Raw genomic sequence first — 144,179 nt, 5'->3', positions numbered from 1 at the left:
AGGCCAAACCTCTGCGCCACCCAGGGATCCCGTGTTTAAGGTTTCTTAAACACATGTCTCTTTGAAGCTTGATAACTCATCTTATTCGTGCTGAATAACATTCCGCTGTTTGGATGTACCACAGCTTGTTTATCCATTCACCTATTTTGGTTACTTCCAAGTTTTGGCAGTTATAAATAAAGCTGCTGTAAACATTTATGTGTAGATTTTTGTGTGGATGTAACTTTTCATCTTATTGGGGTAAATACTGAAGAGTGCAATTGCTGGGCAGGATGGTAAAAGTATGTTTAGTTTGTGAGAAGTTGCAGACTATCTTCCAAAGTGGCTTGCAGCATTTTGCATTCCCAGAAGCAATGAATGAGAGTTCCTGTTGCTCCACATCCTCATCCGCATTTGGTGCTATTATTGTTTTGAATTTTTTTTCTTTTTTTTTATTATTGTTTTGAATTTTAGCCATTCCAATAGGTGGGTTGTGGCGTCTCATCGTTGTTCAGGAAATAAACTTTCCAGGAATACATATTTTGAGTTTAAAGCTAGAAAATGGACACCTCTAAGATTCTAAAGGAGACTTCTGGTCATTCTTGCATAAATATGGAAAGCCTTCAAAATTCCGTGGGAAGATGAAGCTTTATTTCAAAAACAAACCTTCAGGTGGTATAGTCTCTTAAGCACCTGACTCTTGTTTTTTTGTTTTTTTGTTTTTTTTTTTTTTGACTCTTGGTTTCAACTCTTGTCATGATCTCAGGGTCATGAGGTCGAGCCCCAAGTTGGGCTCCATACTCGGCACAGAGTCTGCCTAAGTTTCTCACTACTTCTGCCCTATTCTCTGCACTCTCTCTCTCTGTGTCTCTAAAATCAATCGATCTATCTATCTTAAAAAAAAAACTTTAGTTTGAAAATAAATTCAGAAGTCTGTTCCCAGTGGGAAAAGGATGGTTCCTGAAACATTGTAGAGCCTGTGGGCATTCCAAAGGTCCTGTGATAACTCTGATACATCTTTACAATCTTGGACTGGCATTTATCTTTAGCCACCATCTCCAAAGACCTACACCCTCCCACGCCTCCAAGATGGGATTCTCCTGTCTCCTCTTTGCCTCTCTCTGTTTTGTAAAATCTGTCTCTGTTTCTCTCCTTTCATCTCCCTTAGGGTCTTGAATTGTCCTTTCTCTCACTGTGTGACCCCTTTCTCCCTACCACATTTCACTCTCTTCCCCTCATCTGAACCTTGAAAACATGATGCTAAATGAAATAACCCAGACACAAAAGGCCATATATTATGTGATGCCATTTATATGAAATATCTAGTATGGGCAAATTGACAGAGATGGAAAGTAGATTAGAGATCACCAGGGCTGAGATGAGGGAAGTTGTTGTTTCATGGGTACAGAGCTTCTGTTGGGGTCACCTAAGGTATGGTTTTAATTGTTTTTTAATTTATTGGATAGAGGTTTTATGTTTACTCCTCTAAAATATTTTTAAAAATCAGATTAGTAGAAAACTTCTGAATTAAAAAAATTACGTTACTCTTTCCTTGTGTGTGGCCTTTCTTTCACCCTGTAAGCATGTATGGGTCTACTGGGACCTTGAGGTCCGATTTTTTTCTTTTGTGATATCTCACAAAGAAATATACATAAAGTACAAAGCTCTTGTCTGTTTTCTATGTCCTACCTCCATTCATGATCTAGATGGAAGTGTTTTCTAGAAACCCACAGAGGTTTCCATGCTCAACTACCTCTCTGATATCCAAGGACTGATCAGAGTGGGTCTTGTGGTAACTTGTGGTAAGTGAGCTGCGCCCTCTTTCTAGTTTTCAAGGCCACTAAGTTTCCAAAATTTTGTCTGCCTCAGCATACTGTTTTCTGCTCCCAAATTAGTAATTGGAACATTTCTCTCTATAGGTGTCCCCACAGGGGATATCATATCTCTATAGAGAAGACTGACAATTCATCCCCTGGTGTGTGCCTCTGAATGTTTGGAAACATTCCCTATCTTACTAAATAGGATTGGGGAATGTTTTTGAACTCCTGTTCACATGGGTTCCCATGGGGTCAAGGAAAGGCTAGCCTCTTGGTAAGTAAAAGCCCAGGGCAGAGGCAGTTAGGTTTTCCTCTATAGATAGATTTTGTTCTTAATACCATTCATTTGGGGATTAGATGAAGTTTCTTTTTTTTATTTATTTATTTACGATAGTCATATATATATATAGAGAGAGAGAGGCAGAGACACAGGCAGAGGGAGAAGCAGGCTCCATGCACCGGGAGCCCGACGTGGGACCCGATCCCGGGTCTCCAGGATTGTGCCCTGGGCCAAAGGCAGGCGCCAAACCGCTGCGCCACCCAGGGATCCCCTAGATGAAGTTTCTAAGGGTGCTTCCAGTTCTGACATCCCATGGTTTTCTTAATAGTGAGTAAATCTGCCGCCCATACTCACTCACGTATCAAAGATTTAATATGTGGTCTACAGCCTGCACCCCAATTTCCTGACCATTCACCCACATTTGGTACCTTGCATTCTGGGTCATTCCCCTTCTTCCTCACTGTGTGTGGCCTCCCCACCCACATTTCCCCATCCCTTTTCATAGCTTCTCACCAACAAGAGTAACCAGTGCAATGTCAGCTGGTTGCCCCTGGTGTTCCTTTCTTGGTCTTCATCCTCTGAGCTCTCTACAGCAACTGACATTATTGATCTTCCTTCTACTTCTCGAAACTCTCTCTTATTTTGGAAATCTCATAATATTGGCCTGTCTTCTTCTCTCTTTACACATTCAAATTCTGAAATCTTATCCTTCCAGAGGCTTCTGTTACTGCTTTTATGACGAAGACTTTGAAATATGTATCCGTAGGCCAGCCTCTATTTTGGGCTGTAGATGCTTACAGCTTACTTCCTGATACACATCTTCATCCAAGTATCCCAAAGGTGCTTCAAACTCAACATGCCTCAAACTGACCTCACCGTTTCCCCTCGATGCCCCATCCCAACCTCTTCTTCTATATGCTCTAATTGATGAGTGGTTCTATTTTTTTCCAGCCATTTAGATTTAAAATCTTGGGATGGTCTTTCACTCATCTTCCATTCCACAATCAATGGTAAATTTCAGTATAGTCCTTCTCTCCATTGTGCCTCATATTTGTCTCCTTCTCTGCACCCCCACAATGCCTGCTTGATTCAGGCTCATGTTACCATTTCATTTGACTATTACAATAGCTTCACTGTGTTTCTGATTTTTCTATTTCAAATTACATATTTTTGCTGCTATAATCTTCAGATCCCATCCCTCCTCTGCTCAAAAGTTGCAACACTGTTGCTGTGGTGGCATTCAGAATACATTGCTGCTCTGCACAAAAGCCTTTGGTTACTCCTCTTTGACCAGCAAATTAAATACAGACTCTTTGTTCCAACATGCTAAGCCTTCCCCAAATGATTCCATCTTTTCATGACAGCTTCACCTTCCACTGCTCCCCAACATGGACCTTAATCTGCAAACAAAACAACTCATTCTGCTCATTCCATCCTCTGTGCCTTTGCTCTTACTCTCTACTCAAAAAATGCACTTCTTACAACACATCTGCCTCAACAAAATTCTTCCCATGCTTCAAGCCCATTTCAATCATCGACTTGTCCATTGAGTTTTTCCTTGATCCCTTAACCACATATGTCTTTTGCTCCTTTAGACTCCTTGGGTCTTTGTATAGAATTTATTGTATTTACAGTTGAGACCTTTACTTGTTGCACAATATCAGGTCTCCTCTTATTCCTTATCAGTGAAACTGCAACTTTAAGCTAGGCACATGGTCATCTGAAGTAAAGACTGCATTTCTTAGCTTCCCTTGCAGATAGATTTGGCTCATTTGACCAATGGGATACAAGCAAAAGTGACACACGCAACTTCTGGGAGGTGTCCTTAGAGGGAAAAAGGTTACAGGGCATGCCGTTCTTCTTTCCTTCTCTTCCCACTGGTCAAAACAGGAAAGAGTGGCTGGACTCTGTCCTCTTGAACTATAAGATAACTGAGAATGGAATCTACACGTCAGAGTGATGGGAAGAAATTTGGGTTCCAGCTCCTAAGGATTTTGGTTAATCTCTATGATGATGACTTTCCAGTTGGTATAACTAGCCCAGATCTCTGACCTAAACGTCAGTCTTTTATTTCTTGCTCTCTGATTGACATCTCTATCCACAGCCCCTGTCACCACAAAACACCATGCCCCAGTCATGGGCTGATGACCTTGGGATTTATTGACCATGAAGGAAAAATGAACTGTTATTTGGGGATTTTCTACTGCTCATCATAAACCTAATCCCAATAATATGGTATTATTCAGCCTTTCTCTTCCTTGTCTCAAAGACCGAGTCTTCCTAAGTCTCTGTTGTACTTTTAGAAATGTACTTTTCAATATGTGATACAAAGCAAGTTGAGCCCAAAAGATTCTCTTGCTAGCCTGGCAGAGAACAATTCTACTTGGATGGACCTCTTTAAGCAGAGATTGCCAGCAAATGTGTGCTTACTTCCATATGGCTTCCAGTGTCAAATCACAAAAGGCTATTTCTGAGGCCCATGAAGGGCAGTGCTTTTGATCATAACTGGGGAATATGTAGAGATGGATCTTTTCATTTCATTCATTTCCATTCATGTATAAGTCTCAGGGACTGACACCAGGGCATAACAGTTAACAAGGTGGACTCTGAAGCCCTATCACTTGAGTTCAAATCCCAGCTCTATAACTTCCCAGCCACCCAACCTTAAGCAAGCTACTTAACCTCCCCAAGCTTCAATTTCCTCACTTCTCAAACAATGGTAATAATAACGACCACCTTATAGGATTGTTGTGAGGATTAATTGAATTAATATACACACAGCACACACATGAGCTCATAGACCAATGTCCTGTGTATATGAGGGCTGGTTATTTGTGAATATAATGATTATTAACTTTATTACCTACTAGGCATATAGTAGTGAACAAAACAGATACTTCCCCTCTCCTTGTGGATTGCACAGCCCAGTACAGAGGATTGACATTATGCCATATTTTTAAAAGTTTTAATTGAGAGTTACGATTAGCACTATGAAGGGGCTTATGAGCATGTTTAGGAGGGGAATATGTTCTAGTCCAGATAATCAGGCAAGACATCAAAACAGTGGCATGGAGAATATGTACACTGGTCTGGGAAGAGGACTGAGAGAAAGTGGAAGAGGGTGAGCTAACCCATGGTGCTGTGGTAGTCTCTGGGAGGTCTAGAGGGCTCAGCCTGTTAGACAACATGCCTAGCAGGAGCCAAGGCCACCTACAGGAAAGGACTGCATGTGGTCCTCAATGGAGAGAGAAGGGCCTGGAGGACCAGGGAAAAAAGAATACCAGTGGCTTGACCTCTGGAAACAAATCCCTCTACTCCCTGGGGGAAATGGCAAGGGGGAAGGTGACTGCTGGGAGCTCTGTTTTGCCAAGGTAGACTAAAGCATCCAAGAAGGTGTTCTGCAAGGAAAAGTCAAGGCAGGGAAGTGCACAGAAGTGGCCAAATGGCCTTTGCAGCTGAATTTTAAAAGAAGGCCCTTGAACACTTAAGAAATCATATTTATTGTACATATGTGAAGGGTTGAGTCAAGAGACCTCAAATGTTCAAATGTATTCCTGGCATGCACAGCCTTCAATTAGAGGGGCTAAATAAAGCTGTGGCCTGCCCTTCCTGAAAGTTCGCCAACCACTGATATAGATCATGGGGGACATGGGGCCTCATCTGGGCTGATCTTAGGACAGACATTAGAACTTGCTTTCTCACTGAAATGTCTGACATCAGACCTAATTTTTAGTCATGTATCTATCTCGTCCTCCAAAACATAAAGTACCAGGAAGGGCCCTCTGGGGGTAGAGCCGTAGACTAAGTCAGTCCCTGGTAGGCTAAAAGTTTCCTTGTCTAGAGGAGGAATGATTGATTTCTGGTCCCAAGCAAGCTGCCCCAAGTTGGTTTTTTTTCCCTTGCATGGACCTAACACCTTCATGGTTATTAGAGATGCCCTTTGACTTTTCAGCAACATGTGAAGCCTTCTTGTAGTTTGGCATTGGTAAACACTTCAGACCTCCCAGGCTGCTCCAAGTCACGCTCCACATCACCTTGTTTGGAAACATCACCATCTGCTGGATTTCACTGTATCTGCTCTCAAAGACCCGGCTGTTTTCTGCCAATGGAGGGCATCCATCACTTGCTGAATATTTCAGCTGTGCACTGACTCTGGGATTGGTATTTGAGGAAGCCAGAGCTGAGGGGCAAATAAGGAAGAACGTACTATGCTTCGTGCTTCTAGGCTGAAACCTTGGCACACAGTCAGCAGGATACATACTGTTTTCTTGGCTTTTCTCAGCAATGCAATATACCCCCACGTCCCTTCTTTTCAAGGGTTTTATTGCACCTCCATGAACCTGGATTGCCTTTGCAGGGACCACAGGAAATTTTCAAGGAGTGGAAAGGAACTAATTAATGGCTGTCTTTTCCTTTATAGCTGATTAAAATTCAATCCCTGGAATCTGACAGGAGGCAAGACTGCCTTCCTTCACATCCAGGCCCTCTCTGGCATGGTCAATCCTAGTGGCCCTGAGTCAAAGGACCCCCCAGGGAAGCCCACCGGAGACACATACTGCTCTTCTTTTCTTTGCCAAAGCTTTAAGGGAAGTCTCTCAAACACTGTCTTTCATTAGTATCAGTGTAAGGAGCCTAAACACGGGCACATTTGCGTTTAAAGGAGAGGATCTACTCAAGTGAAAAACATCTGGGCTTGGCAGGTAAACACAATTAGATTCAAATTCCAGCTCTTCCACATACAGGCTGTGTGGATGAAACACAGACACATCTCCACGCAAGCCCTGTTACTTCTGCTTCCTAGCAGCGAGTAACTCAATCTCACCGAGCTTTAGTTTTCTTATCTGCTAAATGTGGTAATCATAGCAGCTACTTTATTCTGTTGCGATGAAAATTAAATGACAGAGCAGTGTTGCTGTAATTAACCCTAACTCGGTAATTTTAAAATACAATATTGTAATTTATTTGGGGTTGTGTTGCAGTTTTGACAATAAAAGAGCTCAAATCTTTTTCTTGCTGTCTAAGACAAAAGACTTTACTCAGAACTGATTCATACTTGGAATGCTGTTCTCTAAAAAGAACATCCATTTTCTTTCCAACAAAAGGAGTTTCTAAAGATCTAAAGGGTTGTGTTTAAATTGTGGATCTACTTTAGCTTTAACTATCTGATTTGTTTAGAGTGGTCTTTCTCAAACTTCATTTTGATCTAGGCAGCAAGGTCCCTGTTCCAAATGAATTCTTACCAGCAACCCAAATATATTAAATCAATAAAAGCAAAGATGCAAGGACTGGAGCTGAGGCTGGAGTAGGGGAAAGAAAAGCAAGATTCTGTCTGTTTTCCACTAGAATGTGAGCTCTAGAACAGCAGATATTTTGCTGGACTTATTCACAGATGCATTTCCAGTGTCTACAATACTTTACATTAACAGGGCTTAACAGATATTTTTGAATGAATGATAGATGAATAGCATATGAAGAGGGATTACACATAATAGCCAGCTGAGAAAATCTTAGTGCCTCTACTTAACTAATACCCTGAAAGAAACTGAGTGACATGTTGGTGTGACAATAAGAACTTCCAACTGGGATAAGAAACATGTCCTCCTTGTCACCCACCTACCTCGTCAGTCCTCTTGCTATTCTCCTAGGACAGTTAGGTGTGTAATGGAAGTTCACAGTGCAGGGAGCAGAAAGACACCAAACTGCATGACGTTGGCCTCACACTTCTTTCTACCCTTCTCAAAAACCTATGGGCAAGCGACACAGCTTGCAAAAATCAGACTGAGCTCCTAGTGAACCACGTATGTGCCCCAAATACATACCACCCTCTTCAGTGATGGTGCATCAGTAAGAACAGAGGCAACATGTTTAATGGAGCCAACAAGTTCAATTTAAGATTAGGACAAATAAAGTTAACAGGCAGCTTGATGGAAAACAAATTCAAACTTTGGAGTCAATAGGTTTCAAATTCTAGGCTTGTCAATTATTGCTTGGGTGATCTTTGGGTAAGACCTCCCTGATCTTCATTTTTTTCATTTGCAAAATAATCTTTATTTCTTATCTGATAAAAATAGTACCCTCATGAAAGGCTTGTGTGGGAATTAAATGAGCTGATCAGTTGATTAGCAAAGTATCTAACTTACAATGAACACTCAGCAAAAGCTCATTTTCCCAGGAGTCTCAGAACAATCATTTAAAGATAAACTGTTTTATACAGAAGTCTCAAAGCAAAGATCAAGGATGTATACTACAGAAATTCAGAGACTTGATCAGGAAAGGATGTCAGGATCTAATGGAGATATATTTAAGTGATGAGATTCTGGGGAGAAACACTGGGATTCCTGAGTTCCCTGAGTGAAAGGTAGGTGAAAAGTGAGAGACAGTATGTGTATCGATCAAGAGTTGGGCACTGAAGTCATGAATATATGACCTGAGTTAACACCCCAGTATTGGTATTTTCTGACATTTATTCATTTCAGAGAGAGAGAGAGAGAGAGAGAGAGGCATAGAGGGAGGGAGAGGGAGACAATCTCAAGCAGATTCCTCACTGAGCATGGACCCTCAACACTGGACCCTATCTCATGACCTTGAGATCATGACCTGAGTTGAAGCCAAGAGTCAGAAGCTCAATGGGCCACTCAGATGCCCCTCTTTCCAGGCATTTTAATCCCAAGAATACTAATGGTTATAATTTGCACATGTCGAGCTCTTACCATATTCAGAAGGTTTGAATATGTGATCCCATTTTATCCCACAACAGCTCTAAAATAGGAATTTTTCTCATTATTTCTATGCTATTGATGAGAAAATGGAAGTTCAGAAAAAAATGTCTTTAAAAATAAATTTATTAATAAAATACCTTTAAAAAAAAGAATGGGCTAGAAAAGGTGGTAGTTTCTTCAACTCAAAGTGGGGGGCAAAGACTCACTTCTAGAGAGGTAGTTCTGCAATGGATCCTGAGAATCAGTCCTATGTAGATTTCATCCTTGAAGAGGAAAGCAGAAAGGATGGTTACAGGAGCACCCATGACCTAGCAAGGGTAGTCATTTCACTTTCTTGAGTTATTTTGACTATGATCTGTAAGGTAAGTAACGGGAATGTTTTAGACTGGGTTCACCACAAGAAGACAATGAAAGGAAGTTTCTCATACACATAGTTTATTAAGCAATTGCTCCTATAAGAACCAGAAAGAATATGAAAAATGGGATACAGAAGAAGCCAAAAATGGTGCAATTTTGGACTAAGTCCCAGCCTTTGCTTTATCCTTCAGGGGAGCTCTGGCATGTAAGTTACCCATCCGAGGTAGACTTTTATACTTCTGCACTAGCCATAGGCTAAGGGCTGCCCTGGGCAGATGTAAACTCCTAGGCTTTTCTCATTTTCTGCATTTTTAGGGAAAGTGGTTCTAGGCACCCAAGGGCCATCTTCTTAAAAAGAGTTGCAAGTTCTGGCCTTTAAAAGCAAAATACAGGGACACCTGGATGGCTCAGTGGTTGAGCATCTGCCTTTGGCTCAGGTCGTGATCCTGGGGTCCTGGGATAGAGTCACATATCAGGCTTCCTATGGGGAGCCTGCTTCTCCCTCTACCTATGCCTTTGCCTCCCTCCGTGTACATAGAAGCTAAGAAGATAGGTACACAAAAGTAGTGAAAGGTATGTGAGGGAATCTGCACAAAGCACTGACATACTGACGATGTTTGCTACCCAGCCTGTGTTATTCCTATTTTATAGATGAGGAAAAAGGTTCAGAGAATTTGTCACCCAGTTGGCAAATTATTGTACCAGGAATACTACCGTAATTTTTTTTTAAAAAGATGTTTGCTAAGATGTTAATAGTGATTATCTCAGGTTTGTTTAATTAAATTCAGGTGACTAATTCCTTCATTGTTTATGTTGCTTAACTTTGAAAAAAATGAACATTTTTTATGCATCTATAAAAAACTATTTTCTTGGGAGATACAGGAAATGAATAAATCAATACACCTAAGAAAGTTACTTTCAGCTCTGACATTCTATTAAATCCATTGTAATAAAGTTGATTAACATCAAAGACTAAAAAAAAAATCAAAGACTACTGGCACTTTTATAAGGAACACTTAAACAAGGAAAATACAAAATAGCCAGAAAACAATAAGATGGCTTTAGTAAGTTCTTACCTATCAATAATTACTCTAAATGTAAATTGACTAAATTCTCCATTCAAATATCATACACTGGCTGAATGAATTAAAAAAAATAAAACTAAAAAAAAATAAAAATAATAAAAATAATAAAAAATAAAAAAAATAAAACTCAAAAACATGTTGTCTAGAAGAGTTTCATTTCAGCTATAAGGACACATAGGCTCAAAGTGAAATGATGGAAAAAGATATTCCATTCAGAGACGCCTGAGTGGCTCAGCGGTTAAGCATCTGCCTTTGGCTCAGGTCGTGATCCTGGAATCCGCGGATTGAGTTCCACATCGGGCTCCCTGCATGGAGCCTGCTGCCTATGTCTCTGCCTCTCTCTGTGTGTCTCTCATGAATACATAAATAAAATATTTATTATTTATTATTTTAAAAGATTTTTAAAATTTATTTATTCATGAGAGGGACACACAGAGAGGCAGAGACCCAGGCAGAGGAAGAAGCAGGCTCCATGCAGGGAGCCCGATGTGGGACTTGATCCCAGGTCCCCGGGATCACGCCCTGAGCTGAAGGCGGCGCTAAACCGCTGAGCCACCGGGCTGCCCTATTTTTTTAAAAAAAATATTCCATTCAAATGGAAATCAAAAGAAAGCAGGGATAGCTATACTTATGTCAGATAAAATAGACTTCAAGCAAAAAGAAAATCTATAAGAGACAAAGAAGGTCACTATATAATGATAAAAAGGTCAATTCATGAAAAGATTATAACAATTATAAGTACATATGCATTCAATCTCAGAGCATGTAAATATATTAAGCAAATACTAACTGATCAGAAGGAAGAAATAGACAACAATGCAATAATACTGAAGGATTTCGATACTCCACTTTCAACAATTGATAGATCACTCAGATAGCAAACTAATAAGGAAATGCTGGACATAAACTATACTCTAAACCAAACGGACCTGAAAGACATATACGGGACAGTTGATCCCACAGCTCCAGTACATTCTTAAGTTCATGTGGAATATTCTCCAGTATAGATTATATCATAGGTCACAAAACAAGTCTTAGCAATTTTAAAAAGACTGGAATCATACCAACTGTCTTTTCTAATCACAATACTAGGAAACCAAAAGTCAAGAACAGGAGAAAAACTGGAAAATCCATAAATATGTAGAAATTCAACATACTCCTGAACAACCAATGGGTCAAAGAAGAAATCAAAAGAAAAAATATTTTGAGGGGTGCCTGGGTATCTCAGTCAGTTGAGCATCTGACTTTGGCTCAGGTCATGATCCCCAGATCCTGGGATGGAACCCCGCATCAGGCTCCCTGCTCAGTGGAGAGCTTGCTTCTCCCTCTCCCTCTGCTCCCCCACTCATGCATGCTCTCTCTCTCTCATTCTATCTCAAATAAATAAGTATGATCTTTTTTTATTTATTTTTATTTTTTTGTATGATCTTTTTTTAAAAAAGAAAAATATTTTGAAACAAACAAAAGTGGAACCATTATATACCAATATTTATGAGATGCTACAAAAACATTTCTAAGAGAGAGTTCATAGTAATAAATACTTACATTAAGAAAAAAGGAAAATCTGGGACACCTGGGTGGCTCAGCGGTTGGGTGCCTGCCTTGGGCTCAGGTCATGATCCTAGGATCAGGAATCGAGTCCCGCATCAGGCTCCCTCTGCCTATGTCTTTGCTTCTCTCTCTGTATCTCTATCAGTCTGTGTCTCTCACGAATAAATAAATAAATCTTTTTTTTTAAAAGGAAAATCTTAAAACAACTTAACTTTACACCTCAAGGAACTAGGAAAAGAACAAACTAAGCCCAAATGTAGTAGAATGAAGGAAATAACAGATAACAGAAATAAATGAAACAGAAACCAGAAAAACAATAGAAAAGACCAATGAAACTAAAAGCTCTATAAAAAAATAAGCAAAATTGACAAACTTTAGTGAGACTAAATAAGAAAACAGAGAAGACTCAAAAAACCAAAATCAGAAATAAAAATGGAGATATTACACAGAAATACAAAGGATTATAGGAGACTACTGGGAATAACTATACAGCAACAAAAATGACAAGCTTGAAGAAATAGATAATTCTTAGAAACATACAACCTCCCAAGACAAAATCATGAAGAAATCGAAAATCTGAACAGGCCAATAACAACTAACAAGATTCAATCCATAAGCAAAAATCTCCCAACAAAAACTCAGGACCAGATGGTTTCCCAGGAAATTTTACCAAACTTTTAAAGAAAAACTAATGTCAATCATTCTAAACATTTCTAAAAAATTGAAGAGGAGAGGGGTGGCTTCAGTCAGTTGAGCACCTGGCTCTTGATTTCGGATCAGGTCATGATCTGGGGGTCCTGGGATTAAGCCCTGCATCTGGCTCCGTGCTCAGTAGGGAATCTGCTTGGGGATTTCTCTCCCACTTCCTCTGTCCCTCCCCTTGCTCTTACTCTCTTACTCACTTTCATTCTCTTTCTCTCAAATAAATAAATAATTCTTACAAAAATTGAAGAGGAGAGAACACTCCCAAACTCATTTTACAAAGCTATCCTTAAGAAAGGGAAACCCTCTTACACTGTTGGTGGGAATGTGAACTGGTGCAGCCACTCTGGAAAACTGTGTGGAGGTTCCTCAAAGAGTTAAAAATAGATCTCCTCTACGACCCAGCAATTGCACTGCTGGGGATTTACCCCAAAGATACAGATGCAGTGAAACGCCGGGACACCTGCACCCCAATGTTTCTAGCAGAAATGTCCACAATAGCCAAACTGTGGAAGGAGCCTCGGTGTCCATCGAAAGACGAATGGATAAAGAAGATGTGGTTTATGTATACAATGGAATATTCCTCAGCCATTAGAAACAACAAATACCCACCATTTGCTTCGACGTGGATGGAACTGGAGGGTATTATGCTGAGTGAAATAAGTCAATCGGAGAAGGACAAACATTATATGGTCTCATTCATTTGGGGAATATAAAAATTAGTGAAAGGGAATAAAAGGAAAGGAGAGAAAATGAGTGAAAATATCAGTGAGGGTGACAAAACATGAGAGACACCTAACTCTGGGAAATGAACGAGGGGTAGTGGAAGGGGAGGTGGGCGGGGGGTTGGGGTGACTGAGTGAAAGGGCACTGAGGGGGGCACTGGGTGTTATGCTATATCTTGGCAAATTAAACTCCAATTAAAAAAAAATTTTTTTTAAAAAGCTATCCTTACCCTGATACAAAAACCGGATAAGGACATCACAAAAAACTACAGGCTAATATCCTTGAAGAATATAGGTGCAAAAAGTCTCAGGAAAATGTTAGCAAAATGAGTTCAACAGCACAATAAAAGTATCATACTCCATGCATAAGTGGAATTTATTCTCAGGATGCAAACATGATTCAACATCTACAAATCAATAAATGTTATACACCACATTAATAGAATGAAAGATAGTAATTATCTGATCATCTCAATAGATGCATAAAAAGCATTTGACAAAATAGATCATCTGTTCATGATGAAAACTCTCAACAAATTGGGTATAGAAGGACCATAACAGCATATTAAAGGCCAAATATGACAAGCCCACAGCTAGCATTATGCTCAATAGTGAATGTTTGAAAGTTTTTCCTCTAAGATCATGAACAAGACAAGTGGTCCACTCTCATACTCCTAGTCAACATCATACTGGAAATCACAGCCAGAGCAATAAGGGTTGAAAAAGGAATAAAGCAACCAAATCAGATTGGAAAAAGTAAAATTGTCACTATTTGCAGATGTTATGATCTTATATAGGGAAATCCTAAAGACTCTATAAAAAATATTAGAACTAATCAACAAATTCAGTAAAAGTGCAGAATATGAGCTCAATATACAAAGAACAGTTACATTTTAATACACTAACAATAAAATATCTAAAAAAGGAATAAAGAAAACAGTCGCATTCACAATAACATCTAAAACAATAAAATACTTAGGAATAAACTTAACTAAGGAAGTGAATGCTCTGTAAACTTAAAACTATAAGACACTGAATAAAGAAATTGAAGAGGACACTAATAAATAGAACCATATCCCTGAGTGGCTCAGCAGTTGAGTGTCTGCCTTTGGTTCAGGTCATGATCCCAGGGTTCTGGGATCGAGTCTTGCATCAGGCTCCGCACAGGGAACCTGCTTCTCCCTCTGCCTGTCTCTGCCTCTCTGTGTCTCTCATGAATAAATAAAATCTTAAAAAAGAAACATATCATATGTTCATAGATTAAAATTAATATTGTTAAAAATGTCCATACTACCTAAAGCCATCTATAGATTCCATGCAATCCCTATAAAAGTTCCAGGGGCATTTTTCCCAGAAAGAGAAAAAGCAATCCAAAAATTTCTATGGAAGTACAAAAGACTTCGAATAACACAAAGCAAAAGGCATCACACTTCTTGACTTCAAACTATACTACAAAGCTATAGTAATCAAAACAATGTGACACGTAAGTCAATAAAACAGAATCAAAAGCCCAGAAATAATCCCTAGCCTGTATAGTCAACTAATATTTGACAACGGAGTTAAGAATACTCAATAGGGAAAGGATACCTTCTTTAACGGTGTTGGGAAAATTAAAAAATCACATGCACAAGAATTAAATAGATCTTTATCTTATACCACTTATGAAAATTAACTTTAAATGGGTTAAGGAATTAGGGGTGTCTGGGTGGCTCAATCGGTTGAGCATCTAGCTCTTCATTTCTGCTCAGGTCATGATCTCAGGGTCCCAGGATCGAGCCCTGAGTTGGGCTCCATGCTCAGCAGGGAGTCTGTTTGGGATTCTCTCTCTCCCTCTCCTTCTGCCCCTCCTCCAGCTCATGCTCTCTCCCTATCTCTAAGATAAATGAAATCTTCAAATAAATAAAAATAAATGCACTCAAGAATTAAAGATGAGACTGAAACCATAAAACTCCTAGGAGAAAACATAGGGAAAAAGCTATTTGTCTTAGCAAAGATGTTTTGCACATAATACCAAAGGCAAAAACAACAAAACAAAAATAAATAAAACTACATCAAACTAAAAATCTTATGCACAGCAAGAGAAACAATGAACAAAACAAACAGGCAACCTATGGAATGGAAGAAAATATTTACAAATCATATATCTGATAAGGGGTTAATATACAAACTATATAAGGAATTTATACAACTCAAAAGCAAAACCCAGCGGTTTTGCACTACCTTCTGCCCAGAGTATGATCTTGGAGACCCAGGATCGAGTCCCACGTCTGGCTCCCTGCATGGAGCCTGCTTCTCCCTCTCCTATGTCTCTGCCTCTCTCTCTCCCCGTGTGTCTATCATGAATAAATAAAATCTTTTAAAAAAAAGCAATACCCCTTCTCCACACACACATACAGACACACACCCCAATACAATTCAATTTAAAAATGGGCAGAGGAATTGAGTAGGCATATTTCCAAATAAGATTAACAAATGGTCAAGAGGTATATGAAAATATGTTTGATATCACTAGTCATCAGGGAAATGCACATTGAAACCACCGTGAGATATTATCTCACACCTATTAGAACAGCTATTATCAAAAATACAAGAGATAACAAGTGTAAGCAGAAATGTGGAAAAAGGAGAATCAAAAAAAAAAGAAAGAAAGAAAGAAAAAGGAGAATCCTGGTACATTACTGGTAGAAATGTAAATTGGTACAGGCACTATGGAAAACAGTATGGTGGTTCCTCAAAAAATGAAAAGTAGAACTACCATATATGGTACAGCAATCCCATTTCTGGGTATAGAGCCAAAGGAAATGGAATCAAGATCTCCAAGAGACATCTCACCCCCATGTTCATTGTAGCAATATTCATCATAACCAAGTTATGGCTGTACCAGTCTACAGATGGATTGGTAAGGAAGATGTGGTGTATGTATATACTAGAATATTAAAAAAAGAAGAATATTATTCAGCCACAGGAAATAAGGAAATCCTGCCATTTGAAACAACTTGGATGGATGTTGAGGGCATTAAGCTAAGTGAAATAAGCCAGAGAATGGTGAATACTGTATAACATTGCTTATATGTAGAATCTAAAAAAGCCAAATTCACAAAAACAGAACAGAATGGTAGTTGTGAGAGGCTTGGAGGCAGGTGGAATGGAGGGATGTTGGTCAAAGGGTACAAACTTCCAAAAAGAAAATGAGTAAGTTCTGGAAATCCAATGTATACCATGGTGATTATACCTAACAATACTCTATTGTATGCTTGAAAGTTACTAAGAGAGTGGATCTTAAGTATTCTCATTACAAAAAAGGAATGGTTATTAAGTGAGGTAATGCAAGTGTTAACTAGCCGTGCTGAGGTAATCATTTCACAATATATAAATATAACAAATCATCATACACCTTAAACTTACATAATGTTATATGTCAATTATATCTCAATAAACCTGAGGGGAAAATAAGGGACTCCTAAAAAGAATAACATAACCCCAAAGAAATAAGGCACAAATGATGAAATGACAGGAGCTGGGGCAATCATTTTGGTCAAAATTCTTCTATTCAAGTCATGCCACAGATCACTCTTTGGGTATTAGGAAAAAACAGTTGTGTGGTGCTTTTTATTTTTGGTTTGGTTTATTCTATTTATTTCTACACGATAATGGTAAAGGCTAGCTAGAATAGTCTTCTATTTCCATCCTAGCTCACAAACCCTGGAATTCATTCCCCAATCTCCGTCCGCTCCTATTCTGGTCCCCTGCCCAGCTCTCCCTCTCTACTGTGCTATGTGTGGAGGAACTAAGTGAAGACAGACTGGCCAGGCTAATTTTTCCAAGGGTGAGCTCAACTTTGGATTTTTACTTTAAAGTAGAATCTGAAAATTTCCTTTGGGACAGTTTCCTGTTTTGGATCACAGTCTATTAGTAGCATGTTGCCAGTAATAACTGAAGGAATCAAGTCTAGGTAGAAAAAGAGAGAGAACTCCTTTTTCATTTACCATTTGAAACTTTAGCAAAGAGTGATTTATTCATATTTATTTCCTTAATATTTACCCACTCAGCAAATATTTGCTGAGTGCCAACTGTGTGCCAGGCGCTTTCTCACAAACCTATGGATTAGAATTGTCACTTTATTTTATAGGTTAGGAAACTGAGGCCCAGGTTGCTGAAGTGACCTGCCTCAGGTCACATTGCTGGTAAGATTTAAAATAGATTCTTTGGTTACCGGAGCTACTGCTTTTTCCACCAGCCTTGCAGCTGCCTCCCCTCTTGGAGTTGTGGAGACTGGTCTGTGAGCTGTCAAAATATTAGCAAAAGTATATACGCTTGTCCATCAGATGATAGCATTTCATTGGTCAGTTTTTACCAGCCTATTTATTTAGCGATAGAGAAAAAGTTAGTTCAATATATACAAAGGGTGGTGTTTTGGGCTTTTTGCCCAATTAGGTTTAAATGTACTTTTTAAAATGTCTCTTTCAAAAGCCAGTGTTTTTACCTAATGAGGAAACACTGAGAGTATTCCCACTAAAGTCAGGACTGAGAAGAGGATGTCCACCATTGCCACCACGATTTCACGTTTCATTGGAGCTATTAGCCAATCCAGTTAGAGAAAAGAAAGAACCTAATGTTGTAAAAATTGGAAAGGAAAAGATAAACCATTTCTGTTCACATATTGTATAACTGTCATACTTGAAAACTCAAGAATCAAATGAAAAATGACTACAAGCGTTTAAGAAAGTTCAGTATGTTTGCAAGATAGAAAATTAATATAGAGGGGTGACTGGGTAGCTCAGTCAAATGTCTGCCTTTGGCTCAGGTCATGATCTTGGGATCCTGGGATCAGGTCCCACGTTGGGCTCCCTGCGAAGCGGGGAGCCTGCTTCTACTTCTGCCTGCCACTCCCCCTGCTTGTGCTCTCCGTCTCTGTCAAATAAGTAAAATCTTTTTTTAAAAAAGACAATTAAAGGCAGCCCGGGTGGCTCAGCGGTTTAGCGCCGCCTTCAGCCCAGAGCCTGATCCTGGAGTCCCGAGATCGAGTCCCACATCGGGCTCCCGGCATGGAGCCTGCTTCTCCCTCTGCCTGTGTCTCTGCCTCTCTCTCTCTCTCTCTCTGTGTCTCTCATGAATAAATAAATAAATAAAATATTTAAAAAATAAAATAAAAAGACAATATATAAAAATACCTTTATTATGTGTAAACAGCTTCCAGTTAGTGGAAGAGAAGAGCCCCGTTTTAAAAAGCAACCACAAAGTTTAAGTATCTAGGAGTGAATATATAAGAAATGCACAAAACCTATATGAGGAATGCTTTCAAACACTTTGATGTTCATTACTTAAACCCATTAATCAACCCTAGTCTCATTAAAAATGGCCAGACAAAAAAAGATTAAAAAAATGACCAGACATATGACTCTTGATATGACGGAGTATGATGTACCCAGTATCAACTATGAAGTCTCCTTACCAAAAAAGTTGGATGTGAATCTCATCAAGCACTTATAGCTACCTTGCATTTATAAGGAATATGAGGAGTAGGGTAACAAATAAAATGACAACACAATGAAACAAGCAGACAAATCCAGTGGGTGGAACATTCCACAGGACAATTAGCTAAGTTTCTTTAATCAAAGGCATTAAATGGGAGCAAGGGTACTGCTATAGATTAAAAAAACATTGATAGATATAGCAACCAAATGCAATGTATGGAACTTGCTTGGATTCTGATTGAAACCAACCAAATTTAAAAAAAATTTGAAACAATTAGGGAAATTTGAATATGAATTGGGTATGATAATGACAACAAGAACATTTTCTTAGTTGTGTTAATGGTCTTGGGGTTATATGAGAAAATGCTTATATTTTTAAGAGATGAATAGTAAGCATATGAAGGGAGTGAAATGACATGATGTCTGCGATTTGCTTTAAAATAATTCCTGGGAGGGGCCCCTGGCTGGCTCAGTGGGTAGAGCATGTGATTCTTGATCTCAGGGTTGTGAGTTTAAGCCCTAGGTTGGGTCTAGAGACTACTTAAAAATAAAATCTTTTTAAAAAGATTGTTAAAAAATAATAATAATTCCTGGGAGGTAGAGAGAGAGAGAGAGAGAGAGAGAGAGAAAAGAAGAAAATAGTAAAATCTTAGAACTATTAGTAGTAGTCTTCTAGGGCCACCATAAAAAAAAATCACAGACTAGGTGGCAGAACAACAGAAATTTATTTCTTATACTTTTGGAGGCTAGAAATCCAAGATTGAGGTGTCAACAAGTTTGGTTTCTCCTGAGGCCTCTCTCCTTGGCTTGCAGATTCCTGCCCTCTTGTTATATCCTTGTATGGTCTTTCTTCTGTGCATGCACATTTCTGGTACACATGTGTACAAACTTCCCTTTTCATAAGGACACCAACCAGACTGGATTAGGGCCCACTCTAAAGGCCCCATTTTAACTTCACTATCTCCTTAAAGGCTCTATCTCCAAATATAGTCACATTCTGAGGGACCAGGGGTTAAGACTTCAATATATGAATTATGGAAGAATACAATTCATCTCATAATGCTATATAATCTGGATGATGAGTGCACGGGAGTTTATTGTACTATAAACTCTTTGGTTTTGCAAATATTTGAAAATGTTTATTAAGTACAACATTCCAGAAAAGAAGGACATAAAAGTACAAGTGAGCAAATTGACCTACATGGCTCTTGAATATGAAGACTCACTATCTGAGAGATATCAACTTTCCATAAGTAAATTGACTGTTTTAACACACTTTTAAGAAGTTTGTATAGAAAAAATAAGTAAACAAGAAAAGCCAGGAAAATGCTAAATGAAGATCAGTGTGGTGCAGACCAGCCTTACTAGATATTAAAGCATACTCTAGAGGGGCACCTGTCTGGCTCAGTCACTAGAGTGTGTGACTCTTGGTGTCAGGGTTGGGAGTTCGAGCCCCAAGTTGGGTATACAGATTACTTAAAAAGAAATAAATTAATTTTTAAAACTTAAAAATAAAATTAAATAATGCACTCTAGAGCTTCAAAAATTAAGACAGTGTGAAAAAATTAAAACAGTGTGAAACTGGTGCATGAATAGAAGAGAATAAAAATCCCAAGCAGACCCAAAAGCATGTGGAAATTTAATATATAATAAAGGCATGGGGCGCCTGGGTGGTACAGTCAGTTAAGCTTCTGACACGTGATTTCAGCTCAGGTCATGAGGTCGAGCTCCATGTTGGGCTCAGCACTGAGTCTGCTCCAGATTCTCTCTCTCCCTCTCCCTCTGCCCCTCCCCCTGCTCTCTCTTGCTCTCTCTCAAATTAATAAATAAATCTTTTTTTTAAAGATCTCATCTATTTATTCATGAGACACAGAGAGAGAGAAGCAGAGACACAGGCAGAGGGACAAGCAGACTCTCTGCAAGTAGCCGGATGTGGGACTTGATCCCTAGATCGAGGGATCACGCCATGAGCCGAAGGCAGATGCTCAATCACTGAGCCACCCAGGTGTCCCTAAATAAATAAATATCTAGAAAATACATGATAAAGGTAGCTTCTTGAATCAATGGGAGTAGAAATGAACTTTCTAATCAACATTAGCACTAGGTGTCCATTTGGAAAAAGATGATACTTGATCCATACTTCACATCATATATCAAGATAAAATGAAACCATAAATGTACTGAAGAAAATTTGAAGTAAAGAAGCCTTTCTAAATATGACTCAAAGTCTAGAGGCTATTTAGAAAATGACAGACAAATTTCATGACACAAAAATCAAAAGCTTCTCATGACAAACAACAGCACACATCCACCATAAGCAAAGTAGAAAGAAAAAGGACAAATAGGGGACAATATTTGTAACTCATATCACAGACAAAGGGTTAGTGTTTTTGAGAGAGAGCGAGCGAGCATGAGCCAGGTAAGGGGCAGAGGGAGAAGCAGGCTCCCTGCAGGGAGCCTGATGCAGGTCTTGATCCCGGGACTCTTGGGATCAAGACCTGAGCTGAAGGCAGATGCTTAACTGACTGAGCCACCCAGGCACCCGGGTTAGTGTTAAAATAGTTCCTTGGAGTGGAAGAGAAAAGGGCAATAGTCAATATTTTAAAGACAGGCTATAGAACTATGTGAACAGATAGTTCACACAAAAAGAAATCTAAATGGCCCTCAAGCATCTGAAAAGATGCTCGAATTCTATCATAAAATGAAAAATTAAAATTCAGATTTAGAACTGCACTGAGAGGGGCACCTGAGTGACTCATTCAGTTGAGCATCCAACTCATGATCTCAGCTCAGGTCTTGATTGCAAGATCATGAGTTCAAGCCCCATGTTGGGCTCCACACTGGGCATGGATCCTACTTAGAAAAACAAAACAAAACAAAAAACAAAAACAAAAAAAGAACTGGGCTAAAGTTCTTTTTCTCACTTATCAATTTGGCAGAAACCCCAAAGTTTAATACTGCACTCTGTCAGTGAGCCTGGAGAAAATAGGCCCTGTCCTACATTGTTTGTGGGATGGAACAGTGGTACAACCCTCGTACTAGTTTGGTAGGTCTCCTGTGACAAAGTACCAGAGATAGTGTGGCTTATAAGAACGGTAATTTATTTTCTCACAATTCCTGCAGGCTTGAAGTCTGAGATCAAGGTGCTGGCAGGATTGGTTCCTTCTGAGGCCTCTTTCTTCGGCTTATAGGTGGCCATCTTCTCTTGTCTGTGTCTTTACATAGTCTCCCCAATGCGTGTCTCTGTGTCTTTATCTTCTCTACTTATAAGGACCTCAGTCATACTGGATTAGGACCTACCTTAATGGCCTCATTTCAGTTCAATTATCTCTTTATAGACCCTCTCTTCAAATATAGCCACATTCTGAGAAACTAGGGGTTAGGACTTAAACACATGAATTCTGGGAGACACAATTCAACCCATAACACTTTTATGGAGGAAAACTTTGAGATGGCTATCAACATTACCAACACATAACTCTTGACCAGCAATCCTACATCCAGAAATCTATCAGACGGCTATACCTGCACACATACGAGATGACATACAGATGAGGATATTCACTTCAACCGTGTTTATAATAGCCAAAGTTTGGAAACAACCCACATCCAACCAATAGGGAACCATTTGAGTAAACTACGTTTTCCCTACATGGTGCAAAATCACTCAGCTGTCAAAAGAAATGAAGAAGCTCTCCATGTACCACTAAAGTGATATATGAAGAAAAGGAAGGCATGAAACAGAGTAATGGTATCTTGCCTACATATGAGAAATATGTTTGTATGTGCTTGTACAGTATTTGCTTAAAGAAACACCAAAAACTAAGTAATAACAACAATAAATAAATAAATAAATAAATAAATAAACAAACAAACAAATAAAAGCAATAGAACCCTAATAAAATTGATTACTGATAGGCATGCATGGGGAGCCCAGAAGACAGGGGGCAGAGGGGGAAGTGAATCCCTTCCATATATTCCTTTTTACATAGTTTTCGTTTCTAGATCATGTCAATCCAAAACAATTAGAATCATTCTGTATAAAGCTTCCTAGTTTGGCCATGAAATTTCTAGCACAATACAATACTAACTCTAATCCCTTTACTTGGGAGAATGGCTATTCTCAGTTGATCCCAGCTTCATCTCAGGTTTTCAAACCATGCTCTTGGGAAATAAAGAAAATCTCTAGGGGTTGAGAATGTGTTCTCTTGTTTGCTTTTCCTTTGAAGAAAGGAACTAGTTTAAGAGGGCTAGGGAGAGTCCAGTTGAATTTGACGTTGACCAAATAGGAGATTGCCTAGATGCTATTGATCACCAGAGCTACGCAGCACAAACGCCCTTGGGTGTGCATCATTTCGAGCAAACTGAAGTGTGCCCTGCTGAGGGTGGGGGGGCCTGGGTGGAGGTGGAGGCCCCCAAGCGCACGGCATCCAGCTGGAGAAAGCCCCTCTTCCTGTCACAGCTCCCACGGCACTCTGAGTCTGCTTGCAGCCCAACGGCCTCTCCGAGAATGCTACATTTAAAAGTGCAGTTTTTGGATGATTCCCAGAAGATTTTTGTGGTTGATGTAAGTGGAAATCACATTGCTATTATTCCTTTATTATTCATTCAATAGCGGTCATTTGTGGACGGCTCATTAGCCGGCGATGTTATGTCTTCTTTAGGACTGAATGAAGACTGTGGTGTTTAGATTTGGAAAAAGAAATCTGTATTTAACATCGAGCGTAGCTCATGTTTTCCCACTAACCTTTTCTTCTAGAACAGGTTCTTTTTCCTCAAGGGATAGCAAAAGCGAGTTTGGAAGAGATGCTAAATATTTGTAAAAAGACAAAGCAGCAGTAACCTATTCGTTCTAACCAGGAAGGTGTTAGTGCTCATTGAAGTAATTTGTGAGTCTCACTCCATGAACATTTGTGGGGAGAAAAGTACGGTTGTGAGGGAAAGGAGAAAGGGAAGGCTGCCTTCCTTTTCTGAAGGAAACCTAGGGGGTTTGGGAAAGGGGTAGAATTATGCAGTTGTAATGTGAACTTCAGGAAGTAATGACAAGTATGAAGAGAAAAATAGGATAAGAGACTATTTAGTTTGATTTAGTACTTATAGTTCAGAGTTCTTAATATAATTCCTAGCTACGAGATGATTGCGTACAATTATACCTCATCTCTTCAAGGAAGAACAAATGTATTAAGCACATCATTTGGGGCTCATCTTCCAGAATCTTAAGATATGTACATTTTTATGTAAGGATTGATTTAGTAGCATTTTGAAATGTTCTATAATTTTATTGGAATGAAAGATGCTATTTGCTCAGATATTTATATTAGCTACTAACAAGGAACAAGTAGTTCGCTTTCTTTGAAATGTGTACAAAACGCTGGTTGTTTTCTTTTATACATGAACTAACAACGACTATTGGGTGTGTGGGTAACCCATTTTTCAAACGAGTTTTTCATTTTTATTTGAATCATGTGCTTTGTGGGTGCTGACTTCATGGCTTCAGTGGCCGTTTTGCTGTCTCTTCCTTTCACTTTTATTTGCAAAAAGCATTTCTAGGTCCACGGACCTGAATGATTTGTTTTTGCAGCAAATAGCTTCCATTAGAGGTATGAGGCATTTCCTATTCTTTCTTGGAACTCTACTTAAAGGGTGGAAAATATCTTTTGAGTAGTTTATCCATTTGCAGGCTGGTGGTGTAAGCTCACAGTGCTCCAGTACCTGAATTAGTGAGCTGGGTATTCAAAAGACACTGCTGTAGGCTACTTTTTTAATAGATATTTCGAGCAACTCAAAGAGAAATCTTTGACAAAAAGTGACAGAAGGGCTTTCTGAATGTGTAGCTTAAATTCAGATCCAATTAAATGGGCAGGGCGTGGGGTTGGGGGGCAGAGTACCAGAGCTTTATAAACTTCACCTTCTGAAGAGCCTGTAGCAGCAACTTGAAGCCAGCATGATTTTGCTTCAAGTCAGTCTGTTGCTTCCAGCTGCAGCACATTGTGTTCCTTGGGAAGATAATGGGAGAGATTTGATACCCAGCAATTCGGGTGTCACAGCATCTGATGTCTTTTGCCCTGGGAAGGCTGCTCTGTAAGTAGCAATCGTGGTGTCACCCAGAGTGGCAACAGCATTGACTGCAGTGCCATGAGCAGCTTCATCCTGAGGGAACTGAAACTTAAGTTAGCATCCATTGTATCTTTCCTCCTTAACAACGGTAGACTGATGAGGAGGAGGAGTAATGATGATGAAGATGATGATGATAACAATAGTAGCGAGTCACACCAATGGATCACACTTTAAAATTTACAGAGCCATCTCACAACCATTTGTTCCTTTGACCCTGCATTCCACCCTGTGAGTGAAAGTAGGGGAAAGGTTAATCTTTTCCCATTTTGCAAATTAAGAGGTAAAGGCTCAGGAAGGTTAAGGGACTTGTGCGAGAGTACACAGCAGAGAAATGCAGGTCTTCCAATCCAGGAGTCTCTCCCACTACTCCATGTACAATTATATCTGGAAGACTCATTTGTCAATAGCCTTCTAGTCCTTTATTATTGCTTATGCACATAATTTATCTTCTGTTGCCCTCAAAGGGCAGAGAGTTTGGCATATGGTGAGCCTTTGATGACTATTTTAAACCAATTAGTAGATCTTTCCTTCCTTCCCCATATGTGAGGAGCTATGTGAGAGAGCAGTTTCTAGAGGTCAGGGAGACCATGGTGTGCATTTTTCATTGATTCAGAAGCTTGAAAAGGTCCCTCGGGGGCACCTGGCTGGCTCAGTCAATGGAGAGTATGATTCTTGATCTCGGGGTGGTGAGTTTGAGCCCCAGGTTGGATGTAGAGATTACTTAAAAATAAAATCTTTTTTAAAAAAGTTCCCTCAGCCTTGTAATTCCTTAAAATGCACTCCTGCACCATATTTTTGAGAACTCTTAATGTACTAAGGGAAAAAAAGCAACCTAAACATCCTCTTCCATTAGTACTAGTATCTTTTAAAAAATATTTTATTTATTTATTTGACAGCACATGCAAGCAAGGGCAGTGGCAGAGGGAGAGTTAGAAGCAGGCTCTCTGCTAAGCAGGGAACCAGATGCGGAGCTCAATCCCAGGACCTCAGGATCATGACCTGAGCCGAAGGCAGATGCTTAACTGACTGAGCCACCCAGGTGCCCCTTAATATCTTTTTTTAAAAGATTTTATTTATTAATAAGAGAGAGAGAGAGAGAGAGAGAGAGAGAGAATGTGAGTGGGGAGAGGAGCAGAAGGGGAGAAGCAGACTCCCCACTGAGTGTAGACCCCCCCCCATCATGACCTAAGCTGAAATCAAGAGTCAGAGGCTTACCAGCTGAGCCAACCAGGCACCTCCAGTAGTACTAATATCTCAAATAGGATGAAGAAATGCTTGCAAACATAGTGAAAAGAACCATTTGCTGTGACAGAGAGCCACACGGAAGGGGCTTTTGATACCAAAGCTGACTGGAGTCTCAAGAGGCATGGATCAGTCCCAGGGAGAATTGTTCTTTAAGATAAAATTTAGGAAAAGAATTGGCTGCACTGGGAAAGATAATGGAGTCTTGGGCATTGGTGTTGATTTTTACAGAAAGTACAGTAGTATAAATACAAAAAGCATCTGACACATGCTCAGATAGAAAAGTGTCTCCTGGGTGAGACTAATTGACATCCAGAACCCTCTGTTTTTACTCCACCCCTAGTAACATTATCTTGATGAATTCGCTGGTGTCCAAGATCTGACTCAGGACTCCAGACTCTTCCAGAAGCCTGATTTGTCAGCACTTCACAAGAACTGGAGTCAGAGATGGATATTTACAATCAGGATGCCAATGGCACCATTTACAGTGAGACTGGGGACACTAGGGTCCTCTCATCAGTTACATCAGATGTCAAGTGTTGGAAGAGTCCGAATGAAAGGAATTAGACCCATGATGCTAATATTCGATGGGCTGATAATGCAGCCATTTCCACAAATGCCCTGTCACTGAGACCTTCCAGTCACCCATTCATTCATTTAGTCTCTGTTCTGGGCACAGTAGACTCTATCATATGGGGAGGTAAAGTTCTTGAACAAAGGCACATTCTCCCCTGGGCAGTGCTGGCTAGGAGCTACCAACTTTGGCTTCATTGATTCCTTTCACTCCCCTACCATGATTGACAAACTCCCTCTGTTATTGACCTTTGACTGGGTAATGCCTTTAGTTAGCTTGCTGGGAAAAGTGGCTGGCCGTGGAGACATCTTGGCTCTTTGAAGTTTCTTTGCGAATCTCTACTTAGAGGCTCTGTGTGTTGATTTTATAGTGAACTCTCTGAGAATATTAGTCAGCCTTTTCCTTTATGCATTTCCAAGAGTACTTGGGGGATGCAAGATAGATATGGGACTTCAGAACTGCTGGGATGTGCCTCCTAAAGTGTAATCCAATGAGGAGAACATGTTCAGTGAAAACCTCATCTTACTCTTCAAGCTGTCATATTTATTTAATAAAATTGATCACTGCTGAATAGCAACACCATCCCTAGTATTGCACTGATCATGGACTACGATCCTTAAATAATAAAAAAGGACTCTACCTACAGAATGACGATAGGAGTGGACAGGCAGGAGGAGAAATGAAATAAGGTAATTACTTTTTAAAAATAATTGCAGGGACGCCTGGGTGGCTCAGTGGTTAAGCGCCTGCCTTTGGCTCAGGACGTGATCCTGGAGTCCTGGGATTGAGTTCCACATCAGGCTCCCTGTATGGGGCCTGCTTCTCCCTCTGCCTGTGTCTCTGCCTCTCTCTCTCTCTCTGTCTGTCATGAATAAATAAATAAAATTAAAAAAAATAAAAATAATTGCAGATTTTGGTGTAAATTTAGTTTTGCCTCTTCAACATCAGGACCAGGACTCTTATTGAGAGAAAAAGGGAGGATGAGACCACAGCTAAGGCCTTCTGAGATATCAGGACATGTAGTGGAGGTCAGGTGTCTAGATCAAGGCTGAATCCACACAACACCTACAGGTGCCAGGAGCAGTTGTGTCATTGGGAGGATGACTTCCCTTCAAGCCTAAACTGTTTATCTCTGGATTAGATGAAGAGCTGCAAGGCCATAATCCCTTCACTATATCTGACACCATTCTGTTTGATATCCTCCCCTTGCCTGATGCAGTTCTGCCTCTGTAGAAGCATGGTAGAGGAGAAGAAAAGCTGGTGTTTGTGAATTCCCAAAAGCACATTTTGCTTCAATGGTTTCTAGAGCCCAAAGTCAAAAGAAGAGGTTTGCAGCATCTCAAATCTTCCATTTACCTGACTGCTAAGTGACAGTATTGGCCACTGCAGTGGGCCCCTAGTGGCTTACCTAGCAAGAGAATGCAATGAGGCAGCTTACCTCATTCCCTTAGGAACCCCTTCATAAAAGCCACCAGGCCTCATTCTCTGGAAGAGGCAGAGGGAAGGCAGTGCTTGAACTGAAGGCTCATCAAGCTAAATAAAAAAACAGAGAACTGTCCAGAGATTTTTTTTTTTTTGATAGTGATATTTACCCTTGGGATGTTTGTCCAGGAGCTAGTTTTTCAACTTATAATAGTGAGGGATCTTTTGTATCTCTGTCAACAGTGCAATAGATATATCACCCCTTCATAAGGCAAAGCTTTGCAAACTCCAATGAGATGGAATTGCTCTGGTATGAGTAGAATGTACCTGGATTTAGGGTTACAAAAACTGCATCGTTTTAAGTATACAATCTTGGGCCAGTCACTTAACCCCTTAGCTCACTGAGTTGTTGTGAGGAGCCATATAAATGGTAAAATGTGCATTTGAAATCTTGTAAAGCAAGGTAAATTGGACTCTGTCACAAGCTGTGTGGCCTTGGGCAGGCCGCTTGATCTATCTGAGACTGAGTTCTGTCAACTTTAAAAACTTGGACTGGGGGTATCAGGGAAAACCTTCCAAAGAATAAACCATTTCAGTTGCTGAGCATGAGCTAAGGAGGTGAAGAGTGGGATGTAGGGCGTAGGAGTGTGTGTGGTGGTCTGCACAAAGGAAAGACTGTGGGCCAATATGCAGAAAAGAACGTGGTCCTTTCACAGAAAAAAAAAAGTCCGACTGAAGATTGAGCTGAAGCAGTGGTAGTTAGAAGCTAGATCACTTGGGCCAAGTAGTCTATATATCAGGTTTGGGCTCTATTCTTTTTTTTTCTTTTTAAATATTTTATTTATTTATTTATTTGTTTGTTTGTTTGTTTGTTTATTGGAGGGGGAGAGAGAGTGAGAGAGAGACAGAGAGAGAGAGAATGAGCAGGGGAGGGCCAGAGAGAGAAGTGGACTCCCCGCTGAGTAGGGAGCCCAACTCAGGGCTCAATCCCAGGACCCTGAGATCATGACTCATGGGCTCTATCTTGAAGGTGATGGAGAATCACTGAGGACTTTAAGAAGCTCAAAGTGGGGACGTTAGCATCTGCTTGCTCATGAATGTATGCATTCATTCACGCACTCAGTTCAGGAATTATGTATTCTTTTTATTTTATTTTATTTTATTTTATTTTATTTTATTTTATTTTATTTTTAGGAATTATGTATTCTATGTGCTAGGGATGCCAGGCAGAGTCTGGAGGATAGTTTTTTTTTTTTTTTTGGAGGATAGTTTCAAGTTCAGTGGTGCCAACGTTTGACAGTCAGCCTCTCTCCTAACACAGACTCCCTAATATCAGTATTCTTGCCGATAGGGAACAGCGGAGACAGGAAAGGATGGATACAGAGATGCTAATGAGGAAGAATTTCTAGAATTAACTGATGCTGGTCTGGATATGGGAGATGAGTGACAAGACTTCTAGATGACCTTCAAATTTCTGTCTCAGGTGACCGGTTGGATGGTGGCCACCATTCACCAACCCAGAGAACAGAATGAAAGGAGCCTGTTTAGGGTGGGCAATGATGAGTTCTATTTGGATTTATAGATGGGGTTATGGGAAGAGTTCTGGTCCCAGCCCTGGCAACCTCAGGTGACTCCCCTCTACTCTCTGAGCCTGTGTCCTTATCACTAAAATCAGGAAAACCATATCACCTACCTCATGAAGTCACTGTGAAGATAAATGAATGACCAGATTCCTGACCCAAAGTAGGGAGTCTGAGCATGTGCATTCCCCTCTCCTTTGCTCTCAGACTTCTTCTATACTTGGCAAACCGACAGGGAATGGTCTTTTCTCTATCAGCTTGGAGTCTTTGGGTCAGCTTTGATTTTGTAGCCGGCCTCAGGGCAATAGAGCTGTTTTCCAGATCTGTGCTTCCTCCAGGGCTACCCGGGGTTAATCTATCCTGCCTTGCAGTTTGCCCTTTGCTTAGTCAGCAGCCCCGAGGGATTTGCTCTTCCCCCTGGAGTCATTAATCCTGGGAGGGTCCATAATAACTGTCTAGAGTTACCAAAAATAATGTTGGGCTTCCTTTAAGGAAGCAGATGGAAAGGGTCAAACTCTTTGTGTTTACCTACACTTTAAATTAGTCTGTGGTAACTACTCGTAGTAATGCTAAGGTAGATAATAATAATAATAATAATAATAATAATAATAAAGTCAGTTCCACTGACTAATAACCACAGATCGGATTTATCAACAGCCTATGTTGTAGATGTATTTTGCTTGGATTATGTCATGCAATTCTTCCATAAATTGAAGAAGTGGCTTTGTCTAGGATACTTACATAACCTCTTTGTGTGGTGGGTTTTCTCATCTGTAAAATGGGGGTGACGTTAGTACCCACTCCATAAGATGGCTACAAAGGCTGAATGACACGAATCAATTCACTTAAAAGAGCACCACTAAGTGTTATAAAAGTGTTTGCCACCCTGATGCCCTATGGAATCTGGTTCCAAATTTTGATGGTCAACACACATCCTGATATTTATGTCCGAGCAGCAATAAGGCCTGGGATGAGGATGAGGCCTGAAACATTACTTTTTATCTCTAATTGAAAAGTACGTAAACTAAGATGCAGAGAGGTCAACTCATTCAAGGTCACAGTGCTATTTAAGTTAATGGGTGAGCCGAGGTTCAAGCCCCAGTCTGTGTAGCTTTAAAATCGTGGCTGGTCACTCTTTATGTGGCAGGTTTTTGGCTCAAGTGGGGTCGCTATGTGTGCCGCTTCCTGGTTTTCCAGAACCTCATGATGTATCTTCTAGTTCCAAGCAGCCCGCCCCACACTAGATGTTCCATCAGTGTTGGATGACAGACCCCTCGGATCATCTCATATCACCCCTCAGCCCATGCAAAGAACTCTGAGAAGGAGCTTCTAAACCCTGTCCCAGAATCGTAGTGTCCCAGCCAACCAATGGTGGGCATTTCTTGGCCAGGGGTTTATTTGTCATTGCAGGGGTCTCCAGCTGCCTGATGAATGCCTTTGTTTAAACTACCGAGTTTGCTTTGCCTCTCATAGCCTAAGGTTTGTTGATTCAGAGAATAAATCTAACTGAAAAAGAAAGAAAGTGCTTGTGCTTTGTCTGGCCCAGAGCCAGGCTGAGCAGCAGGCCAAGTGAGGTTTAGGTGCTGCCTGTCCCGCCCCTTTTGGGGCCAGGACCTTCTGCTGTCACCCGCTGCCAGGCTGTCATCCGGATGCCCCATCTCAGAGGAGAGGTCTGGACTCAAGCCCCACTGCTCCACTGCCCCTTCTCTCCCCAACCCTGCAGCTGAAAGGAGGAGGGAATCTGAATTGGGAGCATTGGAGGCGCTGGGGGTGGGAACTGGGAACCATCTTTGGAGCTGGGTGGGTGGTGGTTGTTTGTTCAAGTCTGCACTCGTGGGAATCTCTGCAAAGAGCTTCAGTTAGTTGGTATTTTGCCATCCTTTTACCTTTCATCACCGTGCTCGCCTGGAGTGGGTAGGACTTGCTGAGGCTTCCTGCCCCGCCCTCCCCCTCCCTCAGCTCAGGCCCTCTGCAGGGCTTCTCAGGGTGGAACAGCTAGAGGGCAAGCATCCTCTGAATTCTATAGGCTTTTCATTCTTTCTTTCAAATGCCCTTTACCCTGTATTTGTTTTTTTATATAAATTTATTTTTTATTGGTGTTTAATTTGCCAACATATAGAATAACACCCAGTGCTCATCCCATCATGTGCCCCCCTCAGTGCTCATCACCCAGTCACCCACACCCCCCCCCGCCTACCTCCCCTTCCACCACCCCTAGTTCGTTTCCCAGAGTTAGGAGTCTCTCATGTTCTGTCTCCCTCCCTGATATTTCCCACTCATTTTTTCTCCTTTCACCTTTATTCCCTTTCACTATTTTTTATATTCCCCAAATGAATGAGACCATATAATGTTTGTCCTTCTCCGATTGACTTCACTCAGCATAATACCCTCCAGTTCTATTACCCTGTATTTGCATCATTATTCTGTCACAAATATGGCCTTGATTCACCAATAAGAGCTTCATCCCCATGTCCCCACGTGGGCTGTGAGACAATGCAGTTGTCAATTGCCATTCCAGTCAGAGCAATTCTTCCAATGACTGAGCTGAGTGTCCTCTGGGGAATCCAAAGGGGAGGGCCTGGGGGGCAGAAGCACCTGGAGGTGGCCCGACTCACCCAGCTGTTTCCTCAGAGGACCTGGGGCCCGCCATCCCAGCTGCTGAGAGGCAGCACTGGCCTGGCTGTGGTGACACCAGGTACCACTAAGGCAGTTTTGTGCCAGACTGTCAGAACCAGAAGAACATTTGATTAGACCAATTCTGCTGCTGAGAGATCCACCCTCAATAGATCATCTGCACCTCAGGAGGTAGTTGGGAATCAGCCAATGAAGTGCCTAGGTGAGACACTTTAGGAAGAGCTGCCGAAGGCAGCAAAACTCAGGAGAAACGGAAGGTGACAGGCATTCGGGGGGTGGCACTTCTCCAGGGACCGTGGAAATCTCTGACGTATAACTTGTCTGGTCTAAACACAGCTGTTCTGCAAAGGCTGCAATTATTTACCCCCACAGAATCTTCTTCCAGCCCCCTCCTCTTTATTTCCTCTATCCATTGCTACCCACTTCCTCCTTTTCTTCTGGGCCCAAGGTGTGGGGTCAGAGATGGGAGGTCTGTCTGGGTGAGCTGACCCCAGGCCCTGGAAGCATTTAGGCATGGCGCCTCACCACTAATCGCTGAGCTTAGCTGTCTGAAACAAAAAGTCCTTTGTCCTCTGAGATTCCTTCTATGATGATGAAATTCACCTTTCAACAGACTTAAACAAAGGCAAAAGTTCTCCAGAATTTTACACCAGAACATTTGAAGGGATGGTAAGACATCCATAGCAAAAGTTAACTGATAATTGCCTTGAGTGCTCAGAAGTACCATTTTCTGACCTATGTTCCAGGAATTTCCATTTACATTATTGCATGCAATTGTTCGCAAGTTTGGTAAATAGATAGGATCATGCTACTTCATTCATTCGTCAGTCAGTTGACAAGTCCTTAGGAGCCTTCAGTGCTTCCATGCACTGTGTTCTCCACTGAGGATGCATAGAAAAATAAGAAATCGTACCTTACCTCAGAGACTCGTGGAAGAGCCAGAAATGTGAATAGGAATGCACACCACACTGTGACATATACAAATGACAGCAGCAAGGATAGTCTTGTTTGGTTTTGTTTTAAGATTTTATTTATTTATTTATGAGAGATACTGAGATAGGAAGGCAGAGACATAGGCAGAGGGAGAAGCAGGCTCCCTGTGGGGAGCCCGATGCGGGACTCAATCCCGGGACCCCAGGATCAGGACCCGTGCCAAAGGCAGACGCTCAACCACTGAGCCACCCAGATGCCCCATGGATAGTTTTGCAATGGCCCAAAATAAGATAGGCAGCTAACCCAGACCGAAGTGTGCATGTGGACGAGTTGGCCAGAAAGGTTTCCTGGAGGGAGATAATGTCTATCTTCAGCCCTAATAATCAGTCCTCATTACTGAGATACAGAGAAGGAGTTGGCCTAGAGTCGAAGGTTGGTCCAGACAAAGGGAGGCACGCAGGGAAAGGCCCAGGGAATAGTTCAATCTGATTGGATCTTGCTGTTGAAGGCAGAGGGTTCTATGAGAGGAGTGAGAGACAGAGATGAGATAGGAGAGACAAGCACGGGCCAAGTCAGAAAAAAAGGTGTTTCATATGAAGAAACAACAGTTCAACGAGGTTATAAATGAGCCTAAGGTTATTCAACTGCAAGTAAGTACTTGAGCCAGGAGGGAATTGAAGTAGGATGGGTTGATTCAGAAGCCCACCCCATCCTGCCTTTCCCCTACAGCCTGCTGCCTCCAGACTTCCCAGACCCAGCAGGAAGTCTGGGTTCACCAGGTGCTCTAACTGCTTTGCCAAGCAAGGGCAATCACTGCCGTGAATCTTTTTTCACCATTTGTGTTTATTATTTCAGTATTTAATTAAAATTCGATGCAAAAGTTAAACTTTTTAGTATTTCATTGAAGCCTCAGACAAAAATAAGACAAACAGCCAACAATGCAACCCGAAGAAGCTAAGGAATTCAACTTCTGGAGAAACATATCCTAAGGTAATGATTAAGGTTGTGTGCCAAGATGGATGTACATCTCAGTGTGGTAAGAAGATGTCTATCTTAGTGTTGTTTGCAATAGTGTTGTTTCTCCTTTTAGGAGAAAACAATCTATGTGTCCAACATGTAAGTGGTTCCCTATACAGTAACTAATAATGATATTTATTTTAAAAAATATTTTTAAATTAATTTATTTTAAATAATTTATTTGTCAGAGAGAGAGAGAGAGAGACAGAGAGAAAGGCCGCAGAAGTTGGGGGGAGGGAGTAGAAGGAGAGGGAAAAGCAGACTCCTTGCTGAGCAGGGAGCCTGATGTCAGGCTTGATCCCAGGACCCGAGGATCATGACCTGAGCCAAAGGCAGACGCTTAGCCGACTGAGCCACCCAGGTGCCCCTAAAAGATTTTATTTTTAAAGAATCTCAACACCCAATACGGGGCCTGAATTTACAACACAGAGAAAGCTGGCTGGGCGCCCCTACTAATGATGATATTTATAATATAATACAAAGTTTTTAAAAAGTTGGTCACCGGGACGCCTGGATGGTTCAGTGGTAGGGCGCCTGCCTTGGGCTCAGGTTGTGATCCCGGGATCCATGATCGAGTCTTGCATCAGGCTCCCTTCAGGGAGTCTGTTTCTCCCTCTGTCTGTGTCTCTGCCTCTCTCTCTGTGTCTCTCATGAATAAATGAATAAAATCTTTAAAAAAAAAACATGAAAGAGGGGCACCTCAGGGGCTTAGTTAAGAGTCCAACTCTTGATTTCAGCTCAGATCTTGATCTCAGGGTCATGAGTTCAAGCCCCACGCTGGGCATGGAGCCTACTTAAAAAAAAAAAAAGTGGAAGAAACTTCATTTGAATAACGGTTGCTGTATAAGTTCCATTTCCCACATAAGCAATCAAATTAGGGGACTCCTCTCAAAATGGCAGGGCCACGTGTTCCAATCTGCTCACATTCACATCATCTGATATGTGGAGATTCCAGATGTCTGCCTCAAAATATCAACCCCATTGCCACTAGCCCACAGTCACTACTCAATTCCTTTCTGATCCAAAAGTAATGACGATAGCTAATATATATCACAAGAATGTTTATTATGCACTAGGAACTAGTATATTACGTGTATTAGCTCGTTGAAATCCTCAGTGAAGTAGGTACTACTTACTAATATCCCCATTTGACAGATGAGCAATCTGGGCAGAGAAGTATAGTAAGCAATCGAAACAGGATTTGAACGGGGCTCTCTACTAGCAATTTGAATGGGGGTTAAGAACTCATTCAAGTGACCACTATATCCCATCTTTACAGCTTGTCTTTCAAGAGTCCCTTGTGTTGGAGTTAACTTGGTATTTATATCCTCATCAGTTAAGGCTTGTGTGTGTGTTCAGAGTGATGATGTGGAAAACCATGTCAGCAGTTTCAGAGGAAACTGACTTGGGGTAAGCAGAACCTAACATAGCTTTTGAGGGGCTTTCGTGGGACAGATGGACAACGGAAATGGTTCAAATAGACAGGATTAGAAAGATAAGGTTTAGGGTGTCTGAGAATTGCATGAGGCCAATAAGGATAGGTCATTCTTTGGGGCCCAGTGGTGTGTGTGTGTGTGGGGGGTATGCATCCAAAAAGACACAGTGAGTTCTCTTAATTTGGTGAAGTCCAAGGGTGTTCATAGTATATAGTCAGCACTCATCCTGAAACATAGTAGATGCTCTATAGCTATCTGTTGAAGCAATGAAAGAATGAATTCTCTTTTTGGTCTCAGCTGTCAGGCAGCTAATCCCTGCTCCAACAAGCTCACTGAGAAAATGTCAGTTAGCTAATAAAACATTCTAGGAAGTCAAGTCTTAAATCAGGAGGGATGTGGCACAAACGTTTCATGTATTACAGTAACAGAATTTCCCTGGACCAAACCTGCACCCATGTCAAACAGTGTGGTCACAGGAAACCCTCACTGACCATTTGCCAGAGATGAGAAATGCTGTGACTCAGGCTACCCCAAAGTTCGACAAATGAGAGCTTATTAAAGGCTCCCTAAGTGTGTTTGGAGATGTCATCATAAACACGTTCGCTCGTTCCTGCCTTTGTAGGAATGTGGAGTGGAGCCTCCTCACCTGGGACAAGCAAATGTCAAACTCAACATTCAGAAGGCAGGAATATTTTTGGTTTTAATTTATAAACATCAGTGAGTCAGCTTAACCAGATCCTTCTCCATAAATAACTCCACCTAAGAAATTAAGAGCGAGATACGGGAGTGTGAAACTAATTCTAAGACCCAAGGGTTAGTATCCCTTGGGACCTCACTTTCCCACTAAAGATTGCTAGTAAGTAACAATTTCTACTACCATTCCCTTCCCAGGTTCTCCTAAGACTACATTTTGCAAGTGAGCCCATGCTTTGTCTTGCTTTCTTGTGTCCTAGAATTTTAGAGGGACGGTATTTAAGAATATGCATGAATACAGATTTTTCTAGGCTTAGCAGTGCTTGTTCTGGATTACAGTTCGAGAATCCTTGACAACTGTTCTGATTATGAGGCACATCCTAACAATGGACCTGCCATATTGAAATAGCCTGCGGGGGGAGGACAGTAGAAGCCTGCAAACCTGGTCTCAACAGCAGACTAAAGCCAGACTGAGAAGAAGACGTAATCCCCAGGCCCATATGTAGGAGTCGGCACTCGGGGCCTGGATGGCCAGATGCAGAGTAGACTAGGAGGAGAGAGGTAGAATGCTCTAAGCAGGCCCAGAAGTTCAGTATCCTGATAAGGCATGGGTTCAACAAATCTCTGCTGTGTGCCAGTGAAGATCAATCAAAAGGAGAGCAGAGATTAGTGGCATTGAGCCAGCACCAAACAGCAGAAGCCTAAGTAAAAGACTAGTTGCATAACGGTCAGGAACTCAGACAGATATCTATGTATGGGACGAGGAACGAAATGACAGGTCCTAAGTGCCTTCTCTAAGGGTGGAGCTTGGCAAGAAGCCAAGTTAGGACTGAGTCAGGAGTCCCTTATAGGCTTCTTGCTGCGGGGCAGAGCTGGTCCCTTAGTGGAGTCCACAGGTGTCGACAAGCAAGCACACCTGGCTAACGTAAGGGTGTTGACAGGGTGCAGGAATGAGACACTTTGAGACAGGGAGATTAGCCTGAGAGAAAACTCACATGACCTCACATCTTGCTAATCACTTAGAAGCCCTTAGAAGCTCATTATTATTTTTTGATTTGTAAATCCAGCATTAATATGTGGTAGGACATAAATTCATTATAGAAAGATTAGAAAGTTCTGGCAACAAAAAATAAATAAAATTCAAATAAAATCCCATCACCTAGATTTTGACTTTTTGGTGTATATTTTATACTACTTTATTTATACATTTAGTATATATTTATACTACTTTCTTATGGGTCCCCAAACCTCACATGTCCCTCCCCTATTCCATTTAGTTTGGCAGAGTTTCCTGAATATATTTTCAAAAGATTTTTCTGCTCAGTCTGTTCACAGCTTCTCCACGGTAACCCTAATACATTGTGTTTCATGGCCTCTTATTAAGTAGATGTTTTAAAAGGCATTATTCTTTAATGGCTTCTTTATAGAGTTTCTGTGAAATTCACAACCTGTCGGAACAGAGTGGCTTCCAATCAGCTCAGAGCCCTGCTGGGCCACATACTGAGCACTCCTAAAGGCAATAAAACTAATACTAGTAAGGAAGAGACAGGAATGGAAAAACATTGGAGTTGTAAGCAGGAAAGAAATAGGAGTCAACAGGACAGTCAAAAGGTGAGAAAAGATGAAGTTACGAAAAAAGTGACCAAAAAAGGGAAGAGTGAATCAAAAAAATGAGTTGTAGGTATTTACCTCTTTTTGTCCTTCAAATACCTGGACATCAGCTTTTTCTTTACATTCAAGGACAGCTTGGTGTAATGAAATGGGCTTAGTCCTGGCTCTGCTTTTCTTTTATTTTTTTTTAAAGATTTTATTTATTCATTTTAGAGAGAGAAAGAGAGAGAGCATGAGAGAGCATGTTCGTGCATAAGTAGGCAGAACTGGCAGGCAGAGGGAGAGGGAGAAGCAGGCTCCCTGCTGAGCAGAGAGAGTCCTGATGTTAGACTCCATCCCAGGACCCCGGGATTATGACCTGAGCCAAAGGCAGACCCTCAACTGACTGAGTCACCCAGGCACTCCCTAGCTCTGCTTTTATCCTGTTGAAAGCCATTGGGTGGGTGAGTCTCTTCCTTGCTCTGGATCCAAATCTCCTCACTTATAAAATGAAAGGGCTGGACTACATAACATCTAATGGTCTCTCTTGTGTCCTGTCTCGTATTGCTAGATATATACAGAATGTTTTATCGACTTCAGGTTTAAGGGAGAACTAACTCTATCATTTGGAATCTGCTTATGCATCATGCATACTACATGGATTTAGTGCTAAAGCATTACATGGAAACAAACAATTATCATTGTTTTAATTACCCAGGGTAGCTAGCAATTTCGACAAGACTTAGGAGCACTGTCTTGAGAATGCTATTATTACCCTGTCACTTTTCAACAGCCTTTCCAATATAGGCATGGTAATTTCAGTGTCCCAGGAGTGTGGGCAAGATTGCTATGAGGGTGGTACTCTTGAGATTTTCTTTTTTTTCCCCTTTAGTATGAAGGGTATCTCTGAGCAGTGAGACACCATCTAGCAAAGAGTGTAAATCAGATGCAACCTGTCTAGAGCATTGCCTGCATGAGGCCTCAGGCAATGACACCATCATTCCCTTGTATTTTCAGAAAGGTGTTTGCCAGAAAATATCATCTCTCAGCTGCTAGGCTAGTTCTCTGATTCTCTTCCAAACTTTGTTTGGTCAGGATAAGTATGACTGTAGGTAAAGAGGGTGGCAGTCTGGCGGCTGCTCAGTTGGATTCTCCTGGACCCACCCCCTTGCCAGGATAGCCACATGGGCTGGAAATCATTCTGAGCAGTTGATCCTAAGCAACTTGAAGCCTCCCATCTATTGCACGCACAGTACTTTGAACTGCTTTGTGTCTTGAGAAATATAATAAAATCCAGTTGTGACTTGGTGGGAATTGCACACATGCACAAGCAAATAGAAGTGCTGTTCTCTCTGCTTAGTCCCACCAGGAAACCCAGTTAAACTGTGCTTCCCTCCAGGGTTTATTGCTAAGCCTATGGACTCCTTGGAAAGGGCCTTGCTTGACTTCCTACTTATTCTTTGTTCTTTGATATGTCTAAATGCACCTTGCTCTCCACCAGATGCTAAAAGACCAGACTGCCTGGAGAGAGGGCTCTGTTTGAAAATGAACTGCTGCTAGCCGGTAATTAGCCTCTTACCACTCTGGGTGGTTCTTGCTTTTTACCGGGAGTTCAGTCCCCGAATAGGGTTACAACTTGGCCAATAATTTCTTCTGCCCTGCCCCGAAGGAGTTCCATTTCCTAGGTTCCTGGGTGGTTTACCCAGTGCATACTCTGAAATCATGCTCCACTTCTTTCTTACAAAACTGGTTGCATCTGACTATATTGGTAAATGTGTGAGACATAGGCCTTATTTATTTACTTATTTATTGCAATGTCAGGATATTTGTGTTTTTAATGAAAAGTAAAACAGCCCTTTAAAAGGGGAAGTCCCAGGGTTTAATCCCTAAGAGGTTCTTCTTTTTTTTAAATAAATATTTTATTTATTTATTCATGAGAGACACAGAGAGAGGCAGAGACATAGGCAGAGGGAGAAGCAGGATCCCTGCGGGGAACTTGATGCGGGACTCCATCCCAGGACTCGGGATCATGACCTGAGCCAAAGGCAGATGCTCAACCACTGAGCCACCCAGGTACCCCCCTAAGGGGTTCTGAGATATCTGGATGTAGCATGTGGATGACAGAGAAGCAAAACGACTTACCTCCAGAGGGGTCCAAACTCTGTAAATGAGGTGTGTGCCGGTTGCTGTTTATAAACAAAGAACTGGACTGAGATCAGGATGCAGAACAAGATTTTCCTACATGGTTGAAATTAAATCAGTGTAACTGAAAACATTTTAACCCCGGAACTGTACCAAATGGTACCAAAAATGCAGAAATGTCTCCAGACTCTATTCTACTCAGTACACATCAGATACTCTCACTAGAGTGCCCTGCGTGGTTCTGGGTTCTGAAATGCCATTCAGAGTTCGGTATATGAAAAGGAAAAGAAGATATGGAAATTAGCCATCAGGCCAGAAGGGACTAGCTCACAATTGTCTTCGTAAAGATGCTGAGTGCCAAAGTGCTTATGCTATCCTGGACGGAACTGATTCTCAGCCGGTTCTGGAGTGGGTGATTGGGGTAAGTTGCAAATGGGATAAAACACAGGAAAGCTCCCAGATGCACCATAAAAGACCAGAAAGAAAATTCCAAGTGGGTGACTTTAGAAGGAATCAGTGAGCACTCAGAGACGGAGCATCAAGAAGATATTTTGTAAGTGTACGTCGGCAGAAGGCTTTTGATATGACAAACCATGATTTTCTTTCCAGACTGGCACAAAAGGTAGGGAGTGTCAAAAGAGGGGCTCAAGTATGTGTAGACATTGGTGAGGAATGTTCCAAACCTCCCCGCTCTCAGATAGGTGGGTATGGGAAGAATTCGTTAGCAAGGAAGTGTGGGAAGTGAGGGAGGCAAGCTGCCAGGGTACCCCCTTGCTGTACATGTGGTCCGTGAGCCAACTGGTAAAGAGACAAATGTCAGGGATGAGCAGGATGATGCAGAAGGGTGAATAAAAGCAGAATGTAGCCTAAGCTTGGCCATGTTGGATGCAGACCCTGGCCCTGGCCGGAAGCAAAAGGAGGACAAGTGAAGACAACACCAGGACCTTACTGTTACCTCCCCCAGCCAGACTGCAGGGGCCATGGAGATGTATCTCACACCTCACCTCCTTGTCTGCCCAAGTCCACACCACCATCTATCTTCCCTTCCCCAAACTGCCAAAGCAGCACCCCCGATCTGCCTGCCACCTTATGACCATCCACCCCCATCTCTTCCTTACACTCTCATCCGGCAAGGTGTAGTTGGCAGATCAGGCAGCTTGAGAGAAATGCAGATTCTCAGGCCTCACCTCACACCTATCGAATCTGAACCTGTATTTTAACAAGATCCCCAGGTGATTCATATGCACTTCATTGTTTGGGAGCCTCTGCCCTACCCCCTGCCAGGATGGCATTCCTGAAACCCAGCTCTGACCAGGTCAATCTCCACTTAAATTATTCAGTGAGGGGCACCTGGGTGGCTCAGTGGTTGAGCATCTGCCTTTGGCTCAGGTGGTGATCCTGGGGTCCTAGGACTGAGTTCCACATAAGGCTCCCTGTGGTGAGCCTGCTTTCTTCCTCCGCTTATATCTCTGCCTCTCTCTGTGTATCTCTCATTAATAAATAAATAAAATCTTAAAAAAAATCATTTAGCAATTCCCTACCTCAAACCCTGCTTAATGGCCTCCCCTAGCACAAAAGGCCCATCTCGATAAGGCTCCTGCCTGCTGTGCCCATCCCCATATCTCATTTGCTCCCTTAGGAACAGCTCACTGCTGACAGTTTCATTCACACCAGACTTTCTAATCTCTGCCTCTGACATCCTTCTATCCTCCTCTTCACCTGGCTGACTCCAACTCTTGCTTCCTGTCCCAGATTAGATGTCCCCTCCAGTGGGAATCCATGGCACTATGCCATTTCCCATCTTTCTGGATTAGGTGCCCATTGGATGAGATCTCATATTACCCCCTGCTTCCATGTTTCCAGAAGGGCACTTAGCTCCAACTACTATGATTACCTGTTGATGCGCCTGCCTGGCCTGCCAGCCCATTGTGTATTCCTTCATGGTAGTGCCTGTGTTTAGTTCACCCCAGCATCCCTGGAGCCCAGGAAAGTATCTGGCACAAAACAGGTGCTCAGTAATGTGTATTGCATCGAAGAGACAGGAGAAAGGTCACAAAAGAGTAAAGGCATACATAGAAGGACAAAAGCAAGGGCATCGAAAGTAAACCCGGAGGGGAGAGGGAATTACAATAGAAAAACAAGATTTGTGTAAAGAGAATAAAGAATGAAGAAAACAAGCAGAACTTGGATATTCAAATAGATGCTGTCCTTGTCAAAACAGATCCTTTGGGCAATCCAGATGCTAACAGCTAGATGACCATACATCAGGATTTGTCCAGGGGTGATGCTGGTTTACAGTTGTTGTGGCAATATAATGATTACTAGTACTCCTGTCAACCCTCAAAACTGTGCCAGTTTGTATGATAAATTATATATGGTCATTCTACAAACAGTCACCACTTCTTTTCGAGCTCTTCCTATGGACCTGACACTATGTAAAGCACTCAACATCAATATTGTCATTAGATGTTCTCTCTGGATTTTTAAAAATTGAGATGCGATTCACATACCATAAGATTCATCTTTTTAAAGTGTACAATTCGGGGATTTTTAGTATACTCAGTGTGTCACACATACATCACAACTATCTAATTCCAGAATATTTCCATCCTTCCCAAAAGAAACCCCTGCCCCCAGTCTCTATGGATTTACCTGTTCTGGACATTGCCTATAAATGGAATCATATGGCCTTTTGTGTTTGGCTTCTGACAATCCTACTTTATGATTAAGGAAACTGAAACTCAGAGAGATGAAACAGTCTGCCCAAGATCACCCCTCTAGCAGGGAGAGGGCAGAACTAGAGCCAGGTGCGTCCAGCTCCAGGGCCCACATTCTTAGCCACCATGATGTGCTGTCTCCTCATATTTATTTACAGGTACTCAGCACAGTCTTGGAACTCTATTCTGGCCTTCTGTAACAGGGCACATTCTTTCCAAAATGCCTCACAAATCTTCATTATTTCAGAGTGGGTTTAATGTTTGGAAAGAGCCAAAGTCATAAAGAGCAGATATGGTAACTAAAGTGAGCCATCTAGCTGGGTCAACGCTGTAGACCGAATCAAGCCCCACCCAGATTTATCCGTCAAGTCTCTAACCTCCAATGTGACTACTGAGATTGTGTTTGGAGATAGGGCTTTGAGGAAGTAATTAAGGTTCAATTGGCTCATTATGGTGGAGTCTGGATCCAATAGGTCTGGTGGCCTTAGAAGAAGAGAGAGTTATTTTTCCTCTAGGTGAGGACACAGCAAGAAGGGAGCCAGGAAGAGGGGGTCTCACAGGACCCAAATATGCTGGTACCCTGATCTCAAACTTCCAGCTTTCAGAACTAAATGAGAAAGAAATGTTTGTTGTTTAAGGCACCCAGTTCATGGCTGGGTTTTGTTTTGTTATGGCAGCCAGAGCTAATCCAGTCACATCTGAGGATAAAAAAATAAGATATAACCATAAAGTCTGGAGAATGAGTGATAACCATCTCTGACTTCAAGAACAATTTCCTGCGGGGAGCATGAGAAATATTTTGAATGTGGGAATCAGCACTGAAAACAGGAAAAGCATCTATAAGATTTTTTGTATGGCCTCTTTGCTTTTAGATTTTATAGTGTCTATTGCATTTTTTTCAAAAATATAACAAGTATAAGGAAAAAGAGAAAATAATCAATTATGCTATTGTTAATAATATGCTGTATTTGGTTCCAGTTCATCCTTTTCCAAAACCTTAATGACATAGTCTATATTTTTTTAAAGTACACGAAAGATGTAAATACATTAGAATCTCCTTCATCTAATATGGTCAAAGGTGGTTGTTGGTCAGTTAATTGATAACATTTGTTAAAAGAGAAAATCATAATAAGTACACACACAGACATCTTAAACTTCTATTTTTTTGAGATTTAATTTTTTAAAGTAATCTCTACATCTAATGTGCGGCTCGAACCCACAACCCTGAGATGAAGAGTTGCATGCTCTACCGAGTGAGCCAGCTAGGTGCCCCTTAAACTTCTAATTTTGACATAAAACATATACATTGTTATTCATATGCCAATCTTTTGCTATAGGATCAAAGCTTTTTGGAGTAAGGACTTCTGATTCCTTTTATCTTTCTTCTATAAACCATATCCATAATGCATCCTCTATGATTTTCAGCATTTGCTTACTTAATGTGGATAAAGAATGTGGGTGATTGCAAACAATTTGAGTATAGAATCCTTCCGGATTTTTCTCCCCCTGTGTTTTGCTGCCGTCATATCCAAAACTAATTTGACAGCCCATTTTTGGGGATTCCCCTCTTACTGAGTTTTTGCAAAGTGATGAACTTAGTTTTCATGGAAACAATTCTTGCTTTTAGTGTTCATGATTCTTTGGGGTACATACAATTTAATTGCATAATTACAATAACAAATAGAATTATCAAAAAATGTTCAGGAAAATATTATTGAGCATGGAACTTAATTTATGGATGTAGAAGGACACAACCATTAGAGTAGCCTTCATGAGCTTTCATCATGACATAGGCCCCTGCCAATGTTTTAAAGAGGGAATGTAGGGGCATCTGGCTGGCTCAGTTGGTGAAGCATGTGACTCTTGATCTCAGGATTGTGGGTTCAAGCCCCATGTTGGGTGTAGAGATTACTTAAAAACAAACTTTAGGGGATCCCTGGGTGGCGCAGCAGTTTGGCGCCTGCCTTTGGCTCAGGGCGCGATCCTGGAGACCTGGGATCGAATCCCATATCGGGCTCCCGGTGCATGGAGCCTGCTTCTCCCTCTGCCTGTGTCTCTGCCCCCCCCCCTCTGTGACTATCATAAATAATAAATAAATTTAAAAAAAAAACAAACTTTAAACAATAAAGAGGGAATGTAAAACATTGTCTCTGCATCATTGTGTAGAATTTGGTTAAGAGAGTTTCTACTGTCTTAATTTTCACAAAGTTAAAAGTTAAAGTTCCCTTTATTCTATCCTCCCTCCAGGGAGAATGCTATTAACATTTGCTGTGTATCTTTCCAGACTCTTCTACACATTTATCTATATATGTGCATTGCTTAAGTCATATGATGTGCTAGGCACTGTACAAGGCTTTGATGTGAATTATCTTGTTTCATTCTCACAACAACTCTGTGAGATAATACTATAATATTATCTTCATTTTACAGATGAGTAAACCTAGGCTCAGAAAGACTCAGTAATTTGCCCTTAGGTCACGTAGTGACTAATTTGTTCTTCCTCCTTTGAGAACTGTGTTACTAATGCACAGGAATCAAGTTAATTGGCTCCATCCATCTATTTATTCAGCAAACATTTATTGAATGTCCACTCTATCAGGCACTGTACATACTGCCAGGTATTCAAACACATGGTCTCTGTCTTCAGGTACCTGGTAAAGGCAGGTAAATCTGTGAGCTAAAAGATTTTCCCCAATTCATCTAGTTAGTAAGTGGGTAGAGCAGGATTACAACTCAGGTTTGATTTAACAAATTATTATATGAAAGCTCTAGCTGCCTAGAATCTGTGGTAGATTGTTATGTATAGGTAACCACCTTGAATATTTGTTGTTCCCATGAGAAGAGGAGTTTGGAGCCTCCAAAAATCAATGTCATGATTAAAATACAGTTTGTAAATTAGAGATTATAAATATAAGTTCTGAAAAAGTTCTGAATTAAACTCAGTAAGAGGGGAAGCCCCAAAATGTGCTGTCAAACCCATGTTGCTCAGGGTCAACTGTGTGTGTGTGTGTGTGTGTGTGTGTATTTTAAGGCGCTGTTCTACTGTAATACAAGGCAGAAGGTAAAACAAGATTAAGGATTGTATGGAGTTCCAATTCCTTGAGTGGGAGAACTGGTAGTAAAGAATTTAGATCCACTAAAAGGCTTGATTAGAATGTTGATAGTGTTAGCTCAAACAAGAACTTGCAATGGAAAAGAGACTCAAAATTCCAGAAAGGAAAAAAAAAAGAACTTTAGAAAAGTTGTTTGTGGGACGTCTGGGTGGCTCAGCGGTTGAGCGTCTGCCTTTGGCTCAGGGCGTGATCCCGTTCCATGGGTAGAGTCCTGCATTGGGCTCCCTGTGAGGAGCCAGCTTCTCTCTCTGCCTGTGTCTCTGCCTCTCTCTGTGTGTCTCTCATGAATAAATAAATAAAATCTTAAAAAAAGAAAAATTGTTTGTAAAGACATAGTATAAGAAAAATACTCATAACCTAAAAATTGTGGAATTGGATTAAAATGGTTAAAAACCATGAAAGCCTGCACACTGAGACAGAACCAAGACCTTACCTATTATGCAACACGTTCCACAAGGCTGGCCAATTTCAAAGTACATTATGGAGGGCTGAAGGGAAATACCTCTCCACAGATGGGGGTGGAGAGCCCCAGCCACGTGAGTGCCTGACCTCTAAATGCATAAATGCCAAGGGCTTTTCAGAGCCAGTTGGCAATGTGTGCAGGGATAGAAGAATCAGAGATTATTCTTATAAACATGGTATGGGGTCTTACAGAAGGGAGCAAGAAGGAAGCCTTGATTGGAATCCTTACAAGAATGGCTATATATTCTTTATGACTGCAGAAACCTTTAAAATACACAAACACATGGAATGTGGCAGCGTTGGGGGGGGATTAAATACTCTGATGGAAAAAAATAATCAAAAAATGAGGAGGGGAAAGGAAAATCTTGAGTTTCTTAAATTATTTGCAAAGAAACTGGAGTCTATGACGGAATTTCGTCCTCATGACTGAAATGTTTCTCTGGTGTCGGAAAAAGTATTGCTGTCGTATCTCTCTTTAGAAATTCTTTTTTTTTCTCATAATAAAAATCCCATGGCAGCTCCTTGTCTGGAGGACTTTAAAAATAGGAGCGATTTCATCTGTCTGGAATGGTCTGTGTCAGCACTTGCCCTAGGCTAGTTTGCCACATAGGCAAAAACTCCCCCTTCCCTCCTCCTTCCCAAACGCCCCCTCCTCCACTGCCCCCCAATGCCCTTCACACCCTTGCACCCCTCTGTGTGAGATGAATCTCTTCTCCAGGACCACAGCTCCAATGTGATCTCCCACATAATATCCAAACCCCTCCTCCCCAGCTGTCTCCAGGTGCTGGGGATGCAGTAGGTATCACCGCTGGCAGCCTCTTTGCATTTTAAAATAGGACTCTGCTCACCTCAGCTGCATCTCCAGTCAGTGGAGCTTTGGACTATGTAGACAAGTGGAGAGAAGTGCAGGGTAGAGGGGAGGATTTTTGGTCACTGGGGGAAGGGGGTGGGGTAGGCCACCTTCCTGGAAGCTATTAAATACCAGATGTGCCCCCCCTTCTACATGGCTTTGCCTTGAGGGAGAGGGTAGAGGGTGGGAGGAGGGTGGCTGGGCACTCTGACCTATCAAGGTTGTTGCCTTAGACTATGGGTCGGTGATTTCCAACTACATTTCCCCTCGCCCGGCTTCCTGTGCCACGCCATAGGGACCTCGTGACCTGGTGTTAACTAGGGGTTTTCGGTGGCAGCGTGTCTTTGTGCCTATCAGCCAGGGCTCAATTTCCCCATCACTGTCCTCCCTGCCACAGCCACCCTCGGGTTCAGCCATGGTGGCGGCTGCAGATCAGCCCCAGCTGCGCTCGGCTCAAAGAGATGTTCCTGAAAGATCTGCAAAGCTCCTGTTCTCGGACGAGCCTGGTAAGGGGCCTGTTTTGTGCTCACCATGTAGGTGGGCTTTAGGAAAAAAAAATTATGTGTGGCCTTCTGCGAAGGAATGATGCTGTGCACAGATTTGGTGGGAAAAGCTGCCAGGCGAAGGCTACTCCAGGAGCTCATCGGAGTAATTTGGTCAATTTCATGTCAGAGCAACAGACATGCAAGAGTCCCTCCAAGGGGGACCTCCAAGGTGCCAGGCTCTGAGTTAGACGTGGTGAGTGACAAGGAAAATGAAGCAAGACTCCTGCTCTGAAGGGACTCAGTCTAATGGGGAAGGCAGCCATCCCAGGTTAGGCGTGCCTTGTTGGAGGTAAGTGAGGGTGCTTGGGAGCATGGAGGTTGCCCTTGGCTTCACCTGTTGCTGATTGGGATGGGGGAGTGCTCTCCAGGGCAGACTGTGTCTGAGCTGAGCAGGAGTAAGCCAAACCAAAGAAAGGTGGGAAGGGCTGCCTTTGGAGAAGGAATGACAGGAGCAGAAGCATGAGGTATGACGCTCCTTGACCTGTGTGGGGAACTGCAAGTGGGCTGCAATTATTAGAAAGGAAACTACCAGCAAGGGGGAAGCACAAGAGAAGAGGCTGGAGGCAGGCAGGAAGAGAGCCAAGCGTCAAGATTGCCATTGTGAGTATAGACTTTATCCTGAGGGGAGCCACAGAAGGATTTTTAAGCAGGTCAGATTTGCATCTTGATTAAACTAGTCAATTTGGGGGAAATCATTCAAATTGCCCATGGGATGACTTGATTAAAGAATTCCATTGAAAAGGTAGATTTGCCGATCTCACCATAGTTTAAGTGCAAGGCTGTCTTTTTTCCAAGAGGGTTTGTCATGAGTCTGAGGCTTTTTGGTGGGGGAAGGGGCCCTAAGACAATCTACAGGTATATGTATGTATTTATCTGTAAAACATCATTCTTTGAGAGGATGCGGGACCTCTAAACGGTGCTGACCATGGAAACTGTGTTTTCAGAGTTGGGTCGCTCCTACCCTTTCTTCTGCACCACAGTAACTGTATCAGGGTTGGGAACGCAAACTGTGCTGTGATCTCTCTGTTTCATTTAGCAAAAATCATCCGGGAAGGCGCTGTTTAACCTGAGTTGTGGCCACCTAAATCTTGCTGAAAAGGAGTATTTCGGATTAGAGTTCTGTAGCCATTCTGGAAACAATGTAAGTTGGTTTCATTATAGGGTTCTTTGTGTCTAGAATTGCTTCTCAAGTGCAGTTTGTGGCTAGGTATGTAGGGCTCAAACTTGATTGAAAAGTGAAAAAGCACTTAAACCCTTGCAACATACTTGGATTTAATAACGATTTTTTCTTCCCCCTCCTTGCCTATTTAAAGTCACCTCAGTTTACCAAACAGACTCTGCTACCCTGTGCTTCTCTTTTGTCACCCCGTGAAATAGCAACCTAAGCTTTATTTATTCCGGCTTTCCAGAGACTGGACCTCAGCCTCCACAATGAAGATTCCTGACCTCACCAGTGTGAGGGGACTCTTATTGCCCCTCTCTCAGGTCCCAACATTCTCTATGTTCTTCCTGCTATGTCCTGCCTTGGCATATCTGTTATCCCAGCTCCTTCCCTGAAAGGCTCCTTATATCTATTAAGCTGGCATTTGGGGGCTGTAGGATTCAAATGCAGAGCCAAATGCCTTCATTAGCAACTAATGAGTCTTGTATGTGACACCTTTGTCACCCTGCTTAGGCAGGGTAGCAGCAATTCAAATGTCAACAACAAAGAGTTTATAGATCAACAACATTCACTGTCAGCAGGCAAATACAAGGGGGCTGATGGAGTGTGGTGAGGTACATCGTCTCTGACACGGCTGTTTCTATCTTTAGAAGGAGTGTAAGCTGTCTTGGTGTTTGTTTATTTTATGTTGACTTTTATCTGTTACCAAAAAAATAAGCTTCACTCAATGCCACATTTCATCAATTTTTTTCATTAATGTTATCACAGGTCTGGTTGGAACTACTGAAGCCCATTACAAAGCAAGTAAAAAGTAAGTATGGAAAAACACTTCAGGGATCTCATTCTCAGTTACAACTTGAAAAGATTTCAGTGCCACACAATTCCTTACCAAATATAAGGAGAGAGAAGGGCTTCGATGCATTATTTTAATCCTTAATATGCCCAGTGAGTCTAGCAATTAAAAAATCATTTTAATTTTGTCCAAGATGAAAAAAAGTCATGCTGCTGGATGTTCAGGTAGATTTGAAGAATACAGATATTGACAGCACTCTGCGGATTGGCTCACACTGGAAAACTGCAAATCTTTGAGCATCCTCGCTGTTCTTGGGGAAGGAAGAATTTCCTCTGCCCTTCAAGGCCCTTCTAGCCGGACTAAGAATCAAAATGACATGAGACAGATGAACAGGGGATATTCAGATTTAATCTCAAACGTGTGGGGAGGCCACACAGACATGGAAATTACAAAGACAGTCGGTCAAAATGGGCTATGTGTGTTATCCTGAATGAAGGAGAAGGGAATAAGGGTCTGGGGCTTCAAAGGGAAAGAATGCAATTCACAGGAAGAAGAAAAAGTAAATGTTTGGTAAACAAATGTTTGCTGGGCCATTGAGAAACAATGGGACATAGAGGACTTTGATCAAACAGGCCTTGGGAGGTACCTCCATGTCTACCACACCTTGTTCATATTATAATGTAGTTATCTAAGGTGATAGCCTTCTTCCTGGTACAGGCTCTCCTTTCCAATGTAAATTTAGCCAGTTAAAGCAGAGGTAAAGAGCATTTCCCGAATTGACTGGGTTTCGATGGCTTTTAATGCAACATAATCTTTTTAAAAAGACTTTATTTATTTGAGAGAGAGTGAGCTTACAAGCAGAGAGAGCAGCAGAGGAAGAGGGACAAGCAGACTTCCCACTGAACAGGGAACTGGAACCCTGGGATCATGACCTGAGCTGAAGGCAGACGCTGAACCGACTGAGCCACCCAGGTGTTCCTTAACTGGAAATGATCTTAATACCTAACTGGCTTATTTTAGGCAGCCTGACTCTGTCACTTGCAATGTCAATATTCAATGCCATTCCCTTCTGCCTGAAGATGTTTTCTTTTTAACATGGCACAGACATTGTGCATTTGTTTCATTTCACATTTGAGTGCCTACTACGTACAAAATCTACCCCCCCACACACCCTGTATTCCACCACTTTGTGCGGTAGTTTCAAAATTTCAGTGGGTATTAGGATCACTTGTTCAAATGCAGATTCCTGGGCCTCCTTGGGTTGGGGAGTGTCCACAGGTGTTTCTGAGGCAGGGGGATTTCACTGTCTTGTGATGTCTCTTCACTCACCTGCCCTCTCCATGGCAGGTTCTGTCTGCTCCCACCGCATTATAATCATCTGTCACATTATTCCAAAGGCTTCCTAACTGATACCGCCCCCCCCCATCCATCATCTACCCAACTTCCAAAGGGAACTATTGAAAATGGAAAGGCAACCACATCACGCTCTGGCTTAAAATGCTTCCATGGCTCCTTATGGCCCTTAGAATGAAATATGATTGGCATGATTGGCAAAGCACACCTGCCTCTCTAGCTTTACTTCTGCCACTGACCCCTTGGTATTCCTACCTCTCCTGACTATGGCAAAACTCACCTCAGGTGTGGTGTTCTCTGTGAAAAGAAGAGATGTCCACCTATATTGGAATTTCAGATAGAGAATCATTTCTTTGTGTAAGTATGTCCTGTGTTATTATTGTTTACCTGACATCCCAATCTAACTGGAGCCCTCTCTCCTCCCTCTTGTACTTCGCTGGTACTTAGTGCTTGCAACCGCCCGTGGTGCTGCCTCTTCTACCAGGCTAAGAGTGCTTAATTTTCTTTTCATTCCTGGTACCTACCTGCCTAGTACAATGCTTGGCCGCTAATAGACACTTGACAAATATTTGCTGAACGAATGGTACTAATGGTGTATGTATGTGTTTGCTTTTGATGCAAATACTGTCTTTCTTTTCAAATGCAACTAGGAGTGAAGGCAAGTAGATGTAGTTTCTTAACTCAGATTTTAAGCAACAAAGCAGCGGCAGTGCATACACTTCTATACACTTGTAGTTTCTCTTAATGAGATACTTGATGCCAGATGATAGTCACCTGTTTCTAAAGCAGGCCCTTCTCTCAGCCAGGAATGAAGAATCCCAAGTGGCAAGTGATATATATTTTTTTTTAATGGGACACTTCTTAGAGGACACAGAAGGGCCCAGAAATAGGCACATCTTTACAAGAAGAAACTCAAAGAAAGAGAGGGTAGAAAGAGGAGCAGGAGAACTTTCCTGATTGCTATCCACATAAAGACTCAATCAGAAATACCACCATGTTAGAAATGTGAAAAATTGAAACGTAAAAGTCTGAGGGAGGGAGACATGGGGAGTGAAGGGAGGAGGAGGGGTGAAGTGTGTGTGTGTGTGTGCGTGTTTGTGTGTATGTGTGAAAGACCTATAACTGTTGTGATGGACATTTAAATAAAACTTATGGAGATACTGTGTTTTAAGATCCTAAGGACGTTGTTTTCGAATTTATGGTGAAATTTTTCCCAGTGGACCCCGGACATCTTCGAGAAGAGCTTACAAGGTAGAGTACATCCCTTTGTGTCTGCTGCATGATATTACATAAGAATCATTATTTCCAATTTATCAGAGAATGGGCTTCTAGTCTTCTCTGGAAAGCTTGGCTCTCAATCACTCTCTGGCAGATGATGAGGAGCTGGAGAGAAGGCGGTCCTGGCTGGTCCCCAAAGTGTTAATCTTCCAAAGGGTGGGGACCTCTGGGAGAAGGAAGGGTGGCATTCTAGCAGGGCAGCCAGCCTGGGTGCCCACTTGGGGGTTCTGCCATTAATTGCGGCAACAGTAAGAGTGCTTGGCTTCATCACATCTGTGTTCCAATCGGAGGGCAGCATGATGGCACAAGTGTGATACCAGCTAATTTCCTTGGATATTGAAAACTATGTGTGTGCATGTGCCCGTGCATACGCGTGTGCGGACATGTGCACACACACATCCAATAGGTAGAGAGTAATGATGACATATACTTATAAAAAATTTAAAAAGTACAAAATAGTCTAAAAATTATTTAAATAAATTATTTATCATGTATAATATAAATCATTGATAATTTTATTATGATTCTTTAATCATCATAAATTATTCATGATTTTAACAACCATTTATAATGATACATTATTCATGATTTTAGATAAGTAAAATATTTTACACTTATAAAAATTAAAAAGTTAAAAAGTCACAAGTTTTCTTAATAAAACATTCAAAAAAGTATATTTATACTTATATACAATGCCCATCAAAATTACAATGTAAACCTACTTCTCTAAAAATGCATTGTCAACTTAACACTCCTCCAAACCCAACTGTGCTTGCTAGACCCTAGAATCTTACCCTAGAAGAGATATATGCAATCATCTAGCCCAGCCCTCCTGGTTCACAGGGGAGGAAACGGGTCCTGGGAGCTGGGAGCTAAAGTGACTTGGCCGGGACTTCTCCCACTTCCCCCCACCATCCTCACTCCCCTCCCACCCCTGGCACTATGGCTCATGGCCAGTTCTTCACCCCTTTGGTACAGGAGGACTTGTTTGCTGAGGGGTCTTGGCAGACATCACTTCTCACAAGTCTGTCACTGGCTCACCCCGTCTCTCCACATTGTGAGTTGTAGGCCACTTTCCCAGATAACCCGATACCTTGGTATCTGTATCAGTTTGCACTTGCTAAGTTGACTCTCAAATTGTGACCAGTTTTAATGGAGATAAACTTTCTCCCCCACCCCCGCCGCCAAAAAAAAAAAAAAAAGAAAAGAAAAATCAATGTGATGATAAATGATTCATCAGCTGTTCAGAGTGAGGATTTGGTATTTGTAGCAGCCAGCTGCCCTCTTAATAGCAAGAAAAGTGTCAAATGACAAGAAGTTTCCTTTCTTGCTTGCTAGGAGCAAAATGAGATTCTTTTTCCCTTTAGCAATTGAGGCTTATTATTCTCATTTACATCTATATTTGAAAGCAGGCAATGGCAAAGGTTAGACCTCATTTTTTCCTCAATGGTCTGTCAAAGATACTTAACCATAGTTGACTTCGCAAGGATGCCTTGTTTGGGGCCAATCCACGAGTTTCTGAGAGTGACATGCAAATATAAATTTTCTAATTGAGTCATTTTTAACCTATTAGGGGAGCTCATAATTTGAAGGATTATGTGAGTTTAATGATGAATGAGTTTATAAATTGAATGATCACCTACTAACTTTAATGATGAATGAGTTTATAAATTGAATGATCACCTACTAACTTTACCTGTTTTTTCTAATCTAGATTTGTATCTATCACCTGCAATTAATTTTGATTTACCACATTGCCTTCAAGGCTTAATTGATTTAAATTAAAAAGTCCAGATAAAACTTTATTTAGAAAGTCACATCTTATGTTAGGAAATGCCCATGGTAGATACTCAGTAAGTGTTTTAAGGTATAAAATAAAATATTGGCACCAATTTTGGACCATGGAAGAAAGCAGTCAGTGATAGAATCTTACTTTTATGCATCTTTTCAAAGTTGATGTTCCTTTGATAAGGGCTTGAAAGTGTAGAACAAATGCTATCTCTTTGGCCAAGCTCTGGATACCAACCTGCACTTTCTGGGTCCCTGACGAGCCCTTGGTGGGCAAAAGGGCAGTCTGGCTTCGTTCCATTCAGAATACAGGCATTTTCTACCTTCTCTGTGCCAAGTGATGGGCCGGCTTCTGATGATACAGAGAAGGTGGTCAGGGTGAAGCATGGCCTCAACTCCTTGATTTCTGCAACACCATCTCTGGATAGGAAGAGGCCTAAATTCAGCAGGTGACCTGACTTCTGGCCATGGTTTCACTATCTTTGGGCAAATGACCTTGTCAAAATCATCCAACTTCTGCCTTTCAGTAATTATAAAATGGGGGTGATCGCTCCTGTCCCGCCAACCTAAGTTGTTTTGATAGTGAGTGCTTGGTAGCAGTTGGTAAACAGAGCATCTTCAGCGGGCTCATTTTTGCTGTATCTCCCTTTCTCTTGGGCTGGGTATGTGGCTTAGCTATGTGGCAGAAACCACCAGAGGATGATTGGCCAACTCCCTCAAGTTGGCAGGAGGATTTAGCCAGGGTGATTCCTAATGGCTGTGAGGCTTGCCAAATGCTGGATCAGCCGAGCTGTGGTCTGGTGCTAGTTTGGGGCTGAAGCAAAGCCTATGCATTAGTCACCATCCCAAAAAGTCATCTCATTGGGGGTGCTGTTTCTTTCTTGAAACATCTTGGATCTGGGAGAAGGGAAATGCTTCTTGCTTGTTCCTGTTTCTTTCTCAAGATTTTTTCCCCAACTTCTTTGCAGGTATCTTTTTACTCTTCAAATAAAGAAGGATTTGGCTCTAGGAAGGCTTCCATGCAGTGAGAACTGTACAGCGTTGATGGTATCTCACATCCTACAATGTAAGTAGCAAATGTCAACTTTGGGGCCTGTCAGCCAGATAGAGGACCATGCAAAGGAGCAGGATGTGTTAGGACTTCCAGAGGAGAAAAAGGCTGTGTAAGGTGTGTAGAATTGGCATGGTCCAGTAGAAAGGGGTTGTTCATTATGGTTATGTGACTTTGGATTCCAATCCAGTCCCTGCTATGTTCTAGCTGTTTGTAGGCTTATATGAAGTCCCCTCTACCAGTGTGCCTCAGTTTCCTAGTCTTTTTGTTAAGGGTTTTATTTATTTATTCATGAGAGACACAGATAGAGGCAGGGACATAGGCAGAGGGAGAAGCAGGGTCCCTGTGGAGAGCCCAATGTGAGACTCATCCTAGGACCCTGGGATCACAACCTGAGCCAAAGGCAGATGCTCAACCACTGAGCCACCCAGGCATTCCAGTTTCCTAGTCTTTACAATAGTAACAAGAGTACCTTTTTACTGAGTGGTTATATAGATTAAAAGTAAATGCTGATGTTCTTCTATCATGGTGTAACCTCTCCCCCCCACATCCCTCCTGCCACCCTGCCTGGGGCTTGCTGTCCAGGAGTTGGGTTGGACTAATCTGTCCGAACATGGATTTTGCCAGGCAAGCTCCACTCTCTCTGTCTGCCCCAGGATGCATTTCTGTTACATGCTTTCTGCAGCACATTGTCATGTTTGATGGGATTTTTGTGTTGCTCTTTATCATGAGTCCAGAGAACAAAACACAGAGTACAGCAGGTGGAAAGAGGCTGAAAGGGAAAAAGGCCCTAGGCGTCTATTAGAGTTCCCCACTTGCTGGCAGCCAAGTAGTTAGACGCTGAATAATGAAGGCAGGGAAAAGGAGACCTGGGGGAACAGTGGGGGCCTGCCTGGGAGGGGGTGAAGCCGGGCAGGCCAGGCTTCTCCTGCACCCCGAAGGCCAGGGTCGAGACAGCTGGAGGTAGTATTTCATCTTATATGGCCAGTGGATTCACTCTGTCTTCTAGAGAGGCCTTCCAAGAATAGGCTGTTCTTTACCACTTTTGCAGGATTATAACGTCGTTTTTTGGCTTGTTTTACAAGTTTGGTTTTGACCTCTGTCCCTGACCTTCCCAGCAGGCCAGAGATGGTAGATTTCTGACTTCACAGAGAACTCCAGAATGAAGTGCTTGGATAGGGACAGCATCTAAATGAGTGTTTACCGAGGGACTACTGACTGGGACAAGTGATGACAGCCCCAGGATATCAGGAATGCAGTGGGCAGTGAGAGCAGTAGTAATCAGGAAAGGCTTCTGGAGGAGGTGTCTTTTGTGCTAGACCTAAAAAGGGCACATAGGAATGGGACAGGTAGTGATAGGCAGAGACACAGCTCGAGGACATCTCAAGCATAGTGTCTGTTCAGGAGAGGTGGCAGAAAACTAAGAGTTGAATTGATGGGCTTTCAGTGCTTGGCTTGGTGGGGGGCACGGGGTAAGGTGGATAGACAGACAATGTTGGAAGACTTATCCTTTTTCATTATCAGCCCGTTAATGACTGGGGCTCCCCAACATTCTTTTCTGGCTGTTGGGGAGGCCATTTCATTCTTAATAGTTCAGCATTATGGATTTGGGCATTCCCTAGTGGTCATTTCAGGCATAGCACAGAGGACTTCCGCTTTTCTTTTTCTTTTTTTTCTTTTCTTTTCTTTTTTTTTTTTTTACTTACAAATTTATTTTTTATTGGTGTTCAATTTGCCAACATATAGAATAACACACAGTGCTCATCCCGTCAAGTGCCCACCTCGGTGCCCGTCTTCCGCTTTTCTAAAGGCTATTTTGTCAATCCAAGTTCTTTCCATAGGGAAAAATTAAAAGTTTCAGTGAGCCCAACTCCTCACAATCCATTTCACTGGATGCTAAGGCAGTGTGTAGAACATCACCAGGCTGCTTGTTCATTTTTTCACTTATTCATTCATCCCATGTTTATGTCCTAGGCACTCAAGAATCTCCACATTCTGACCTCATCCGCCCAAGTCTCCCTTACATGTCTTTTTTAATGAATGCTCTTAGTAACTTCTTTGTCATTCATTCAACAAAAACTATCGGGTACCTACCACATGGCAGGTGCTCTTATAGTTGCGGCAAACCATGGCAGTGAACTAAACAGACACAGAGCCTTGCTCTCATGGAGCTCACGTTTTGGCAGTGGAGGACAATCAGACAATAACCCAAATAAGGAAACATATAATGTATGTTAGAAGGTGATAAGTTCACCAGAGAAAATCTCATATGGAAGGGAGATGGGGAATCCTGGGGATGGGTACTGAATTTTTCAATGAGGTAATCAGAGTAGGCTTCACTGTGAACATGACAGTTGAACAAAGACTCGAAGGAGGTGAGACAGCAAGCCTTGCAGAAATCTGGTGGAAGGTTGTTCCAGGCAGAGAGAATATCCTGTGCAAAGGCCCTGAGATAGGAGTGTGCCAGGACTGTTCAAGAAACATTTAAGCAGGCCCTGTAGTTGGCTGGAGCTGAGGGTGAAGGGAGAGTAATTATGGAAGGCCTTAGAAGCATCTTAAAGACCTAGAACATTACCTGAGGTGGGAAGCCACTGATCCATTTTAAGCGGAGGAGTGAGATGATCTGAATTAGGTTTTATTTAGTTATTTTTTCCCAGAGATTTTATTTGAAATAGACTGAGAGAGCACAAGCTGGGGGAAGGGTAGAGGGAGAGGAAGAAGCAGGCTCCCCACTGAGCAGGGAGCCCAATACAGGGTTCTATCTCAGGACCCCGGGATCATGACCTGAGCCAAAGGCGGTTGCTTAACTGACTGAGCCACCCAGGTGCCCCTGAATTAGCTTTTAACAGGATCATATTGGCTACCTAGGGTGAAAACTTTATGATGGAATGATGGAAGTGGGGAGAACAGAGAAGAAGCTATTGCAGAAGAAAGAGATGATGGTACTTGGGGGCCAACGTGGTAATAGTTAAGATGCTTGTAAAATTTGCTACCTTCTTTTACTGCTGATATTTACTCATTTACATTTCGTAGGTCTCTTCCTAGATTGTCACAGTCTTGCATGGAGTGAAAAAACAGCACAGTCTTATGTGTTCTTGTGTTGTCCTAGGGTCAACATCGAGTCAGGATTTTGTGCTTAATAAATTGAAGAGTTGGTGGGTGTGTGTGTGTGCATCTAGGTTTTTTTTTAAAGATTCTTTTTATTTATTTGAGAGAGAGAGAGCACAAATGTGGGGAGGGGAAGAGGGAGAGGGACAAGCAGACTCCCCACTGAGCAGGGAACCCGACGTGGGGCTCGATCCCATGACCCCTGAGACCATGACCTGAGCCGAAATCAAGAGTTGGACGCTCAACTGACTGTGCCACCTAGGGGCCCCACTAATTTATTTTTGAAAACAGCTGTATTGAGGTATAATATACTTATCATAAAATTCACCCTTTTAAAGACTATAAATCAACTATTTTTAGTAAATTTACAAAGTTGTGCAACCATTACCACAGTCCAGTTTTAGAACATTCTCATCATGCCAAGAGACCTCTCATGCACATTTGCAGTCACTCCCTGTTCCCATACTCAGCCCCAGCAACTACTAAATTATTTTGTTTCTATAGATTTGCCCTTTCCAAACATTTTAGCCAGAATAATAGAATATGTAGTCTTTTGCATTTCTGTGGCCTTGTTTCACTCAGCATAGTATTTTTGAAATTCATGAATGTTCCAGCATGAATGGTAGCAGTTGGTTCCTTTCTTTTGCTGAGTAGTATTCCATTTTATGGACATACCACATTTGTTTATCTATGTACTTGATTGTGGACATTTGGATTGTTTCAAGCTTAACAAATATGAATAATGTTACGAACATACATGTATGAATCTTTGGACATGTTCTCGTATCTCTTGAATAGATTACTAGGAGAGTAATTGCCTCATCTTAAGGTGAATTTACATTGAAAATGTTAAGAAGCTGCCAAACTGTTTTCTTAATTAAAACAATAAAACCAGAAATGTGTCACATTTCCAATTTCTCCACATCTTCACCAATAGTTGGTATTCTCTATTTTTTTGGTTGTGGACATTCTAGTGGGTATGAAGAGCTATCTCATTGCAGTTATTACCATTTTCCTAGTGACTAATGACGTGGATTACCTTCTCATCTGCTTATTAACAGTCAGTACATTTTTGTTGGTAACATGCCTTTCAGATCTTTTGCCCATTTTAAAATGGATTGCTGTCTTCTTATTGACAGTTAAGAGATTTTTATATATTCTTTTTTTAACTTTATTTATTTTTAAAAAGATTTCATTTATTTATTCATTAGAGACAGAGAGAGAGAGAGAGAGGCGCAGAGACACAGGCAAAGGGAGAAGCAGGCTCCATGCAGGGTGCCCAACGTGGGACTTGATCCCGGGTCTCCAGGATCACACCCTGGGATGAAGGTGGCGCTAAACTGTTGAGCCACCCGGGCTGCCCAACTTCAATTATTTATTTTTTAAAGTAACCTCTACATGGGGCTCACACTCATGACCCCAAGATCAAGAGTCACAGGCTCTTCTGACTGAGCCAGTCAGGCACCCCAGATTTTTATATATTCTGATTAAAAATCATTTATGAGATATGTAACTTGAAAACTATCCCCCAGCTTGGTGGCTTGACTTTCTGTTTCTTAATCCTGGCTTTTGGAGTGGAACAGTTTTTAATTTTGGCAGAATTCCCCTTTTTCAATATGTTTTAGTGGATCATGCTTTTGGTGTTGTATTCAAAAACTCTTTGCCTAACCTTAAGGCCACAAAGATTTTCTCCTAAGTTTTCTTCTAGATCTTTAACAGGTTTTCCTCTTAGATTTAGTTATATGACCTGTTTGGAGTCTTTTTTTGCCTGCCTGTGTGGTATATGTTGTGAAGTAGGGATCCAACTTCATTTTTTTTTTTGTCCATGATTGTCCTTTTTTCCTATTTTTTTGAAAAGACTATCATTTCCCCCATTGACTTGTCTTGGCATCTTTTTGAAAAACCAATTGACCATTAATTTAAGGGTTTATTTCTTGATTCTTAATTATGTTCCATTGATCTATACATCCTTATGCCATTATTACACTATCTGATTTATTATAGCATTGTATTAAATTTTGAAATATGGAAGTGTATATCCTCCAACTTTGTTATTTTTCAAAATTGTTTTTGGTTATTTTGCATCCTGTGCATTTCCATGTAAGGTTTAAGATCACCTATCAATTTCTATTAAAAATACAATGGGAATTGCATGGAATTTATAGATCCATTTTGGCAGAATTACCATCTTAATGATATTGAGTCTTACAATGCATGAACCCAAAATGTCTCCCCATTTATATAGATCTGTTAAAAATTTCTCTCAGCAATGTTTTGTAATCATCAGTTATACAAGCCTTGTACATCTTTTTGTTAAATTTACTCCTGAGCATTTTATTTTTTTAGATGCTATTGTAAATGGAACTTAGTTTCATTCTTGGATTGTTCATTGCTCATGTATATAAATACAAGTACTTTTTGTATATCAATCTTCTATTTTGCTACCTTATATTCTAGTAGTTTTTTGTGGATTCCCCAGGATTTTCCACACACATGACCATGTTGACTGCAAGTAAAGACAGTTTTATCTCTTCTATTTCAGGGCAAATTATTGATATTTTTTTCTTGTTGATTAATTATACTGACTAGAATCACTAGTACAGTGTTGGATAGAAGTGACAAGAATAGATGTCCTTGTCTTCTTTTTGGTCATAGGAGAAAGCATTCAGTTTCTCAACATTTAGTATGATTATGATGTTAGCTCTAGGGTTTTCATAAATAACCTTTATCAGGTTGAAGAAGTTCCCTTCTAATCCTAGTTTGTTGGATTAAAAAAAGTTTTATTACTATATTTTTTAAAAGAGGGAGGCTCAGAGTAGCAGAGAGAGAGGGAGAGAGAGAATCTTAAGCAGGATCCACACCCAGTGTGGAGCCAGACGCAGGGCTTGATCTCACAACCTGGAAATCATGCCCTTGGTTTGGTCTTTTAAAAACAACAACAACAACAAAAAAAAACCAAACTTGTTATATGAGGATTTTCATTATGACGCGACTTTTAAAATATATATATACAGGGCAGCCCGGGTGGCTCAGAGGTTTAGCGCCGCCTGCAGCCTGGGGTGTGATCCTGGAGACCGGGGATCGAGTCCCGCGTCGGGCTCCCTGCATGGAGCCTGCTTCTCCCTCTGTCTGTGTCTCTGCCTCTCTCTCTCTCTCTCTCTCTGAATAAATAAAAAAATAAAATCTTAAAATATATATATATCATCTGTCATGAATATGTCACCTGTCTAAAATGTAATAAAAAATCAAGAGTAAAAAGGAAGTAAGTTTCTAGCACTCAACATCAGTGTCCCCCTTTTCTGTGTATTTTAGTCATAGGATTCCATGGAGAATGTATTTACTCTTTTTTTTGAGAATGTATTTACTCTTACAATTCATAAAATGCTAACAGTTTTGGATATCTAGGTTGTCAGTTAGAAGTCATAATTAGAACCAGGGGCAGAGAACTTTTCAGGGCAAGTCAGTAACCAGGAAGTGATTCACATCAATCTGACAGAGAGGAGAGGGAAAAGGCATAAAAATTATAAAGAAGACACAGTAATTCAGATGAAACATTTTGAATCCATTAACTGTAGGGGTAGATAAGTCCTGTATACATTGATCACCTTTATAGGCATTGTGTTATGACAGATGTTTATAACAATAAACTAGAGAGATCAAGAAAAGAGTAGATTATGATCAGGGATAGCTGCCAGTAATTTGGAAAAGCCAGAATGATTTCCAGAATGATTCATTTACTGGGGATTCTGGATACCTGGGGTTTTACTCATTTCCCAGAGTACAGAATTGTATTTTCTCACAGTTCTGGAGGCTAGAAATCCGAGACTGGAGTGTTGGCAGCTTTGCTTTCTTCTTAGGCCTCTCTGTTTGGCTTGCAGATTGTCACCCTCTGGATGCAGGCTCCATGCAGGGAGCCGGAACGTGGGACTCGATCCCGGGTTTCCAGGATCAGGCCCTGGGCTGAAGGCGGTGCTAAACCGCTGAGCCCTTGCGGGGGGGGATGCATCCTCACCTGTTCTTTCCGCTGTGTACCTGCACTCCTGGTGTCTCTTCACAGGATCAAATTTCCTTTTCTTATGAGGACACTAGTCTGATTGGATTAGGGCTCACCTTACTGACTCATTTTAACTTAGCCTCTTCTTTACAGGGCTACCTCTAAACACAGTCACATTCTGAAGTATGGGGTTTAGGACTTCTACGTTTGAATCTGAGGGGAGAGGGACACCCATTTCAACCCATAATGGGGACTGGTGAGAAGAAAAAGATCTTAACCAGGCTGAGGAAGAAAGAACTAATGAAACATTCATCTGTGATCCTGGAGCCTTTAAGACCTACAGTGTGTCTGTGATTGACTATACTGAGACTTCATAGCAACCCACTGCTTCTTTTTTTTTCTTTGTCTTTAAAAAATATTTTATTTAAATTCAATTTGCCAACATATAGTATAACACCCTGTGCTCATCCCATCAAGTGCCCTCCTTAGTGCCCATCACCCAGTTACCCCTTCCACAACCTACTGCTTCTGATTTTAAAAAGATCCAGTTAGTTCCCCCATATCCTAAAATATAAATCCACATAAAGCATGGAGTGGGGGGCCTAGGGCCACATTGGCTGCAAAGAAAGGACCATTTGGGGGAGGTCAGGGGGTCTGCTGGGCACTCCATTACTAAACTCTTCAGTGCTAATGTGGATGTCACTTCTCTCTCATGCAGCAGAACTGGGAGACTTTCATGAAGAAACAGCTAAGAAACATCTGGCACAGACCCGGTACTTACCAAACCAAGACTGTTTAGAGAGCAAGATCATGCAATTTCATCAGAAGCACACGTAAGTACTTCAGCTGGCACCTGCTTCCACCAGCAGGAACACAAAAGCTGGGGACAGACTCTTAGAAGCAAGTCCTAAAGTCAGAGAAGCTTCGGCCTCAGGAACACACTGAGCCCTTTGGGTGCAGGTGTCATTCTTGCTACATTTATTAGGCTCATTAATTCTTTCCCTTGGCAGTGGCAGGAGCCCAGCTGAATCTGACATTCTGCTACTGGATATAGCGAGGAAGCTTGATATGTATGGCATCAGGCCCCACCCCGCCAGTGACGGCGAAGGGATGCAGATCCACCTGGCTGTTGCTCACATGGGAGTACTGGTGTTACGGGTAAAAACTCTTTCCTTTAATGTCCTGTCGCTTTGGGGGTGACCTTAGCTCAGACTCGGGTGTCCATTCCTGTGGTGACCTCAGCCCTCGGTCAACCAAAAGAAGGAGGGGATGCTCATGAATGTCTTGGGTTAGTCTTCTCCCCTCAATGTGCTTTGTTTCCATTTGTGGTCTGTGACTGGCTGTTTTGATTCTGAGGAGCTCACACATTAGATCGGGCCAGTGTGGTGGTGAGACAAAATCAAGAGGCTCTTTGGAACTTTTAGACTCTAAATATGAATATGGATTTGGGCACCCTAAAAGCTTAGGTTGTGACACAGAATGCACTCACCCTGTCCCAATCCAGAAACAACCCACAGGGACCCAGTGAGAGCACTGAAGTAAGTCACAAACAGGTCAGGTGCAGACTTGGCTAGAAGAATGTAGGCCCTCTTATGTTTCTGGTTGTTAAGTTTTGTAGCATGAGAGCCACACAAGTGGACAAAAGACCTAATGGGTCACAGGCATATCTGTTCACCTAGGAGGAAATTTGACTCATTCCACTCTAACCTGGGATGGATCCTTGGCATTTCCTACTGCATGGGAGCAAATGGGGAAGGAAAGGGGAGGGGAGTGAGGCCATTGTGTTAGTTGTTATCTCTTCCAGTGTAAGTACTTCTGTGGACAGCGTGGAATGGTGTAGCTGGTCTGATTTGTCCCAGCCCAAATCCAGTAAAAGAATATTTGTGTGGGCGGGCAGCCCGTTGGCTCAGCGGTTTAGTGCTGCCTTTGGCGCAGGGCTTGGTCCAGGAGACCTGGGATCGAGTTCCACATCGGGCTCCCTGCATGGAGCCTGCTTCTCTCTGCCTGTGTCTCTGCGCCTCTCTCTCTCTCTCTCCTTGTGTGTGTCTCTCATGAATAAATAAATAAAGTCTTAAAAAAAGAATACTTGTGTACTGAGTACTTTTTTTGTATTCCATTATTCTTTTTTTAAAAAATGACATCAGGGGATCCCTGGGTGGCGCAGCGGTTTAGCGCCTGCCTTTGGCCCAGGGCGCGATCCTGGAGACCCAGGATCGAATCCCACGTCGGGCTCCCGGTGCATGGAGCCTGCTTCTCCCTCTGCCTGTGTCTCTGCCTCTCTCCCTCTCACTGTGTGCCTATCATAAATAAATAAAAATTAAAAAAAAATAAAAAATGACATCAGGTTTACTGAGATATAATTTGCACACTATAAAATCCATTGGATTTAACTGTTCAATTCATTGGGTTTGAGTATATTTACAGAGTTGGGCAGTAATCTATTCATTCATCCTCCCATCAGTATGGTTATTGTACAGCCATTTTGTGCCAGACACTAGAGCTGCAGAGGGAAATGGGAGTGATCCTGACTTCATGGATCTTGTATTCTACAAAGTCTTTCTTTTTTTAAAGATTTATTTATTTATTTGTGTGTGTGTGAGAAAGAGAGAGAATGAGAGAGAGAAAAAGAACACAAGCAGGGGACAGGCAGATGGAGAGGTAGAGGAGAGAATTCTCGAGCAGACTCCCTGCTGAGTGTAGAGCCCAACGTGGTGCTCAATCCCAGCACCCTGAGATCATGACCTCAGCCAAAATCAAGAGTCAGTTGCTCATCTGGCAGAGTCACCCAGGTGCCTCATGGACCTTGCATTCTAATAGGGGGAAGACAGCCAATTAAACAAGTCATTTTAAACAAATGTAGTGTATATGGGGTACTAAGATAACACATGAGAAAAGAGCTTTAACATTTAAGCTAAGGGGGTGCCTGGCTGGCTCATTGTACAGAGTAAGAGCTTGCTACTCTTGATCTCAGGGTCATGAGTTTGAGACCCATGTTGGGTGTAGAGATTACTAAAAATAAGTAAATAAATAAACGTAAAAAAAATTAAGCCAAGACCTGCAGAAGTTGTCCAGATCAAAGAGATAGGGTTGGGGACGTCTGGGTGGCTCAGTAGTTGAGCATTTGCCTTTGGCTCAGGTCATGATCCCGTGGTACTGGGGTTGAGTCCCACATTGGGTTCTCTGTGGGGAGCCTGCTTCTCCCTCCACCTATGTTTCTGCCTCTCTCTCTGCATCTCTCATGAATAAATAAATAAAATCTTAAAAAAAAACAAAGAGGATTGACAGGTGAGGGAGGGGATTCTAGACAAATGGCACACAAAGACCCTGAGAAGGGTAAAGGATGGCACAATAAGAAACTAACATTAAGCATGACCTATGGCTCCTGTCATTAAGATACTAGCAATTCATTTGGAGAGACCAGAGAAATAATGATCAATATCACTCAGTAAGTAATCAAAAGCTAATCCGTCATACTTACCTGAAGTTGCACTACAAGAATACATAACAAACTAAAAAATGCAGCTTCCTATAGAGAATGGATACGTGGGTACAGAGGGACAGAGGTGTGACAGTGGTGGGAGTGAGACTTCTCGATGCATATATTTTTTGTATACTTTTGATTTTTGGGCCATGTGATAAACAAATATCAAGCAATCGACTGACCAACCAACCAACCAACCATCCAAAAAAAGATAAATGGTTTGGGCAGTCCAGGAGAGCCAAAGGAGTTCAGAGGAGTTAGAAATGTATAGTTATACAGAATATTTTAGAAGGGGTGCTACCAGACTGGCAGGACAGCTTGACTATGGGGAAGGTGATTCTGGCTAAGGAAAATGAGGAGCCCTCTGGGAGGGAAGATACAGGATTGGATGGAAGAGTGCATTCTAGAATCAGTGGGATAGAAGGCCAGATGGATATTCAATACAGCTGAAGCAAGCATACCCCAGCCAAAAGTATTTAGACTTGATGATACATGCAGTGAGGGGCCCTGGAAGATGTTTAAGTAAATGGGGTGGCAGTTGAATCTGGAAACATAGAAAGGGGGTGGAATTAGAGAAGCTACTATAGTCATCCCTTCCTCCTTGGTCTCCCTATCCTGGCTAGAAAACTTTCCTAGCCCTACTCCTTCTTGCTTGTATTTCAGAGCAGCCCTATGCCCCACCTGGAATGCCTTCTTGGCATTCTACCTTCTACCTAGTATGACATTCAGCTTCTACCTAGTATGACAGGATCAGTCTGTACGAGAGGTAGGATGGTCCCAGGCATGAAGCATGTTTTCTAATGGGTTCTCATTGTATTCCAAACCAACTTGTGCTGTCATTCACCTTGAAATCTGCCATGCATGTCATTACAGGGAAATACAAAGATCAATACTTTCAACTGGGCTAAAATCCGCAAGTTGAGTTTTAAGAGAAAGCATTTTCTCATCAAACTTCATGCCAACATCTTGGTAAGTAGCTTTCTAATAAATTCTTTTACTTTCCGTTCACTTGGGATTTCTTGGTTGTTTCAGCAAATGGCTTGAATGTGAGTGGTGAAAGCTGAGGGGTGATGGACTCCCTCTTTTGCCTCTACATAAATAAACCAGAGTGTTAGTCATATTTTTACTTGAGGCAAAACACCAAGGAATCCTATTGGCAATTCAGAATGAATAAACTAGTAGGAAAATGGGGTGGCTGAAATGAAAGACAAGTCTCCTTAAAAACCACCTCCCCACCACAGGGATTTGATAAGTCAAATGGAAGTGACCAGATCTAGGACTATGGATATATTTATTTGATGTGATCTGCCCCATTTTATATTTTCATCTCCTTTCCTTAAACAAAAATAACTCAACATGGAGTACATACCAAATAATTGAACACCTATTTGCCAAAGCAGGATGTGGGGGAGTGTGGATGTAGATCAAGCGAAAGCATCTATTACTGGTCAAGGCTGCATTGTACAGAGTAAGACAAAGGTGCTAGAAAAGATGTTTTTTGTGACTATTAAGGAAGTGAAAAATGTTTTCATTTTTCGACCTACGGGATATTCAGTAGATTGGGCTTCATTCTCTGGATCCTAGTCTTACATAAAAGCGTTCATTTGATTGGACACTCAGGTGGCTCAGTGGTTGAGCATCTGCCTTTGGCTCAGGTCATGATCCCGGGGTCCTGGGACTGAGTCCCACATTGAGCTCCCTGCAGGGAGCCTGTTTCTCCCTCTGCCTATGTCTCTGCCTCTCTCTGTGTCTCTCATGAGTAAATTTAAAAAAATAAAAATAAATAAATATTAAAAGTGGTAAGAGGCTGATTACCAGGTAGCAGCAGTTCATTCTCAAATGGAGCCCTCTCTGCAGGCAGTCTGGTCTTTTAGCATCTGGTGGAGTGCAAGGTGCAGTTAGACACATCAAAGAACAAAGAATAAGTAGGAAGTCAAGCAAGGCCCTTTCCAAGGAGTCCATAGGCTCAGCAATAAACCCAGGAGGGAAGCACAGTTTAACTGGGTTTCCTGGTGGGACTTAGCAGAGGGAACAGCACTTCTATTTGCTTGTGCATGTGTGCAATTCCCACCAAGTCACAACTGGTTTTTATTATATTTCTTATATTTTAAAACATTTATTTATATTTATAATTTATTATATTTATTAATTTATATATTTTTAACTTTTATATTTATATTTATTATATATTTATTATATTTATTTATGAGAGACAGAGAGACAGAGTCAGAGACATAGGCAGAGGGAGAAGCAGGCTCCATGCAGGGAGCCTGATGTGGGACTCGATCCCAGGACCCTGGGATACGACCTGAGCTGAAAGCAGACACTCAACTGCTGAGCCACCCAGGCATCCCAAATAAAATATATTTTTTAAATGTGTTCATTTGAGCAGTCCAGGAGACTGTATCTAGTGAAGCTCATGGAATGGCCCAGGGCTGCATGCAGGAACCTGGAATGAGGGATGTGGGGGGGCAGTCAGCAGAAAACAGGGCTGCATGCATGCATGGGCAAATGGGGGTAATGTAGTGGGTAGGGGGATGGAAAAATTTGAACTTTAGGTCTGGAAGGGTAAGCTCCCCTAGAGAAGATTAGAATATGCTAAATGAGCAATACAGAGCGTCATAGAACAAGGCAGGATAGGGAGGATGAAGTGTTTCTAGCTGGTATGTTAAAAAAAACTCCTATATGGGTAATTATCCTATAAAGCCTACCATCTGTAAGGAAATCGTCTCCTGCCCCTCCCCCTGTTTCCTGTTGGTCATTTATAACTTCTCCTCACTTTGAAAGGATGCCCTTTGATGTTCATTTTAACCTAATTTACAACTTCATAAAAATGTTCCTGGCAGAGAAGAGGGGGTAAAAAAAGCGTTTGAGGTGCAGGAGCTGCAGACCAAGATTGGCTTCTCAGAGAATGCTCCGTTTTTGAGCAGTGGCCCTGTCTGTTCCTCGGAAGGTTGCCAATGGTTTGGTTTTAGTAGGTGTGAAGACTGTAGGGAGCCAAGTGGAAAATCGGAAGCTGCATGGGCCCCTGGACCAATAGTTTGGAAAGCATTGGGATTCGAAGTTCTTTGGTATTCTCTAAGGATGTTTGGCTTGATGGAAATTGGTTTACACAGGTGTTGTGCAAGGACACCTTGGAGTTCACCATGGCCAGCCGAGATGCCTGCAAGGCTTTCTGGAAGACCTGTGTGGAGTACCATGCTTTCTTCAGACTTTCTGAAGAGCCCAAATCAAAGCCCAAAACACTACTGTGCAGCAAGGGTTCCAGTTTCCGCTATAGGTAATGAAGTATCGCACATATGCAGACTATACACACAACTTCTTTTCAGCAATGTGGAATGCAATAGGGAAGAGTTGAGTTCTAGAAGCAATAATCCAATAACCCTTTAAGGGTAGTCACCTTTATTACTCCTTCTCTGTGTGACACTTTAGGTCAATAGTTCCTTACTGGGATACGGGAGGAGGGAAGCACCCTCTAGTTAAGGGGCTAGATTAGAATATTGGCAAGCATGGGGCGGGGGGACTTGCGCTATTTGAGAAGATGTATTTTAATGAACCTATTCTTTTCCGTATATCACAACTTACATGCAAGCCACGGAAAGGAAAACTCAACAACATCCATTTGGTGGTGGTTGGGCGAAAGGTGGGGAGAAAGCTCTGGAGGAGCTAAGGGAGACAGAACACTGAGCAATATGACGGCAGAGGCTCCTCACGGCAGCCAACACTTTAGAGGAATGGAAGCAAGGTCAAAACAAGATCTCGTTTTTACTCAAACACACCAGCCTAGGAATTCTTTGGAATAAGCTTTCAAAACTCTTAGCTAAGATTAAAAAACAAAACAAAACAAAAAACAAAAACCTTCTAATAGAATGTTTCCCACAGGGGATTTTCAAATAGTGGAAGCCCACCTCAGTAAGACCTGAGATCTTAAAAACATACATATTTTTGATGGAATCTTTCCAAAATGGATTTTACAAATCCCCGCCTTCTTGAACAGATGATACTGAGCATACTTTGCCCTTTTCTCAATGATCTGAGTTATTATAAACATCACTTATTATCCTCTGCAGGCAGCTGTAGTACAGGGATGGCCTCAGGGTGTGGGGGGTGTCAGTCCCTGCACCCCAGTGATAAATGGCTCACACTTTGGGGGTTTTATTTTTGTGTGTGATTTCTTTTTTGGCTCCTGTGTTCCTCTCAGCCATCAGCTGGTTTTCTCTGCTGGCATATGTCTGGCTGGAGCAAACATCTTCTACTGTTTCATTAGCTGTTTTTCTTCTGACAGGAACTGGGAAACCAGATAAATAGCCTTATTAGAAATTGTGTATAAAGTTGCAGGTAGGGAAGAGGCCTTTATAGGGAAGTCAATTTGTTTTCAAGGCCAGAATTTTTTTTTAAGATTTTATTTACTTATCCATGAGAGACGCAAAGAGAGGCAGAGACATAGGCAGAGGGAAAAGCAGGCTCCATGCAGGGAGCCTGATGTGGGACTCAATCCAGGGACTCCGGGATTAGGCCCTGAGTCAAAGGCAGACGCTCAACCACTGAGCCACCCAGGCATCCCTCAAGGCCAGAATTTTAACTGTGATGAGTCCTGTTTCGAAGCTTTTAAAAATCATCTGGGTTCTGAGTATTTGAGGTTGCTCTAGGCCTGATACTTCGAAGAGCAGGTGGTACGGTTCCTGTGATGGCCAAAGATTCATGGCCTATGTCATTCACGCAGACTCTTGACTTCAACAGTAGATTGGGCAGCCTGTGTGGCTTGGCGGTTTAGAGCCTGCCCTCGGCCCAGGGCATGATCCTGGGGTCCTAGGATCGAGTCTCACCTCGGGCTTCCTGTGTGAACCCTGCTTCTCCCTCTGCCTGTGTCTCTGCCTCTCTCTCTCTGTGTCTCTCCTATGAATAAATAAATAAATTCTTAAAAAAACAGTAGATGATGCTTTGGAGGTTGAGTAGCCTACTGGATTATGAGTGATGTTAATAAGATGTTGAACTCATTCTTTTTCATAGCGGAAGAACCCAACGGCAGCTTTTGGAATATGGAAAGAAAGGGAGGTTGAGGAGCTTACCATTTGAAAGGTATATGCTTTTCTCTCTCTCTCTCTTTGTCATGTTGATTTTAAGCTGAATGTAGAGATTCTATGTATTCTGTATGTGCCTGAAGACCATTTCAATTCCTTCTCTCTTTGGGGATTTCAGGAAACATTACCCATCTCAGTACCATGAACGACAGTGCAGGTCCTCACCGGACCTCCTCTCTGATGTGTCAAAACAAGTAAGGTTTCTGAAAATCCCTTCTTCTTTAGATAGATGTAATGCATCTACATGTCAAATGCTTTTAGGAATTGATTCTGCCAGAATCTCCCCGGTGTGCAAAAGGCAGCTCTGTTTGAGTAGGCTAGCCTCCTCAGGAGGTCTGTCAGCTAGTCTTCCCAGCCAATAGAAACCATTTAATAAATTACCACTGGTGTGTACCTTATGGATTGAAAGGATCTGGCATATCTTTAAACTGCAATTTGGATTGCTAACATCGTGCAAAAATGTGGATCCCAATGTATTTCTGTGGCTTTGTATTTTTGAAACTAAAAGCTCTTCTTTTTTACCTAATTAAAAATGCTAAGGCTCTGAGGAAGCTCTGAGGTCTTGGGTTAACGTTTTAAAGTACTCTTGCTGTGTAATTTTGTCACTTAATTTAAGAACAAAGGGACATTCTCCTGAAACTGAGATGATGGCTTCATTTAAGTTTTATAGCATTAACCATGTAAATTATTTTTCTTTTGTTCTTTCTAAAAAAATAATTATAGTTCTCACAAACTCTCATGTCTTCAAATCATAGGCAGTTTTAATCTCAAAGGCATTACGGAAATATAATGCTGGAAGTTAACCATCTAACATATGACCCTCCCATGCCACTCTTAGCCCACCATTTTATGCAGGGAGGTTAGGTCACATGACAGAGCCAGAACCAGAAGGGAGACCCCCCCCCCCCCGGCTTATTTATAAATGAGCTACTAAACCACACTGCTTGAGATACCATGCTGGCCGAAGTACCTGGAGAACTCAGAGGCAGGGAGTGGAATGGCAGTGAGAAAGGAGACTGTCATGTGCATTTTTTTAGCACATGGATTGAGATATGGTACATGTTATTTCCTCCTCTGTATATATTCATCAATAGAACATGGGTAGAAATGACCTTGTGAAAAATACCCTTGTGAAATTGAAGGCTAGTTTAGATCCCTGCCCCCACCCCAACCAAATGGCTTTTCTTTTCTTTCACTAACATGTCCTCTCTCCCAAGGTGGAAGATTTGAGGCTAGCATATGGCGGTGGGTACTACCGAAATGTGAATGGAGTGCACGCGTCAGAGCCAGTGCTTGACAGCAGGAGGAGAAACTCAGCGGTGGAGGTGACATTTGCCGCTGAGCTGGAGTGTTCCAAACCAGAGGTGGATCCGACACTGTTACATCAGTCCCAGAGCAGTTCCTCTTTCCCTTTTATTTATACAGACCCTGTCTTTAGTACTGACCCGGATCCCAGAGACTACTTTGGGGAAAGGAGTCCTCTGAGCTCCTTCCAACCCAGCTCTAAGTTTGCTGACAATCTCATGAGCACGTCTTCTGGCCTTGCAAGCAAAGTGAGTCCAGCAAGGCAGCTAACGTACACAGATGTGCCCTATATCCCTTGTACTGGTCAGCAGGTCGACATTATGCCTCCTCAAGTCTTTTTTTATGTGGACAGACCACCCCAGGTGCCCAGACGGTCTCCAATCATGGCAGAGGAAAATGACAGGCCAGACAGCTGTTTGGAGTCCACTACAATGAAGACAGCCAAAAGAAGCCCAAGGAATGTCAGAATGAAGAGCTTCCAACAAGACTTTCAAGAACTCCGAGAAGCCATGGCCAGGACTACTGGTAAGAGCAACATCAACGTAGATCTGGAGGTGGAGGAGCCAAATTCAGAAGATGCATTTGCATATAGCATTCAAGAGCAAACCCCAAAACGATCCCAGAGCCAATCAGACATGAAAACTATCCGTTTTCCTTTTGGGTCTGAATATAGACCTTTAGGACCTTGTCCTACTCTGAGTCGTAAAGCTGACCTTTTTACATATATGTTTGCAGAGCAGGGGTTTCCAACAGTTTTAACGGATCAGGGAGCAGCAGAAAGGTACATAGGTAGTGAATCCAGTGATTCAGAATCAGAAATTCTTAAACCAGACTACTACTCTTTGTATGGCAAAGGAACACGGTCGCCCATGGCCAGAATCCGCTTATCTTCTGGCAGCCTACAGCTCGATGAAGAGGATGAAGGTGTTTCTTTCAATACACCAACTGCTGAAGACAGGACTTTGCTAAAACCATGTAATTACTTTGTAGCTTAAAAATGTGAACTCTGAACATTTCTGGGCCAGTACCATGTTGCTAACTTGGATAAAAAAGAAGGAATCTTGGGCACAAATAATTTTCTTAGTTACTGTTCATTGGTATTAAGGGGACCTCCTACGTTTGGGCACCTAGCTTATGAAAGATCCAGCTGCTGCCTTGTTCCTCAAACTCCCCTCTTCAGTTTCCTCTGAAGAGACTCTGGAACATACCCTCTTCTCAAAAGCACTGTGGTGGGGCAAGGTGGCTATTTGTCATCTCCATTATACTTTTCCTACAGAGACATTAACCATGAACTTCAGGCTCTGGAACACTGAATAATGGTAACAGTATGAGTTGGCATGACACTGGCCTCTGATGTCCTTTAGTGATTTAGATTGTGACTGTGTTGGTCATTTTGTTTTTAAATCATACTGTGACTAAAGGTTCCAGTAAAAATGGCCCTGTCGTGTGTTAAATACTTCAATTTTTATAACATATATTAGGGGGAGCATGGCCCTCCTGTACCTCAGGAAGGAGATGGTGGCATAGATCCTCTCATCAGAATACAAGTTTATAATGCATCTAGGACTTGGAAGAATTCTGAACCCTGGAAATTCGTGAATTAATCAATTTCTTATGCTAGGATATATGCCTGATGAAGATATGTTTGACCTATTACTTCTCTACTCTTAACTATGTATGTTTGTAGTGACAGAAGTTAACTTATTAGTTTATCTACTTTCTCCTGTAAGACTTTTTCCCCCATATCTTGTTGCATGTATGTAGGAAAGGAGATGAGATGAATAGTATTTTGATAAAGAGTTATGGAGGGACACCTGCGTGGCTCAGTGGTTGAGTGCATATGCCTTTGGCTCAGGGCATGATCCCGGGGTCCTGGGACTAAGTCCCACATTGGGCCCCCTGCAGGGAGCCTGCTTCTCCCTCTGCCTGTGTCTCTGCCTCTATGTCTCTCATGAATAAATAAATTCTTTTTTAAAAAAAGTGATGGAAATCCATTTTTTAAAGAAAAGTTGCAAGTATGATCTTCATTTTGTTTTAGTCAATTTCAGAAATGATTGGTTCTGGTCTATTACTAAGGGAAGGGACAGTTAGTAAGAAAAAGGAAGGAGGGGGATGCCTGGGTGGTTCAGCGGTTGAGTGCCTGCCTTCGGCTCAGGGCATGATCCTGGGGTTCTGGGATTGATTCCCATATCAGGCTCCCTGCAGGAAGCCTGCTTCTCCCTCTGCCTGTGTCTCTGCCACTCTCTGTCTCTTATGAATAAATAATAAAATCTTATTGAAAAAAAGAAAGAAAAAGGAAGAAGGCTGATGAAAATGGAGAGTCAGGGAGGGAGAAGTGGTAGAATTGTGGGGTAGCTAATGAGCAAAAGGATAGTGCTAAAACCAGACTGAGTTCATGAAGTATGATTCTATTCTTGACCCATTCAGATTCAGAATTTTCCTACTATTCCCCCTGGAAGGTATAATATTCCACTTGAGCACTTTGTTTATTGATTTCAATGTTAAGTACAACATTTTTACAAGATAATGTTAGGTACTAACTTCAAAGAAATGATGCAATAAGAAAGCTATTTTTTGAAATGATTTATTTATATTAGAGTGAGAGAGTACCAGCAGGGAGAGAGAGGGGGAGGGAGAAGCAGACTCCTCACTGAGCAGGGAGCCCCATGAAGGGCTTGATCCTAGGACTCTGGGATCATGACCTGAGCAGAAGGCAGATGCTTGCTTAACTGACTGAGCCACCCAGGTGCCCCATAAGAAACAAAACAAAACAAAACAAAACAATATATATATATATATGTCTGTGTCATGTTCTTATTCTTCTAGTCCTAACAGAAAAATTCCTTTTAATATACCTCTCCCTAGCCCTTTCCCACATTCTAGCAATTCTTTTTTTTTAATTTTTATTTATTTATGATAGTCACACACACACACACACACACACACACACAGAGGCAGAGACACAGGCAGAGGGAGAAGCAGGCTCCATGCACCGGGAGCCCGACGTGGGATCCAATCCGGGGTCTCCAGGATCACGCCCTGGGCCAAAGGCAGGCGCCAATCCGCTGCGCCACCCAGGGATCCCCATTCTAGCAATTCTTCACTGCTCCAGGAATCTTATCCAGTCACACAAATGTAGAAAAGCAATTTAATAATAAGAATATATTGAAGCCCAGTCACCTGTATGTTAATCCTATAGATCCTCAGAGCTATACCAAGTTCATCTTCAGCCTTTTTTTAAGGAAGAACTCAAATTCGTTTGGGCTTTTTTTTTAAGATTTTATTTATTTATTCATGAGAGACAGAGAGAGAGAGAGAGAGAGAGAGAGAGAGAGAGGCAGAGACAGGCAGAGGGAGAAGCAGGCTCCATGCAGGGAGGCTGATGTGAGACTCAGTACTCAGTACTCAGTGGGACTCCAGGATCACGCCCTGGGTTGAAGGCAAGTACTAAACTGCTGAGCCACCCAGGCATCTCCGTTTGGGCTTATATGCTATTTCTCATCTCAACTTCTGGAAGTCTTTGTGAAATTTGTTCTCCCCAAAGAACTATAGGGTTCAAATCTGTATACAATTTCCCAATAAAACTATAGTTAGGGTGACCACACAACATATTGTCCAACCTAGGGCATTTCTGAGTGAAAGGGAATTCTATCAAATAATTTTGTCAGGACAGGGGGACATATATGCACTGTATGTATAATCAATGTTTAAATCTGAAGAACATCTTTTACTTTCCAATGGAGACACTGGTATTAAAGTTCCAACAACAAATTAGAGGGCAGAGGAGACAAAATGTGAAACAATTAAAACCCTGCACCATACCCCCGGCTCAAGAAAACGAACACTGAGGACCATGAAATTTAAATATTTATTTTTAAACCCTTCACAACACTGGAGTATGCTTCACCTAGAAACAGTTTACAGGACTATAACTCTAATGAATAAGCAATATTAATTCCTATTCATGACGCAACTGTGTTGTAAAGTTTCAAATAATCCATTTATAAACTTGTTGCTTTTGCTTTTACAAAAATATTCATCCAACCCATGATATGAGTTGCAAAATTATTTCTAGGCCTCTACAGATTATAAAGTGGAATTGCGTTTCAGTCACGTGGCAGGTGAAAATTTCAACTGAACCATTCCTTCAAAATACAATGCATTAAAAGTAATTGTTACAGTATAGGCACTGATGAAAAGAACTTTCTTGGCATATATGACATGACCACGACTTATTCAAGTGTCTGTATTATTACAGAAGAAGAGGAGGTAATGGCCACTTTGACAAAAAACTGTATTCTTAACTCGAAGAACACCTTTTTTCTAATATTTGGCAATTATTCAGACTTTTAAGAAATTACTTCTGTGCAAAAAATTAAACTGTGTAGATCCAAACAACAAACATTAACTACCAAAACAAATTAATATCAATAATTCTAGAACTACTGAAATATAGCCCCAGTTCAGAACTTAGGCAGGCATAATATATATACTGGGCTTAAAAAGAAAAAAGATATTACCCATGTAACAGTACCATAAATATGACTGAAAATTAACTGTACAGTCTACCTTAACTTTGTACGGACACAGATCATCCTGTACTATGGTTATTTTCATATGAACTAGAAAATTCTTATTTAAATACCCTTTCAAAAATGAACAAATGATGTTTATGTACTGGATAATTATGAAGAACCAAAATGTATAAATAGTTTATAGGACATTTCACTACCATGAGGAAAATATGCTGGTGCAAGTTATATTCATACCTGTTGATCAGGTATTTAATCACATGGTTATCAGTTTTTACTTAAGCTCCCCAAATCCAAGCTATAATGTGCAATATGAGTTGAAGATCTTAAAAACGAAGCCTGACAAATTCCTCCAGTATTGCCAAAAACCCATCCTTGGCTAATTAGTATTGCTTTAAATTTCCAACCATATTAAATAAGGGTTAACTGCCTCTTCTGCAAGAGAAGGTAAATACTGCACACCAAGAGGTAACTGTTGCTACATGTTGCCTATAAATGCTTCAAACACAGGGCTCTCAAATGGGATTGTCCTTGAGCTGCCTGGAAGATCATCCCAACTTGGTAGAAGGAGTCAATACTTTTCAGGTTTCATTTCAAAGAGCTTATTAAAAACTTCTGTTTAAGAAGGTATGACTTGTTTCCCCTCCCCACCAATAGTCATTTTTAGGATATGCTTGTGTTTTCTTTAAAAAAAAATGTTTGAGGCTTAATGATTTACAAACGTTGACTATTTAGGATGATTTTGAAAAACCTGTATGTTTGATGAGTGTACAGTTAACTAGAGATCAAAATATGAAAGGTATTCATCCCAGTAACTTAAGTAATAATGATACCTAAAAGCAAAACTGTATCTCGACATTTAGTAGAATACAGGTGAAACTATAGTATTTAAAAGTTATTCCTTATAAAATAATCTCTTTAAAATATAAAATGATAAACACCATCACAAAATAGTTGAAGAGCTTCTTCCAAATCTTCAATGTTGCAAATATCCAAAAGGCACATGGAGCTCATGAGTTACGCATTGTTAAGCTTGGAGTAGTTTTGGTGGGTTTCTCTGGGTCCGTATGAAATAGAAGCCAATAATAGGAAGTTCCTTAGGGGGATTCATCTGCTGAACACCTATAAAATGAAGAAAAACTGATATATAACTATGCATGTTTATATTTCTTACCTGTATGAACTCTGCAATGAAGGTACTGATTTAGCAAACTAAATTCTTTTACTGAATCTCATCAGGTAGACACTAAAATATAAGAAAGTTCAAAAATCTCTTCTGTAGGGGTGCCTGGGTGGCTAAGTCAGCTAGGCATCTGACTCCTGAAGTCAGCTCAGGTCTTTTTTTTAAAGATTTTATTTATTTATTCATGAGATAAAGAGAGAGAGAGAGGCAGAGACACAGGCAGAGGGAGAAGCAGGTTCCTTGCAGGAATCTTGATGTGGGACTTGATCCCAGACCCTGGGATCACGCCCTGAGCCAAAGGCAGATGCTCAGCCACCCAGGTGCCCCTCAGCTCAGGTCTTGATCTCAGGCCCCAAGTGGAGCCCCCTTAAAAACAAAATCCCTTTCGTATCTGATTTTACAAACCTCTGATTTGTTTGTAAATTGGAAAAAAAAAGCGGGACATTGCCCATGAACATCTAAGGGGTTTTGAAGAGGAGCTTTAGTGTGCAAGTACAAATTGGCTTCATCAGATAGAATGTCTATGAGAATTTGTGATTTTACAGGCTATATAATTCGCTTCAACTTAATCCCAGTGGCATCACAAATACAAACAAAGCGAAAGATGTGCCGATAAGCAACATGATTGGGATTGAGACTAGAATTAGTATTGCTTTATAACCTGTTGGAGCCAGGTGCATGCATATGAAAGTCTTGTTTAAAAAGAGAACTCAAAAATTAAATGAATGAACTTTATTGAATGGGAACAAAGGTAAACCACCAAGTCAAGACAGTGTGGAAACTAAAGTCAATCCTAAGGACCATTTGTAGTTTTTGCTGACCTCCTCTATCTAAAATCCTTCCTGGGCAGCCCGGTTGGCTCAGTGGTTTAGCGCCGCCTTCAGCCCAGGGCGTGATCCTGGAGACCTGGGATCAAGTCCCATGTCAGGCTCCCTGCATGGAGCCTGCTTCTCCCTCTGCCTGTGTCTCTGCCTCTCTCTCTCTCTCTCTCTCTCTCTCTCTCTCTCTGTGTGTGTGTGTGTGTTTCTCATGAATAAATAAAATCTTTTTAAAAAAGTAAAATCCTTCCCTTAGCTTTTTTTACGGGGGCTAAATGTAATTACTTTAGCACTGGAAATGATGTGAATGGTAGTGTGATGAGGGTAGTGGCAAGAACAAAAGCATTCCTAAATGGTATTTACAAGGGTCCAAAATCAAAATATGCTCCATGACCTTTTGTCTGTACTCCTACTACCAGGTGAAGGACAAAAATAACCAACACAGGCCATTTCTTTCAGTGGAAAAGTACCTTGTCATGCCAGAAGCTCATGTTTAAGATGGGCCAACAAACAACACAGTTTTAAAACATGCAACTATTGAGAAGTGACTGAATAATTAGGAATAGTTGAAATGACCAAATCAAGGTCATGATACTGCACCATAAACTTACATCCAGCAGAAAATGTCAAAATCATTTCTTAAATGACATGTCAAGCTTACTTTTGAAATTTTTCAATTAATTTCTTCACCATTTTATCAGTGATGCCAGGACAGGCGGCTTCAGCCACAGCAATGCTTTTCTCAAGTTCTTCAATGGCTTGATTCCTGCTAGCGTTATTCTCATCCTGCTGTTTAAGCTGAGAAAGATCAATAGCGACAACATTGAAAATACTATACTTCTTAACATAGATATCCAAAGCTAATGAATCCATACTTACTTCAGCAAATGCAGGTGTGATTATCATAGACAAACAGCTCAGGGTTTGCACAAGATCTTGCTCCTTCAAATAAATAATATAGATTACACATGTGAAATTAACAGTCATGTTTTTCTTATTCTATAACAAGTGAGCACTAATTTGAATCCTCCCTCCCAAAAACCCAACATAACTCATGCCTCTATGCTTTATTCCCATCCACACACCATCGATTATGATAGATATCCATGATTCCACTGGGTTCATGCATGTTTAGGTAAAATGCATTTTAAAACTTACCAATGACCATATAAATGACTTCCATGACCTTTACTTAATGAGCTTAAAACTAATGGCAAATGAAACATACTAAGGACACAGTGAGGTACACGGGCATTTAGGGGTATTAAATTCTAATAATTTTTGGCTATCATAATCTCACTACATTAGTCCAACAGAGTCTATCAAGAGGAAGTGACTATTTCCATGCACATACTGCCCCATTCTGTAGCTTCTTTGGATCAGGCTTCTTTCGCACGGTGGTAAAGCTCCATTCGGGATGAGTATTATTTTCTCTGCTGGTGGACTCCCTAAAGAGATGGCCCAAAATACTAATATAAGTTCCTAAATAATTCAGCTTGGTGAAAATGCCAAATCAATTCAGCTAGACTCTGAAGAGTTGTTCCAATATATATATAAAAAATTATACTGTAAAAAAGCATTTGATCTCAGTTTCAGGTAGATACTATAATTTATTGAAGAAGAGCTGTGGTCCTCAACTCATAAGTATGCATCAAAATCACACATGGAGACCTCTTCCCACACAGAAAAAGCCCTGCCCCCACCAATCCCCACTGGCTGGATCAGGATCTTCTGCAGTGTGGTTTTTGATTCTCCTTTAAAGTTCCATGGGCTACTTGCACGGGCAGCCACAGCCAACAAACCATTACAATAGGGTACAAAAATCATCCTGGTAGTTCTTATTCTTTTCAAAGATAGGGTAATTCAAATGAATGCAGGACACTGAGAGTATTAGCTAAAGAAATTTGGTATTGCCTTTGTGCCAATTTGACCAGTGGAAGGGTAAATTCTCATGTAACCTACAGACTTCCCTAGTCTAAATTAAGTTATGGGCTTAGAATCTAAGATGTCAATGTAAATGCTGCAGTTAGAAAAACTGTAACTTTTTTAGGGGGGCTACAAAACATACATAAATGAATATTTAAATATATTAGTCTGATCACAGTTTAGCACATGGGCAAGGGGTGGGAAAGGCCTGGAGGTCAGTCCTCCAGAGGGATTTTGCAGGTTCCCCCCAAAGTATGAGAAGACCTAGCCCCTTATCACTTTGGGCAAACTAATAAATCACTTTTACTCAAATCATATTCCAAAATTTTGTAATATACTCAAGTATCCACTAGGGGTTAGACCGAGACCATTTAAAACTAGAGCAATGCACTTCTAAGAAAAAAACCTGCTTCCAAATTCATTGTACTCCACAGACTGTGATTTTAAAAGATTTTCACGGTTTCTACAGTAAAACTTTAAAATAAGGTTTATATTTTATGCTAGAGAAAGCAGAACAGATACTAGTTAAAAGATAGGCAATATTAGAATGGGCTACCTACATAAAAATTAAATGATTTGTACATACGAATCAGAGCCCTCCGAATCAGATTCATCATCACTGTGCCCTTCTGCCTTCCATCTCTTAAATCGATCTATCAGTTCGGTCAGATAAGAAGTCTTCTTTGAATTTTTTACAATGAATTTGTGTTTCAGAAGTTCTTTGGCTGTAGGACGCTAGGGAAAAATATGAAGGATGCATGAATATTTCTAGGCTCTTTTATGGTTGCAAGGGATGGTGAAAAATAATTTCAATTAAGCTGAAAAGGTAGATCTGAAAACTAGGTCTACAAACATGAAGACAACTAAAATGCTGTAGGGTAATAAATAGCTAATTCTACCTTTTTTTTAAAAAAAGATTTTATTTATTTATGAGAGAGAGAGAGAGAGAGAGAGAGAGAGAGAGAGAGAGAGAGGCAGAGACACTGGCAGAGGGAGGAGCAGGCTCCATGCAGGGAGCCCGACATGAGACTCAATCCTGGGTCTCGGGGATTACGCCCTGGACTGAAGGCGGGGCTGTAAACCGCTGAGCCACCGGGGCTGCTCTAATTCTACTTTTTGAAGTGCCTCAAGACAACCGAATTCAATTCACTTGGTACCAATTTGTTCAAGCCCAGGGGTCAAAAAGGTGGCCTACCTACCAGCAAATGGACAGGAAGGGCCCTCTCAAAAGCAGAGAAACACATGGCAGGATTTTGAAAATAAGTAAAAATTAAAAAACATTTCAAATACTTTTATTATATTTATTTTAAGTTGAAAAAAATGGATGACAGCTAGAGGGCTATAATTTATTATCATCTGCACACATCATATGATGCCCAGATTAATCCTTTCTCCATCATGCATTAATTCATAGCACATCTAAATGCAAATACCAGGTGCTATGGGGGACATTTCTCCCCTAGTGTTTTATTAATATCAGCATAATCATTCTCAATTTAAAAACAGTTCCATCGAAACCTAGTTCTTGTACATTTCTAGCCCCTAGAAGTCACCAGGCAGCTTTATTTTAGAAACAGTAAAGCAACTGTGATCAAATCTGCCAGGTAAATGAGTGGAGTTCACTAGACTTCAGTAAAAGCATATAACTTCATATGTCGGAAATTTAAAAAAAAAGTGAAATGCACATATCACTTTTCATGAAAAATAAAAAATATAGTTGAATAAAAATCACTGGATAGTTACACATGTACTTTAATGACTTCCTATAACAGGAACTTTGTATCTCAAATTTCCTTCCTCCTGAAATAAGAAATGATCAATAGAATAAGGAAGAAGCTGGGAACCATGAGAAAGAGAAAAAAAAATACAGTGGAAGGAGAAGAGAAAGTAAGGGTCTTGTTAAGAACTGAAGAGAATTAGCAAGACACAGTGAAGAATCAGGTTCCTAGAAGGATCTTAGACAATACACAGGCACCGTATTCCTCACTGTAGAAAAATCACATTTGCTTTATATAGATTTAATAATAGAAAACAAATAGTAGTAATAGCAATATATACTCACAAATGATGGATCTTTGTTCAGGCAAGCATCAATAAATTCCTTAAAGGACTTAGTAAAGTCTCCAACAAGAGTTGGAGGATTGTTTTTTGGAATAAGAAACAGAACTCTCATCGGATGCATATCAGAATTAGGTGGCTCTCCTTTGGCTAGCTCAATGGCAGTGATTCCCAATGACCAAATGTCAGCCTGAGGGGAGAGAAAAAAATAATACCTTGAAATTCCATTCCAACAGACGGTCATGATATAGCCTGTGGGTCATATGATATTAAAGCATCTCAAGAGGGGTGCCTGTCTGGCTCAATAAGAAGAGTGTGCAACTCTTGATCTTGGGCTCAGGAGTTCGAGCCCCACGTTGAGGGTAGAGAGGACTTAAACAACGAAATAGGTAAAACTTTACAAAAATAGTATCTCAAGAAATGTAAATGTAATACATTTTTTAGATAGAATTCATTTATTTAAAAAATTATCAAATTCCCTAATGTTTTGCCAGGTACCATATTCTAGGCACTGAGGATTCAGGTGGTGAATAAAGTAGACAAAAATCCCTGCTCTCATGGGGCTTGAGTTCCAATAAAGAGACAGATAAATAAATAATATGATGTCAGGTGATACTCGGTTCTGTGAAGAAAAGAATAAAATCAGGATAAAGGAATAATGAGTTATGGGGTCCTGGGGCTACACATTTACACGGGATGGCTAGGGAAGACTACTCTGTGATGTAACGTGTTTTTTTTTTAATGATTTATTGATTTATTTTAAGGGGGAAGGGCAGAGGGAGAGGGAGAGAATCTCAAGCAGACTCCACGAGTGCAGAGCCTGGCATGGGGCTGATCCCAAAACCCTGAGATCATAACCTGAGTCGAAACTAAGAGTTGGATGCCCAATTGACTGTACCACCCACCCAGGAGCCCCTACGCTGTAAGGTAATGTTGAAGCAGAGACCCGATTGGTAGGAAGGTTATTCCAGATAGAGGGAAGGCTGAGTACAAAGGTACTGAGGCCAGAGTGGTACTTGATATGTTTGAGGGATAGCAATGAGTCCCCTGTGGTCGAAGGAGACAGAATATAGAAGAAAGTAACAGGAGATGAGGCTGGAGAGGCAGACAAAGGCCAGATCATAGATGGCCATGTATGTGATAGTAATGATCTCAGAGTTTATTCTAAGTTGGACAAAAGGTTACTAAAGGGAATAGGGTCCAAATACTATCAGCATCCTGGGATCTTATGACTTAGCAGGAACACTTGACATAACTCTAGCTTTTGAAATACTCTTAAAAAAAAGAAGATTAGGGCAGTTTATTACATAGAATAGCATGCTATATAGAACCTACTATTAAAAACAAAATATGGGGATCCCTGGGTGGCTCAGCGGTTAAGTGCCTGCCTTCGGCCCAGGGCGTGATTCTGGAGTCCTGGAATCGAATCCCACATCGGGTTCCCTACATGAAGCCTGCTTCTCCCTCTGCTTCTCTCTCTCCCTGTGTCTCTCATGAATAAATACATGAATCTTTTAAAAAAATAAAAAAATAAAAACAAAATATTTTTGTACAGGTACACTTTACTTTTGAGTCATAAGCTGACTGTTGAATAACTTCAGGAGCCATCCAAAATGGTGTTCCCACAAAGGTATTTCTTTTAATTTGTGTATCTGTCAGCTGGCCAGCAACTCCAAAGTCAGCAAGCTTAACATCTCCTTGTTCTGACAACAAGACGTTGGCGGCTGGGAGGAAAAAAGAAACGAAATCTGCTCAGCATCCTCAGGACACAGCTACGTTTCTCAGGTTCATATGTGATTTTTGTATACCTTTTATGTCTCGGTGAATTTTCTTTTCTGAATGCAGATAGTCCAGACCTTTCAAAATTTCCTTTAGCATGGTAGCAATCTGGAACTCATCAAATGGACCAGCTCGAAGCTAGGGGGGAAAACACACACACTTTTATACATGTCCGAACAACCAAGTTCAAACCGGATATTATCTTTGAAATAAAGGAATCACTGAGATATACAAAGCAATTCTGCCTTTATTAAGCCAATATTGAAACAAAGGGGAAAACAATTTAAAAGGGAAGAGAGTCAACAAGTTAAGTCAAAGGGCTGAAAAGGTTTTTACATGATTAGATTTAATCTCGAAATATAATACAAGTAGTATGACCCCTGTACCAGCTCCAAATCATGAGGTTCTCAAATATTTACATCCAAGAGTTAAGAAATATGCTAACAATGACAGAACTAGCTTTCTTCTCTCAATCTCTCTCTTTCTTTTTTGGCTAGGAAAAAAGAAATCAACTACTTAACAATTTTGGTGTTGGCTATTTAAATGATCAACTATTTACACTAAACTATTTTGAGATCATATAGTCACTAAGATTTCCACAGCAACTCGACTAGATCGTATAGGTCAGCTCACAGCACAGTTCTTAGCATTCGTGTATCTCAATCACTTCGGAAAGCCGAGAGCCTTTTTGAGACCAAAATTTAAAAGTTAGTCAGGAATATGATAATTAATCTATTCAGACTTCCATTGTAAAAAAAAAACCCAAACAAGCAAAACAAAAACAAAAATAAAAAACAAAACAATGATCAAATCGTGAAAGGGATACAGTTTTTTCAAATAACCGTAACACGTTTCCCTTTCTTTCCCCATCCCTGTACCAAAGCCAATAGTTCCAACTGGAATACAAGGAAAGCAATGATTAGGTTTCAGGAGAAATTGTAATGGAATATCTGAAAATCTCTCTTTAAAATAAATGGTTATTTTAAAATTCTGGTACCTCATAAAGCACAAACAGTAGACTGTACAATATTATTACAGGAAAGGGTGGGAATCTAAAGTCAGGGCTGAGGTAGAGTTCTGTTTGCTGGAAGGAGAAGAGGTGGTGGAAATCAAACATCGCCCACTCTGCTTCACACTGGGAGGGATTCACAGCTCTTTGGCACCTTGTGTATTTCATCTTTCATGAATGCCATATTTATTCTGAATAAAGGGCACTTTCATGTTGAAATTTAACAGCTTAAAATAGAACCCATACTTCAGTCTTGCCATTGAATATTAACTGTGGTCTGGATATATGTTGTACTCCGGGGATGGCCATAGTTCAATAGGTGCCTTTCCTAGGTAACATTATCTATTTACTTATAAATCTATCAACTTCCACCCCAAAAGATTCTATTTAAACAGGAGTGATTGAAGTTGTTCTCAAAGGTGAAAATGGCACTTTAAAAAAGATTTTATTTATTCATGAGAGACACACGGAGAGAGGCAGAGACAGAGGTAGAGGGAGAAGCAGGCTCCCTGCAGGGAGTCTGATGTGGGGCTTGATCCCAGACGTTTAACCACTGAGCAAACCAGGTGTCCCTGAAAATGTCATTTTATTGATGCAGGCAATGAAATTTTGAGGGACTACCAAATAACTGAGATAAAGGTCGTACTAAAGATGCGTAATTGGTATCACTGATCATAACCTGTAGATAGGGCCCTTTCTTAAGTCAGTTACTTAAGAAATTGGGCAAGGTCTGTAAGGGATATTACATGTCATTCTGAAGGATTTCTAAAAGTGGCCTGGATGAGCCAGTGCATTACCTAATACAGGATTTAAAAAAATATATTTCAGTAAAAACAAAAAAGAGGTCCTAAAGACCCATTGGCTTATTGGGTATATTTAGGTCCAGTTTGAAATTCAGGAAAAGTACAATCTCAACTCACTTGGTACTGGAGGGGAAACCCCAATGCAGGGAAATGCGAATGGGGTGGTACAGCTGGGTTTTTCTGGTTTGTTATCAGACAGAAAACTATTTCAAGCCTGTGGTTAAAATGTTTCCTTAGCCATGTTGACAATGATGAGAAAAGGAGAAAAAAAGGGATTTGGAAAGAGAAGGAAGGTAAAGTCGATGCAACAGAGACTTTTTTATTGGCAGTACAGCCTTGGGAGAGATAATGCTGAAATCTTGGTCTGCTGGCCTTGGAGTGCATTAATGAAATTCTCCTCAATGACTTAAGACCATGCCAGGATTCTTAACAGCTAATACCTCCACCTCTGGGGCAGCGTACTGGCCTTGGGTAATTTGCCTCTATTGTCCACAAAAGGCATGCAAGAGAAGGACATCTGCTCTTTCACAGACTGTATACTTGTGGGCCTGAGGCTTTCCCTATTCCTTTGACTTTCAGTCTGTCCTAATGCAGCACATGATGTTATGCCTTCTCTTATGGTTAGCACATTGTTTCCAACTTTTTTTTGTGCTCATATTTCATTCTATTAGCCTTATCATATGAGCTTTTGTTGTAAGCCACTGCAACTCTTCCTGGAAAGAAGTCAGGTATGAAAATTCCATAAAATGACTTCTAATATCCTCAAGGTCTGCTCATATACAACTAAGTTTTTTTTCAAGAATGGGAGAGAATTTTGAGGTATACACTCTAAAATGCTGATGCCAATGACAAGTCATAATCACACTCCGTTAGTTGGGCACCAGAGAGAAATAATCTCTGCCCAGCATCCCTCTTGTTTTCTCTCATCCTTCCTAGCAGTGCCTTCCTTCTAATCTAATCCTTTCTTAAGAGTCCCTAAATGCTAGCATTCATTTGTATGGCACATTTTCTTATCATTTGCCCTCCTTATGAAGGCCAGTTACATGAACTTTATCATTTAATCACAGTGTTATTGAATCTGTGAGCTAGAGAAACGTCAAGTGATTATTAATCAAATTTCTTCATTCAACATTTGAGGAAATCATGGCACAGAGGTGCAATGGCTTGTCCAATATTAGCCAGCCAGTCAATGGCAGAACTAGGACTAGAACCTAGGTCTCCTGATTTTTTTTAGCTACTACATACAGGGCTAGGAACATCTTAAGTTTGTTGAATTATGCTCCTTGGTATTTGTACTATTAGGCAGGATGAAATTAAGATCTCACAAACATTTCATTCAGAGATCTCATAAAACTGACCAAACTACTCCTGGGGATACAGCTTGAATTAGTTAGAATTGGGCCAGTGTCCAATGCTTAACATTGCTATCACTGATCCTGATGACAACAGTGCGCTCGCTTTGCCAATGCCTACAGAACAGGGAAGGGACATGGTGAGCCCCTTGGGGGACCAGAGAAGGTAACTGTGATAAATTTGGAAAGGGCTCTTAATATTTAAAAAGTAGAAGGAGGATTGTGGAGCAATTGGCAGGATTCTTGTGGAGCTAATGAAAACGCTATTGTGTAATAAAACTATGTGACAAGACAAATGGAAATGGGGTCATTTAAACTTCAAGACAAGAATGAGATCTGACTCAATAAGCATGAAGGATTATTATACAAAGAAACACCAGTTGTGTTCTACCATTAGAGAGGAAAGAGAAAGAAAAAATGAACTCAAGCTTTAGGATATAAGAATTAGATTAGACACAAGGAAGGATTACCTAACTCAGCAACTGATTAAAATGAGATGAATTCCTAGAAAGAGATGAGACTCTCCATCTAGTTTAATTACCATTTCTTTAGAATGTTTTCAATATGGTTCTTTTTAAAGGAAAGACAATCTCATACAGTCATTTCTGTTCATTGGATTATTTGAAACTTTGGAGTCACTGGCAGGGAGGATTAAACCCTTTTAGAAATATTTAATTACTTACAGTTGGGAAAACTCATCTCCACTTGAGAATACGAGTTAAACTATTATGTGATCTTAATCATCAAAACACTTTATTTTTAGAAACAGCAGACTCTAATTTCAAAAGCAGAAAGATGCTAAGAAAATAAAAGTCATATAATAAAGATGTAAGTGAACTTAGAAATAACCTCTTTGTTTTATAGGATATCCAAGTCTGAGGAATTTATGTGTCTGGTTCACAGCCACAGATTTAGTTATGAAGACAGCTAGTCCCACAACCTCAAACTCCTATAGGCCCACCCAGTGACCATCCTACTACACAGAGTTGCCTCTAGTGATTCATATTGAATTTTATTTTTATTATTTTTAAAATTTTATTTATTTATTCATGAGACACACAGAGAAAGAGGCAGAGACACAGGCAGAGGGAGAAGCAGGCTCCTCTACACAGGGAGCCCGATGTGGGACTCGATCCCAGGACCCCGGGGTCACACCCTGAGCCAAAGGCAGACGTCCAACCGCTGAGTCACCCAAGCGTCCCTCATATTGAATTTTAAATACAAGGTCATATTAATGAAGATTTAAAAGGGGGAAAACAGCAATGATAGAATCACAGCAACTTGGGGAAAACAACCAGTGTTTCTCAAATGGATCTGTGTGTGATCACAGCATTTTGGGTGAACTTTTCCTGCTCATCGCAGGATTTTAGCATCCAGATCTTTGCCCACTAAAATTGCCCTAGCACTTCTAAGTCATTATGACAACCAAAATACCATCACATTTCCAAATGGCCTAGAGAGGGACAGAGAGAATTCTGTAGGGATCTGGGTCTGTAGGCTTATTTGGTGAGAACCCAAGAACCAGTTTTAGTGACAATTACCTGAATTACTTATTTTTAAAAATCCAAGAACATGGTCTTTTTAGGGAAATGCCTGTAAAATAAGACTAAACTTATAACAATTGTCACTTACAGTCCTAATTTGCAGAGCTTTATTTCATTGAGATATTCATATTTCATACACTCTAAGAATGTCAGCAATATGCCCATCCTGCAATCCAGCTCAATCTACATAAGGGTAGTGGTCCCGAGTAAAGAGTTTAATTTGAACATATTAAACTACTCAGCTTGCCCAAAAGCCATTGCTTACTCCAGTTAAAAGAAAAAAGTCAAAGTACAGACGCGTATGTGTGTAATCATTCAAAAATACTTACAAGATCCAGTGCTGAACCACCACCCAGGTATTCCATTATTATCCATAATTTTGAACCCTGTAAAAGCCATGAAACAATTGAATAATTATAAATCTGAGCCAAATAACATACTAGCACTAAATGTTAAATCTGACATACTGATGTACTGGCTCTAAAATATGAGTTTAAAATTAGTTGTTTGAAACCCAGAATATATTTTTTCCACAGAATGTTACAAATAAAAGTAAAGCTCTAAGTCTTGACCTTCCTCCGAGGCCATTTAGCCTGTGATATAGCTAAATGAAGAATTTTTTTTAACGGTTGAACTATTAGCAATTTTTATAAAACCCAGAAAAAATAAACCAGAGCCTTTGTTGTTTTGGATGATTCTGAAAGGAAAAGATAGTTACATTAAAGAATGTGGAGGTATATGAAGACTTGTAGAAATTTTAAATGGGGCTTCTGGGTACTTCCCATGTAATTTTAGAGTTTGAGTACACTGGATATTTTACCTTATTAGTTTTTGACTTTTGTTTTCATGTGCTTTACCACTTTTATCAGCCATGATTAAGGGCCATTTTTGGTACACATGTGGAGCCTAGAAAGGATATTGTCCCTCCTTGCCCTCAATCCCTGCTGTCGAGGTAAATGTCTAAGAGAAAGGGAGTGTGTAGCTTGAAAAGCATATGATTACTTGATTTCTAGGTAGAATTAACTTCACTATAAGTTGTAAAAGAAGAAATGGGGCAAGTGCATGTGTATCAGCTCTATCAGATAAAAATAGGAATAAACCATTAAATCTTTCCTTCTTTCAGTTGTAGCTTGAAATACTAGGGACACTTTTCTCCCCATATCATTTTTAATTTAATCTTTTTAGAAAGATTTTATTTATTTGACAGTGAGATAGAGAGACCATGCGAACAAGTAGGGGGAGAAGGAGAAGCAGGTTCTCTGCCAAACAGGGAGTCCAATGTGGGGCTTGATCCCAGGACCCCAGGATCATGACCTGAGCAGAAGGCAGAAGCCTAACCAACTGAGCCACCCAGGTGCCCCTCTCCCCATATCATTTCATGCATGGTATTCTCTGAATTCTTGTGAGACCACAGATTTGATGGAAGTGGGGCAGTTGATTTTACTATATTAGCCAGTAGTCAAAGTGGTGAATGGATTGTGTTCTGAAAGTCCATTTTTAAGGAATGTATTTCAAATTTGGAAAGCAAGCATCTTCGCATAAAAATAATGTCTAGCTTCCTGAGGTAGTCCCCAACAAAAGAAGGTATCCACGGTGTAGCAGGAAGAATGCCAGAGAAACGGACTACTATTGATACCATAACAATGTTTCCAGGGGAAAAACAGTGTTATGCTTCGACTTGGGATGCCAGGGACACATTTCTTACCTTTACAGCCCCAGCTGTGGGATGAAGATTCTCGAAATACTGCCAGGAGCCATCAAACTCTAAACTCCCTGGGAAGTACTCAGGAGCTCTACTCAAAATGTTCACACGTCTCCATGAGGCTGGGGCTTTAGCATGGCCAAGAATGGACCCCAGTAACATGATGATGGGTGACACTGTAGGGACTGGGATGTGGCCTAGTATTAGGGCCTGGGGAGGAAGGGCTCAGTTAAATGAAGATGAAAGGATTCCTCCTTTCTTTCTGGATACTGACACCATATAGGATATGCATAAGAGATGGGGGGGGGGGCAAGCAATGTACCTTTTCCCCTAGTCTTGATGTTCAGTTCCCTATCATAGCCTGAACTGAAGAAAGAGCTGTCTCTGGCAGTGGAGGTGTCTACAATAGGAAGGAGAAAAAATACGTCCCTGTAACAACAGGGAACGGAAAGAGTTCCAGGAATGCTTCAGGTAACTTGTTTTTACATAAAGATATTGAGCCCTCAGAATCTGAGAATTGTAAACTTGATGTGTCTTTATACTTTTTTCAAGAGACGAAGAAAGCGTTTCTCACAATGCTGCATGGCCTGAGAATTTTTTTCTTTCACCACAAGTTTGTTTCTAATAAGCACTATGTTCTACCTTATAAATTCAGAATGTTTCTCATTCACCTGATATTTATTTATTTATTTATTTATTTATTTATTTATTTATTTATTTATTTTTAAATTTTTATTTATTTATGATAGTCGCACAGAGAGAGAGAGAGAGAGAGAGAGAGAGAGGCAGAGACACAGGCAGAGGGAGAAGCAGGCTCCATGCACCGGGAGCCCGACGTGGGATTCGATCCCGGGTCTCCAGGATCGTGCCCTGGGCCAAAGGCAGGCGCCAAACCGCTGCGCCACCCAGGGATCCCTCACCTGATATTTAAAAGGCAAATGAAAAGATCTTATGAAACATGTTTACCTGTTTTCTAGTTCTGCATGAATGAAAGCATCTGTTTTCCAAGTTTGAAACAATGTGTGTCCCTTTTCCAGCTTAAGGATTCAAAACAGAAACTTACCTACTGTCTCTCCTCCACTAAAGCATGGTCATTGAAAACGTAAAATGTTATTAAGGTTATGACTAAGCAACTTCCAGATCTGAAATGAAGGCTTCTTCCTTGCAAGCAAGCCATTGGGTGGAAGCAGGACTCTCCTGAACAGGTCAGGGAAGGAACCAGAGCTGCCGGACAGATTTTTCTGCCTGCTTCCTCCTAATCACTGCTTCTGGAGACAAGCCTCCTTGGAAGAGGGCCATGACTCTGGACCTTCAAAAGATTGCTATGCAGGTGTGGGGGCTGACAGAAGGCTGGTTGGGCTCTTCCTGGTTCAAGGAAGCTTCACTCAGAGAGGTTCTTCTTACGGGTTCCTTGTCCACAGCAGGTCTCCGTGAAAACACCACTTGTAAACCAAACAAAACCGAAAAACCTAGACTCTGTGTTCTTTTGGAGGACTATACAACTTCTACCTTTGATTTCCGTGAAAAGATGTTTGTGTTGGAGAATGCAAATAAGTATGTTTGGCTGGCTTTTAAATCATTTAAAAGTCTACCCTAAAAACTACCAAACACTTCTGAAAGAAATTGAGGAAGACACAAAGAGATGGAAAAATATTCCATGCTCATGGATCAGAAGAATTAATATTGTGAAAATGTCAATGCTACCCAGGGCAATTTACACATTTAATGCAATCCCTATCAAAATACCATGGACTTTCTTCAGAGAGTTGGAACAAATCATCTTAAGATTTGTGTGGAATCAGAAAAGACCCCAAATAGCCAGGGGAATTTTAAAAAAGAAAACCATAGCTGGGGGCATCACAATGCCAGATTTCAGGTTGTACTACAAAGCTGTGGTCATCAAGACAGTGTGGTACTGGCACAAAAACAGACACATAGATCAATGGAACAGAATAGAGAATCCAGAAGTGGACCCTCAACTTTATGGTCAATTAATATTCGACAAGGCAGGAAAGACTATCCACTGGAAAAAAGAGAGTCTCTTCAATAAATGGTGCTGGGAAAACTGGACAGCTACATGCAGAAGAATGAAACTAGACCATTCTCTTACACCAGACCCAAAGATAAACTCAAAATGGATGAAAGATCTAAATGTGAGACAAGACTCCATCAAAATTCTAGAGAACACAGGCAACAACACCCTTTTTGAACTTGGCCACAGCAACTTCTTGCAAGATACATCCATGAAGGCAAGAGAAACAAAAGCAAAAATAAATTATTGGGACTTAATCAAGATAAAAAGCTTCTGCACATCAAAAGAAACAGTCAACAAAACTAAAAGACAACCTACAGAATGGGAGAAGATATTTGCAAATGGCATATCAGATAAAGGGCTAGTATCCAATATCTATAAAGAACTTATTAAACTCAACAGGAAAGAAACAAACAATCCAATCATGAAATGGGCAAAAGACATGAACAGAAATCTCACAAAGGAAGACATAGACATGGCCCGCAAGCACATGAGAAAATGCTCCGCATCACTGGCCATCAGGGAAATACAAATCAAAATCACAATGAGATACCACCTCACACCAATGAAATGGTGAAAATTAACAAGACAGGAAACCACAAATGTTGGAGAGGATGTGGAGAAAGGGGAACCCTCTTGCACTATTGGTGGGAATGTGAACTGGTACAGCCACTCTGGAAAGCTGTGTGGAGGTTCCTCAAAGAGTTAAAAAGTAGATCTGCCCTACGACCCAGCAATTGCACTGTTGGGTATTTACCCCAAAGATACAGATGCAGTGAAACGGCAGGACACCTGCACCCCGATGTTTATAGCAGCAATGTCCACAATAGCCAAACTGTGGAAGGAGCCTTGGTGTCCATCGAAAGATGAACAGTTAAAGAAGCTGTGGTCTAATGGCCAACATGCACATGAGAAAATGCTCTGCATCACTTGCCATCAGGGAAATACAAATCAAAACCACAATGAGATACCACCTCACACCAGTGAGAATGGGGAAAATTAACAAGGCAGGAAACAACAAATGTTGGAGAGGAGGCGGAGAAAAGGGAACACTCTTACACTGTTGGTGGGAATGTGAACTGGTGCAGCCACTCTGGAAAACTGTGTGGAGGTTCCTCAAAGAGTTAAAAATAGACCTGCCCTACGACCCAGCAATTGCACTGTTAGGGATTTACTCCAAAGATTCAGATGCAATGAAACGCCGGGACACCTGCACCCCGATGTTTCTAGCAGCCATGTCCACAATAGCCAAACTGTGGAAGGAGCCTCGGTGTCCATCGAAAGATGAATGGATAAAGAAGATGTGGTTTATGTATACAATGGGATATTACTCATCCATTAGAAACGACAAATACCCACCATTTGCTTCAACGTGGATGGAACTGGAGGGTATTATGCTGAGTGTAGTAAGTCAATCGGAGAAAGACAAACAGTGTATGTTCTCATTCATTTGGGGAATATGAATAATAGTGAAAGGGAATATAAGGGAAGGGAGAAGAAATGTGTGGGAAATATCAGAAAGGGACACAGAACATAAAGACTCCTAACTGGGAAACGAACTAGGGGTGGTGGAAGGGGAGGAGGGCGGGGGGTGGGGGTGAATGGGTGACGGGCACTGAGGGGGACACTTGACGGGATGAGCACTGGGTGTTATTCTGTATGTTGGTAAATTGAACACCAATAAAAATTAATTTATTAAAAAAATAAAAAAGAAGCTGTGGTCTATGTATACGATGGAATATTACTCAGCCATTAGAAATGACAAATACCCACCTTTTGCTTCGACATGGATGGACCTGGAGGATATTATGATGGGTGAAATAAGTCAATCGGAAAAGGACAAACATTATATGGTCTCATTCATTTGGGGAATATAAAAATTAGTGAAAGGGAATAAAGGGAAAGGAGAGGAAATGAGTGAAAATATCAGTGAGGGTGACAAAACATGAGAGACACCTAACTCTGGGAAATGAACAAGGGTAGTGGTAGGGGAGGTGGGCAGGGGGTTGGGGTGACTGGGTGATGGGCACTGAGGGGAGCACTTGGCGGGATGAGCACTGGGTGTTATGCTATATGTTGGCAAATTGAACTTCAAAAAAAAAAATAAAAACCAAATCATTTAAAAGTCTGAGATGGTATCTACATGCCGGTTTAAAATTCCAAAAGTGATTGTAAATCATGACCGTATATCTGGCACACTGAAGCAGAGGAAGTCCCTGAAGGAAAAACTCTACTTCCCCACTAACAGAATGATCCACATATCCTAACAATGGGCTGGAGGAATAAGTTTAAAGTCCTGCATCAAGGGGCACTTGGGTGGCTCAGTGGGTAAGTGTCTGCCTTTGTCTTAGGGCGTGATCCCAGGGTCCTAGGAAGAGTCCTGCATCATTTGTTCGTAGAAAAAAGATGATGAGAATACGCATTACGCATGTTTCAGGGGTGATTATTGTACTATATGTTAAATACATGTTGAATTAAATGGGCTGTTCTGTGAATCTCCTAGTCAGTCATAACACCAACCATATAATCCAAAATGTACAATGCAAGTCAGATAGTCACCAAATTCATAGGGACAAAAAGTTGAAAGGAAGTGACAAGGGACTGTGGAGAGGAGACAATGCGGAATTAGAGTTTAATGCAGATAGAGCTTCCTTTGAGGAAGATGAAAAAGCTCTGGAGATGCAGGGTGGTGATGGTTGCACAATAACATGAAGGCACTTGCTGCCACAGAACTGTCCACTTTAAAAAAAAAGAACTGTCCACTTAAAATGGTTAATTTTATGCTGTATATTTTACCACAATAAAAAAGAAAACAGTATGCAAAATTTTATAGAACTGCAGGGGACAGGAGAGATCATCTTGCCACACACTTTATTGCCCCTGTATCGTTTTCTTCCAAACTAGAATAGCTTCTCTAGACTCTACCCTCACCAAAATCATGCTCAAGTTCTTGTTCCAATGCTCCTGTCCATTGCTAGGGTTATTGTATTTGATGTACCCACAGATAAGTGGGCAAGTTAGATACATTTATCTGGGGCTAAGGAGAGAGGATAGAACCAGAGACATGAATTTAGAAGTTGTTGTGATAGAGGGCACCTGGCTGGCTCAGTCGGTTAGGTGTCCGACTCGTGATTCTGCCTGAGGTTATGATCTCAGGGTTGTGGGATTGAGCCCCGCACCGGGCTCGCACTCAGCATTGAGTCTGCTGGAGATTCTCTCCCTCTGCCCTGCCTTTCAAATAAATAAATATATCTTAAAAAAAGGAAGAAGAAGTTGTTGTGGTAAAGTGAATGAGACTGACCAGAGCAACATGCAGAATGAGAGGAATATACATAGTAGGGCACTCAATAAATAAATATCTGCTACACTGAATCTAATATGGGACTCCTTAGTGGTGTGTTATTTCAAGTTTAAGCCATATTTATTTTGAAAAAAAAAACATTGTATGAAGGAGAAAATTTTTCCCTCTTCAATTTCCTTCAAGTTTATAAGAAAACTCTGAAAAACCATTTTTAACTAAGGAACATTCCAGAAACATTCACCATACACCGGGAGTAAACACACACACAAATCTCAGGAAAAATAGTGAGAAGGTCACAAAACTTTACAGACTCTATTCTAGAATATTTTACTTCATTCAATTTTTTAAAATAAATATCAAGGTGGTGGTATGTGGAGGGGGCATATTTCCTTAATATAAACAGAAATCTAAAGGTGATTTTAAGCAGCAAATAAAGGCATGATTCAAATTTTATTCAATGCCTGAGTGAGCTTCATTTTAAGATTTACATTGAACTAGAAAAATATTTAAAGATTATAAAAGATTTTTCCAATATTATGAGATCAGAAGGGAAGGGTTTGCTTATTTTAGCACTCTTCATAAAGACTAACTTTGTCTCTCAAGAAAATCGGCAGTGAACTAAAATTAAAGGAAAATACTGTGGTCATACTGATGTTTGTCTGGCTTTTACTCTTGGTTTTAAAAATGAAGTTATACAGTGAGCTCAGTCAAAATGAATACCTTGTACATTTTCGCATGTTTCAAGGAAATCACTACAACTGCATACAGTTTCAGAGAGCATATAATTTTCTTTCAAATGCAGTAACTTTTCCTCCAGCCTACAATGAGGTCTTGCTTTTATGTATGATATCCAAAGACAACCTGAGAAAAACCCATATCCTATAATACTCAATTAACTTGACTCACAAAATCCCCCATATCATCTGAAATGGAAGGATGGGTCACAATAAAAACATAAGTCGATTGATAATGCAGGTCCCTGATGGTACTCAGAGGATGTAGCCTTGAGTTATATTGACTGCATTAAACAGAACCCTGTTATATTTGATGTGATTTTAGTTTTCTTAAAAAGAAAGCAAGCTCACAGAGTCCCACTCTGTTTTAATATAAATGGAAAATAAACAAGTTGGTCAGTTTAAGTTGGTAATTTAAATAAATGATATTAAAAGGTTATAAAATCATAAGCTACTTCTGTGTGTATATATATGCACATGTATCTAGAGATAATACACACACATTTATTTACTTCAATGTAAACAGATTCCGGATACAAATAATCAGTATCAGCCAGCTGTGAATTTCTACAATTTTATCAAGAAGTAACATGTTCTTCAAAGTAGTCTTTCATATCACAGACTTTAATTAATGATGGTTAAAGAGGATAAAAATAATTCTGTTTGATCCTTTAAGAAGACATCATAGATAATGGCCCTGGTTCACAGATTAGTCTGAGGACATTCTATAATCAAGGCTTGAACAGGACAATCTTTTATTTATTTAAATATTAAGTATTTATCGGGTGAGTGGTACATGTACAGTATGAGGGGAATTTTTAAAAACATGAACTCTTAAGAATAAATAATACAAACAGCTATAATCCATTTTCCATGAGAGTCCTGAATCTGAGTCAATGGAGGCTATAAAGAACCAATGAAACAGTCAACACCACATTGGTACCCATTTTCAAGGTAATTAGAATAGGCCATTTGAAATAGGACTCATTGAATATTTTCAGTTGATTACCAAAAAAAAAGCTTACCTGTTACAGATGCCTAAGAATACCAAAGGTTGAGGTTTGCAATAGAGAAGGTCTGGAATTATCAGGATTCAATCCAGAAAGAGTAAACAGAATGAGTAAACAGCACACACAACAATAACAACAACAAGTTCCTGAGGCTGCCTCAAACCAAGCCTGCTATGGCAATCAGGAGGGAGACCTAAATGTATCGCTACTGAGTGATCACTCAGGATTCCTAAAGTAGTCTGACCTGCTAAATAAGTTTTGTAGGAGAATTCAGAAGCAAAATATGCCACAAAGGATTAAACAATTGTGTGTACAATAAAAGAGACTAATGGCTAACACTGAGAAGTAAACTGGCTAGGAATTAACATTTTCTCTTGGAAGCCTATCCTTCACACTACTGCCTTCCCCACAAAATGCTAGAAGTGACTACTTGCTTGTTTGTGTACCCATCTGGACCTTGTACATATTTTTAATCACAAAATCTGCACCCTTTTAGTGCGATGTGGGACTGTGAGATCCCTCATGGCAGGGTGAGTTCTTCATTTTTTTAAAGATTTATTTACTTATGGGGGAGGGAGGGATGGGGCAGAGGGAGAGAATCACGAAGCAGACTCTGTGCTGAGTGTGGAGCCTGATACGGGGCTCAATCCCACGACCTGAGATCATGACTTGAGTCAAAACCAAGAGCCAGAGGCTCAACCTACTGAGCCACCCAGGTGTCCTAGGCTATTCATTTTTATATCTCCAGCACCTAATACAGTGTATGATACATAGTGACAGGCTGCATAAGGATTTATTCTGCTATGCATTTACACCACATTTCTAATTTGTGTAATAACAGAATAAATGGGCTTTGTAAAAAGGCAGCAAAATTTATGATTTCTAAATCAGTAATAACTAATATAGTTAGGTTATTATCCTAGGGTTTCCTTAATTATGTATTAATTATCCTTTGGTCAGCAGAATACAAAAAGATAGCATTAATTCTTATGCAGGCCAATAACTTGATGAGTTATAAACATACCCTTTTTGTCCCAGAGATAGATGAACAAAAAAACCAACTGACCAAACAAACAAAAAAACTCTTCCTCCCATTTGTAAACTCTGAAAAGTGAAGATCGAACATCGCCCTTCTTTGAAAATTTTCAACATAGGGATAAAAAATTTTAATTTTAACATAGTTTTCTTTTTGTTTTTCACATTTCAATAGACACAGATCCTGACTTCTGACTCTGGAACCCAAGGACTCCTGGGTTTTACTAACCAGAGGGTTGTATTATGCAGTCATACCTCCATCTGCTGCAACCTCAGGTGTCTGCTAATCCCATGATCCTGGAAACTAAAATTCCAACTTCTGTGGGGGAAAGGGGGAGGATAGACAGTATTCCATCTGCCTCCACTTCAACAGATATTTATCATGTGCTGAAGATGCGCCATGTCCTATGCTAAGTGATGGAAAAACCAAGACTGGATGAGCTGAACTCCCTGCCATCAAGGAGCTCATAATATGGAGGGAGAAAAAGATGTGTAAATAACCACTGTAACTCCATGGAATAAATGACATACTTACACATTCCATCAATTCTGAGGTTGAGACAGACTGGACCATTGAGAATAATGTGTGAAAGCCCAGGGGGAAAGCTCTTTCCTGACAAAGGATGTGTCTCAAGGACCAGCTGCATTTCTGCTCCTCTGTCAACCCAATGTTCAGGTGTGGAATAACAGTGCAGCTGAGTGCTGGGATGCATTCAGGATACAGCTGCTAAATCTAAAAACAGTCTATTTGGCACTATAAATGGAGCTGGATTCTGCCTGGAGGCCAAAGACTGCCAAATCTTAATTTAAGACATCGCCTTTCAAAAAGTAGAATTAAAAAAAGAGAAAAACTTATAATGAAAATCCCTTATGACTTAAATAATACAGCACACACATTACCTTTAAATATGATCCGTAGTATTTTGTTACATATGAGCTGTCACACTGACTCAAAACAGTTATTTCTTGCTGAATGTCTTCAATTTCATCTTCGGCTTCCTCAAGGTCTATGATTTTAATAGCAACCACTTGCTGGGTACGGTTATCAATTCCTTTGAAAACTTCTCCAAAGGAGCCTTTCCCAATGCGTTCTAATTTTGTGAACAGTTCTTCTGGATCTGCTATGTTATTCTAAGGGGGGCGGGGAGAGAGAAAGAAAGAAAAGAACACAAATGTTTTGCATCAAAGTTTTTTTAAATGAAAGGAAAATAAATCACGAAGGCAATAACACATTTTAAAAAGCACACAAACTCCCTTGACTCTCCTCCACATGTGCTTTGTTAGAGCAATTATAATCCCAAACAGCCAGCTAGTCCATATTCTCCTGGATCACCCACACTAACTGGGCTTAGCTGTTACCACAAACAATCCTGTACAGCAAATGTTATCTCTGATGCCTGCCAAAGGGTCAGGTACTTCTAACTTTGACATTGGCCTTAGCAACATTTTTTTCTAGATATATTTCCTTAGGCAAAGGCAACAAAAACAAAAATAAACTTTTGGAACTACATCAATATAGAAAGCTTTTGCACAGCGAAATAAACCGCCAACAAAATGAAAGGCAACCTATTTGAATAGCAGAAGATATTTGCAAATAATATGCCTGATAAAGGGTTAATACCTAAATTATATATAAAACTTGCACAATTCAATACCAAAAAAAAAAACAAATAAAATACTCTGATTTAAAAATGGGCAAAAGATCTGAATAGACATTTTTATTTTTTTAAGATTTAATTTATTTATTAGAGAGGGAGAGTGTGCATGCACACACGCAAGCAGGTAGGAAGGACAGAGGGAGAGGTAGAGAATCTCAAGCAGACTCCTGGCTGAGCATGGAGCCTGAGGTGGGCCTCAATCCCAGGACCCTGAGATGTTGAGCTGAAATCAAGAGTCTGATATTTAAACTGACTGAGCCGCCCAGGCAACCCCAGAATAGACATTTTTCTAAAGGCATCCAGATGGCTAACAGATACATGAAAAGATGTTCAACATCACTAATCACGGAATTGCAAATCAAAACCATAATGAGTTATTTACCTTACACCTGTCAGAATGACTGACCAGAAAAATAACAAGTGTTGGTGAGGATGTGGAGAAAAAGGAACCCTTGTGCACTATTAGTGGGAATGTAAATAGGTATAGCCGCTGTGGAAAACAGTATGGAGGTTCCTCAAAAAATTAAAAATAGACATATATGATCCAGTAACTCCACTACTAGGTATCTACGCAAAGAAATTGAAAACATTAATTCTAAAAGATACGTATACCCCTATGTTTATTGCAGCCTTACCTATGATAGCCAAAATATGGAAGCAGCCCAAGTGTTCATCCATAGATGAATGGATAAAGAAGATGTGGTACATATATGATACAGTATTACTCAGCCATAAAAAAGAGCAAGATCTTGCCATTTGTGATGACATGGATGAAACTAGAGGGTATTATGCTAAGTGATATAAGCCAGACAAAGACAAATACCATGTGATTTCATTTCTATGTGGAATCTAAACAAAACAAAACAAAACAAAAAACAGACCACATACAGAGAACAAACTGATGGTTGCCAGAGAATAAGGGGTTGGGGGGTGGCCAGGCAAAATAGATAAAGGGGATTAAGAGTACAACTTCAGTTATAAAATAAATAAGTCCTAGAGATGAAAAAGTACAGCATAGGGAATATAGTCAACAATATCACAGTAACATTGTTTGGTGACAGATGGTGACTATACTTATCCTGGTGAGCACTAAGTAATGTATGAATCATTATATTGTAAGCCTGAAACTCATATAACATTGTGTGTGAATTATACTTCAAAAAAAGGGGGTGGGCACTTTTTCAAATAAAGCAGCTGACTAGACAGAGTTTGCATATTAACACAAGGGTAGCCATGGTGAGAGAACACCTAACCTAAGCTATAAGTAGGTGAATTGTTTAAAATTCTAAAATTCTGCCAGCAGAACATTACCTTTTCACACTCCTTCTCTTTCCAGCTCTGATATTCCAATACCCCACCTATACTACTAAACCACCATGTAAACAATACGGAATGAAGAAGACTCAAGAATCTATAAGTCTATTTTTTCTCTTTACTTGGGATCCTATCTGTACGTAATGTTCTCATCAATGGCTGAAATAAGATCCTCTGCCTTGATCATAATAATTGCTAGTGCTCATTTGGAAATGGTAATATGCTGAGCCTCTACAACTCATCTCCCAGTAGGAATCTAGAGTAAGTCAGTATTTTGCTACAATAAAATCTAGGATGAAGCGTAGAAAATCCTTCAGATATTCATAAATTCACTGTCCTTTCCTGATTCAGAAATATCCTCACATTATTAATTTGTACTTAAATGCTTCAAAATATAGAAGGATGCTATCTAGTTCTGGTGAGCCGTATATATTTAATGTCAACTGGACCTGCATTATCTGTTCATTTACTACAATTTTACCTTATCAACAATTTCAGGAGACAATTAGAGAGTTAGCCTGTTCCCTTACATCTTCTTTTATTAGACAAAGAGATCATTAAAGTTTATTTTTGTTTCTCATCAAGTTGTTTGCATCAACAGCATCAAATAGATCCACTAACGATTCCATTAAACTGCCTGTCTTTGAGTAACTAAAAGCTTACGACTGATTTTGAAAAATTTCACCTTTTTCAACCTGCCCAAATTCAGTTTGTACATGACCTTCTTACTTTATAAGCTTCCCCATTCTCCTTGATTGATTTTTTCCCAATTCTAGAAGATGCACTTCCCATGTAGTAGTCTCTTTGATTCCCATGTAGTAGTCTCTTTGATACTGCAAGCTACTTGTTATCCCCAACCATCTCCAGTACCTACATTGAACAAACAGCTTGAGCTGCCCACAGGGGCTTTTAAAAATAATTTAGATTTCTAGTAGGCTGCAAATGTGTCTTTAATGCTTACATTTTATTATACACCTTCCCTAAAATTTGAGTACCATCATGATTAATTTCCTTGGTGTTCCCTTAGCAAGAAATTGTACCTTGTTACAATTAATATCACATGGTAGCTAACCCACCAGTTACCTCTTCCTACTTTTGGTGATGGTTCTTCTGTTTTGTTTTTGTTTGGTTTGGGGTTTTTTTGGTGGTGGTTCTTGTCTTTCTAGCACTTTGTGGCAAAACTACTCACCAAAGTTCTATACGTTGCCAAATTCAGTGGATTTGGAAAAATAAAAGAAACATCTTTCCATTTTTCTGATAAAACCACAAAACAAAACTGAAAGTTGTGAGTATACCATCTGATTAAAAAATACATAGTACGCACTCTCTGATAACACATTCTGGACTAGGAAGTGTATTCGTTAACTTTGTAACAAGATTTTTCGTTGTTGTAAGCAACAAAGATTAAACCCTAATCTCCTTAATTCATGTTTTAAAAGGATTTCGCTGAAACAATCAACCCCGGGAGAACACAGCTGTTCTGTAATAAAATGGGTTCCTGAAAGTATGTAAACAAAGATTTAAACATCGAATCACATTTTGCATCTTAAACTAGCTCTGAAGTGAATCCTAACTCATTGTAGTTTCCGATTTTAAATCAAGGAGTACCAATTTGGAGAAAGGAAAAGTGAATGCTTTTACACAATGTTTGTACTTTTCCACTCCTTTATTTTGGGATGAATCATGAAAACAGCTTCTTAGGAGTAGAACCTCACCTCTTTGACTTCTGAAGGATAGAGATCCCTGCCCTGTTTACCAAGTCCTGAATATTGGATAGATAATCCCGAAGTTCTATCTTTCCCTTCACCATCTCACAAGCTTTTTAAACCAAAGTATGCCAAATCTTAATCAGGACAGGTTTTCTTCCTGTTTTTTTTTCTTTTTTTGTGCAAGGGCAAAATCAAGCAAATACGTGGTAAACATCTCAAGCAATTTCATAAATAGAAAACAAGGCAGGAAACAACACATGTTGGAGAAGATGCGGAGAAAAGGGAACCCTCTTACACTGTTGGTGGGAATGTGAACTGGTGCAGCCACTCTGGAAAACTGTGTGGAGGTTCCTCAAAGAGTTAAAAATAGACCTGCCCTAGTACCCAGCAATTGCACTGTTGGGGATTTGCCCCAAAGATTCAGATGCAATGAAACGCCGGGACACCTTCACCCCGATGTTTATAGCAGCAATGTCCACAATAGCCAAACTGTGGAAGGAGCCTCGGTGTCCATCGAAAGATGAATGGATAAAGAAGGTGTGGTCTATGTATACAATGAAATATTACTCAGCCATTAGAAATGACAAATACCCACCATTTGCATCAACGTGGATGGAACTGGAGGGTATTATGCTGAGTGAAGTAAGTCAACTGGAGAAGGACAAACATTATATGGTCTCATTCATTTGGGGAATATAAATAATAACGAAAGGGAATATAAGGGAAGGGAGAAGAAATGTGTGGGAAATATCAGAAAGGGAGACAGAACATAAGGACTCCTAACTCTGGGAAACGAACTAGGGTGGTGGAAGGGGAGGAGGGCAGGGGGTGGGGGTGAGTGGGTGATGGGCACTGAGGGGGACACTTGACGGATGAGCACTGGGTGTTATTCTGTATGTTGGTAAATTGAACACCAATAAAAAATTATTTTATTAAAAGAAAAAACAAAAACAACCTATTTGGGGCAGCCTGGGTGGCTTGGCAGTTTAGCGCTGCTTTCAGCCCAGGGCTTGATCCTGGAGACCTGGGATCGAATCCCACATCTGGTTCCCTGCATGGAGCCTGCTTCTCCCTCTGCCTGTGTCTCTGCCCACCCCCAACCCCGTGTCTCGTGAATAAATAAATAAAATCTTTTTATAAAAAAAAGAAAGAAAACAACCTGTATGAAGAAACTGATTTGCTTACTTGTTCACATCACTCTTCTTCAGAGTCTCTAAGAAAATCAAGTTCAGTCAGTAACCTCTTCATCCAAATCGAATTTTAAGAATATTAAAATATTAGAGAATATTAAGAATTTCCAAAGAATATTAAAATCTCCTGATCTTCCTATCTCTACTGCAAGATCTCAGTTTACTACTAGATCTGTATTTGCACTGACTTCTCAAAGCCATGGCGCAGGATGGAGTTCTAAGCTCTGTAGCAGAAGCCAATGGGAGCAATGGTTATGTTAACTTCACATGGATTTACAACTAACGGTAGATGATTTATACATGCCTCACAAAAACAGGTCTGTGCACATGGGAACCTCACAGGTCTACCTCAGGACATTCACATTATTCCTTGACCTTCTGTACTTGTTGGGCTGTGCTTGGATTTGAACTCTCCAGCTCTAAGCACATTGTCACAAATCTGAATCTTAGACAGAAGTTATCATTACTATTTAAACAGTAAGGGCAGTAACAAGCTTTCGGTGTGAAAATACTCTTAGGATGCCCAAAAGGGACATTTGACTGTGGAAAGAGTCAGTGGCAGATGGAAGAAGCCTTCTTTCATACTGAAATCACAGAATCAGAGGGTTGGAAGGATTCTTAAGGGTTCTCTAGGGACTCTCCAGTCCTGGCTACACATTAGAATCACCAGGACAACTTTTAAAATGCAGATATCTAGGCATCATCCCCAAAGTACTGATTTGGGATCTCTGAAATTAGTGCCCAGCAATAAGTTTTTGTTTTAAAGTGCTCCAAACTACTTCCTATGTAGTCATTTTGGCACCAGACTTGACATCAGCATTGGGAACCACCGAGAAGACATCTGAAATTTGTATCCTTGATAATAGGAAACTCATCACCCCTATTTTTCCCAGGTAAGCCCATGGCTCACTTCTAACTGTGCACACTCAAAGTGGACAACTTGGATATTAAAATTAAACCAAAGGGACTTCGGTATTTATATATACATAGCTGTATTTTAAAAATTTAGTCTGAAATACTTCTAAGGACAAATTTCTAAAATTAGGGCCTACCCTCAAATAAGACTAGAAAAGTAATATTTACCAAAACACACACAACGTATCCTGTATTCTTTTTTTTTTTTTTTTTTGGTAATTCCGTTTATTCCTTCACCACCCAAAGGGTCAGACCCCAGGAAGCACCACAAAACTGAGGCAGGATAGCCCAGAGTGCAATCTCCCATACTCTTTGTGTGTGTATCTTTGAACATTTTTAAAAACACAATAGTGGTCAATGTAATAATAGGTTCAGATCTGATTGATGACAGGTTTGAGATAACAGTCAACATTGGCAAAGAATAAAAGTTTAGCTAGTAGATAATGCGTACAAATTGTGGATGGGGGTGGAGGGAAGGAAAAAGGTTTCCTTGACCCTCTTAAGGTCCCTGGCTGGTTCTGAAATAAAACTCACAAAGATGAGTTAACAGAAAAAAATCACATAAATTTTACATGATACCGGAGCCTCCATAAGGAAATGAAGACTCAGAAATGGTTAAACTGGTAAGGTTTTAAAAAATAATTTATTTATTTATTTATTTATTTATTTATTTATTTATTTATTTATTTATGAGAGAGAGAGAGAGAGAGAGAGAGAGAGATACCATGACCTGAGCCAAAACCAAGAGTCAGTTGCTCAACTGGCAGAGCTGTCCAGGGACCCCTAAACTGGTGTGTTTTCATGCTGGGTTTGACAAAGGGCAAAAAACTGTAAACAAGGGCAAAGAGTATGAGCTAAATGTAGTAAACTGGGGGAAACATAGCAAGGTCTGTTTGTTCAGATTCTTCTTGGCACCCTTTTGTCTTTGGAGACAGAGATGACAGAGCTGCTCCTTTCTCTCTCTGTGAGTACTATGTACTATGAGAACACCTCTCACATGAGGGTCTTATAACCTGCTTCAGGGGACAAGGGCAGGGAGGAAGGGAAGAGGGAGAGTCAGTTAGAGTGACCTTCCTGCTTCTGCTATTTCCTTAAACTCCTTTAGCTTAAAATATTCAACATGCCAAGGTGTTATATTTTGGGATAGTCCCACCAGGGGTAGTAGGAATAACTGAATCAGGAGAAACAAGAAAACTGTAGACAAAATTAGAATTAGCTTTGAGGTTTTTTTTTGTTTGTTTGTTTGTTTGTTTTTTTGTTTTTTTTAGCTTTGAGGTTTTAACAGAATGGAGACCCGGAAAGCCAAAGGTGGTAAAGAACCAAAGGTACAAAATCTAATAGTTCCTTGACTCTGAGGCAAAGTAAAACCTCTAGTATGGAGCAGAGTGTAAAAACATAAAAGATTTAGGCAAGAAAAGGTAGATTTCTCAGAGAATTTGACCAGGAAGGGTTGAGATCAAGTGAGAGAACTTTCAAGAACCAAGAACCCAGCTGAGCAAAGATGACCTCAAAATATGTTTTGCACTTGCCTCCCTACCTAAATAAAATCCGTACCATGAATGCTCTTGGCTACACAATACTTTTTGCACTTAACGAAGACTGATCTGTGTACAGGCCTGCCAGTGACTCACTGATGAAGAGGGCTATAACAGGAAATGATGAGCAAAGAATGTGCTAACAATATGAGGCTTAGAAGGGAAGACCTCTTACTCTCTTCAAAGTCTCAAGTGGTAACACTGGGAGTGACCTGCAGTGAACTCAGGATGTCCAGACAGTCATAGAGAGTAATTAAAAACTATAGTCAACAATATACTGAAGACTAGAGATAGATCTTCTTAGTTACCTATTGAAATTGCCCAGATTAGTTCTCCCAAGCTAGAGAGGAAACACTTTTCTGGATTACTTCCATGTCCGTATTACCGGTCATCTAACAAGTAGAATGCATAGATATCATTTTCTAGGGGTTCCAAGAGCCTCAAATGCCATTACTTCTATTATGACTGCCTAATATTAAGATTTGTCAATTGCCCCTGTCACCATTGCCTCAAAAGTTTGTTGAGTGCTTCCTAATCAAGATATTGCCAGAAAAAAATATAAAAATTTAAAATCAACAGCCATATACCTCTTAGTACTGCTTATGTTCAAGACCACAGGACACTATCTTTTTAAAGTGCTATATATGATCCAAGCACAACTGATTTCTCCCTGGATAGAACTATAATAGCCAGAGGCGTTTATAGCTGGAAGGAAATGTGTAGGTCACTTAGACCAACTCCTTCTCTCAACAAACATTTCTTGTATGCCCACTGTGTCCCAGGCTAATACCACCAAATGGAAGCTATGAAATTTAAAACTGTTTATGTCAAAATGATGTCAGAGTTAGGGAAAGGTTAAGAAGGTAAATAGAAATCCTGAAATTAAAAGAATTATAGGATCTTTGAGATAGACAGTAAGTTAGCAAACATCTGATCCAAGATCTATTTTTATAGGGGAAAAAAACCTCCTGGCTTGGAGAGGTTCTAAACTGTTCAAGGATATAAGGTAGTTAACTAGTAGCAAAGTTCAAACTTGAACCCAGCTCCCCTGACTCTTTTTTTTTTTCCCTGACTCTTAATTGTAAGGTTCTTTCACTATAGCTTGGATCAATTTGTAACTTAAATTATACTCTTTTGCTATAAAACCAAAATTATTTTCCATCATGAACAGAGCACATAACTGTTCAATGTCTACCTAGTAATATCCCTACATTTAAAGAATCTGAAAACTTTTAAATTTGAAAGAATTTGAAAAACTTAAAATAAATTTTCCTCTTCTCCAAATGATATGATTTCTTACAATTTTGGAATCATTACACAATTGGCAATCCCTGCAGATATGCAGGATTACCAAATATTTTATATTACAATTCCACAGAGAGGCGACCTGTATGTACTCTTGACTTTCTGGCCAGGTTAGTATATTTGGCCCATTTTTTCCATGTCAATAACTACACTGGAATGGGCCAGCCTCTGGAGTGTGGGAGGCAAGGTAGTGATGGTATTCTTTACCATGATTCCCCTAGGATCCAACCTCTGGAAACCAACAGCTCCAATTCCAACTTTATCAGTGATTTATCGTAACCCTTAACACTTCCATAACTCTTAACGCTGAGGCTTTCAGTTCTGTTCATTTAAAAAGGCCCTCAAGTTGATGACGTGGTCCATGAATAAAAATAATATTTTTGTGCTAAATTTTATATGAGCCTAGAGTTGTTCAAATGACCATATAAATACTCAGATTACTTTAATAATGCGAAGAATAAAACAAACTCATATTTTTTTTCTAAACTTTTGAAGAATGTGATGTTAGCAGAGCATTTTTCCACTTTGTACAACCTCAGGTTCATATTACAAGAATCTTTTTTTTTTTCTCATTCAACTTTTGTTTTAATGGGTCTCAAAATTCTGTGACAGAGTTTTGGTCAAGTTGTTTCCATTAAAAAGCACTTATTTAAAAAACTAATAACTTAAAACTGCCACACACGCACACACACACACAAACCAAATGGTCCACAAAACATTCTCCTTTCCTTCTGAAGGTTTTACGATGCGTTGTTATCATTAACCAGTCTTTTACTATTAAACTTAAATGGCCAATTGACACAAACAGTTCTGAGACCATTCTTCCACCGCTGATTAAGACTGGGGTGGCAGGTCTTGGGGATAATATTCATTTAGCCTTCTGAGCTTTCTGGGCAGACTTGGTGAATCTGCCAGCTCCAGCTGCCTTCTTGTCCACTGCTTTGATGACACCCACAGCAACCGTCTGTCTCATGTCATGAACAGCAAAACAGCCTGGAGGAGGATAGTCAGAGAAGCTCTCAACCACACATAGGTTTGCCAGGAACCATATCAACAATGGCAGCATCCCCAGATTTCAAGAACTTGGGACCATCTTCCAGCTTTTTTCCAGAACAACGATCTATCTTCTCCTTCAGCTCATCAAATTTGCAAGCAATGTGAGTGAGCTGTGTGACAATCCAGCACAGGTGCATATCCAGCACTGATTTGGCCTGGATGGTTCAAGATAATCACCTGAGCCGTGAAGCCGGCTGCTTCCATTGGTGGGTCATTTTTGCTGTCACCAGCCACGTTGCCACGACGAACATCTTTGACAGATACGTTCTTGACATTGAAGCCCACATTGTCCCCAGGAAAAGCCTCACTCAAAGCTTCATGGTGCATTTCAACACACTTGACTTAAGTTGTAACACTGACTGGAGCAAAGGTGACCACCATGCAGGCTTAAGAAACCAGTCTCCACTCAACCCACTGGGACAGTACCAATACCACCAATTTTGTAGACGTCGTGGAGAGGCAGACGCAAGGGCTTATCAGTTGGACAAGTTGTTGGCAGAATGCAATCCAGAGCTTCAAGCAGTGTGGTTCCACTGATATTCCCATCTTTACGGGTGACTTTCCATCCCTTGAACCAAGGCATGTTAGCACTTGGTTCCAGCATGTTGTCACCATTCCAACCAGAAATTGGCACAAATGCTACTGTGTCAGGGTTGTAGCCAATTTTCTTAATGTAGGTGCTGACTTCCTTAATGATTTCCTCGTATCTCTTCTGGCTGTAGGGTGGTTCAGTGGAACCCATTTTGTTAACTCCAACAATTAGTTGTTTTACACCCAGTGTGTAAGCCAGAAGGGCATGCTCACAGGTCTGCCCATTCTTGGAGATACCTGCTTCAAATTCACCAACACCAGCAGCAACAATCAGGACAGCACAGTCAGCCTGAGATGTGCCTGTAATCATGTTTTTGATAAAGTCTGTGTCCTGGGGCATCAATGATGGTCACATAATACTTGCTGGTCTGGAATTTCCACAGGGAGATATCAATGGTGATACCACGTTCACGTTCAGCTTTCAGTTTATCCAAGACCCAGGCATGCTTGAAGGAGCCTTTTCCCATCTCAGCAGCCTCCTTCTCAAAATTTTCGATAGTTCTTTTGTTGATCCCACCACATTCGTAGATCAGATGGCCAGTAGTGGTAGACTTGCCCAAATCTACGTGTCCAATGATGACGATGTTGATGTGAGTCTTTTCCTTTCCCATTTTGGTTTAGGTTTAGCGGTGGTTTTCACGACACCTGTGTTCTGGCGGCAAACCCGTTGCAAAAAAAGATATTACAAGAATCTTTTTTTTTAAAGATTTTATTTATTATTAATGAGACACACACAGAGAGAGAGGCAGAAACACAGGCAGAAGGAGAAGCAGGCCCCATGCAGGGAGCCCGATGCGGGACTCGATCCTGGGTCTCCAGGATCATGCCCTGGGCTGAAGGCAGGTGCTAAACTGCTGAGCCACCTGGGCTGCCCGATATTACAAGAATCTGATAAAAGTTTATGAAATTCTTAAGAGACCTGTGTGATTTAGATTTCTGAAATAAAACATTTAGCTTCACTATATTTTGTATATGACAGAATAAGAACTAAGGTAAAAACTGGTATGTCTGTATGTGTTTCAAATTAAACATGGGTAGTTGGGCTTGAGGTCAATTTCATTCAGGTGGTCAGTCATCTGAGTTTGTATTTCCATGTTTGAGAGCTCAAAATATTTATCTCAGTGAATAAAGAAAATGTTCCAAGTTTGCCTGTTTTTATGCCACATTCACATTTCTGTATCTCTCCCAAAGGTTATTATAATTTGCTTTTGCAACATACAGATGTCCAATTGCCCGGTTTTATGTATTCGCAGTAAAATAAATGAACTGTAGTAAAAAAATGTGGTTACAACCACCCAGGTCTTCCTTCTGGTCATCACAGAGCATTTTATCATCTCACAGTGGAGTCCCTGTCTTTACTTACCACTTAAAAGGCAGTTTTGAGATGGATGAGGTAGCCCTGGTCTTACTGGCAAAGCATAAAGTCAAAGGTCTCATACAGTAGGATTTGGAACTCTTAAGCAACAATTTAAACTTCCAGCAATTTTGTGCACGGCAACAAGAAAAATGTGTTCATAAGGCAGAAATAAAATTAAGTTATCTTTCCTTTTGTTTATTATTCCTATTTTTAAATGTACCTCATTAGCAAAAATACTTAGAAAATATTGTAGCCAAGGATAACTTCATTGAATTTATCACAAAAGGTTTTGACAGAGCGGCATGAATAACATAGCAGTTTGAGGAGTTTCTCCTGATTAATAATTTTGAGTCTACTTCACCTTTAAGAACAAAAGACTAATTGAAAATATTCCTTCATCTGAATTCCTCCTACTCAAGAGAGGATAAGAGAAGAGCTTCCTTTGCCCTCCTAAAGAGCTTACTTCTCTGTACCTAAGCTCAGAACAGCGGGAAAGAACAATGGAGTAAGCAGGACACATTCTGAGATGTGAAGAATGCAGTTCTTTACACGTTTGTAAGACAGTTCAATTTACAATCCGGTAAAGAAGAATGAAACATCCCTTTGATTCTATTGTCACTTTTCCACGTACCATATTTTTCTAAGGAAAAACGAAATCCAGAAAGTATGAGAAGAAATTTAACCATAACCTCCTCCCTCTTAGAAATCCTTAAGAAACAGAATCCTAGCTGGCAGTGCTTTTAGTAGCTCTATTTCCTAGATAGATCTTGAAATTCCTGTCATTTTAATTGAAAGTAGAAACGTCAGATTATTTTGTTTAGCCAGGTAAATCATCTTTGGATCTAAGGATTCTTAAATGAACGGAAATAACTAATTTTGTCTTTTTGACTAACTTTCTGGGATTTGAAGTTCCCTTAAACCTTTAATTATAGCCATGGGTAAGGGGAAGAAGACATCCTGCAAACAATCACATTCTTCTCTCAATAAACCAAGTCTAAGGCTATCATCACAATAAATGCTGGATGCAAATACCATTGCATCATTTAGCTCATTTCTCTCTGACCTTACAGCTATTCTAAAGGAAAAAGGGGGTCTGGTTTCTTATAAGTATTACAGAGGTAAAGAAGGCAGAGAGGTCAGGCAAAATTGCCTTAATTTTGCTTATCCCGGAAATTACAAGAACTCAGCGATTAGATGTTGGCTTCACCATCTGTAAAATGAGGGAAAGAGATGGGCTCAGTAATCTCTAAATCCTTTCCTGTTTTGACACTGTGAATTTGTGAGGTATTAGGAGCCAAGGTACTTTGTTTCCCTCCTTGTATCGCTGGCAGTTGCCAACTCTAGTTTTGAAGCAATCATTAAGGTAGGGGATGAATTGGTACCAGCCACATGGCTAATTCTATAGTGGTACACAATGGCTCCAATGAAAAGTTTATACTATCCCATTGTTGCAGCAAGCAATTCCGAATGTCTAGTAGACTGCAGTCAAGTCCCAACTCTCTGACACTATAATGAAGCATGCTCAAAAGCCAAGGATGGATAAAGAGCAACAGGGTGAGTTATTCTCCGGACTGCCCTCTTGACCCTCATGCTGACCACATCCCATTATATATGAGTGACTGCTCCAAGGAAGTCCAGGGGAGCCAGAAGTTCAGCTCATACAGGACCTAAGGTTCTGTTGGTCTTCCTCTCCTTTCTTTGTAACTTCATTCATAAAGTCATATTCAGAAAGTTATGTAATTATATTTGCTTATCATACAGAATATCAACCAACAAAACTAAGTGCTCAAAGGAAAAACTTCAGGGATATCTTATCATATCTCAAATATTCAGTGAGTAGTAGCTTAAACTTCAGTGAGTAGTAGCTTAAACTTACAAACTTAAATGCAGTGCTCCACTGGGGAACAATTTTACTTTCTTTTTTAAAGATTTTATTTATTTATTCATGATAGACACACAGAGAGAGGCAGAGACACAGGCAGAGGTAGAAGCAGGCTTCCTGCAGGGAGCCTGATGTGGGACTTGTTCCCAGAGCCCCAGGATCATGACCTGAGCCAAAGGCAGATGCTCAAACACTGAGCCACCCAGGTGTCCCACAATTTTACTTTCTTATTTTTGAGCCTTTGAGTCATGCTGTTTCCCCTGTCCTCAATACTCTCACTCTCTCCCATCTCTGGTAATACCACATGTCTTAAAAACAAAGAAACAAACAAGCAAACAAAACACCTTCCCAACTCCCCAGAGTAACCTGATCACCTAACAGAATCAATTGCTTCATCCCCTGTCCTCCCACAGCTCTTTGCTGGAGCCTCCAATGCAGCACACATTTTATTATCTTTGCATTCTCTTTCATTGCCATGATCTTTCTTTTTTTCTAGCGAGTAAGGTCATGAAGGATGGGGCTCTGTCTCCGTAAGCTCCAGGTACCCTCACAGTGCCCAGTGCGGTGCCTCATATATTGTCATAGCCCTTGGACGTTTGCAGGTTGTTGACAAATTGACCTGCGGTCTTTGACACAGGCTTATGCTTTCTTTTTTTTTAATTATTATTTTTTTTATGTTTTCATCTGTAGTTTGATTTCTGACTTTTGGTGCAAGGGAGTTTACATTAAAAATGGAAGGATGCTAAAATAGGTATGAAATTCTAAGTCAATCCCTATTCTCGCATGTGATTAACATAATAAAAACTTTCCAAAGTGACAACTTTGAGAATTTTTTTCTTTCTACTGGAGAGCTCTTTAGGTTGCAGAATGGCAGTTCTTAAGGTAATATGGAGCTATAGCCAAAGGAGACTTGGTAGTAGCCATACCCACAAGGGTGCATATCACTAATATATGCAAATACGATTCTGGAAGCATATCCACAATCACTACTAACCAAAACCACATGACTACTGCGGATCCTGGAGAAATTGTCTAGGACAATTTCATACTCTAATGCAAAGACTGAAGGTCTCAAAGAGCAGCAGTCTGTATATTATCTTGCTGTACATTTCTTTTAACTTACTTGGGCTAAATGCATACAGAAATGCAAAATTCAATCAGGGATTGGGTATAATGGTAAGCATTAATGATAAAATAAAGGGGTTATTACTGACGAGACAGGTTACATAAATATGGCCTGGGATTGATAACAAGCTCTACCTATAAAATATTCATTTTGAAAAGGGAGATGAGGCCATACAGTGAAAGAAAGACAAAGATTCTATTAATATAGAAACAATCAAACAGGTATCCTAATTTATTCAAGCCATTATTTAATCAAACCCATACACAGGGCACTTTAACGTGATGGACATTGAGAGCCTCATTTTATGCTATCCATCCTGGAGGTAAAATAAAAGGATGCCACTCAAGTACTTTCAGAAATAAACATCTTTGGAAAGAACCTAAGGCAGAGACACCTTATGGCAAATATCGAGCTATTGCAGATAATGTTACCGTGAATCTTTAGCACCCTTATTAAAATGCATCAGATTAAAACAAAATTGATTTGCTCACTGCCTATCTTCCTTCTAGATGGGGAACTCCAATTAAAATCAATAGGTTTGAGGCTTGTAAGCACAGCACTAAATTATTAACACCATGAGTTCTTTTAGAAAATTAACACTGATTGAAAAAGTAGAGTTTTACATAGACTTACCTTTTCATTCTTAATGAGAAAGTGGCTGCAGTATAATTTCCCTCCAATGTTTTTCTCTATAATCAAATCTATACTTTGAACGGATTTAATCAAATTGTATTTGTAAAGAGTTACCCAATGGAATTTCAGGACTAAGGAAAATTATCTCTTAGGTCCTGCTGGCTTTAATATTCTATGATCCCAAGAAAATGATACTGATAACATGATGGCATCAACAGCAAAGAATTTTAATTTTGACAAATACAAAGACTAGAGAGGAGATTCTAGAATACTCTAAAAGAATGGTCTCAAATATTTCAACCACCCATTCTGTAGTTCTCCAAAGTGAAAAATATAATCAGAGTGTCTGTTTATGCACGTGTACGTATAAAGAATACCGCTTATTGTTATTTTTTATGCCCTATCTACTTAAAAAGAATTGAAGCAGTGCATTCCTAAATAAGAATGCACTCAGAAATCAAGTAAAATGGGGTATTGGTGTGGATAATAGTTGGACCTGAATACCTAAGGCAAGGAGAACTGCTACAAATGAACATAAAAGTTAGCTCTGTGCTTAGCACCATGGTGCACCCAACATAAGTGAGAAATTCGTTTACAGGAACAAATTTGTTACACTAACAAAACAGGGGCTAGATTTCAACATCCTCACTGATGATTTTATTATCTTTGTTCCTTTCCCCCTGCACAGGGAGTACCACTTCATTTGCCAAAAAGAAAAAAAAAAGGGCCCTTAATACTGTCATATTTCCATTTCCCCAAAGAATTCCAGATTGGAGACCTCTTCTGCTTTTTGTTGTATATTAACCTCCTCTTGAAGTTTACCAACTTTTCCTGAACTGAAAACTCTCAAACCTATCTCCATCCTATTCTATGCCCACTGTCAATAGCATGTGTGAGTATCCTAATCCCTACCCTAAAAGGTACAGATTCACCAATTTGAACCCACATTAATTTGTGCTAACATTGCTGAAATCTGTTCATGTTACCAAAGCACAACATCTGACAAATTCAGTATTCAAATAAAGGGGGGAAATGCTACTGACATGAGATACCTACTAATAAGAGTTGGATCTTTTAAGTTTTAACAAATGCCATTATAAACATAAGGCTGGGGGCACCTGGGTGGCTCAGCGGTTGCACATCTGCTTTTGGCTCAGGTTGTGATCCCGGGGTCCTGGGATCAAGTCCCACGTCAGGCGTCCTGCATGGGGCTCCCTGAAGGGAGCCTGCTTCTCCTACTGCTTATGTCTCTGCCCCTCCCTGTGTCTCTCATGAATAAATAAATAAATATTAAAAAACTAAACATAAGGTAGTTTACATGGTCTCTACACAACTGTGGCTAGGATATTTTATTAATTTAATTTATTTTTAAAAAAGATTTTGTTTATTTAATCATGAAAGAGAGAGTGAGAGATAGAGCAAGAGAGAGAGAGAGAGAGAGAGAGAGAGAGAGCAGAGATATACGCAGAAGGAGAAGCTCCCTATGAGGAGTCCTATGCAGGACTTGATTCCAGGACCCCGAGATCACACCCTGAGCCTTAGGCAGATGCTTGACCACTGAGCCACCCAGGCATTCCATGTGGCTAGGATATGTTATTAGTTAAATTTTATAGTCTTTGTTCATTTATCAATCAACAAAAGTGCAATTCTCCAATAAGGGTAATCAATACGCAATACAAAATTTTATTTTTTTTATTTTTTTTTTGCAATACAAAATTTTAATACATGTACAAATTCTAAGTTTTTTTCCCCCAAAAAATATGCTATATAGTCTCTTTAGGAATGTTAAAGGGTCATTTTATTTTAGAACTGGGAAGACCCCCTTATAAAATATTTGGCTTTTTAAATTTTGTAACAAGTGATTTCTAGCTGGGGGTGGGGTGAGGATGGGCAATGACAAACATATAACCTCAGGATGGAGACAAATGACAAAGTTCTTTAATTAGTTCTTGAATTGCCATAGCCAAAATAAGCTTGATGAGCAATTCAAAGTAATTAAAATGCTTTGAACAGTGTGTTATCCAAAAAGATCTATGATCTACAACTTGAGTTGTCTTGTACCCTATCATTTTACAGCTCTAACCAGAGAGAAAGTAGCACTCACCAAACAAATCCTCACTGCCCACCTCAAAAGGACTCCAAACATTCTGAAAAACACAACCTTAGAAATCCCTTTGTCCTTTCTTGCCTTGGCAAATTTCATCTCCTTCCTTTCTTTCCCTTCTTCCCACCGAGGCCTAAAGGCCAGCTCAGCTACCCAGTGATGCCTTTCCTGACCATCCCAGCAGGCTGGCTTGATTCATCTTTCCTTGGAATTTCTGGACAGGCTAGAAGGGAGCCACTGAAAGCTTTCGGCAGATGAATGGAAAAATCAAGTCTGTGTTTCAGGTAGCTCCATCATGTCTGCCCCTAGCCCTAAGCCTACTTAGGGACAAAGGCCAGAATGCCATGATAAAAGAGATGATGTCTGACATTTTCCAGGAAAAAAAAAAACACTCATAGATCTTCATGATTAACTGAATATGGAGATAAAAGAAATCAGCAGCAAATTACAAATAATGCCTGCTAGTCTTTTTCTCCATTGATAATTTTGTGATTTACCAATATATATTTTACGGCTGATAGCACATCCCCCACTAAATCAAGTAGTTAATCGGCATTTGGTAGAGCCTGATTATTTCATATGCTATGATCTAATAATTTCAATGTATTTTTGATTAAGTACTATTCTCCTTACTGCTGACAAGGTACCTGAGACGTTAATTGTAGGGTAAAGACACTCATTCAGTACAAGGAGGAAACAAATGTGATTATGTCTGACACTTAGTACTCTATTCACTTTCCTTCTCTAATAGATATCACCCTTTAATTTAAAATAGTGATAAAAGCAATCAGTGCCCTTCCACTGTATTCCTCTATAAAATTCGCCCACTTTTATTTTCTTGCTTTAGAAACTAAGAAAAATATTAAAATCTGCATACACACATAATTTATCATTTGTTCATTGCCAATACAAGTTTCCATATAATTCAACCACTAAAATTTGTGTCTAGAAAACAAATAAAAATGTCCACCTAGTTAGCGTCATGGTAATGAGACCAATAGATAAAGTCAGTTATTTTCATAAAGATCAACTTTCCTATTACCTTACTGTATCCCTAACCCCAGAGCATATACTATAAAATGTTTCTTTTATTTAGATCAGCAATTCTCAGTGTGGTCCCATACCCTAAGACAGCGATCAGCAAACTATTCTAAAAAGGGCCACATAGTCTTAAGCTTTGTGGGCCAGGTACATTTTGTGGTCTCTGTCACATATTCCTCTTCTTGTTTAATGACTCTTTAAATCATAAAAAATATTTTTTAGCTTGTAGTCCTCAGGCAGGACTTAGCCCTTGGCTATAGTCTGCTGACAGCTGCTTTACAGAATCCATTGTACGTAATAAATAAACTCTGCTCTAATATATCTAGAATGATCTTAGTTTAAGAAAACATTAACTTGAATCATTTTGTTTTGAGGTTCAGATGGCAACTATGGTTGAAAAAAAGCTGTGTTAGATTAACAAAGGTCCAAAAACATTACTAGAAGAAGGTGATCATTATTTTTTTATGAAGGTGATCGTTATTATTTACAAATAACACAGGCATTCAAAAGTATTTACTACGGAGAAGTTAAAATCCAAAATTTCCAGACGCTTTTGTACAAAGCATAAGCTAAACATTGCAGCTTCATTATAATTACACAGTAGAGAATTATACATTAATTGCCACAGCAGAAAATTAATTATATCTGATTCAAAATTTGTTTGCAACAGGTACCTGATCCATATATATATATATATATATATATATATATATTCATTCATGTGTGCCTTATCTTTTGTAAATAACTTAGTCCAGACTCCTGAGCAGAATCCCCCACATGCACAGTTTCAGAGCTTAAGGGTTACCTATACAATCTCCTCATTTTCCATTTGAGGAGATGCATGCAGGCATGATTTCGGAGTATAGAGGAACAGAATACACCACATTTTTCCTTCTAGTACCTAGGAGGAAATGATTTAGTTTCCTACAAGGAAAAAAAATTAATTTAATTCTCAAGCTCTGGAACCATTTGTCCATATTAAATAAACATTCTTTCACAACAAAGAGATCCTCTCTCCAGTTAGAGGAGTTTTTAAAAATCGTCTAAAACTGTGCTTTACTTTTCAATCAGGATCATACATACACTAACACTGCATGATACACTATACTCAAAAAACACACACAAGAGAAATTAAAATGCTTCTAGTTATACAGATTGACTCTCCCAAAGAACCCTGACATGTGTGTGAACATTGGAACGTAGGGTGGAGGCTGTAATCCCCCAGCAGAAAACAATCTTCATTTGTTTTTCAGGTATGAAGACATTTATACCTTTTAAACCAGTGAAAAGTTAAAAGCCAACAATAGAATACAGTATTTAGTAGTGACATGTGTTCTTAGAAAAAAAAGCAATTGTACTACATGCTATGTAGAACTCTTCTGTTAGCCAAGAAATAAGTCAAGTGGTGCTAAAAAGTCATTAAGCAAACTTATTTTAAAGTAAATCTGAATGCTACTCAGCCTTGCAATGCTCCAAATAACTGTTTTAATCATTCCCTGAAGGAGACTTTTAAGGCCAGCACCTACTGAAAAAGTAATAATAATAATAAGTCCAGTCATTTGAAAGAAAGATTCCTTGTCTCTAGCCTCCTTTCCTCCCCCCCACCCAAGTAACAGTCCAAATCAGCCAAATATAATCCAGTGATAATCTAGCACTTTTCCTTGTTAATTAAAAGTATTCATTTTGCCTCCAGAAAGAAAAAAATAAACAAAAGGCCACGCAAAATGACTCCAAATGTCTAGAAACAATTTATTGGCCCAGTACACACGTCATCAAAATTGCACATCTTAAACAGAAAAGCAGCTGAAATCACCATCCCTATGATGTCAGCTCTTCCCCCTTGATCTTTCACAAGCTTTCCCCGACCCAAAAGACTCTTTACAGATGTTCCCTTGCCATAGCAAATCAATTATGTAAATGTAACTTTTATCACAGAAGTCATAACAAGAAAGAAATGAATGACTATTACCTCCCCAATTTCCTTTTCTGTTAGCTTTTTCTCCTCTCTGCAGAAAGTAGAGAAATTTCCCATTCTAAAAAATAGAGAGAATTCTTAATCTTTAAAGCAAAAGGCTACTTTTTCCCTTTCTTGGAAATACTGTCTTTCTCTTCTTCCAGACTCCAACACCTTTCCCTCACCTACATTTCTGTTTGCTCATGAGGCAGCAGTAATCCTCTGGTATTATGAAATTCTACCTTCTCTAAGCAGGGTTTACACTGCAGCCTCCAAAACGATGCCCAAACCTCAGCAGATAGAAGATCCATAGCAACAGCGGTAATAGTTTTTTTTTTTCCACTTGCTATTACCAGAAATCACAGTCCAAAAAGACGACCATGGAGGTGTCACCTATGCTAAAACTCAAAATTGATTCATTATTTAACTAGTCAAATCCCACGTTTTCATTTTATGTGCTCTTTGGAAAGCTTGTGACGGGGAAAAAAGATCTTTCAGTGACAGTCACATTTTTCATGAAGAGATAAATAGTTAAAAAAAAAAAGTAGCTCTCTGGGTACAAGATTTTGTTTGTCACTGAAAGAGTCCAATGCCCATCTCCTTCATTCCCTATCATCTAAGCATCTATAGTGTAAAGCACCTATAGCAATTTTAGCTTCAAAATGACAGCTTTGACACAAATTATCACAAGTTTCTGTTAACCAGAAGTTGTTTGTGTACTAGCACATGCCTCTTATTTTACTCACAGGTAAACCAATTTATATTTATTCAGAGCAATTTCTTTGATGCAATGATGCTCTGCAAAACTATTCTATAGGAGAAATTAAGCAGAGAATTGAGAATCTTGTTAAATAGAATCCTGTGTAATGTTCATTTCAATTCTAATTCACTGAAAAGAGCTTAACACTGGTATTGGATTTCATTAAGGGTCATTTCCCATGATCTGCATCCTGTATAGAATAGTCTGCTGGGAGCCCAATTTCTTCAGGAATAATAATAGTTTAAGTAGTAAAGCAAAAAGAAGAACTAGCCAGGATAAAAATACAACATGTGTTAAATCCTGATAACTCTGTTATGTATTGAGACACAAGTATATATACACATATGTATTTACCTTAGAGTAAATATTTTTAAAGATGCTAAAGAATTCCATATATTTTCTAATGAAAATATTTAGCAAATCCATGGATATCATAATGTTTATTGAGCATATAATTTGTACATCTATTTTACTGAATTCCTTTTATAACAGACTTTTTCTTTTAAAAAAATATTTAAGTAATCTCTACACCGAACATGGGGCTCGAACTCAACCCTCAGGTCAGGAGTCACACACTCTACCAATGGTGCCAGCCAGGTGCCCCATATACAGACCTAGACCTCCTTTAATGATATTGCTACGTAATAATTTCCTGCTTCTTGAACTTAGTGACCATCCTGTCATTTACCCATTTTTATTTCAACAGTATACTTTTCTACTTTTTGCTTTTTTATCATTTATTTTTTTAAAGATCTTATTTATTTATATGAAAAACAGAGTACAAGCAGGGGAGGGGCAGGGAGAGGGGGGATAAGTATATTCCCCTCCCTGAGTGGGCAGGCAGTCCGATGTGAGGCTCAACCCCAGGACCCTGAAATTAAGACCTGAGCCAAAGTCAGATGCTTAAATGACTGTGCCACTCAGATGCCTCACCTATCTTCTAAAAATAGTTATGTCTAAAATTGATACCACTGATTAAAACCTCTGGCAAATGCTGAGTCTTATTTTCTTGAATAGAGTAAGAGTGTTCTCAAACGCAAAATATACTTTGTGCACAATACACATTGTGAGCATATATATACACCCTCTGTTGATTTTCTTCAACAAAAAGTTAATCACCACCCGGAATAATGGAAAAATGGCTCACAAGAGTAAATATCCTGGAAAAAGACAACTACCACATAAGAGGTATGACATTTAAGGTAAAAACAACAAATTTTTATACCCAAACAAACGGATTCCCTCAAGTGGGAGCAGGTTACCTCAGGGACCCAAGGAATTTATCCTCATGATAATCATTGTTTTAAACGAGTTCAGAGATACACTTCTGCACATGGTTTTGAACATGCTCATTGGGGGCAAATCTTTGATTCTGAAGGATTACTTTGGTTCTGTTGGTTTTGTGTTCATTTTAGTAATTGAAAAGTGATTTAGATCCAAGGCTGGTGAATGGGATGAGCAATCAAGTTTGCTCACATTGTTTGGTGTTAGCAAACTCATTAAGTAGGCCCTATTTGCTTCTCTTATTTTCAGTCATAATCCTTTGTTTGAACTAAGCTCTGAGCTTTTCTACATGGTGCCTGTTGGCAAATGGGAATACATTAATCTGACAGGTACTGAGAGCATTGTAGAGAGCAAAGAAAAGCCATTTAGGAAATGATTTGATATTTCCTTAAGGATTCAGAAGTAACTTCCTCTCCCCTCCAGGAATTTACATATGTAAACACAAGTTGGCTTTGGACTGTCATGACCACAATGGGCATTTTTTGACATAATAGCAGCCCAGAGTTTTTAAGTCCAGCAGTTTTGGCAGAGGGCAGTAATAGGGTGAATAAAAAGGGATTCTGAACAATAAACATTGATAGGATGCATCAAAAATCTTTAAAATGTCAATCTTTGAGGGGAAATATGGCCACTTACTGACCTTTAGGATACAGGCATTTTATTTCACGTCAGCCGAGTTGCATTTTCACAAATATAGGCATAAAGTGATTTTATGTTCTTTTTTTTTATTTTTCTATTTTATTTTTTATTTTTTTATTTTTTATGATTTTATGTTCTTGATAAACGTATTTGCGTTTGAAGGTAAGACATTTACTGAGTTGTCAAATCTACCTGGATCAAAGGAAAACAGAAGAGATGGGTGATGGTGAGATTTTTGAAGTTATAGAACATCCAACACAAAGTTGGATTCAGCTTCTCCCATCATGTTGCTCTCCTTTCCATATCAAATTACTCACCAAGGTCTGTTAGTCTTTCTTGAGTGGTGCTCAGAGTGGTCCCCAGATCAGCAGAACAACTAGGAACTCATTAGAAATACAAGTACACAGGCCCCAGTGCAGACCTACTGAATCAGAAATTCTGGAGACGGGGCCTGGCTGTCTAATAAACCCTCCAGGTAGTTCAAGTTGGACCATTACTGTCCTAAATCAAACCCTGTAACCGAAAGCCTGGGCTATTGCAATATCTGCTTATTATATGCAGCCTTCCCCTTCTTCCACCCATCCTTTTTGGGTTGGAAACTTAATGCAACTTTCCAAAAATGAAGAACCAAACAGAATAAGCACTGCTTTCATCAGTTCAGTTTCTTGCTGAAAAGTCCTTGTTGTAGATTGAGTTAAAAAACAAAACAAGGGCAGCCCGGGTGGCTCAGCGGTTTAGCGCCGCCTTCAGTCCAGGGCATGATCCTGGAGACCCGGGATTGAGTCCCATGTTGGGCTCCTTGCATGGGGCCTGCTTCTCCCTCTGCCTGTGTCTCTGCCTTTCTCTCTCTCTCTCTTTGTGTCTCTCATGAATAAATAAATCAAAAATATTAAAAACAACAACAAAAAACAATAACTGTCTCAGCCTGGCATTCAAGGCCTTTCATAATTTGCCCCTAAGAGTTCTTGACAGTGAGCACCTACCGCAAACCTCTGTTGCAGAGGGAAGCTCGTGCATATCCCTCTGTACCTTTTTTTCCCTTGCATGTCTCCCGTTTTTCCTCTAAATGACTGTTCCCTTCCTTTGTCTGGTCTTCCTCCGTAGAATGTTCCTATGCTAGTTTCTATCTCAGTGGGGATTCCTTGCCCCTGCTCTGCATTGTTAGATTTCTAAATGTGTAGGTGTCTTCATACTTCAGGTACAGCAAAAACTTCCTGCGGTCATAGACTTTTTCTTTACACGTTTTGTACCCAGAGAGGCTTCAAGCACCACGTCCTATACAAAGTCGGCCTTCCAAACTTCTCTGCTGCTCATTTTTGAGCTTCAATCACACCCAGTTGTTTCATGACAACTCAGGGCGTAAAAACATCATATCTGGATTACCAGTGTCCAACTTGGAAGAGTCCACTCTGCTCCCATTTACTGGCGATGCTCGGAGTTAAGTTCAAACAAAGGATTTGAACAGAAACTAGAGAAGCAAATAGGACACTAATTAATGAGTTTGCTAACTGTTCTTCCGGTGGGGTCTGGTGGGGTCCATGGCACTTTAAAAGCATACATTTGAAAAATGCTTCTTTCCCTGAGGCTGCCAAACACACTGACTGTAGTCTCCTTAACCACAAGAGGTCAAAGTTCTACTTTCTGTCACCATCCTTAGTAACACGTGTGCATGCTTTGCTGATTGGTTTCTTTTGTGTTTCCGCTTAGAGGGAGGCAGGCAGCATGAAATTGAGACCAGGGAGTCAAGAAACTTTCCCAGGTCTAGTGGGGAGCAATAGTGACAAGGTAGAGGTTTTGCGAAGAAATAATGACTTTGTTTTCTGTCAGCTCAGCTTCCCCCAATTTTCTTGCATTTATAAAGACAACTTTGGCCCCACCTGATGATCTATGTCATCTATCCCTTCCCTGTCACCACTGCTGTGTTATTTATACTGTACTGCATCAAGCAGTGAAGTCCTAGCTTAATTTAATGCACTGTAAGGTGATATGTTGAAAAGCCAAAGGTTTAATGGAAAGCTGGGGGGAAGGGGTAAAAAGGCACTAACAGAGCAACTCAAAAATGCATTTTCAAAGAAAAATCTGGATGCTCCTCGATGTCCTTCAAGAATTTCCTCCACCTGCCAAAAATCCACGCCTAGGATTGTGTTACCAGGCACTTCTGAAACCTGGTAGAGTAATTCACTAGAATGCTTAGAAATTTCCTAACATAACTAGTGTGGTATGGATTTCAAATCCAGTAAAACTTTAAGTTGATACTGGTAAACTGTTTCTATAATTCAAAGCACTGTTATTCTTCAGCTAGACACTCTACTGTTCTGTAAGGAACAACCTGAAAAATCCAATGGTGGTTGACTTGAACCCTACTTTTCTCTGTCCGTTGCATTTTTAATTGATAGGGGTTTACAGATTTCTTTTCTCTCCTTATTTCTTAAACAGGTGAAAGGAGGAGCGGGTAGAAAAATACCACAAAGAATACACAATCTGTTACCAGGATCACAAAGAATAATTGAAAAGTTTTTCTGTAAAACGTTTTTGGTGAGAAAAAGACAAAAACATAATGCCTTCCATTTCCTTAGCAGCACATTTTCGAAGTGACTTGACCAAAGAGGAGAAAAGTAGCCACTTAAAAAAACAAAACAAAACAGTATTTTCAACTCTTTCACCTAAAGCTGTCTTCAATTTTGCTTACTCTCATTCTCAGGAAGTATGAACCATAATTCTGTTCCAACTTTTTTAGAAGAGCTGAAGCTATGCCATACCAATGACTAATCTGATATTTTAGGACACGGATCATTCTAATCCATGATGGTGTGATAAATGAAGGAAAAGAAAGGCCAGCAGGGTGCAGTCAGGGAAATGCTGGAACAAGTCCAGAACAGGCTCCATCCTCAGGTAAATGCTGGTGACAGGTGGTGGGAAGAGATAGGCAAGAATAGAGAAGGATGGGATCGGCTGTGCACTAGGTTTCTTGGCTTCTCTAAATGGGCATGTCAGGTGAACCACCCAAATCCCATGGGATTTGGGGGGAATGACATCAAAGAGGATGATGGGTAGAGTTGGCTAGCAAGGTGTTTTAAAATTCTGTGTCTCTCATGAATAAATAAATAAATATTTAAAAGAAATAAAATCCAAATGCAAAGGCATTTTCCTATTGGATAGTTCTTCCTAGTTCATAGGACTGTTGAGAGGAATTAGTCAATATCTTTCAAAATTGTTTGATTTCACAAGTATTAATTCAAAGATGTGGTCCCTCCCTACCATGTAACACCTTAGTCTAAAATGGCAGATGACAAAATGAGAAATGTACATAAAATGGAGTAAAATTTTTAGTTGTGCCTATTTTATTAATTTTTATTTTTTAAAAATATTTTATTTATTCATTTGACAGAAAGAGAGAGCACATGAGAGTGCACAAGCAAGTAGACAGAGGGAGAGGGAGAAGCAGACTCCCTGCCTACTAGGGAGCCTGACATAGGATCCTGGGATCACAATCCAAGCCAAAGGCAGATGCTTAACCAACTGAGCCACCCAGGCACCCCTACTGTTTTTCTCTTAAAAATGAGTTACCTCATGGCATTCTTCCAGAGATATTGTTTTATATGTTCCTGTGGTGGAAATTATTTGGGTCTTAATGACAAGAAATGTGAAGGAGTTTGTTGTTAATTTTGTTCTCTTAATTCCATTTTCTAGCAACAAATAGAATGAGTAAAACCACCACTTGTTCAGAAGACACAATTCAGTCAAAAACAATTATCAAGATGTCTAAAGTTCCACTACTGAATTTCCTTTTTTAATTTTCTAGGCATTATTCCCTGTAAAATGTGAACATCTATGGGAGAGGTCACTCACTGAGCCATTAATCAAAAACACCTTAATATGAATGAAATATATCAGATTCTTTCTAATGTAACAACTGGGACAGAGAAGTAAAAATTTGTTTGGATTTTTGGTGGGTGGGGTAGGGATGGGAACAGAGGGAAGGGAAGGGACAAGAGGTTATTTCTCACAAAGACACAAATTTGTCTGAAATAAGCCCTAGTGAAATGCTAATCAAAACCACAATGAGATACCACCTCACACCAGTGAGAATGGAGAAAATTAACAAGGTGGGAAACAACAAATGTTGGAGAGGATGTGGAGAAAGGGGAACCCTCTTGCACTGTTGGTGGGAATGTGAACTGGTACAGCCACTCTGGAAAACAGTGTGGAGGTTTCTCAAAAAGCTTAAAATAGAGCTACCCTGCAACCCAGCAATTGCACTGCTGGGGATTTACCCCAAAGATAAAGACTCAGTGAAATGCTGAGACATCTGTACCCCAATGTTCATAGCGGCAATGTCCACAATAGTCAAACTGTGGAAGGAGCCACGATGTCCTTCAACAGATGAGTGGATAAAGAAGATGTGGTCTAGGGATCCCTGGGTGGCACAGCGGTTTAGCGCCTGCCTTTGGTCCAGGGCGCGATCCTGGAGACCCGGGATTGAATCCCACGTCGGGCTCCCGGTGCATGGAGCCTGCTTCTCCCTCTGCCTATGTCTCTGCCTCTCTCTCTCTCATCATAAATAAATAAAAATTTTAAAAAAAGATGTGGTCTATATATACAATGGAATATTACTCAGCCATCAGAAAGGATGAATACCCACCATTTGCTTTGACATGGATTGAACTAGAGGGTATTATTATGAGTGAAATAAGTCAACTGGAGAAGGACAATTATCATATGGTTTCACTCATATGGGGAATATAAGAAATAGTGAAAGGGATTATAAGGGAAAGGAGGGGAACTGAGTGGGAAAAATTAGAGAGGGAGACAAACCATGAGAGACTCCTAACTCTGGGAAACAAACAAAGGGTTGTGGAAGGGGAGGTGGGCAGGGGGTTGGGGTAACTGGGTGATGGGCACTGAGGAGGGCACTTGATGGGATGAGCGCTGGGTGTTATACTATATGTTGGCAAATCAAACGTAAATAAAAACAAATGGAAAAAAATGAAATAAGCCCTATGAATCTCCTTTATCTCTCAAATGCCCTGGAAGGTAAGAAAAGAAGAGCTTCCTTCTGTGTACAGCTGATTAGTTATAAGTATATATTGTTAGACATGTTACATATAATGCATTACAATAATTTTAGTGAGTATAAAGAGTCTACATTGTGCACACATAAATCAGTTTTCATGATCTGTAAGAATTCAAGCATTACACAATGTATTTAAAGAAACAGAATGGAAAAAAAGTTAGAAGTCTAGTCAATATGGGACTCATTAGCCAACACTTTTACATATAATTCATGTCTAATGGTATAAAGAAAAGTAAAATACATGGTCCCTGCCTTCAAGAAATTTACAACCTAGTTTGGAAGACAAGTATGTTAGAGAAAATCTAAGGCAGTGAATGAATCAAGGACTGGACTGTCTACTACTGACAAAAGATATAATAGATGCTTGGAAATATGAGAGATTTCTGTAGTCTGGAACACACAGGAAAGTTCACGAAGAAAGTAAGTTTGCAGACCTTGAAAATCAGGTAGGATCTGGTCAGTCAGTGATTGCTAAATTGTAACTGGCATGGTAGAACGAAAGGGATTTCTTGCCAGGAAATAGTGATAATGAAAAGTTTGCATCTGTAGACCGGAACCAGATAACAGAAAAGTCTGGAAAGGTGAACAGAGGACTTTGGGTATGGTACTAGTGGTGTGGGGAAGAGGAGAGGAAGACAGGATTTTAATTGAAAAATGTGGGTTATCAAGTAGGAAAGAGATGAGACAATGAGAATGTTTTCATGGGATTAGCTTAGCATTGTTTTGCAGGATGAACTGCCCACACACATCATAACACCTTTTATAAAGGGGCTCGAAATATACTCCACAGATGATAGTTAATTCATCCTAATAACATCTCATTGAAGCAAAGGAAATGCAGCTTTTATTACTCCCCATTTTGTAGATGATTTGCTCAAGGTCACTGAATAAATGAAAGGCAGAATAAAAAACCACAGCATCATGATGTTCATCAGTTCCTAAGTACCGGCTAAATTATGTTCTCTCATTTTCTATGACTTAAGCAAGGGAGGCACATGATGGACCTTTGTCCTCAAGTGCCAATTCCAGACCCTCATTAATGTTCAAGGCACACGTCCTACCATGCCCAATTCCTGTTTACTCTCCCTATAGCCCCTAGTCCTCTCACCCCATACGTTTCAACTACCTCCAACTCTCCCAGCTAACAATTGTTTTTGATTATTCTGTTCCATTTGTTCTTCTGCCATTATCATTAGCATATTAGCATATTCAACATCTCTGTATCAACCACTCACCAATAAGGACGATGATTGTTCAGGTTTATCAATGCAAGGCAATGCTTTCAAACCTCTCTCCACCTCAAACTGCAAAGTTCAAATTACACCTTCTGAAGGTGTAAGAGAGGTAAGAACTCTCTACATGCTAGATTGTGGCACCAAACTGAATTTCCTCTCCATTTTTTTTTCATGGTCAGAGTTAGTTAAAGGACTCCCCCAGTTAACTCGTTCTTGGTGCTGACACATTTTCTCATCCTCCCGTGCACCTTGAAGTCTCCTTTCTTTTTCTTACTAGCTAATTCTCCACTTATACTCCCTGTCTCATGAGGGCCCACACCTCCACATGGTCTCTCTTGGCATTAGGAACTTCTCCTTTCTTGGTGGCTTCTCCAGTTTCAAGTAAAGAGACTGACATATAGTAAATGCTCAGTTAACGTCTGATGAATGACTCAAGCCCCGGATCTCTATCTTCAAATATTTTTTGGACATTTTAAAAAAAGATGTATTTATTTATTTTAGATAGAGCTCAAGGCAGGGCTCAATCCCAGGACCCTGAGATTATAACCTGAGCTGAAATTAAGAGTTGGCCGCTTAACTAACTGAACTACCAAGGTGGCCCCCTGGACACTTTTTAAAACAGCCTTACTGAAGCATATTGATATACCAAAAAAACTGCACATTTTTCATGCATATAATTTGATGTGTTTGGACATACATGTGCACCTATGAAATCATCACCACAATCAAGTTAATAGACTACTTTTCCACATTTTTGCTTCATCATTTCATTGTTACCTCACACTTCACAATTCTAGAACAGAAATTATTAGCTTCCTACCAGATCTGGCTCTTCCCCCCAATTTTCCAATCTCTTTCATATGTACCACAAATGTCTACTTCCCCATAATTCAACATCACAAAATCTCTGATTCCTCCTTCTGTAATTAGCTAATTATTAAGTGTGGTGGTCATATTTTTTTCTTCACAGTACTGGGCATATGGAAAGCAATCAGTCAATGCAAGGTCCACTGCCTCTGTCCAGATATGATTATCCCATTAAAATAGCCTTCTGAGATCCATCTGCCTCGAGACTCTTAATCCTCCTGGTCGTCTGTTCATCCAATCTTGAGATTTCTCTTCATATATATAACTTTGTTCATTGAGCCTCCTTTACTCAGAAATGTTTTATGGCTAGTCCAAAGGCCAAAGTCCTTCCTTAGCATTCAAGAACCACCGTAATCAGGACCCATCATGTTTTCCAATCTTACCCCTTATTATTTTTCAGAGGAATTCATCATAATCCAAATGATTTTCATCTCACTCTCAAAGACTGTGGGTGCATGCACACTTGTGGGGGGTGTGCCTTTCCCTGTCTACATGCCTTTGCTCAGGGTACATTCCTGTTTGGAAATGCCCTTCCCAATATGGACCCCAATAATCCTTAGCAGTTTACCTTCTGTAAGCCTTCAACTCCTCCAGTCAAAAACTTCTATTCTAGAACAAGTCTTACAGATTTTTGCATTATTTTATATTTCATGTACTAGATTTAATTCCCCAACATTTTAAGACCTTCAAAGGCTAGAGATCATTTAGTATACTTCTATATTCTTCCCAGAATCCAATAACTAGGTCCACCAATGTAAGGCAATGTTTTCCATCTCTTTAGATAAAAATCTTCAATGAAATGTTCATTAATTCTTGAACTTCATTTCCATTTCACATCTAAAACAACAACCACTTAAAAACTATACCACCTAGGGGTGCCTGGGTGGCTCAGTGGTTGAGCATCTGACTCATGATCTCAGCTGAGTTCTTGAGCTCATTGACCTTGAGATCAAGACCCACACTGGGCTCCATGCTGGGCATGGAGACTACTTAAAACAAAAAACAACTCCCCCAAACTAAAACCAAAACCCAAAACTGTACCACCTTTATCATAGTTAAGGATATATGAAAGCTACTTTTTAAATTCTTTAATAGAAACGTAAAAAAAAACTTTCACAAAAGAGATAACAAAGCATTACATAATACCATAATATCACATTAGTACTCCAATTCAACATTTAACTTTCTTCTCACATCTTCATTTTATGAAAGATTAAACCAGTTTAGAATACTTGTCTTAATAAATTCTAATGAAGGTTCTAAGGGAAAATATCTTAAGCTTAAGCATAACTTATAACTAAAAACTTCAAAGAAAACAGTATGTTTTAAATCATTGAAGTGTAAATATTTGAGTAGAAAGAAACAGGTTTATTGGTTTATTTTTTTAAAGTTGGGCTTTAAATATTTTTCAAGAGTGTAGCTCCTCGTATGGAAAATTCCTTTAGGTATACACTAACAAAGTAAACACAAATAAAGTACAAAACAAATTCATACCCTCAACATTTGATGTACTAGTGCAAAAATGGTTATTACCACAATATTAAGAAATATCAACAACATGAGTTGGAATAACTAATTCATAAGGAAGAGTTTGAACTGGACCAAATCCTGGGTTTTCTTTCGTCACTCCAAGTTTCTTTTCTATTTTAAACTAGTGGCAACAGAAATTTCTTTGTTCGAAAGTCAGGAATGCTTGAAGTCTTAAGTGATAGAACAGGTAGCTCGACTTCTACTTCATGTCTCTCCTCGGGGGGAGAAAAACACTGTGGATAAAGTAATTTTGTTTTTATTTCTGGAAAAATCATTTTTTCCATCAATCTTCATAATTCTCTCAAATAAACTGTTAAAAAGTTATAAGCCAGTCAACCACTTCACCCTGATTTGTGGAAATACTATACATTAATTTCAAGAACACATGGCTAACTCGAGTTTTCTTACTACTCTAAGGGTTTAAAAGTTGCTCCTAACACTCGAACAAAAGTTGAGGAGAATTTTACAAGCTCATATATTTCTGCATCTCATTTGCAATATTTTTGAACAAAAGAATAGTAAAAGTAGTCTAGTCTCAAGAGTCACACTGCATGCCATCAAATTTATTTTTAAGGTACTGTGCAATTTTAACTGTGGAAAGCTTTGTGTTGCATCAAATGCTTAAGAACCACACCTACAAATAAAATGTAAATAAACAGTTAAGAATTTACCATTTCATTAAGATGGAGAAAGTGACAAGTATCCCTCTCTTCTTTGCTAATATGGAGAGGACTGTCCTCCCCAAATTATGTGGGACTAAGTAAGCACAATTTTGGGAAGGCATACAATGAGAGGCAGAAGTTGTAAATTAAGATGTGATTCACATTCTAAATTACCTTAATGAAGATTTTAAAATTCAAGAGATAGGGAACTCCAATAATTAAAGCAGGGAGCAATAAGAAATACTGAATGACAAGAAGGTCCTAAGCCCTATAAATCAAATAAAGACAAATGAAATAAAGACCAGAAACCATTTTCTTCCCAGCACAGAGTTCCCCAGAGTCACAAACTTGATGAACAGGAGGCACGCTCTCTGCCGACGCATGCACACACAATGGAGACAGAAGCATGGAGACCCTCAGAGACAAACTTTCCATCTGTATCGTTCTACTCCCAGCAGAATGGAAAGAAGAGCAAGGTGAGAAGTATTTCCCACTTCTTCCACATCAGACAGAGCAAAATTGGAGTTAGTACTGCAAACTACTCATCTCTTGCTACACAATCAAAGGCAGACTGAATGAATGGGTTGTGGGGCTGGTGGATGGGGGAATGAGTGAGGGAGGGAAGGGGTTGGTCTGAGAAAAAAGTTTGAGGCATTTTGTAAAGCCTGAATGGATTAATCTTTTAAAAAGCCCGAATATTTCTCATTTCCCTTTTTCTTTCGCTCTCTCTCTCTCCTTTTTATTAAATACAAACCGACTTCCTGGGACTCAACACAGATTTGCCCTATATTCAGCTAAAAGGCCTGGTGCTTAGTACACACAGGAGTCCTAGGATTGATATATGTCCCACACAAATGGTCCTTTTGTGGGAAAGTATTTTTAAAATTACTTTTTGTGACCACGCATAAAACATGACCAGTCGGTAAAAAAAAAAAAAAAAGAAGGATGAATCCCATGCATCAATTAGTATATTGAGGCCCCAATCCACAGCGTTTTACTAAAAACATAAGCTATTTACAGCTCTAAACGCTTTTTCTGAACTTGAAAAAAATCTGCTTTACATTTTTAGAAGCTAATGGGGGACTGAGTGAGTCTTTAGTGTTTCTAGTCTTTCATCTACTCATAAATGGGTTGTTTAGGCTATCTAGGAAAGGAAAAAAAGTGAACGGTTAAAAGTTAGACCTGGATAACATTTAGTAGATAGCTTGAAATGCACCGCTTTAAATACGTAACCGCGTAAAAAGTGTAGGGACATCGCTTATTTCTTCCTGAATAAAATGAAAATGTAATGGGGGGGTGGGTAAATCTCAAGTTAGAAGATGGGTCTTAAGCAGTAGTCCCTTGTCCAGGACAAAAAGCTTCCTTTAACCACATGGAAGAGTTGTCTTATGGGAAAGGCAGGGGGAGGGGGCTGGGGAGTCATCACCTCAGCCATTCAGACGAAGGACCCAGCATTTCTCAAGCCACACTATGGGATGGGCCAGGTGGGGGAGCGAGAAAGAACTTCGCCCTTAAGAAGCAACACTGAAAAGAAGCCACCTCGCTCTTCGTACTACGCACACAGGAAGAGCCCAATTCAACGCCGCCGCCACCGACACCCCCTTGTCTTGCTCCAACCCAACTTGTGTGTGTGCGGGGGGGCGGCGCGCGACTTGCTTTTTACCCCACAAATTCGAGACACCTCCATCTCTCTCAAGTTAAGACCTTCCACCTCCAGTCCCCAGGCGGACCACGCTCCGCAGGCGCAGGTGTCTGGATCTGGCCTATTTTTATGCTCCCCCGCCGCCCGCGCCACCGCCCCCCCCCCCCCGCACCGCGCCGCGCGCCGGGTCCCTCCCCGCGCAATGCACCAGCTAGCCTAAACGCCGCCGGAAAACGCTTCGAGCCCGACTCCCGGGGTCACCTGGCCCCAGCGCCCGGCCCTGCCTTCAGGGGAGCCCCGGGGCCGCCTCTGGTCACCGGGGACCGCGCACCGGGCTCTGGGGCAGTCACGTGGTCGGCGGAGGCGGCCTGGGCTTCCTCACCTGCATCCCGGGAACTTGGACAGCCACCGGTGAGTGGGCCATGAAGGCGAAGGCTGCTCTGCACTGCTCCAGCGGCGGTGGCGCCTTGGGCTCGGACTGGCTCCTCCTCCGGGGGTAGCTCGGCGGCCCTCCCAGGCTTTTCGACCGGGGCCTGGAAGGACACACAGAAGTGGGGTGACTGAGCTGGTGGCGCGTCGCCCCGGGCTGGGGGTTGTGGGCGGTTGGCGGCGCGGCTGCCTGGGACTCAGTCTACCTTTCTGGCGCCCGCCCGCCGCTGTTGCCGCCGCCTCCGCCGCCGCTCCTCCTCCCGAACGCGGGGCGCACGGTGTGGCGGTAGCCGGGACCTGGGCTCGAGTGATGCCGCTCCTCGGCGCCTCGCCGCTTTAGGAAGAGGAGGTGGAGGCGCCCCAGCAACCCGCCCGCCCGCTGGGCCCGGGAGGCGGTTGGGGGCGGTTCCGCCGTTGGCCCTGCCTCCGCCCTGCCGCCGGGCGGTGTCAGGAGCGCCGGAGCCCCTCGCGGCGCAGGGCTGTGGCTGGGTCGGCGAGGGGGCGGACTCCCTCCGCACGCCGAGAGGAGAAGCCGGGGGCTGGGGGGCCCGGCACTGGGCCCGGCCAGGGGAGGGAATGGAGGCGTCTCGGTGACCCTGGGGGTTAGAGTGCGTCCCCGACGCGGCCACGTCGCCGACAGGCGGACGGACGATCGAAGCTTCAGAGACCACTTGAGTTGAAACTTGGGGAGTGTTGGAAGTCCCTATCGGCTCCCCGATCTAGTCGAGGGTGTGGCCACAGAGAGCCGCCAAGTTGGTGGACCCTCTATTCATTCCCGGGGTCTTGGTCTCTCCAGGCTGGGGCTGAGCCTCTGGGCAGACGCGTAGCCGCTCGCCTGCTTTCCGGATTCCCCGCCCCCCCCCCAGACGTACTTCAGGTGACTTGAACGTGAGGCTACCCCTGCCTCTTGGGTTGTCGGTTGGAGGGCTGCCAAACTGGGGCTTCTCGTCCCAAGTTTGCAAGTGGAAGAGAGAGAGAGAGAGGAGGGAGAAATTGGAAAACAGATATTACATCAGCAGAAAAATTAGTGAGGATGATTAGAGGCATAGAAAATGAGACCAGCTCTTTAGTAGTACACCGTAATGAACTTGGTATACGGCATATGCAATAGTGGTTTTAGCAATTCCCTACCTTTGTTCCCTCTTAAGTTCTGCTCCAGCAGGGGGACAGTTCCTTTTGAGAATACCCTAAAGATAACAAGTCACAATGATAATAGTAACAATTACAGAAATCTCATCATGAAGGCACCTGTGGGGACCAGCAGGGGTTAATTACATTTAAAAATGTCATATCCAAGGGATCCCTGGGTAGCGCAGCGGTTCGGCGCCTGCCTTTGGCCCAGGCCGCGATCCTGGAGACCCGGGATCGAATCCCACGTCGGGCTCTCGGTGCCTGTGTCTCTGCCTCTCTCTCTCTCTCTCTCTCTCTCTCTCTGTGACTATCATAAATAAATAAAAATTTAAAAAATTAAAAAAAATAAAAATGTCACATCCAAGTGCCAGTTTAAGATGAGGATGAAGTTCCTTACATTGCAAGTTGTTATAGGTCTGGACCTAACACAGGGTTGGGACTCTAGTAGACACTCATTAAAGTTTCTTCTGTTTCTTTTGTTGCCTTTGAATCTTTCTCAAAAGACAGCATTTTAGTGTTATAAACATAATTATTCTTAATGGGTGCCATTTTCTTTGTGCCAGGGACTGCAAAGTGCTAGATATGTGTTACGTGACTGACTCTTTACAAAGACCCTCTGAAGTCGCCCATATTGCCCCCCCCATCTTACAAGTGATGAAAAAGGCTCTATGGGATTAAACAATTTGACCCAAATATCACACAATTAAGAAGTGGTAGAGCTGGGAATCCAAACCCAAGTCCCTTTAACTCCTAAGATCTACTCTCTTAGCAACTGTCAATTATACAATATAGTATTGTTAAATATTGTCACTGTTATACATTACATCCCCAGAACTTACACATCTTACAACCGAAAGTTTATGATCTTTGACCACCTTCACCTATGTCTCCTCTCACTTGCCCCTGGCAACCACCAGTTCTACTCTCTGTTTCTATAAGTTTGGTATTTTTTAGATCATACAGTATTTTTTAGAATTTTTTTATTTATTTATGATAGTCACAGGGAGAGAGAGAGAGAGAGAGAGAGAGAGGCAGAGACATAGGCAGAGGGAGAAGCAGGCTCCATGCACCGGGAGCCCGACGTGGGATTCGATCCAGGGTCTCCAGGATCGCGCCCTGGGCCAAAGGCAGGCGCTAAACCGCTGCGCCACCCAGGGATCCCCAGATCATACAGTATTTACTCTCTCTGACTGCTTTCCCTTAAAATAATGCCCTCAACATCCATCCACATTGTCACAAATGGCAGGATTTCCTTTATCATGGTTGAATAATATTCCATCACATTTCATTATCCATTCAGATTATAAAAGATATAATTGCATATCCTTACTCCTACCTCCCATATCCAGGCCCTCACAACTTCTAACCTGATGATAGGCCCCAATCCAATATCAGTTTCCCACCAGCCCAGCTGACACTTAATAATACCAGCCTGGCCAGAAACCTGCAGTGCCACCTAAACTTTAATGCCCTTAGAAGTTCCCTAGGATTCTTGGGACACCTGGGTGGCTCAGTTGGTTAAGCATCTGCCTTTGGCTCTCGTCAGAATCTCAGGGTCCTGAGATCCAGCCCCTGCATACTTCGTCCTGCTCCATGTTCAGCAGGGAGTGTGCTTTCCCCTTTCCTCCACCCCTCCCCCTTGCTTGTGCACTCTTTCTCTCTCTCAAATAAATAAATAAATAAATAAAATCTTTAACAAAAAAACGTTCCCTAGGATTCTTCTTAAAGTGCAGAGTTTGATTTAGCAAGTCTGGAATGGGCCCAAGATTCCGCACTGCTAAGTTTCCCAGGTGGTGGCAATACTGGTGATTCTCAGACTTTGAGTAGCAAGGGATTTAGAAATCTCAAGTCCCAGCCCCACTGAACTTTCCTCATTGCTCCCAATCCTCCTTCGATACTCCTCCTCTTGCATGTTGGTGGAAGTAGTGCTCAACATTGTAGTTTTTTCTTCTTATTTCATGGGTTTCATTTGTTTGGTCTGCCTAACAAGATGATTAATTCCTTGATGCCAGAGATCCAGCTTCTCTTCCCTAGGAATTATTCAGGTAGAATGTCACCTTTCTGGGGGGCAAGATAAGGTTTGATCACTGCTGTATCCTCAGAGCCTAGAATAGCATGTGGCACATAGTAAGCCTTCAGGAGGTATTTGTTGACTGACTGAATGAATGATGAATTTCCTTTGAATTGTTCACTGAGGTTAGTATAGTGCTAGGCAAGTAATAGGTATACTGTGTATTTTATTGATGTCTGGCTAAACTCCTAGGCACTGCTCTTGTTGAATCTTTAAATTGTTCATTTTACTATATGTGACACTCTTGATTTTTCTGTGTCCTAAGTTCTTTCCAATTACTGTAATTTCCCAACTACCTAAGAGTGAGTTGTATCATTTTAATAAATACATAGATTAAGCCTGAGAAGTGACTTGCCCTGACACCATTCTGAGCCAGAGTTACATAAGAATATGGAAAACTGAATGCTAAATTTTGAGACCTGAACTATTGAGACAGTTCCTTAAAAATACTGCTTTTGAGATCTTAGTAAACTTTCTGACCCTTATTCACGTCTGCTGCTAATAAATAACCTATCTGTTATAATTATACTTGACAGAGATCACTTGAGTTGTGTCATGGAATTCCTTGTGCTTTTTCACATATGTATATGTGTGTGTGTGTGTGTGTGTATATATATACACATATATATATTTCCTAATTTAAATAAAGTGACAAGAAATTCATGTGTGCTTTTGTTACTCCCCACCAAAAAGGACACTTGAATATTTTACCTCAAAATGTCAACCCAGAGTCCAATAATATATTTCCATGTATTCCCACAACTTGATGGAAAAACTATGTGGGAGACACCACATCTTATGCTCTTTGGTAGCCCCATAGAATGTAACATTGTGCCTCAGATTGGATTGGGTACCCACTTGATGGATATGACCTGAGTGGCTATGAATATTTAATAACCATTTAAATAAAGTAACATCATCTACAGATGATTAAACAAAGTCAGTGAATTCCAAGTTAAACATTGTCTTTGAGCCCAACGAAACTTAATAATTTAACTTTACAATCTGTGGTTTTAGTTTCCTGACAGGTGTCATACCCTCAATATTAAATATTTAACTTTACCCATGTTTGTAAATATTTATGGAGTGTACTAGTTCATAGCTAAAGTGTAGGTAGATAGCAATGGCCAAACTTTGATATAGGCATTAGTGAAGTAATGATGTATTAGGGCCCTGGTTCTCAACTAGGGGCAATTTTGCTTCCCGGAGATATTTTTGGCTGTCACAAATGGGGAAGAAAGGATGCTACTGGCAATGAGTAGAGGCCAGGGATGCTGATAACCATACTCCAGTGCACAAGACAGCCCTCACAAGAAAGGACTGCCCAGCCCAAAATGTCAATGGTGTCAAGGTTTGAGAAACTGTGCTCTATACTCTTTGCATTATGGGTTACTAACCAAGAAAGACTGGGAAACACTGCTCTTTGAGGATATCAATTCAGTGTGGTGGCTGGGGCAAAAAACAAAAACAAAAAAACCAACCCAAAAAGCCAACACCAACAAAAAACACTTCAAAACATATTGGGCCACATCAAGGGGGTACTGGAAACAAAGCAGTATTTTTATGTTACTTTTGTATGAAGCCATAGATCATCTTCCCCCAAAGAGTGAATACTACCTAATGAAAAATAATATTGAACAGAAAACAACTAAGAAATATTTAATGATTGGGTTAAAAATATTTAATCATGGTGCAGGTTGTAATGTACTAGGCATTACATGTGACCTTGTAACATGTGACCTTGTTGTGGTAAATTTGACCTCTTACTCCACTTGACAAAATTTAGAGGTAGGGTTTCACATTTTGGACTTTTAACATTTTGAGCCTTATTTAATAACTACATTGAAATGTATGATGTGCATAAATGTATAATGTGCAAGGGCAAATTGATCCAGATACTTGAATTTCTTTCAACTATCTGAATATTTGAAACAAAAGGAAATTATTTTGGTAATTCCAGAAGCTCACCATCCAGTGATAGCAAGATTTTGGTACAAGCTGCTACGTGCTGTACTGATATTTGGAAGGATGATGTTCAAGGGCCCTTTTGCTTTTTTTTTTTAAATATGTGAAAGCATATGCGAGACCTCAAATCTCCTCTTTACTCTCTGTGGGTATCAAATTGGAAACCATGATATAATAGTTCTTGCAGATGTTGCGTCCTTGCTATTGTTCCAGCAAAGTATCCTGAGAAAAACCTAAAGACTTAGTTCTTGGTCAAGGAGCATTAAGCCTTTTGAGGCTTGCACAGGACTCTACCGTAGTATCATGTATAACAAAAACTAGTATTGAAGACTCAGCCTGGCCGAATTTTCTTGCTAGCTTTACTTCCTGATGCTACTGAGGGGAATAGAGCTACAGAGGAGGTGGGTAGAAGCTGCTTAAGTGGTTTCCTGCTTATAATATTTCTTTACATGTATGCTTACTCACTTCAAAATATTTGCATTTAGGTATGAAAAGAATTGAGCTCATTAATTCTTGCCCTCACCAGTGAGTTAGTGAACTGAGAGAAGTGAATGTGGCCCAGACAATTTCATTCCCATGCTGAGGTAGGAGTCAAAAGATGGAATTGGGGCACCTGGAGGGGGGGCTCAGTTGGTGGGGTGTCTGCCTTCAGCTCAGGTCATGATCACAGGGTCTTGGGATCGAGCTCCATGTCGGGCTCCCTGCTCAGTAGGGAGCCTGCTTCTCTCTCTCTCTCCCTCTGCCTCTTCCTGTAGCTCGTTCTTTCTTTCTTTCTCTCTCTCTCAAATAAATACAATCTTTTGTTGTTGTTGTTTTTAAAGATGAAATGCTAATTCTGGAACCAGTTGTGCTGCCTGCCAAAAGTCTCACACAATTCCACTGTGGATCTTTATAGGCCTTGGGCCTCAGGTGAAGGCCCTCAGAACCCCGCATGCCCTCACTCCTGGTCTCCTCAGAGGTGACAGACCTACTGCTTTCTACACCAGGCATCCTATAATAGTTTTGCGTTGCCATCTGGAACATGAAGACTGGTAAGTTTCTCAGGAGAGATTCTTTGGGAGACTGGGCTCTTTGTAATGAAGTCAGGTAACTTCCAAAGTGCAGGTTTTAGCCACAGGAGAACCCTTCATGTGTTACCATGAAATGTTGCTGAACAACCAATTTGGGTTTGTCCCTCTCCAAATTAACTTTTAAAAATGGATTGAATTGGCCACTTGTTCTTTAATTTGTAGGCTTCTCAAGAAAATAGTTCTAGTCAAAAGTGGCAGTTAAAAACAGGAAAAAAACTGGCAGTTGAGACCAAATAGGAAGTGACTATGCCATCAGCTCACACTGAGGAAAAGGAAGTTGTTGCCAGGACCTCTAAGAAAGGCAGTTGTGTAAAATTACCAGCCTTCAACTTGCTTGCTGAGGTTCTGTCACCCTGTGGTAAAAGCTCCTATGGTTTTGTTACTGCTGTTCTCAAGAGAACATGAACAGAGCAGAGGAATAACAGGCAGCCCTTGCAGAACTATTATCAGGGACTACCAGAAGTTTCTGGGGGCAGAAACTCAACATTGTAGACAAGCAAAGCTTCCACCCTACTCATTTTTTTTCCTGTGCCAAACTGAGAGTTTAAGATTAGTGAAAAGTCAGTATGTTTCCTGTGAGGCCCACCACAAGGGTCCAACTATGGACTGTAACAGGGTTTTTTGCTGAGAAATAGAAGACAGAATGTCTTTTTATACTTGCACCTGGGCTCCAGAGACAGCTGAAGCCACACCATCTTTCCCTTTTTCCTTTTCTTTCTCCTCCATTCTTTTCTGTCTCACATATTTCTTGAGCAGTGCTAGGACCTGTGCTAAGTGCTGGGAATACAAAGAAATGCAAGGACTTTGCTTTCGTGCAGGAGAACATCATAAAAAACAAGAAGCACTCAAAGTGATATATGATTATAATAGCACTACATTTAAATATGCTACAGCAACAGCCACCAGAGAATAATATATTTTACCTGTGTAGATCCTGGGAAGCTTCACAAAAGAGGTGACGTTTGAACTAAGCCTTGAAAAATGGATAGTTAGGTAGCCAGGAAAAGTCTTGGGGAAAGGGAATAGAGAGAGCATTCTAGATAGAAGGGACAGCATAAAAAAATGCCTAAACCAGGCAGGCGTATCCCCCAATACCTGATGACCTAGTTAAAATCTAGACACTGTGCTCCATTTGTATAGATTCTGATTTTGTAGATCTGAGATGGAGAAAGGGCATGTATATTTTATTAAGGAAAAAAAAAAAGCCAGTGCGCCTGGGTGGCTCAGTTGGTTGAGCATACAATTCTTGGTTTCTGTTCAGGTCATGATCTCATGGATTGTATAATTGAGCCCTGCAACAAATTTGCTTGAATATTCTTTAATTCTGCCCCCCCAATAAATAAATAAATCTTAACAAAACAACTACTTGGGGTGATTATGGTGTGTTCTCTTGATTATGAACCACTAGCTTAGAGAAATGACAAGCCTTCTTTGAAGATTATCTGGTAGTTTGGTTTAACAGGCAAAAATACAGAGTACACGAAGCATCCTAGTAATGAGGTTGGAAGGGAAAGGGAGGGGCACACTGTGAGCCTTGTGTGCCATGCTAAAGACTTTGGATTTGATCCTGTAAGCTCCTAGGAGTACTGAGTGGTTTTAAGGAAGAGAGGAATTTGCTCCAGATTTGTAAGTTTGAAAAACAAAAACAAAACACCCCTCTGGTTAGTACATAAAGGATAGATTCGATATGAGAGAGACTGGAAGCAGAGGACCTATTAAGAGGCCATTAGGAGGCCACTGTAAAAGTACAGGAGAAGGACTGAGTTAAATTTATGGCTATGAGAATGAAGAGGATGGGGATAGATTCCAGAAACAATTTGGGAGTGGAATCAACAGCATTCAATTGATTGAAAGGGGCCAGGACAAGATGGAGAGGTTTAAAATGCCAGAGACATCTAGCTTGGGGAAATGGGGAAATGTTGATACCTGGAACTGAGCCAGGGCCAATACAGAAGGAGGACCAGGTTTGGGGAAAAGATAAGGAGTTCAGTTTGGATGCACCAAGTTTGTAGTGTCTGTTTGATATCCAAGCGCGGATGTCCAGAAGGTAGTTAAAAATAACAAGATTGCAAATATAGATTGAGAATTGCATAGAGAAATCCTTTGTAACCTGATGGCAAATTGTCAATAAAGAACATAAAAAATAGAAACCAAGTTGAAACCATTCACTTCCTATTTAGAGAGTCTCTTCTTGAATAATTGTTCCATGGTTTGGTCCAGTGAGATGCTGCCTGTGTCTACTGCCATTGTATCTTTCTGCAGAAAGCATACCATTTTCTTCAAAGTAATGATCAATCTTGTCTCTATAGGATTATATTACTAAATATTTCTCTGTGTCCCTGCATACATAGATTGGCCTTTGAATGTGTGATAATGACAGCCAAGAAAAGAATGGAGTAAAGGACAGGAGTGACATAAAGAGATCTGAATGCTTTGTTGCCAGGTTTTCTGGGATGGTTTTGTTGCATGCAACTGTAAAATAGATTATTGTGCACCAGAGCAGTTTGTATTATATTTCTCCTCCTACACTCAAAAGAAAATGAGGTGGGAGATGACATGCATGCCTGGTTTCATGAAGCCAAGTTAGTGTCTTCTACAGTGGAAAGAAAAACAGGAACAATTTATTGCAATCTAAAGCACAGATTACTGGCAAAGCCATGTTATTTGTCTGCTGTGAAAGTGCACAGCAACTTTAGTTAATATTTCTTCAATTTTTCATGATCATTCATACTATTCTGGTTCTTCCATTCTTTCTCTGCTATTGACCTTTTATGAAACTTCACACATCCCTATAGTTTACCATATGTGCAGGTAAGCATTCCAGTGGCTAAATGCCAACTTGAAATTAACATGGATAAATCATGCTTTTCATATAAATTGGGAAAAATCACAGTAGACATTTACAATTTAAAATCATGAAAGCAGATACAAATAGATTATACTCTAAATGTTTTGTACAATGCACTTTATTATGTGTTTGGGTTTTTCTCAGGTGTTACAAGAAACTAAAACATACCAGCTCTTAAATTTTCATGTTACTTTAGCATCTGACAATATACAGATTTCTGCTATGCAAATATAGAGAAATGAGTGCTTACTACATTGTGAAGAATGGATTTAGTTCATGAAATATATACTACAAAAAAGATATTTTCTTATTTTTTTCCCCAGATTTTCAAAGCATAAAGAAGTTATTGCTATATGGAAAGGTCATTTATAAGAACAATAACAGAAGAAATGGTGTCTGGGTTGTAAAATTGCTGAGTTATTGAATATGTTTCCTAGTAAAAAAAAAAGTATTGGATGTGAATACGCATAATAACACACTTAAGTATTGCTCTTCCACTTTGGTTCTGCATCTAGTAAATGAGATAGAAAGTAATTCTTTCATTGTCCTTTTTTTTAAAGGTTTTGTTTATTCATGAGAGAAGCAGAGACATAGGCAGAGGGAAAAGCAGGTTCCCAGTGGGGCCCAATGAAGA

At 40.5% G+C, this 144,179-nt stretch overlaps 2 protein-coding genes across 3 annotated transcripts; one reads left to right on the top strand and one right to left on the bottom strand.

Moving 5' to 3' along the window:
• The first annotated feature begins 47,672 nt into the window (after positions 1-47,672).
• Positions 47,673-73,145, top strand: FRMD7 (FERM domain containing 7). The gene is made up of 12 exons (XM_055338115.1): positions 47,673-47,717; positions 48,793-48,897; positions 49,687-49,729; positions 52,282-52,315; positions 55,099-55,196; positions 63,002-63,116; positions 63,294-63,441; positions 66,638-66,733; positions 68,881-69,044; positions 70,775-70,843; positions 70,964-71,039; positions 72,063-73,145. Exons 1-12 carry the CDS (start codon positions 47,673-47,675, stop codon positions 73,143-73,145), a joined length of 2,076 nt encoding a protein of 691 aa, XP_055194090.1.
• Positions 73,146-76,004: 2,859 nt separating this feature from the next.
• Positions 76,005-134,808, bottom strand: STK26 (serine/threonine kinase 26). Of its 2 annotated transcripts, none has more exons than XM_055338616.1 (12): positions 134,667-134,808; positions 134,414-134,564; positions 99,869-100,099; positions 89,484-89,540; positions 84,476-84,584; positions 84,234-84,391; positions 82,672-82,857; positions 81,196-81,344; positions 80,038-80,131; positions 79,563-79,625; positions 79,345-79,481; positions 76,005-77,804 (listed from the first exon to the last, which is right to left on the bottom strand). In XM_055338616.1, the coding sequence occupies exons 2-12, from the start codon at positions 134,453-134,455 to the stop codon at positions 77,780-77,782; spliced, it is 1,251 nt and encodes a 416-aa protein (XP_055194591.1). In that variant the 5' UTR covers positions 134,456-134,564; positions 134,667-134,808; the 3' UTR covers positions 76,005-77,779. The 2 variants fall into 2 exon arrangements, with proteins under 2 accessions (XP_055194591.1, XP_055194592.1); XM_055338617.1 differs by having other exon boundaries at positions 79,374-79,481.
• Between the last annotated feature and the right edge of the window lie 9,371 nt (positions 134,809-144,179).

Source organism: Nyctereutes procyonoides, unplaced genomic scaffold (genome assembly GCF_905146905.1).
Source record: "Nyctereutes procyonoides isolate TBG_1078 unplaced genomic scaffold, NYPRO_anot_genome, whole genome shotgun sequence".
NCBI classification, from domain to species: Eukaryota; Metazoa; Chordata; class Mammalia; order Carnivora; family Canidae; genus Nyctereutes; species Nyctereutes procyonoides.
The sequence above is the reverse complement of the archived record's forward strand: the minus strand, read 5'-3'. Positions and strand labels throughout refer to the sequence as shown.

Bases quoted from the DNA above. Each gene is read 5' to 3' on its own strand.
- FRMD7 (XM_055338115.1), top strand. From the start codon at position 47,673: ATGTTCCTGAAAGATCTGCAAAGCTCCTGTTCTCGGACGAGCCTG. The intron at 48,898-49,686 runs GTAAGTTGGTTT...ATGTTATCACAG, and splicing joins GTAGCCATTCTGGAAACAAT to GTCTGGTTGGAACTACTGAA. The intron at 63,117-63,293 runs GTAAGTACTTCA...TTCCCTTGGCAG, and splicing joins CAATTTCATCAGAAGCACAC to TGGCAGGAGCCCAGCTGAAT.
- STK26 (XM_055338616.1), bottom strand. From the start codon at position 134,455: ATGGCCCACTCACCGGTGGCTGTCCAAGTTCCCGGGATGCAG. The intron at 100,100-134,413 runs GTGAGGAAGCCC...CGCCCCCCTTAG, and splicing joins TCCAAGTTCCCGGGATGCAG to AATAACATAGCAGATCCAGA. The intron at 79,626-80,037 runs GTATGTGCATGG...ATTTATTTGAAG, and splicing joins AGAAGCTACAGAATGGGGCA to GAGCAAGATCTTGTGCAAAC.